This window comes from Balaenoptera ricei, chromosome 9 (genome assembly GCF_028023285.1).
Source record: "Balaenoptera ricei isolate mBalRic1 chromosome 9, mBalRic1.hap2, whole genome shotgun sequence".
Taxonomy (NCBI): Eukaryota; Metazoa; Chordata; class Mammalia; order Artiodactyla; family Balaenopteridae; genus Balaenoptera; species Balaenoptera ricei.
In genome coordinates, this window is record NC_082647.1 from 67,807,053 (window position 1) to 67,951,231 (window position 144,179).

Below are 144,179 nucleotides of genomic sequence, written 5' to 3' on the forward strand. Positions count from 1 at the left end.
CCACCATCCTCCTACACTTCCTGAAGAATAGTGATTTTTAAAGTACAGGAAACGAAGGCACAGTAGGCAGGGCAAAGTTAGGGGAGAGAAAGGAGAGTGCTGAAAATAACTTTGAGATTTAAAAAAAAACACTTCAACTGTAGGCATAAAAAGAATCTAGGCCTGCGAATTGTAGATACATTACACACTGGAGAATTTTTGAGAATTAATAACTTGCTTACAAATAGTAAGGAAGGATGTTTCTTGGTTATAGATATAACTGTCATCTCTGAAGGGTCCAATCTAGTTCATGAAAGCAGCAAACCCAGTTTCCTATACTTGCTTGTACCACACTCCCACTTTCTTGCCCAAGAGACAATTCCACGTACATCCTTAAGGATCTTAAGTCCCATGACACTCAAGTAGTTTTTTGGCTTATTTTTTCCCCTGACTTTTGGGCCCTTATTGTTTTTACAACTCATCTTCCACCATTTACTAACTTTAGCGACCTGGAACTCTCATCTCTGAACGTTTCTTGGTTTCTCTGCATAGCTGCACTCCAGGGAGCCCTGAGTGCAGAAGCACCTTGGTAACCCCACTGCATATGCAGGAGTGGATGTGATTTCTAAAATGCCTTCACCTTTCTATATTAGTATCAGTATCTCCAGGCTAAACCTCATTTCCAATACCTACCTTCAGCTCTTACTTTTGGAATTTTTTTTTTTTTTTTTTTTTTTTTTTACTTTTGGAATATTGAAATGAATGTCCAAAGTATGGGGAAACATATATACAATGGAATATTACTCAGCCATAAAAAGAAACGAAATTGAGTTATTTGTAGTGAGGTGGACGGACCTAGAGTCTGTCATACAGAGTGAAGTAAGTCAGAAAGAGAAAAACAAATACCGCATGCTAACACATATATATGGAATCTAAAAAAAAAAAAAAAAAAGGTCATGAAGAACCTAGTGGCAAGACGGGAATAAAGACACAGACCTACTAGAGAATGGACTTGAGGACACGGGGAGGGGGACGGGTAAGCTGGGACAAAGTGAGAGAGTGGTTGGTAGTGTATATATGGACATATATCCACTACCAAATGTAAAATAGCTAGCTAGTGGGAAGCAGCCGCATAGCACAGGGAGATCAGCTCGGTGCTTTGTGACCAGCTAGAACGGTGGGATAGGGAGGGTGGGAGGGAGGGAGATGCAAGAGGGAAGAGATGTGGGGATATATGTATATGTATAACTGATTCACTTTGTCATAAAGCAGAAACTAACACACCATTGTAAAGCAATTATACTCCAATAAAAATTAAAAAAAAAAAAATTATGGGGAAAAGAATACTGCTATTGAAATGAGGTTTCTGTTTCTTTACGTTCTTTGTGAAGAGGGACACTTGAGAAAAATATTTTGTGCTTAAGGAAACCATACCTCTCAGAGTTATTTTTTTATAGATGTGAAAGTGCTTGAAACTGCAAAATACGTTACAGAAATACATTTTGGATATGACTGTTCTTGTCTTCACGATATATGCAATTAGTGTCTTAGCTCAGGTTCCCCTCAAAAACTGAGCCTGAGACAAAATTCACATGCTGATATTTTATTGGGAAGTTGTAATCTCAGGGACACAAGGATGAAAAGGGCAATGAGGTAAAGCAAAAACAAAATGAAGTCTTACGGAGCTGACCAAAGTCTCCAGAGTGGGTTGCTGCATCACACTGATGTCTGTGGTGAAGCGGTATGGAAAGGCTGTTTCTCAGAATGTTCTGTTAGGGAAGAGAGTTGGGAGCATTTATTCCAGGCACGTTTCCATACTGGTCTTTCATTGGTCAAAATCATCACAGGGCTGTTAACTCCCCCCACCCTTCACCACTGTGTTACCTGGCCCCTTCGGGCTATGGAGACAACATCCCCTGAAAGCAGAGGTGCCATCTTCTTTACTGTGAGTCATAAAGATGCTGAGTGAGCCAGCATGTGGCCCTGAGCCAGTAACATTACTAACCTACCTGAAGCCTGCAGTTTGATGCAACAGAAAAGCACTGAGCCTAGAGGCAAGATGCTATGAGGTCATGACCTAGGTACCCAGAACAGCTGCTGTGGCAGGTCCAACAGACTGATGGGGTAGAAAACTGCAATATATGATGTCCTCCTTGAAGATAGAGATGTCCCTCAATGAACTTCTCTAACAAAGACCCGTACCTCCTCCTAAGAATTGTAAGAAGCTGGCTTGTCCCAGGTAACCTTCCTAGAAGGCCAAAAGTAGAATTAACAGAAAGAGATGGCCATGACAAATCTAGAAGGTGTTTGGGGAAAGACTTTAGGAATAAAATATGAGGAAAAATATTTCTAGAAGTTATTTTAAAGACTTTCAAATAAGAAAAAAATTTCTATTGACCATCCTATAAAACTGCCGCTTGATGACTTGCTACCCTCCACTGTCATCTGGCATTCCTAATCCTCATTTTCGTAGCTTCTCTGTTTGCCCTGACACTTATTACTTGTCATTGTATTATCAGATTGACTTTGTATCATGTGTGTTGTTTATTGCCTGCCTACCCCAGTATACTATAAAGTTCACAAAGGCATGGAATTCTGTTTCGTCCACTCAATAATCCAGGAAACTTAACTAGTCCCTTTAACAAAGCAAACATTCAATAAGTAATCATTAATAAGTTAATTAATGTGGAGAAGGAAAAAAATGTTCTATTAAAATCAGACATTTTCTGCTGAAAATAGAAGAAAACCCTACCTAGAATGCTTAAGGAAAGTAGGTATTAATTTGCTCATATAGCTGAAAAATCCAAAATAGGCCTGGTTTCATGTATAGCTTAAGGAGGACTCGCAAAGCTGTCACCAGGCTCTGTTTCTGTTAGAGTCTTGATTCTCCCTTTCCTCGATCTTTCATGGTCTAATGCCTGTAATAGCCCCTCACAACTTCCCAGATCCAACTCCACCATGAAAGATCAAATGCTTTTTTGGTAATGCTCACAAGTCCTAGGATTAGCTATGATTCCGGCTTACTCTAGCCTTGACCTTGCCTCTAGCTTGGATCTCTTGGGGCCAGGACAGTGTAGTCAGGTCGACGGGCAGAGGGCTTGGACACATGCCCCACGTGCCAGGGAGAGGCAGCATCGCCAGAAATGCATGGGTTAAGAGTGGTGCAGTGTATATTTGAAGTGTTTTAAATAAAATCATGATGAAGAACGTTAACAGTATAGGAAATGCCTCCCTAGTTAAAACAGGCTACCGTGTATTTCAGAGACTGAGGAGAAATACCACGGAGAACACTGTACAAACAGCAAGGCCTCAACCAGCCCAACCTCCCGTATCCTGGAAGCCTCACATTTAATAAGTAGTGTTATCTCATATATGTGTCTACAACAGTATTACGTAAAAGTATGACTATCAAAATGCAAAAGAAGTTGTAGAAGAACATAGGATTAGCGATTATAAATGAAAAAGAAAAAATTCTATTCAGCCCAGTATTCTGCCTGAGTATAAATATTTACTCCCAAATATGCTAATACTTATTGACATCAAGCTCTAAGGCCATCTGATAATTTGTCAATCTAGTGTTTATAAAAAAGAACTCCCAATTTAATTTTAAAATGTATGATAAATTCTTAATAAAAATATATAAATGATACATTTAATCCATTTACTATATTTACCTTTTCCTAATAAAAACTTTAAAACATTTTTGAACAAAGCAAGATTAAACAAATAGCATAGATAATGCTTAATTTCCTGATATGACTCACTATTCCTTCTGTTTTACCCCTTCTGAACATTGTAAGTGTGCACGCAAAGTTAGAATTTCACCCTATGGTATTCTATTTTAAGACAACATAACCAGGAACAGATTGCATCTAAATATAGAGAACAGTTCTATTATATTATCTTTAGTTTAGCTTTAAAACAATCAAATCAGAATTATGAATCAATTAATTTACCTGAAAGTAACGTCACATGTCAGCTAAAGAGTTTTTCCTATATAATTATCACATTATAATCAGTCAAATGAGTATTAATTATTTTGGTATTATCTCCCACAGTGAATACTTAAATATAAACCTGTGTTTAAACTCACTGCCCTTGTTAAAGGGTGGTTCTCTGTATATCTCATTCAGCACGTGAGCCCTGGAATGGACCCACAGATTATCTCACTGGAAATTATTCATTTGACATATAGATACGTTGTACTCACCTCTAACAGAACTAGAGCTAGAAGCCAATTCTTATAATCCAATGCAATTTCCAACAAACAATATTTCCTTCTATTCTTACATTCTATCACTATATAAATAAGTGTAAAACCTGTAGAATATGTTCAACACTATCCTTTTTATTGAAGTATAGTGAATTTACAATGTTGTGTTTCAGTTGTACAGCAAAGTGATTCAATTACATATATATATCTCTCTCTGAAAAAGATTCTTTTCGATTATAGATTATTACAAGATATTGAGTATAGTTCCCTGTGTTATACAGTGGGTCCTTTTGTTTACCTATTTTATATATAATAGTTTGTATATGTTAATCCCAAACTCCTAATTTCTCTCTCCCCTCCACTCCCTGCTATACCCTTTGGTAACCATGTTTGTTTTCTATGTCTGTGAGTTTATTTGTTTTGTAAGTAAGTTCATTTGTATCATTTTTTTAGATTCCATATATAAGCGATATCATATGATATTTGTCTTTCTTTGTCTGACTTACTTCACTTATTAATATGATAATCTCTAGGTCCATCCATGTTGCTGCAAATGGCATTATTTCGCTCTTTAAATTTGGTTAGGAGTTTAAAAACAAGAGGACCTACTTGACTGATATATAATCAAATGTAACTCAGAGTTTTCTAGGCCTTTCCAGACTGGGTATCCTAAAAGAGATGATGCTTCCAAGTGCGTAACAGAAGAATTCCACTTACTCTAAGATCTTAGTCAGCTATTTTTAGGGTTCCCTGGGGTGTCACATAAAGGTCACTGGGTGTTCCTATACCCACAGGGTGTGAGTATCACAGCATGAAGGCCACTGTGCTATATGACCACCTCCCCAACACACACACACAAACATACACTACATACTCCCCTACCTTGCTTTACTCTTAGCAGACTCAGAACTTTTGCTTGAATAAATATTGGAAGTTCCTTTTATTATGCATATGTTAATGTTACTCACACCTGACGCATGTAGTATATTGTGATGATACCTTTCTTGGATGAATTTACTTAAGAACAAAACTTTTAAAGTACTTTCTATTGAAGAATAATAGATACACAGCAAAGTACACACATTATAAGTGCTTATCTCAGTGAATTTTTACCAAGCAAACACATCTGAAAACACAGAACCTATATCAAGAAATATAGTATTACCAGCACCCAAGAAGACTCCTCATGTCCCCGCCCAGTCATCACCACCCCAGAAATGGTAATCAGTATCTTGACTTTTAACACCATTAATTAATTTTCCTATGTTTTTTACTTTATACAAATAAATTTATATAATAGGCACTCTTTTGTCTCTGGCTTTTTTTCTCTAAATATTACCTCTCTGAGTCCTGTTTGATGTAAATATACTATGTATTCCATCACAGACATCTACCACAATTTATTCATTCTACTGTTGATGAACATGTTAATTGTTTTCAGCTTTTGGCTATAGCAAGTAATGCTCTTCTGTTGGTTATATGCCTAGGATCAAAACCAAGGTAAGATGGTTGGTGTATGCTTGGCTTTACAAATACTATCAAACAGTTTTTAAGTGGCTGCACCAATTTAAACTCCATTTAGCAATGTATGAGAGTCTTAATTTCTCCACACCTTCACCAACTACTGTTGGTGTCTTCCTGGCTTCTTTTTTTAAATTTTTAAATACTTTTTATTGGAGTATAGTTGATTCACAATGTTGTGTTAGTTTCAGGTGTAAAGCAAAGTGAATCAGTTATACATATAAATATATCCTCTTTTTTTTTTAAGATACTTTTCCCATATAACTGGCTTCTTAATTTTATACATTCTGGTACATTTATATCTGTATCTAATTGTGGTGTTTTTTTTAACTGAAGTACAGTGGATGCATAATATTATATAAGTGACAGGTGTATATGAAATAGTGCTTCACAATTTTTAAAGGTTATATTCTATTTATAGTTATTGTAGAATATTGGCTGTATCCACCGTGTTGTACAATATATCCTTGCAGCTTATTTTATACATAATAGTTTGTACCTCTTAGTCCCCTACCCCTATATTGCCCCTCCCCCTTCCCTCTCCCCACTGGTATCCACTAGTTTGATCTCTATTATCTGTGAGTCTGCTTCTTGTTTGTTACATTCACTAGTTTGTTGTATTTTTAGATTCCACATACAAGTGATATCATACAGTATTTGTCTTTCTCTGACTTGTTTCACTTAGCGTAATACCCTCCAAGTCCATCCATGTTGTTACAAATGGCAAAATTTCATTCTTTTTTTTATGACTGAATGGTATTCCATTGTGTGTGTGTGTGTGTGTGTGTGTGTGTGTGTGTGTATACACACACACATCTTCTTTATCCACTCATCTGTTGATGGACACTTAGGTGGCTTCTGTATCTTGGCAATTATAATGAATGCTACTGTGAACATTCAGGAGTATGTACATTCTTGAATTAGTGGGGTTTTTTGTTTTGTTTTGTTTTTTCAGATATATACCCCGAAGTGGAATTGCTGGGTCATATGGTAGTTCTATTTTTAGTTTTTTGAGAAAACTCAAAAAACTAAAAATAGAAAACTACTGTTTTCCACAGTGGCTGCACAAATTTACATTCCCACTAAGACTATACTAGGGTTCCCTTTTTTCCACATCTTTGCCAACATCCGTTATTTGTGTTCTTTTTGATGATAGCCATTATGACAGGGCTGAGGTGAAATCTCATTGTGGTTTTGATTTACGTTTCCCTGATGATTAACAATGTTGCACATCTTTTCACGTGCCTGTTGGCCATCTGAATGTCCTCTTTAGAAAAAATGTCTATCCAGGTCTTCTGCCCATTTTTAAATCGCATTTTTTTGTTTTCTGGATTTTGAGTTGTATGAGCTGTTTATATATTTTGGATATTAATCCCTTATCGGTCTTAGCATTTGCAAACATTTTCTCCCATTCAGTTGGTTGTCTTTTCATTTCGTCAGTGGTTTCCTTTGTTGTGCAGAAGTTTTTAAGTTTAATTAAGTCCCATTTATTTTTGCTTTTATTTCCTTTGCTTTAGGAGACAGATCCAAAAAATATTGCTAAGAGTGTTCTGCTTATGCTTCTCCTAGGAGTTTTATGGCTACCGGTCTTATGTTAAGGTCTTTAGTCCACTTGGAGTTTATTTTTGTGTATGGTATTAGAGAATATTCTTATTCTTTTGCATGCAGCTGTCCAGTTTTCCCAGCACTGCTTATTGGAGAGACTAATTTTCTCCATTGTATATCCTTGCCTCCTTTGTCATAGATTAACTGACCATAAGTACCTGGATTTATTTCTGTGCTCTCCATTCTGTTCATTTGATCTATGTGTCTGTTTGTGTTCCAGTATCATACTGTTTTGATGACTATTGCTTTGTAGTATAGTATGAAGTCAAGGAGCACGATTCCTCCAGCTCTACTCTTTCTCAAGATTGTTTTGGCTATTTGAGGTCTTTTGTGTTTCCACACACATTTTAAAATTATTTGTTCTAGTTCTGTGAAAAATGCCATTGGTATTTTGATACGGATTGCATTGAATCTGTACATTGTCTTGGGTATTACGGTCAATTAATTCTTCCAGTCCAAGAACATGGTATATCTTCCTATCTGTTTGTACTGTCTTCAATTTCTTTCACCAGTGTCTTACAGTTTTCTGAGTACAGGTCTTTTACCTCCTTAGGTAGATGTTTTTCCTGTGTGTTTTATTCTTTTTGATGCGATGGTAAATGAGATTGTTTCCTTAATTTCTCTTTCGGATAGTTTATTAGTGTATAGAAATGCAACAGATTTCTGCATATTAATTTTGTGTCCTGCAACTTTACCAAATTCGTTGATGAGCTCGAATAGTTTTCTGGTGGCATCTTTAGGATTTCCTATGTATAGTATCATGTCATCTGCAAACAGTGACAGTTACCAGTAATAAAATTGAATCGGTAATTTAAAAACTCCCAACAAACAAAAGTCCAGGACCAGATGGCTTCACAAGTGAATTCTACCAAACATTTAGAGAAGATTTAACACCTATCCTTCTAAGCTATTCCCAAAAATTGCAGAGGAACACTTCTGAATTCATTCTATGAGGCCAGCATCACCCTGATAGCAAAACCAGGCAAAGATATCACAATAAAAGAAAATTACAGAAAATCAATATCACTGATGAACATAGACGCAAAAATCCTCAACAAAATATTAGCAAACTGAATCCAACAGTACATTAAAAGGATCACACGCTATGGGGATTTATCCCAGGGATGCAAGGATTTTTCAATATCTGCAAATCCGTCAATGTGATACACCACATTAACAACTGAAGAATAAAAACCATACGATTATCTCAATAGATGCCGAAAAAGCTTCTGACAAATTCAACAAACATTTATGATTTTAAAAAACTGTCTGGAAGGTGGACATAGAGAGACTATACCTCAACATAATAAAGGCCATACATGACAAACCCATAGCTAACATCATACTCAACAGTAAAAAGCTGAAAGCATTTCCTCTAAGGTCAGGAATAAGACAGGGATGCCCACTCTTGCCACATTTATTCAACACAGTACTGGAAGTCCTAGTCACAGCAATCAGACAAGAAAACGAAAGAAAAGGAATCTAAAATGGAAAGGAAGATGTAATTGTGGTGGTTTGGTTTTGTTTTCATGGAGCACGACGTTTTATTTATTTCAAACAATGGAATACAACACATCAAGGCAAATGTCTGTATGTCCTACAAAAATCAAGAACCTGAAACTACACACTAATGCTGAAATCAAGTGTTCTAAATATGGTGCCTATATAAGTTATTCAAACAGCGGAAAAAGTCCATAAACCAAGGTTATCCTTGATATTTATTATTCATACCCCCAAATTAGATCTTTTCTTACAACATAGTTATTACTGTGAATTTAGAAAAATATAATATGTAAACCAACCTGGAAAATTTATAAAATTTCCTTAGAAAGCACTGCAGTTAATTCTAGAAGCAGCAGTTCTGCCTACTGAATCAACAATAGAGAAATTTTAAAAAACCAAAAACCTATTATTTTTCAGATAAGTATACTGCAATTGTGATTTTAATGTGCATTGCCATGATGACAAAGTTGAACACCTTTTCATGTTTATTTGTGATTTGGTTATCGCCTTTTATGGAATGCCAGTTCAAGTACTTTGGACTTGAACAGGCAAAATCTAATGAATTTTCTATCTTTCTTTGTTGATTTAGAAAAGTTCTTTATATTTTCTATGTATGAGTTGTTAAACTATATGTATAGCAAATACCCCCCTCACTCTGAAGCACGTTGTTTTGCTCTTTCAGTAGTGTCTTGATAAACAAAAGTTCATATTTTAATTCAGTCCAATTTGTCAGTTTTTTTCTTTATGGTTCTTGCTATTGGTTTCTGATTTGAAAAGGTGTTTCCATATTCAAAGTTCAGATATCTTATGTTTTCTTCTAAACAGTTTATTGCTTTACCTTTTAACTTTACATTTCCATGTAAAATTGATTTTTCTTCGTGGTATGAGATAGTAATTAGGAATTCTTCCTTGTCTATGCCTATCTAATTAATATAGCAGTATTTATTAAACAGACCAGTTTTTCTCTCACTCTTTTCTCAATCAAGAGATGATTTAAGTATGGCTCTACTTCTGTTTCATTGGTTTATCTGTGTAGTCTGCTGTCCTGCATTTTCTTCATCATTATAGCTTCATAATAAGTTTTGACCGCTGACATTATATATCCTCCACCTTTCTTTTTCTTCTTCATGATTTTATTTATGCTTTTCATCTCTTTACAATTTTAAATCACCTTGGTAACTTCAAAAAGAAAGCCTTCTAAAATTTTTATCAGGATCGTATTGAAGCTAAGGATTGGTTTACATACTGACATCTTTTCGGTACTGAGCTGGCAATCCATGAAAATGGCATATTCTGACATTTATTTGTATAATCTTTAATTTTGCTCAGTATGTTTTATAGAGTTCTTGTGAATCTTCTAAATTTTTGAAGGTTTTAACATTTTTGTTGTTACTTGAATTTTTTATTTTCTACCTGTTTGTAGCTGGGATATAAATATAAACATGATTTATACTGATCTTCTAAATTAGCTTTAGTTTTAATAGTTGGTGCATAGGTTCTTTTGTACTTTCTATTTATACAATCACATTCATCTGCGAATAATGATGATTGCATTTGTTCCTTCTCATCTCTTACGCTTTTTCATTGTTTTTCGTTCCTAGTCCTAGCAATGACACCAGTACAGTGCTGAATAAAAGTGGCAAGAAAGGGCATCCATTTATTGCTCCCAGCATCAGGGGGAATTTTTTCAAAATTTTACTGTTAAGTGTGGTGTTTTCTATAGGATTTTGTAGCTACATTTTCAGATTAAAAGTATTTCCTTCTTTTCTAGTTTGCTAAGAATTTTTATCTTTAATGATGGTTGAAATTTATCAAGTGATTTTCTGTTTATATTGCTGTATGATTTTTCTACTTTGTTCTGTAAGTGTAGTGAATTACACTGATTTATGTTCAGATGTTAAACCAACCTTACATTCCTGAAATAGACTCACTCTGTTGTGATGTACTACCCTTTTGATGTATTACTGGATTCTAATAGTTATTTTGGCGGAGGGCGTCATGAGAGAAATTGTCAATCTCTGCATTTTTCATAATAAGCTAATTTAACATAAAATGCATATTTTTAAAACTTTTATTGATTCTGTAAGAAAGCCCTACCAGTCAACTGGTTTGCTTCTGCGATAAAAATTCTGTCTTAAAAGAACACAAAGGACTTTTAGCAATCCCAAAGTTACTTTTGCAAGCATAAAAAGATTGTAAAGATGAAAACTCTTATCAGTTTTAAAAAATTATCTCTTCTCACTAAGATTATAAGTTATTTTAACTCTTGGACACATCTGTTTTTGTTTGCAGTTGGTAAAACTAAGTATATTGAGGCATAATATAAGGTAGAATTCTTGTAAGATTTTTTTGCAAGGAATTTGGTATAAAAAAATTTTTAAGTTAAATTATGAACAGGAAGAGCTCCAAAAGCTAAAACCTTATAGGAAAGATTGATATTTAGTTTTTCACTAGAAATTGTTTTAAATGTTTTTGTGATAAAAAACAAAAAAATACCAGAATAAGTGTCAAAGACAAATTACACACTGGAATATTTCCAGTGTATGTGACAGAGAAAAGGAAAATATCACTCCTAAGGGATAAAACAGCTTTACAAATACATTCTAAAAATTAATCACATAAGTAGAAAAATGAACAGCTGAAATAAATTTGTTAAGACACAAAATAAGAAATTACATAGCTTATATATGTAGAAAATATATTTTTAACAATCAAAGAAATATAAACCAAGGAAAAGGAACACCATTTTCAGCTATCAGATTGAAAAAATTATGTGTCAAACTGTTGACAAGTAGAAAATAGAAGTGAACATGTTCACATTCTTCTGATAGAGATACAAAGTGTAAGAATATTTTTTTGGACCAATTGTGGAAATTTCCCTAGAAAACCCTAAATTTTTATGCATACACCTCTATGCAGTAATTTCAGTTAAAAAACTGATAAGAAAAAACCTCATTGAAACTTATAAAAGATGTTATAAAACCATTAACATAACATAGCAAAAGTATAGGTATTAAAGTAAAAAAATACAAATGCTGTATTATTGTGTTAAAAAATAAGATGCTATTTTTGTTTTCTATTGCTATGTAACAAATAGCACAAACTCAGCAGCTTAAAACAACGTCCATTTATTAGCTCACAGTTCTGTAGGTCACAAGTCTGGTATGGCAAGACTAGATTCTCTGCTCAAAGTTATCACAGGACGGCTATCAAAGTATTCGATGGAGGCTTTGGGGAAATAACTTCCAAGGCTCATTTTTGTAGATAACAGTTCCTTGTGACAGGAGTACTGAGTCCCTTGTTTCCTTGTTGTCTGTCAGCTGAGGAGTAGGAGACACTCCTGGCTCCCAGAAGGCACCTCCTCCAACTTCTAGACAACAATGGTGTGTCAACTTATTCTCATGCTTTGAATCTCTGACTTCCCCCACCTCTGATCTCTATATTCAGATTTTAAACCCAAAGGATTATGATAAACTCCCTATCTTAACTTCAACTGATTTGGAACCTTAATTACATCTGCAAATTCCCTTCACAGCAGTAGACAGACTAGTGTTTGATTTAACAACTGAGAAGTATGTCTACCACTGGCAGAAATCTTGAGGGCTATCCTAGAATTCTGCCTACCACAGATCCAAAATAGAATATATTATGACCTTACTTATATGTAAATGAAGGAATATATATAAATTTCCACATATGTGCATACTTTTAATAAAGACAGTTTTAACACTGTTAACAGTATTATATATATACACATAATTTACATATTTTAACATACGTATAAAATATACCATAATATGTACATATATGATATTTTAAAATGTGGTTTTAATGTTCACCTTCTAACTACCAGTTTGGGAATTTTAACATAATGGACAGTATTATAATTTTTTTAAGAAGTAAACATACTTTTGCACCCTGTCCAAAAGTTTATATTTCTAGAAATGAGAGAATGTTTTGTTAACATATCTACCTATCAAATGGTGTTACCAGTGTTATGCTTCCAAAACAGAGACCATATTGACAGTATCAGAACAAGCTTATATGGAGGCACAAAAATACACTTACAAATTTTGCAGTTTGAGCAGTTAAAATCCCATTTTGATGCATGCTCAATTGAGAATTAAAAGTTCAAATATTGATTTGCATAGGAAATTAGCAATTAAGTACCCATATAATTAACTTGCACCTGCCAATTGATGCACCAATTAAGTCTGCAGATACCGTAAAAGAAAATTCTTGAAAATAAAAGTTTCTGATATTTTTTGACAATAATCTGTTGTAGACATTTGAAAGTATACAATTCTACAGAAAAGTGTATGTGGTGGCCATGAGAATGTTACCAACTACTGGGAGTGTATGTCAGTGACCAAAAGCCCAGCTGCTGTGGTCTGAAACTCATCAGCACGTCGGCACAGAGGTCAGGTTTCCCACGGGCAGCTCACTGCCAATGACTAAATGCAATAGGGACACAAAGGCAGATCTGTGCTTGGGAGACCCAGGACTTCAACTGATGGCTCTGGCTCAAGGACTACGCAGAGGCACCTACACTTGGCAGAATTGTGTCCCCCCTAAAAAGAAATATGTTGAAGTCCTAACCTCCAGCACCTGTGACTATGACCTTCTTTAGAAATAGGGTCTTTGCAGATGTACTCAATTTAAAATGAGGTCATACCAGATTAGAGTGAGCCCTAAATGCAGTGACTGGTGTCCTTATAAGGAGAGAGATGTTCAGACACACACACACAGGAAAGATGGCCATGTGACAGAAATTACAGACAGATTAGAGTGATGCAGCTACAAACCAAAGAATGCCAAGGACTGCCAGCAACCCCCAGAAGCTAGGAAGAGGCAAGGAAGGATTCCCCCCTGCAGCCTTCAGAGAGACCAGGACCCTGCTGACACCTTCATTTTGAACTTCAAGCCTACAGAACTGTAAGAGAATAAATTTCTGTTTAACTGGGTGTTCACACCCAGTTTGTGGTAATTTGTTATCGCTAACCTAGGAAACTAGTACACCCTTTAACCTTCCTTTCTTCTCTATGTGACTCAGAATCAAATTTATATAGCAGTTTGACAACACTCCCAGCCTCACTCAGCCCCTGCCCCACTTTCTCTTACACAGGTTATTTCCCCTTACACCATCCTTACGTGTTTAATCTCACGGCATCCGTTTCTCAGAGATCCTAGACAAACACAGTCAGTGCACTACACAGAAAATGAAGCAAACAGTATTCAAATGTGTATTAAATAACACTTAATAACATGAATGTAGAACTACCTAATTGGATTTAAAAATTTTATTTGCATTTTCCTAATTCATACTGAGGTTAGGGACATCTACCTATGCTGGTGGGCCAGGAGTATGTGTATTAGTTGTATACAGAAGCGAGGAGCTTAAATCACGGTGGGGACTACCTGGAATGAGGAGTGGAGACACACCTACTTAATAGAAAACACTGCAGAACAGATAAAGAAAGAGAAATATCCTGAATTCTTCCTCTCTCTCCATCCTCAGTCTTCTGTCAGTGCCTGCAATTGGCCAATCTACCCAGAGCCCGATAAAAAGGAGCAACTTACATAGCTTGCAAGAATAGATCTGGTACAGAAAGGAAATAATCAGCAACTAGACCCTTTACCCATTTTTGTATGGAGTTACTGGTATTTTTTTTCCCTAACAGTTTGCATGAAATTCGTACATGTTTTGCCAAGGTTATATTACAAAGTTGCAAATGTCCTAGTCTCCATGATTTTTTTTTTTTTAGTTTTATTGAGATACAATTGATGTCTAGCACTGTATAAGTTTAAGTTGTACAGCACAATGACTTGCCTTACACATATGATGAAATAATTATCACAATAAGATTAGTTAACATCCATTACCTTATAAACTTAAAAAAAAAAAAGAAAAATGGGATTTTGTTTTTTGTTTTTTTGCTTGTGATGAGAACTTTTAGGTTCTTCTCTCTTAGCAACTTTCTTTTTTTTTTTTTTTTTAAATTCTTTTTTTTTTTTTTAAATATTAATTTATTTATTTTATTTATTTTGGTTGTGTTGGGTCTTCATTTCTGTGCAAGGGCTTTCTCTAGTTGTGGCAAGTGGGGGCCACTCTTCATCGCGGTGCGCGGGCCTCTCACTATCGCGGCCTCTCTTGTTGCGGAGCACAGGCTCCAGACGCGCAGGCTCAGTAGTTGTGGCTCACGGGCCCAGCCGCTCCGCGGCATGTGGGATCTTCCCAGACCGGGGCACGAACCCGTGTCCTCCGCATTGGCAGGCAGACTCCCAACCACTGCGCCACCAGGGAAGCCCCAGCAACTTTCAAATATACCATACGACAGTGTTACCTGTAGTCATCACAGTGATCACGTTATACTTTATATCCCCAGTAATTATATATCTTATTATTGGAAGTTTGTGCCTTTTGACCACCTTCATCCAGTTTCTCCAACCTCTACCTCTCGTAACCACAAATCCGATGGCTTCTTAGGAGTTCGGGTTGTTTGTTTATTTTAGATTTCATACATAAGTGAGGTCATACAGTACTTGTGTTTCTCTAACTTACTTAACTTAGCATTCTGCCCTCAAGGTCTATTCATGTCATTACAAATGGCAGCATTTCCTTCTTTTTAAGGCTGAATAATATTTCATTATATTATATTATTTCATTATATATGATATATATGTACACATATACATAAATCCTGCAATTAACAATGAACACAGGGATACATATGTCTCTTCCACATAGTGGTTTTATTTCTTTTGGATATATATTCAGAAGTGGAACTCCTGGATCATATAGTAGTTCTATTTTCAATTTTTTGAGAAACCTCCATACTATTTGCCATAGTGGCTTTACTATTTTGCAATCCCACCAACAGTGCACAAAGGACCTCTTTTCTCCACATCCTCTCCAGATTTTATGTCTTATCTTTTTGATGATAGCCATTCTAACAGGCATACGGTGATATCTTGTTGTTTTGATTTGCATCTCCCTAATGATTAGTGAGGTTGAGTACCTTTTAATGTAACTGTTGGCCATCTGTACATCTTCTTTGGAAAAATGTCTATTCAGGTCCTTTGCCAAATTTCTTACTGGATTGTTTGGTTTTTTCACTATTGAGTTGTATGAGTTCTTTATATGTTTTAGATATCAGTCCCTTATCAGATACATGATTTGCAAATAGTTTTACCATTCCATAGGTCATCACTTTGATCATTTCTTTTGTTGTGCAGAAGACTTTTTAGTTTGATGGTAGTCCCACTTGTTAATTTTTTATTTTGTTGCTTGTGCTTTAGATGCCATATCCAAAAAATCATTGCCAAGGCCTATGTCAAAGAGCTTTTTCCCCCATGTTTTCTTCTAGAACTTTTATGATTTCAGGTCTTACATATAAGTCTTTTTTTTTAATCAGAATTTTCTTTTTAATCTGTTATGATTGCTTATAAGGTTTTGAATGAAAAAAATGTTTCAGCACTAAACTAGATAAATAAACAAACAAATAATGAGTTTGAAAATTACAACTATAAAGCAGAATGAGATTAACAAGACCATGGTGGAGTTCTCCATTAAGGAGAAGTTACCCTTTTAGTGTTCATGGGACTTGAGGATATAAAAGTCAGGCCAGAACATGCCCCTCGTTTTCCAAGATGGGAAAGAGTACTGTAGATCAACGTCCAAATAACTTACTCTACAGATTAACAGACAAGATAAGATATACTGACTTGTTGAACACATTTGGCTAGGGGGCTAATCTCTGCTATGCTGTGCTCTATTGCTTTTGAATCATACGCTTACTGAGAGTTAATTGCACTTTTCCCAGGACCTATTACATCACTGCAATTGTCATCATAATTATGTAAGTTAAATATTGCATAAACAAATGAGTGAGTATATAGCATCTTTTCTATTAATGCTTTTTACATATAAGTCTTTAATCCATTTTGAGTTAGCTTTTGTGAGTGGTCTAAGATAGGGGTCTAGCTTCATTCTTTTACATGTGAATATCCAATTTTCCCACCACCATTTATTAAAGAGCCTATCTTATCTCCATTGACTTACCTTGGCTCCCTGTCAAATATTAGTTGACCATATATGCATGCATTTATTTCTGAGCCCTTGATTCTATTCCATTAGTTTGTGTGTCTGTTTTTATGCCAGTATCCTACTGGGTTTTTTCCTTCAGTTTTACTGAGATATAATTGACATACAGCACTGTATAAGTTCTAAGGTATACAGCATATTGATTTGATTTACATACGTCAAGAAGTGATTATCACAATAAGTTTAGTGAACATCCATCATCTCATGTACTTACAAAAAAAATATGTTTTTGCTTGTGATGAGAACTTCTCAGATTTTCCCTCTAAGCAATTTTCAAATATATCATACAGCAGTGTTAATTATATTTATGACGTTTTACATTATATCTCTAGTACTTGTTTATCTTATAACTGAAAGTTTGTACCTGTTGACCACTTTCATACAGTTCCCCCCTCCCCTCACACCCCCAGCCTCCGGTAACCACAAATCTGATCTCTTTTTCTGTGAGTTTGTTTGCTTTTAAACTATAATTGACCTATAATACTGTTAGTTCCCATTACACAGTATAGTGATTCGATATTTCTATACATTTCAAACTGATCACCATGAGAAGTCCAGTTAAGATATGTCACCATACAAAGATATCACATGGTTATTGACTATATTCCCCAAACTGCACATTTCATTCCTGTGACATTTATTTTCCACTGGAAATCTGGACCTCTTAATCTCCCTCACCTATTTCCTTCCTCCCTGCATCCCCCACCTATTTGTTCTCTGTATCTATAACTGTTTATATATATTTTTTTTAATTTTACAATTTTTAAAAAATTTTATTTATTTATTTATGGCTGTGTTGGGTCTTTGTTTCTGTGCGGCAAGCAGGGGCCACTCTTCATCGTGGTGCGCGGGCCTCTCACTATCGCGGCCTCTCTTGTTGTGGAGCACAGGCTCCAGATGCGCAGGCTGAGTAATTGTGGCTCACGGGCCTAGTTGCTCCACGGCATGTGGGATCTTCCCAGACCAGGGCTCGAACCCGTGTCCCCTGCATTAGCAGGCAGATTCTCAACCACTGCGCCACCAGGGAAGCCCTTGTGTTATTCATGTATTTTGTATCTTAGATTCCGTATATAAGTGAAATCATACTGTATTTGTCTTTTTCTGACTTGTTTCACTTAATACCATCTGGTCCATCCATGCTGTGGCAAATGGCAAGATTTCATTTTTTACAGCTGAGTAATATTCTATTGAATATATGTATCACATCTTCTTTATGCATTAATTCACCAATGGGCACTTGTTTCTATATCTTGGTTATTGCAAATAATGCTGAAATGAACATAGTGTACATATATCTTTTCTAATTAGTGTTTTTATTTTCTTCAGAAAAATACTCAGGAATGGTATTGCTGTATCATACGGTAGCTCTATCTTTATTTTTTAGGAATCTCAATGCTATTTTCCATATTGGCTGCACAGATTTACATTCCCACCAACAATGCACAAGGTTCTCATCTCTCCACATTCTTGCCAACGCTTGTTACTTGTGGTCTTTTTGATACTAGTCATTCTGACCAGTGTGATATCTTATTATGGTTTTGATTCGCACATCCCTGGTAAGTGATGTTGAGCGTCTTTTCATGTATCTGTTGGCCATCTGTATGTCTTCTTTGGAAAATGTCTACTCAGATCCTCTGCCCATTTTTCAATAGGCTTGTTTGTTTTTCTGATGTTGAGCTGTATGAATTCTTTGTATATTTTGTATATTAACCTCTTATCAGATATATCTTTTGCCAATATCTCCTCCCATTCAGTAGGTGGCCTTTTCATTTTGTTGATAGTTTCCTTTGCTTTGTAAAAGTGTTTTAGTTTGATTTACTCCCATTTGTTTATTTTCGCTTTTGTTTCCCTTGCCCAAGGAGACGTACATACCCCCCAAAATATTATGAAGACCAGTGTCAAAGAATGTACTGCCTATGTATTCTTCTACAAGCTTTATGGTTTCAGTTCTTACATTTAAGTCTTCAGTCCATTTTTGAATTTATTTTTGTGCATGATGTGAGAGAGTAGTCCCGTTTGATTGTTTTGCATGTATCTGTCCAGTTTTCCCAACACCATTTGTTGAAGAGGCTGTTTTTTTCCCATTGTATATTCTTGCCTCCTTTGTCAACAATTAATTGACCATAGATGTGTGGTTTTATTTCTGGGCTCTCCATTTGCTGTTCATTGATCGATATGTCTGTTTTTGTGCCAGTATCACACTGTTTTGATTACTTCAGCTTTGTAGTATTGTCTGAAGTCTGGAAGGCTTAGGCCTCCAGCTTTGTTCTTTTCCTTCAGGATTGCTTTGGCAATTCTGGGTCTTTTGTTGTTCAGTAAAAGTTTTAGGATCATTTCTTCTAGTTCTATGAAAAATATCATGGGTAATTTGATAGGGATTGCATTAAATTTGTAGATTGCTTTGGGTAATGTGGCCATTTTAATTATATTAAGTCCTCTAATCCAAGAGCATGGGATATCTTTCCAAATCAATTTCTCTTTCTGATAGTTCCTTTTTAGTGTACAGAAGTGCAACAGATTTCTGTATATTAATTTTGTATCCTGCAACTTTGCTGAATTCATTGATGAGCTCTAGTAGGTTTCTGGTGGTACCTTTAGGATTTTCTGTGTACAGTATCACAGCATCTGCAAACAGTGACAGTTTTACTTCTTCCTTTACAATTTAGAATCCTGTTATTTCTTTTTCTTCTCTGATTGCTATGACTAGGCTTCCAGTACCATGTTGAATAAAAGCGGTGAGACTGGGCACCCTGATTGGGCACCAAAACCAGACAAAGATATCATCAAAAAAAAAAAAAAAAAAAGAAAAGGAAATTACAGGCCAACATCACTGGTGACCATAGATGCAAAAATCCTCAACAGAATATTAGCAAACTAAATTCAACAATACATTAAAAGGATCATATACCATGATCAAGTGGATTTATCCCAGGGATGCAAGGATTTTTCAGTATCTGCAGATCAGTCAATGTGATATACCACATTAACAAAGTAAAGAATAAAAACCATATGACAATCTCAAGAGATGCAGAAAAAACTTTTGACAAAATTCAACTCCCATTTATGATAAAAACTCTCCAGAAAGGGTCTCAACATCATAAAGGCCATATATGACAAACCCACAGCTAACATCATTCTCAACAGTGAAAAGCTAAAAACATTTCCTCTAATATCGGGAACAAGTACCATACTATTTGATTGCTATAGCTTTATACAACAGCTTGAAATCAGGAAGTGTGATTCCTCCAGCTTTGTTGTTCTTTCTCAAGGTTGATTTGGCTATTCAGGTTCTTTTGTGATTACACATACGTTTTAGGATTGCTTTTTCATGTTTCTGTTAAAAAATGCAATTGGAATCTTGATATGGATTGCAGTGAGTCTGTAAATGGCTTTAGGTAGGATGGATATTTTAAGAATCTTAATTATTCCAATCCACGAACATGGGATAACTTTTCATCTCTGATTGTCTTTCATATAAACATTTTCATGAAATCCAAATTTCTACTTTACCTGACGATTTCCAGAGTTCATGTTTTACTTAAGAATGTTGTCCTGACATAAACAAGTTTTAAAATATTCTCCTCTGTTTACATATAGTTACTTCAATAGTTGATAGGTTTTGGTCCACTTGGATTTTAGTACCCACATGCATATTAGTAACCACATCCTACATACACACAAAGTTATTTTAAAGTTTAAAATAATTTAAACTTATTTCTTAAGAAGGATGGCTATAGCAGAGACAGTAGAGTTGTTAACTATTTCCTGTGCTCTCCTACACTTTCCATTCCCCACAAATTGAGTGTTGGCCAATGGATGATGATAGGAAGTGACCTGTATCATTTCTGGTCCCTGTGAGTTAGGACTAGGTACAATTCCTCTGTGCAGTTTTTTTTTTTTTTTCCCCCTATACAGGAACTTGTAAGTCATATGCTGGGAGAGTATCATCACAAGTTGGTGGAAGCCTGAATCCCAGAGGCAACAAGTCGAATTGAACTTCTGTCAAATCACATTGTACTTTATATAAATGAGTAATAATCTTTTGCTTTATTAGGTCATCCTAGGTCAGGTTCTTGAGAATCAGAGCCTATAAAGGGGATTCTTTTACAAGTGATTATTGAGTGAGTACTCTTGTGTAAAGCCTGTAAGGAAGTGAAGGAAGAGAAGTACCAGAGAAGAAGGTAAAACAAAGTGCAGTTACTTGACATCTAACTTCAGCCTAATCCATTAATGGCACCAAAGGGTTATACCACCCAAGTGCCCTCCACCTTCAGTTGAGAGCTGTTAGAAGCCAATACTAACAACAGCTGGGGTGAGTGCACCGTTAGTAAAGCAGAGCTATGCTATGTCTCTACAGAGTTTATTACAATCTCTAAAATACTGGGGTTGATTTTCTACCACATTGTAGCCTATCCTCTCCCATGCTGGGCAATAAAATTGCTAGCTGTCCTCAAGGCATTAATCTGACTTGAAATAGCACCATCAGTATATAGGAAATCTCACCTGTAAGTAACTGCTTCTCTGGGCTACCGATTTTTTGGTTATTGATCTTTTGCTTCTTTATTTGTCAAAATACATTGTTTTAATTACTGTATGTGTAGAATAAGTTTTTATATCTAGTGAGGTTTTATAAAATCATTAATCTTTCTCAAAAATTTATTGGGGATTAGTAGGCATTTTAACTTTTAAATAAATTTACTCAGACTGTGAAGTTGTATCAAAAATACCCATTGACATTGTATTGAATTTGTAAGTTAATCTGTACAGAAATCACATTCTTACTGTACTGAGTATCCCTATCCAGGAATGTATTCTATTTATTTAGGTCTTCCTTGTAACTTAGAGTTGTGTTATTACTTCCATATGGATCTATCAATTTCTGTTAACTTTCCCTTATTTTCTAGTGCTTATTACTATTCTTTATGGGACTAGTTGCCCAATTCTATTTTTAATTGGTTTTTTGCTAGGTAAAGGTAGCTCTCCAACTTGTACAGTGACACATCATAATCATGTGAAGTCCACAGTTTAAGGTAGGGTTAACTCTTGGTGTTATACAGTGTATGGCTTTGGACAAATGTATAATGACATGTTCCACTAGTCTAGTATCATACAGAGGACTTTCAACTGCCCTAAAATTCCTCTGTCCTCCACCTATTCAATCCCTGGAAAGTACTGATCTTTTTACTCTCTCCATAGTTAAGCTCTTTCCAGAATATCACATACTTGGAATCATACAGTATGTAGCCTTTTCACAATGGCTTCTTTCACTTAGTAATATGCATTTACACTTCCTCCATGTTGTTTCATGACTTATTTGATAGCTTATTTCTATTTAGTATAGAATAATATTTCATTGTCTGGATGTACCACAGTTTATGTATCCATTCACCTACTACTGAAGGATATCTTGGTTGCTTCCAAGTCTTGGCAATGATGAATAAAGCCACTAGAAGCATCCATGTGCTTTGTGTAGACATAAGTTTTCTGTTCCTTTGTGTCAACACCATGAAGCATAACTGCCAGATCATGTGGTAAAAGTATGTTTAGTTCTGTAAGAAACTACTAAACTGTCTTCCAAAGTGGCTATACCATTTTGCATTCGCACTAGCAATGAAGGAGAGTTTCAGTTATTCCACATTCTTGCCAGCATTCAGTGTTGTCAGTATCCTGAATTTTGGCCATTCTAATCGAAGTGAAGGGATATCTCATTGTTGCTTTACAGAGCATCTTTTCATATGCTTGTCATCTATATATCTTCTTGGGTAAGATGTCCATTAAGGTCTTTGGCTCATTTTCTAATTTTTTTTTTATTGTTGAGTTTTAAGAGTTGTATGTGTATTTTGGGTAACAGTCCTTTATCAGATGTACCTTTTGCAAATATTATCTCCCAGTCTGTCATTTTTCTTATTCATTTGACTGTGTCTTTTTTAGAACAGGAGTTTTTAATTTTAATGAAGTCCAGCTTATCAATTATTTCTCTCATGGATTGTGTCCTTGGTGTTGTATCTAAAAAGTCATTGCGAAACATAGTTATTTAGATGTTCTCCTATGTTATCGCTTCTAGGAGTTTTGTAGTTTTACATTGTACATTTAGGCCTGTGATCCATTTTGAGTTAATTTTTGTGAAGGGTGTAAGGTCCGTGTCTAGATTCTTTTGTTTGCATGTGATGTCCAGTTTGTTCCAGCATCTTTTGTTTAAAAGACTATCTTTGCTCTGCTGTATTGCCTCTTCCCCTTTGTCATAGATTTGTTGACTATATTTATGTGGGTCTATTTCAGGGCTCTGTACTGTTCCATTGATCTACTTGTCTGTTCTTTCACCAATACCACACTGTCTTGAATACTAGTTTTATAGTAAGTCTTGAAGCTGGGTAGTGTCTGCCTTCCACCTTTGTTCTCCTTCAGTTTTCTGTTGCCGATACTGGGTCATTTGTCTTTCCATACAAACTTTAGAATCAGTTTGTCAATATACACAAAATAAATTACTGGTATTTTGATTGGGATTTCCTCAGATCTATACATCCAGTTGCGAAGTACTGACATGTTGACAACTGATTGCATCTTCCTATTTATGAATATGGAATATCTCTCCATTTATGTTGTTGGGCTTTGATTTCTTTCATCAGAGTTTTGTAATTTTCCTCATACAGATCTTGTACACATTTTGTTAGACTTATATCTAAGTATTACATTTTGGGGGTGCTAATGAAAATGGTGTTTTTAATTTCTAATTTCACTTATTCATTGCTGGTATACAGAAAATGATTGACTTTTTAAAAACTTTATTTTATTTTATTTATTTATTTATGGCTGTGTTGGGTCTTCGTTTCTGTGCGAGGGCTTTCTCTAATTGCGGCAAGTGGGGGCCACTCTTCATCGCGGTGCACGGGCCTCTCACTGTCGCGGCCTCTCTTGTTGCGTAGCACAGGCTCCAGACGCGCAGGCTCAGTAGTTGTGGCTCACGGGCCTAGTTGCTCCACGGCACGTGGGATCTTCCCAGACCAGGGCTCGAACCCGTGTCCCCTGCATTGGCAGATTCTCAACCACTGCGCCACCAGGGAAGCCCGAAAATGACTGACTTTTGCATATTAGTCTTCTATCCTGCAACCTTGCTATAATTGCTTATTAGTTCCGGGGTTTTGTCACTGTTGTTGATTCTTTTGGGTTTTCTACATAAATGATCATGTCATCTGTGAACAAAGACAGTTTTGCTTTTTTATTACCAATCTGTATACCTTTTATTCCCTTTACTTGTCTTATTGTATTAGCTAGGGCTTACAGTATAATGTTCAAAAGAAGAGAGGGGGACATCCTTCTCTTGTACCTGATCTGAGTGGTAAAGCTTTGAGTTTCTCACCATTAAATATAATGTTAGCTGTAAGTTTTTTGTAGGTATCTGTTATCAAGTTAAGGATGTTCCCCTCTATTCCTACCTTACTGAGAGGTTCTTTCATTTGTTTAGTTTTGTTATCATATGCCTGATGGATTCTGTAAATTCTTTTTCTGCATCTATTCATATGATCATGTGGTTTTCTTTCTGGTCTGTTGATGTGATGGATTACATTAAGTGATTTTCAAATGTTAAACCCCAGCCTTGTGTGCCTGGGATAAATTCTATTTGGTACGTGGTATATAATTCTTTTTGTATATTGTTGGATTCAATTAGCTAATATTTTGTTGAGGATTTTTGCATCTATGTTAATGAGAGATATTTGTCTGTAATTTTTTTTTTTTAATTGTCTTAGCCTGGTTTTGGTATTAGTGTAATGCTGGGCTCATAGAATGAGTTCTGAAGTATTCCCTCTGCTTCTATCCTCTAAAAGAGAATTGGTATAATATCTTACTTAAATATTTAATAGAATTCACCAGTGAATATATCTGGGCCTGGTGCTCTCTGTTGTGGAAGGTTATTAATTATTGATTCAAAGACTTGACTTGAATAGATATAGGCCTATTCAGATTGCCTATTTCATCTTGTACAAAGTTTGGCAGATTATTTTTTCAAGGAACTGGTCCATTTCTGTCAATTTTGTGGCATAGAGTTGCCCATAATATTCCTTTATTATCCACTTATTGTCTTTGGGATCTGGAGTGATGTCCTCTCTTTCATTTCTGTATGAGTAATTTGTGTCCTCTCTCTTTTTTTCACACTTAGCCTGGGTAGAGGCTTATAAATTTTACTGCCCTTTTCAAAGAACAAGGTTTTGCTTTTGTTCACTTTCTCTACGGATTTCTTGGTTTCAATTTTATCCCTCTTTAAATCTTCTTTCTTTTCTTCTGCTTATTTTGGATTTAATTTGCTCTTTGCTAGTCTCCAAAGTTGGATACTTTAGATTATTGATTTTTAGATCTTTTTCGTTTCTAGTAAATATATGCACTTAATGCTACAAATTTCACCTCTAATCACTGCTTTCACATCACTCCACACATTTCTAAAAATTGTATTTTCATTTAGTTCAAAATATTTTTTAGTTTTTCTTGAGACTTCGCTTTTGACCTGTGTTGTGTAGAAAGTGTTATTTAATCTCCGCATACTTTGGAATTTTCCAGTTATCTCTGTTACTGATTTCTAGTTTAATTCCATTGTGGTCTCAAAGCAGACATCATACAATTTCTACTATTTTAAATTTGTTAAAATGTTTTGTGGCCCAGAATGTAGTCTATCTTGGTGAATGTTCTATGTGAACCTGAGAAGAGTGTATATTCTGTTGTCAGATGAAATAGTCTATAGATGTAGATTATATCCAGGTGATTGTTATTGTTGTTGAGTTCAGCCATGTCCATTACTGATTTTCTGCCTGCTGCATCTGTCCATTTCTGATAGAGATGTGTTGAAGCCTCTAACTAGGTAGTGAAAACATCTATTTCTCCTTGCAGTTCTCTCATTTTTTTTTTTTTTTTTCTGTATTTTGATGTTCTCTTGTTAGGCATATACATGTTGAGGATTATTATGTCTTCTTGGAGAACTGACCCTTTTATCATTATGTGATGCTCTTGTTTATCCATAATAACTTTCTTTGCTTTCAAGTCTGCCCTGTCTGTAATTAATATAGCTACTCCTGCTTTCTTTTGATAAGGTGTCCACATGGTATTTTTTATCAATTTACTTTTTTTTATTCAGAACATACTTTTTGAATGACTTCTTTTTAGGTGGCATAGGAGACACAATGGTGAATATGACTGACATAACTATTGTTTTCATGAGGCTAAGGACATAGTAGGAGAAAGCAATGATTTCAGGATTTGTATTGGCTTTTGAAGGAGCCCTGCAGTCAAGATAGCAAAATTTAGGAAAAATCTAGAATGAGAGAGACCTACGCCCAGTTACATTTTGTGAATGATATACACAAAACATCAGAGAGGAGATCTGAGACTGTTGTGATATTTTAACTTCATATGGAAACTGGACTAGACCCCAAGATGAGAATGTAACAGTTTGCGTAAAGGAAATTCATACGGATTAGTGATACTAATAAAACTAAAATCTATGAAAGACACTATTGCTCAGAGAAAGAATTTACACATTATATAATCTTTTTGCATGTTTTCTAGCCAAATATAGAAAAGTGCTTATGCACATTTTTGTGAATTATTTTCTTTTCAACTCATCTGCCTTGTCCCTTAGGTATATGGTCCCTTGCATTTTCCAGATGAATGCTGGCAGTGTCTTATGATAGCTAGAATATAGGACAAGAAATTATTTATAATGCAGTACATTTCAACAGCAGCAAGAACAGCAAATTTTCCTTTCTTTTAAATTTGAAAACTTTAGGTTTTAGTACATTTGTAAATTGTTGGAATCAATAATTTATTCTGCTTACATATGTTGATGGGCCACAGGAGGATTTTCCTCCTATAAGAAGAGAAATATGACTTTGATCATTGTTTATACAGCAGTAGTAAAAGATCGTCATGTGATAGAGGGCATACTTTAGTTTTCCCATTTTCTATTTCAATAACATTTTCAGAATCGCTGAAAACATAGTTCTTTAATTTTAGTTTCTCTTTTTTCTTAATTGAGGTATAATTGACGTAACATATCTTAGTTTCAGGTGTACAACATAATGATTTGATATTTGTATATATTGCAAAATGATCACCACAGTAAGTCCAGTTAATATCCATCACCATGCATACTTACAATTTTTTTTCCTTAGGATGAGAACTTTCAAAATTAACTCTCTTAGGTACTTTCAATTATGCAATACAGTATTATTAATTGTAGTCACCATGCTGTACATTAAACCCCTATAACTTACATTATAACTAGAAATTTGTACCTTTTGACCTTCTTCCCCCATTTCTCCCATCCACCACCTCTGTTCTCTAAATCTGTGAGCTCTAAGTTTGGGGTTTTGTTTGTTTCTTTGTTACGTTTCACATATAAATGAGATCATAGGGTATGTCTTTTTCCTGTCTGACTGACTTCACTTAGCTTAATGCTCTCAAGGTCCATCTCTGTTATTGCAAATGGCAAGATTCCATTCTTTTTTAATGGCTGAATAATACTGCGCCGTATATATACCACAGCTTTTTAACCCATTTATCTATCAGTGGACATTTAGGTTGTTTCCATGTCTTGACTGACTATTGTAAGTAACACTGCAATGAATATGGGATGTATATATCTTTTCAGATTAGTGTTTTTGTTTTCTTGGGATAAATACCCAGAAGTGGAATTGCTGGATTATATGGTAATTCTGTTGTTAATTTTTTGAGAAACCTCCAAGCTGTTTTCCAAAAGGGCTGTAACAGTTCCTTTTTTTTTTTTTTTTTTGTAATATCCCCTCAGCCCTTCCAGAAGGTATGAGGGGATATCTCATTGTGGTCTGATTTGCACATTATGTACTGGGTTAATGGAACTGCTATACATACGCCTTTAGTAATGTAATGGTAAGGTGTGAGGGGAGGGAAATCATAGCCCTGTGATTTGTGAGAAGTCTTTTAGTGAACCTATACCTCTGGACTGTGAACTTCACAAGAATTTCTCAGTTGTTTTTCTCCTCCCCATCTCAATGGGATGGGATAGCTAGAGTAGGCTGGAGTTGGCTGCCTCCCTTCTCTCAGGTGGAAGGCTCAAGCTCTGGGTAACTAGTTTCTCTGGAGGGCAGGCCTTGTTAAGAACAGAGTGCTCTGGCATATTCCAAATGGTTCTTTTTTCCATCCACCTGCTGGAAGCACGCAGGTCTTATCTCCGATGTTTATTATGAGGAGCCGCCTATGGCTGGGTCCCCCTGGAGTTTTTAACTCTCCTGCTTGTCTACGCCGAGCCTCAAGCAATTTGTCACAGTTCAGGTTTTCCTACACTTGCACTGGTTCCCAGGGAGGTTTCCACTTGTTAGTATCCGTTCTGTAAGCCTCAACTACAGTATTACCTGAGTCTTCCATCTTGGGGGCAGCAGTCTGCCCTGTGTCCTCCCCTCTCTTGTGGATCCAAAAAGAGTTGATTTTTTCAGTCTGTTGACCTTTTTCCTTACTGTTAGGATGAAGTGTAGACGTCCAAGCTCCTTACATGTGGAACTAGAAAACTGCAAGTTGTAATGCTTGTTTAGCAATTTACAATGGGCAAAGCTCCAATGCAATGAACTTCATGTTGGCTTGCCGGCCCACCTCCACAGTCTATCATCAATCACTTCCTACTTAAAAAAATCTCTTCAGTGCCCTCAAGGTAAAGTCCACTCCCTTTTAGAGGCTTTTTTATGCCATCATAAACTTATCACAGATGATTTTACAGCTTTATCTCCTACCATAAGCCTCCCTTCTACATACATTATAATCCAAGTTCCGTGAAGGAGCTGTGCATTTTAATACCTCTGGTTTTCTCATTGGCTGCTTTGTATGCCTAGAATTCTCTTTCCATTCCTCACTGTTAATAATCTTCCCATCTTTAAAGACCCAGTTGGAATATTTTCTCTTCAGAGCACTTTTCCCATAGCCCTTTGTAAATGTCTGCACCAAGAGAGATTTTGAAATGCATTATTATCCTTTATGCATCTATCTGTTCCACTAGCCTATGATCGTCTTATGGTGAGTCATTGTGTTTTCTCATCTTTTGGATCACCATTCTGACACGCTTAATGAATACCTGAATAGATGATGCTTACTCTTATGATCTGGATTTTGAAGTATAAGACGGAAGTGCGATTTGGCTTCTCAATCCATTACCACACCGTGAAGTCAAAGAACAGAGGCTACCTGAGTGTGTGCCCATTACCTGCCTAGGAGAAGCCTTCTACAACCCTGGTAACTTGGATGTTCCTGACATGGGAAGTACGACAGAAGGACAGATAATGATTGATAGGCATCAGATATGACTTCCTAAATGGTTCAGGCATCCTTTGGTCGGGAGGGAAGCAAATGTTCTTTATTTTATTTTTGGCTGCGTTGGGTCTTCGTTGCTGGGTGTGGGCTTTCTCTAGTGGCGGTGAGCGCGGCTCCTCTTTGTTGTGGTGCGCAGGCTTCTCATTACAGTGGCTTCTCTTGTTGCGGAGCACGGGCTTCAGTAGTTGTGGCGCACGGGCTTAGCTGCGCCGCGGCACGTGGGATCTTCCCGGACCAGGGCTTGAACCGTGTCCGCTGCACTGGCAGGCAGATTCTGAACCACTGCGCCACCAGGGAAGCCCACAAATGTTCTTTAGAAACAGAAGTTCCTAGTGAATTACTGGAGCTAGCCACGATTACCAATATTATTTGAATAAGAAACTACTTAGAAGAATACTGGTTCTCAAGTATTCTTACAATCCCCTTATTCTTGGAGAAGGAGAGAGTGTAACAGCCCATTTGCTTTTACTCATTTGCCTTCCAAATTGTGACTGACAGAACTCCGATGGAAAGCTTTCTCTGCCTACCCTGGGCTAAATGATCTCACGTCACTATGTAATCATGGTATTCCATTCACATTGCTGTAACTGTACTTACTACTTTGTATTTTGCCTATTGTTCACACACTGTGGATTTCTCAAAAGAGGTTGCGTTTCAGTCATCCTTTATTCCTACTTCCTAACACAGTTCCAGGCAAATTATCAGTATTCACTAATATGTGTTAGATGAAAGCATCAACCAATTAACCAATATTATAAAATTTAAGATCACAGACCAAGGATTATACAACCTACCTCGGTGCTTAAACAGTCATGAAAAATTTGCTGTATTCCTTTCTTATGTCTAGGATAAAATACAAACATTAAAAAATTTAGAATCCTCAATGTAAAAGTTAAACTTTCTACCCTCAGCCTTACACAAGCCTATTGTTTATCATTGGCTAGAGTGCTTAAACAGGGTTAAGATATTCTGCTGTTGGGAAACTAAATATTAGAGAATACATGGAGGAAAACAACAAATGCTGTATAAGCCACACTCTTTCCTCAAAAGCTGACACAAAGCCACCAACTCGGAAATATTTTTTACAGCTGCTACATCTTTGAATATTTGATGCACAGTTTAGTTTCTATTTTTATTTCTCTGTTTCTGTTTGTTTGCTTATAGTGTTTGTTTGTTGTTTATACTGTGGCCAGGTTGCCGAGCTCTGAGGAAACGTGGATGCAGCCCAGTGGTCGTGTGAAGAAGCCTTATCCATCAATCAGCCGCGCCCACGTGAAGAGCACACAGCAGCGACGGGTGAGTCTGAGGCCTGCTGGAGCCTCCACGCCCAGACTGGGGCTCCTCTTGGGAGCAGCAGCTAGCTCATGACCCTCAGACCCCGTTCTGGTTCCAAAGGCCCGATGCAATTGGCCTGTCACAGTGCACAAAGCCAGCGGGTGCTGGTCCAGTTGCAGTTTATGCAAAACTGAGGCAGTGAGCAGCCTCAGCGGCCCCACCTGGTGGTCCTGATCCGCATGAGGGGAGAATCTGAGTCAGCGGTCTCCAGGTTTAATATAAAGACATTCTTGTGGCCCCGAGATAAAAAAGAGAGTCTAAAATTATTTGGGGAGAACAAGTATCCTAGAACAGATACGCAGTTTCTATGAATAAGACGATCTGTTTTTAAATCTTGAGTATCCTTGAAAGAAGAAAATGGCCATGGATTTGATACCATTGCTTTCAGGCAGACCGCATAAAATAATAAAAGAAGTTTGTTCTTGTATGATCCTGTTGAAAGATAGACAGATATTTTAAAAGTAAGGATCTAGAATCCAAAGATGTGAGTGAAATACTGTGAGGGCTATGAAAACAAGATGCATTACTCTAAATTTCTTGGTAGCTATGACCGGAATATACAGAGTAAGGAACTACTATCTATCTATCTTTCAAACTTTCAAAGCTAAGAGGAACAAAAACCTCTTCCAGGACATTTCTGAGCCAGCTGATGAGTTTGGCAGGACACTTAGGTACACCTGTTCTCTGTAGTTCTTTTCCCCTCGGGCTCTTACCTAGCAAAAAATAAAATTTTCTCTTTACGGGTTAGTGCACTGTGATATATTTTGTCATCCTCCCTCCAGACCTAGTTAAATGTCATGCTTTGCATACAGGGAACACGCAACTTTGCTACCTTTATGAAGAAAAGGGTATAAAAGGTTCAGGTTTAAAAGGATTTGAACTGGATGGACTTAAGCCCCAGATCTAAAACTACTGAGCAGTTACTTTCAGGTGGTTGGAATAAAAGCACATATATTGTTAGCAAGTTTAAAATGATCGGAATGTTTATTTTTATAGACTTACTTACAAGGACGGTTAAATGGATTAATACTTGTAAAAAGTCATGCACCTAATTAACAGCAGTAGATTCTTGTTATTGTGGACATTCTAGAGAAAGCCTGTGCTAGTCACTTGGACCTCAGAGCAGAAATACAATTCCCGCAGGAGAGTTCTCTAGAAATGGAGATGAGAAGGACAGGGCCAAGTTCTTTCCTTGCATACCTGAGAGGTACTTGGTTCGCATTTCTGTAGGGCCCAGTAGTAGTCACTTGTGACTCTGATTTACTCTGACATCAATTTGGAAGCTGCCACTCTCAGCTTTCAAGTGGATGTGAAGTAGAGAGATGAATGGTTCTTTTAGTCATGAACAACTTTAAAGATACCTTTACACAGGATAAACTTATCAGGAGTAGCAAGCGATAAATGAGGGTTATAAAAATTTAGGGATCTTTTACTTACCCTAATTGATGGCTCTCACAAGAGGGCTCGTAACTTTTTTCTTAGTTGCCTCTTTACTTCAGTGCCTGAAGTCTTAAAATGGCAGAGAGTTTGGAGGGGGTTTTTGTAAAGTTAATTAATTGTGCCGTGAATTAGTTTAAGGAGTCTGCTGAGTGATGGACCCAGTGAAGGGGGTCGATACCATTTAATGTTCACTAGGGGCTAATGATCATAAAATGGTGCCAAAAGACCAGCATTAAGGCCGTGCAAGAGCTTGTCAGGAACAGCTCTAAAGATCAGTTGCTCGTGGCAATTAAAACAATTGAAAATGACCTGGTATTACATTATACATGCTGCAACACTGCCCCCAGTATGAACAAACTTTCTTTCCATTAGTGATTTTCAATCATCTCATACCGAGCACTGCCATTTATTTTTCTTAGTTACCTTACGATGGCTGTACTTCTAACAGGATATTATTAATATTTATCCTATTATCTCATACAACATTTCATGCTTAAAGCACTTTGCAATCTTAACTAATTAATCTTTATGTTCTGCCTAAAAGGAGAGTAAAAGGTTTCCCTTTTAGAGTTAGGGAAACTGAGTTGGGAGTGGTTAAGAATTGGCCATCAGGAAAACGATCTGATAAATTCCACAGTCTGGGTTTAGGGCTTTTTTTCCCCTAGGAAGTAAAATTAATGGAACTTTGGTCCTGAAGATCATACTTTGAAATCTAGATGACACTCCCTCCACCCACATAAAAAAGGTAACTGGAATGATTTTTTAATGGAATTTACTCTTTAGATTAGGCCCCAAGAAGGACTTCTTAAAAATATATCATAAATGAGGAAAGAGAACAGAAAAAAGTTTAGTGGGGTTTTTTTTTTTTTTAGTGTTAAAACTATTATCTATTTAGAGAAACTAGTAAACTAAATTTTACTCAATGCCCGTATCATTTTTTGAAAAATCTGCACATAGTTTGTTTTAGAGCACTAATTATAATATAAAGATTACCTGATAGATACCAGACAAATGTCAGGTACTTTACAAACATGATCACTCTATAGCAATAGTGTGGCAAATGTGGTATTTACCCACATTTACTGATAAACTCTTCCGAGTTTCAGTTGCTTTAAGTCACTTGCTAATGACCAGAGGGTAAAAGACAATTCTAGAATTCAAACCCAAATCTGTCTGTCCCCAGAGTCCTTAGTTTTTACACTACAAAAATGCTAGTTCTCAAGTATAATAGAAAATCTCCAGTTAACAAAATCTGTACTAGACTCAACAATGATCTGCTCTTTCTAATCCACTGGAACTCGAGACAGTCCTGAAGGCCACACTACACATCTTAAATGTGCCTTCTTTAGATTCGCCATTTCTACCCTGTAACAGAGATCCTAGCCCCCACCCCGACCCAGTCAGAACGCACACCTCCCTACATTCCTTCCCCAGAATCCTGAACTCATTACGGAGCCCTTGCTCCTGCAAATCTGATTTCATCACTGCCAAGGGAGGCCCACCCTAACCTGAATAGGTTTGTTACCTTCTGTCCCGTACTCTTACCATTACTTTCATGAGTAAAGCTGTCCAAATTTTAAACAGTGGACTTAAAATAAAAATTTGAAGATGATATACAGATCCAATTATGATGTCACTGCCCTCCTTATTCTCCATCTCATCATTCCAAGCTTTTAATGCATGACACAATAATAGGAAATGTTATTTTATATATTCAGAAGGATTCGATTAATTCAATTTTGTCTGGGTGACTGGTATTTATTCTAAAATGATTACTCTTTTGTATCCCCATTGGAAGTTTTAAATAATGCGAGGCACACTGGGGAAAGGCCCTGCTGCTAGTATGAGGATTTGTCATGGGGAGGCCATGTGTTGACAACACATATGCTTTACAGGGTAGACAGCTGACCCAGGTGAAAGTGGAGAACAAAATCCATGGTTAAGCTTACTGGTAAATGTCATGCTTGTCTTAATCAGCTCGGGCTGCCCTAACAAAATACCATATTCAGGAAGTATATGGTACTCACAGTTCTGGACGCCGAGAAGTCCAAGATCACGGTACTGGCCAATACTGTTCACAGATGAGGTCCATCTTCCTGGCTTGCAGGCAGTCATCTTCCCACTGTGTCCTCACAGAGTGGAAAGAGAGGAATCAAGTTTTCTTATGTCTCTTCTAATAGGGCACTGATCCCATCATAGCACACTAGCCCCACCCTCATGACCTCCTCGAAACCTAATTACCTACGGAAGGCCCAGCAGGGGAGGAAAATATTTTTCCCTGTATCCTTCTGAGTTCTTAGATGAGGCCCTTGTAAGAAAAGACAGATTAACAAGAGAAAAACAGAAGTTTATTAACATGGGAGATAAATGAATTACTCCCCAAGGTGGCCTAGAATTCAGAATTAAATATCATCAATAATAGGAAAAGGGGAGGGAGGATGTAGCCCTCTCAGGGGAGTGTACTGTCAATGGTTTCTAGGAAAGAGGAATAGGCCCTTGTAAGAATGGATGGGAGGTGTGATAGTTTGTGTGTGGTGTCAACACTCAGCCTTCCCTGGTTGATGGCCAGGGAGGGGATTTATGACGACAATTTCATTCCTTTTGGAAGATCTGTCTGTAGGCAGATAAGGGGAGTTGAGCAAAAGCCTCTCCTTGCATTTGCTGTTTTTCCAGGGCCTACAGCTGGAAATAATCAATATGCCAAAGTTGCATATATTTTGGGGTATAATGTTCTGCTGCCCTTGAGCCCCATCTCTAAATATCATCGCATCGGGGGCTAGAGCTCCAAAACATGAATTGTCGAAGGACACAAACATTTAGTCTATAATAATTCTATTTGAGACAATAAACACCACATTGAAACCTAAAACTACAAACAGTGATTCTAGTAATTAAGAGCCCCCACGTGACAGCTGAAGTCAGGAGCTACTGCAGAAATCCTGAAGAGCAACATACTTTCGATCCTCATGACACTTACCACATTTTTTTACACTCTTAAGGCGAATTCAAGAAAAATTAAAAGATTTAAATACATGTTTTAGTTTGGGGTCCTCGGGGTAGTGATCCAAATTTTTGAGTCACAGCTTATATACTTTCTGTGAGAAAATATATGTACATTCTCATATCTGTGCTCATGTTAAGAAAAATAATGAGTCTGATGTGAATGGCAGATATGCAACTATGTTTTGGATTTGGGTTTGCTCTTTTCACCTTCTAGGCTGCGGTAACAGGTTAAGTGCCACAGCATTCTGAAAGCTATGATAAATACCCCAGAGTTTTACACAGGTGAGTGAGTCCTGAAAAATATCAGGGCACTACTACTGGAGTATTAGAGTAACCATGTCAAAATGATTTTTCCTACTTTCTGGATATGTACTAAGAGGTGATTTTGAAGAGAGTGCTCAAAACCATTTTTGATCTAGTTCATGTTTTAAGACAGTAGTAAATGATGTATATGTAGAAATGCATGGCATAAAACACCTATTATTGAACCTAACATACTATATTATACCTGATATTAGTGAGGATGGGAGTTGGACATTGCTTACCTGGAACACTGTCAACTGTTATGAGAAGAAAAGTACATGTGCCATGGTTATCATCTATCAAGTCATGGTTTGGGCCTTGTGACACCATCAAAAATCATGCCAGCTAAAGAAAAAGAAGATAAGTCCCAAGAAATTTACTTATTTCTTTCCCCAGATCTTCCAGCTTATGTGTTATAGCAAATTATTCCCATATATTTCCTATCAATATTCCTTCCTTCATTCAAATTTCTTTTGTAATTCATATTAAGCTACTAGTGTCTATAGATAGGTTTATATTTGATTTCCTACAATCTACTAAAATAGTAGTTTTCTACTATTAGATATGTCGCTTATTCTAAAGTGCTGCTTGCTTGGAGAGAGAACCAAATAACTTAAAATTTTATCATAGAACGACCTGTAAATTACAGAGAACAAACTAGCAGAACTCATCTTCTGAGTGAATTTGGAGCTGGCTATTTGTTCCTTCAGCAATACCTAGTAATGCACAGACAGCTCTGTATTAGATTATTTGTCAATGTTATTTTATGAAGAAATTTAATAAAGTTTACTACTCTGCAATCCACTGAGCACTTCCTAACTTAATTGTCATATTCTGCATTTCCTGAGATTTACAATTAAAATTGTGACGAGCCAGACATACAAACTACCCCTTGTGTGACAAGACAGGTTATTTGTATTTTACCAAAATTATATGAGATATTCATTTATTTTATAAAAGTTCTATTAAAAATTGATTTACACATCTATAAGTACCTACATGAGATATATTTTAAGTCTGAATAGTTTTTCAGCCCAATTTTCTCTTAATGCCCACCACCACACAAAAGATAGTTCAATTTACTATTTATGCCCATGCCAGATCCAGTTAATAAAAAATAATGGCTCTGACATTTTATATTTTCCAAGGATGATCAAATAAGAAATGGTCTCCAGACCAGAATAAACATTTATTTTGATTAAGAAATGTTTAGTCTTCCTTACGTTGTCACTAGTCACCAATATTACTTCCTAAATTTCTAAAACTACATCAGGCAAGGTCTTAACATAATATTTTATGCCATCGTTTTTTTAAACCTAATTTTAATTGCTAGAAAGACCAATAATAGTATCGAGAGACCACATTTCCAGTATTATTGCTATTTTGTGTGCTAAGTATGTGGTTTGTAAACAGAAACAGTGTGTAACTAAAAAAATCAAAGATTTATTTTTACTATATAACTTTGAAGATACATTTATCTTTAAATACTCACTCATGATAATTTCACACTGGCTTTAAGAAAAATAAATTCCTTACTGAATATGGATCCAAAAATCCGTATTTCTTTGTGCTCATCCTCTTGTTTGTTCTTTCTTTCCAACATCCCGGGTGACTGCAGTAGGAATGAAGAATGTGGAATGATTAATGACTTTGTAAATGATTTCACGAGGCATTAAATTGAAAATCAACTTTAAGAACCATTTGTTTAGTCATTTCACTATACTTTCAACAAACACTTATTGAGTTTCAGGTATTGGGCTTGATGACAGGCTGATGAAGAAAATGATAGCGCTGATAACAACTAAGAAATTTGAGAAGGGGAGACCATTTGCAACTAATGTTGGTAACACGAAGTTTTATTTAAGTCTTTTTGACCAGTTTTAGACTTGCTTGGAGAAGTTTTAGACCTGTCTAAATATCTCTAGGCTTGACATCTGAATGATTTTTGCTTATATGACTTATTTTATGACTTGTAAAATTCACCACTTTGAGAGTAAGCATCCTAAACATAAAACAGAATTAATACCACATGCCTTATAGAGTACTGATATGGGGGAAAACAAGTATATACGTATATATATGAAGGTGCTTTGTCAACCACTGAGTTAGTTACACAAATGAAATACATTGCTATTAAGACACTTAACTGGAAATATCCAGAGGCCACTCATGGACATGAAACTTGAAGATATGGCACTGTACATTTATAAATTTCAGTTGTAAAACAAAAGTATTTTAATAGAAATCTTAGGAGCAATTGACCTCTCCTAGCTAAAAAGTGGGGAAAAGGGGCAGAAGCCAAAGACAGAATCTTAAAATATATGAACAACACTTACTTACAAGGTAGTAGAAAGAAAAAGAAAAATAGCACAGTGCAGTAGTAGAAGCCAGAGATATCAAACCTAACTGAGGTCAGGTTCACGATGGAAAACCACACACCTCCCTGATGGATCTGGAGGTGCTTCTTTATATTCAAGAGGTGGTTTTCAGCAGAATAATCATGAAGAAAGATTAAGAACTTCAGATGGAATAAGATGTGTTGTTTTTCAAAAGTCTCTCTCCTTTATCTCTAAATCCAATCAACTTGTTTCTATCTGAACAATTACCTCTTTAATCTACTCCCTCTTTTCCTCTCAATTGCCATGAGCACTTGAGAGGAGTGATACCTTAATGAATGCTCCCTGGTTTCTGATGCCTCAGACTTAGAAAACAGTATCCCTGGAAAAAGACAAAGGGGCAGTATGGAACTTGAAGACAAGAAGACTTTACTTCTAGGTCTGTATTAGTCTGCTCTGGCTGCCGTAAAAAAACAAAAACAAACAAACAAAAAAACCACACAGGTTGGGTATCTTAAACAACAGAAATGTATTTTCTCACAGTTTTGGAGGGTAGAGTCCAAGATCAAGGTGCCATCAGTGTTGGTTTCTGGTGAGACCTATCTTCCTACCTTGTAGACAGACAGCCTCCTTCCTGTTGTTTCCTCAGAAAGAGAAAGATCTCTGGTGTCTGTTTCTCATAAGGACACCAGTCCTGTTGGATTAGGGCCCCTCTTACAACCTTGTTTTAACCCTAATTACCTCTCTTAAGGACACATGGGAGTTCGGGGTTCAACATATGAATTTTCAGGGGGGACACAATCCAGTCAATAACAAGACCTGAGTATATCAAGGGTATATGGTGACTACTGATTAAGGAAAGTTGCTCTCATCTAACATTTAGGATGTTGGTTATAAGATACTGAATTAAAACTATTTCTCTGTGAAGGAAGCAATTCAAAACAAGATAAATACTTCTCTCCTACTAAAATGTCTAACTAGCATTTCTCCCATATTTTCTGTCTTTGACTTTCCAACCTGTCCTCTACATAGATATGAGTTACCTTCCTAAACTTTAAGTCAGACCTTTCTACTCCTCTGCTTGAAAAATCTTCAATGACTCCCCACTGCTTAATGCATAAAATTTAACATTTTAATTACTCATTCAGTTCTCAATAACCTGGCTCCAACTTGTATTTTGTGTCATCAATCACTCAACTCTTCAGCCACAGAGGACTACTCATTGCTACTTGGACTTTTCATGGTTTTTGATAACATTATGCATACGCTAACACTGTTTCTTCAGCCTGGAATGTCTTCTCCCTCAGGCGCACTTCTTTTTTTCTTTTTTTCTTTTTTTGGTATCTTTTAAAAATACCAGGCTTTATTTTTTAGAGCAGTTTTAGGTCTACAGAAAGACTGAGCAGAAATTATACAGAGCTCTCATTTAGCGCCTCTCCTCCTGCACAGTTTCCCCTATTATCTTTCATTATTTTTTTTTTAAGTTTTTAAATAAATAGGCTTTTTTTTTTTTTTAACATCTTTAGTGGAGTATAATTGCTTTACAATGTTGTGTTAGTTTCTGCTATGTAACAAAGTGAATCAGCTATATGTATACATATATCCCCATATCCCCTCCTTCTTGAAAGGCCCACTTCTACATTCCAGGGCTTCAGTGAAGCCTTCCTTGATCTCAGTAAGAAGAAATCACCCCCAAAACTCTTTGAGCATAAGTTAATTGCTTACAAAAATAAACTCAAAATGACTTAAAGACTTAAACATACGACATAACACCATAAAACTCCTAGAAGAGAGCATAGGCAAAACATTCTCTGACATAAATCATACCAATGTTTTTTTAGGTAAGACTGACAAGGCAATGGAAATAAAAACAAAAATAAACAAATGGGACCTAATCAAACTTACAAGCTTTGGCACAGCAAAGGAAAGGAAGGAAGGAAGGAAAGAAGAAAAGAGAACCTATGGAATGGGGGAAAATATCTGCAAACGATGTGACCGACAAGGGCTTGATCTCCAAAACATACAGACACCTCATACAACTCAACAAAAGTAAACAACCCAGTCAAAAAATGAGCAAAAGACCTTAACAGACATTTCTCCAAAGAAGACATACATATGGCCAGTAGGCACATGAAAAGATGCTGAACATCACTAATTCTTAGAGAAATGCAAATCAAAACTGCACTGAGGCACCACCTCACTGTGGTCAGAATGGCCATAATCAAAAAGTCTACAAACAATAAATGCTGGAGAGGGTGTGGAGAAAAGGGAAGCCTCCTACACTGTTGGTGGGAATGTAAAATTGGTACAACCATTATGGAGAACAGTATGGCAGAAAACTAAAAGTAAAAACTAGTTTTACAAAAATTAAAAATAGAGTTACTAAGAATATGATCCAGCAATCCCACTCCTAGACATAGAGCCAGACAAAGCTATAATTCAAAAAGATACATGCACCTCTATGTTCATAGCAGCACTATTCACAATAGCCAAAACATGGAAACAACCTAAATGTCCATCAACAGATGAATGGATAAAGAAGGTGTGGTACATACAAATGAACTTATTTACCAAACAGAAATCACAGATGTAGAAAACAAACCTATGGTTACCAAGGGGGAGAAGGGGGACGGGATAAATTGAGAGATTGGGATTGACATGTACACACTACTATACATAAAACAGATAACTAATAAGGATACACTGCATCACACAGGGAACTCTAGCCAGTACTCTGTAATGACCTAAACAGGAAAATAATCTAAAAAAGAATATATATATGTATATGTATAACAGATTCACTTTACTGTACACCTGAAACTAACACAACATTGTAAATTAACTATACTCCAATAAACATTTTTTTAAAATACATTAACTAATTTTTAAAAAGATGTAGTACATATATACAATGAAATATTACTCGGCCATAAAAAAAGAACGAAATAATGCTATTTGCAGTAACATGGATGCCACTAGACATTATCATACTAAGTGAAGTCAGTCAGAAAGAGAAAGACAAATACCATATGATATCACTTATATGTGGAATCTAAAATATGACACAAATGAGCCTATCTATGAAACAGAAACAGACTCACAGACATAGAGATCAGACTTGTGGTTGCCAAGGGGGAGGGGGGGAGGGAGAGGGATGAACTGGGAGTTCAGGGTTGGTAGATGCAAACTGTTACATTTAGAATGGATAAACAACAAGGTCCTGCTGTATAGCACAGGGAACTATATCCAAAATCCTGGGATAAACCATAATGGAAAAGAAAATAATAAAAGAATGTGTATATGTGTATAAATAACTGAGGCACTCTGCTGCACAGCAGAGATTGACACAACATTGTCAATCAACTCTCCTTCAATTAACAAAATAAATTTAAAAAATAAGTTAATTGCTTACATGTCTGTCTTTCCCAAAATACTATGAGCTTCTTAGGGCAGAGAATGTTTTATTTATATTTTAACCAGCATACCTTAAAAACAAAAACAAACCAAAAAAACCTGTCATATAGTAAGTGCTGAGTAACGGCTCAGTGACTGAGGAAATTGGAGAGGCTATGTAGAATAGTTATTAGAAGTGTCTGATAGGTAAAGAAAGGTAAAAAATAGAAAATAGAAAAAAAGTTTCAGTTTTTTTCTCCAAGAGAAGAAACTGTCTGTATTTTATAAAAAGAAGCTATGAACATGCTGCCAGGGATCATCTATACGGAGTGGCCTCAAAAATGAGAGACAAGCAGACTCTAATTCACTAGGCATTCCAAACTACAGCTTGAGTCCAAAAGATACATATATCCATTTTCCTGTTACAGCAGCAAGAATAACAACAAAAGAGGTAGATATAAGAGGAAAACACTTCAAATATGCCCTAAGTTCCTTGACCTCGTAAAGTAAAAGTTGCCATACCTCTCTTTATAACCCATGGAATTGAACAAAGTGTTCCATGGACCCATAGTCTATTGGGGGGAAAAAAACATGTTCTGAGTTCACACTGAATAGCTTTTCATAAGAAATTATACAGCAGCACAATTAAAATGAAATACTAATTGCAACAAGAAAAGATGGTGACTGCAGAATATAACTCAGTCTTAATAGATTTTCTAATGCCTCTCTTTATACCAAAGGGGAGTAGCCCTTTAGCCAATAAAGTAAATTTTCTGATCTCCAAATGGGTACTTTATCCTCATTCAGGCTGATACTGCAGCGACATCATGAATTTCTCAGACAGCTTTGTGAATCAGCAGAGTATTTCAGAGGAAAGCATTGACTGCTAAAAAGTCGTTATTTTTTAAACAGCCTTTAAACTAGCAGATGAAACATTTCATTTTGGGTCAAGGATGCATTTGCTCCAGCCACCTAGAGGAGCAGAGAAGGCTGAACCAGTTGGGAAGGAACAGAGTAATGTTACTGTGTCAGCCAAACCTCAAAGTATACCGTTTTGCAGGTCAAACATTTCTGACTTCTTCTTTTTAGTATCCAGGTCTATAATTCTTATTTCCAAAGAGCTTAAACATTAATATTCCATGAAATATCATCCTATATTTCTAAAGTATCTTTAGAAAGCCATTAACTAATTTGCTCATAATGAACTTTGAGGTCTAGAAAAAAAATGGTTTTCTTTCTCTTTAAATAACCTTAAGAAAGGAAATTCAGACAAGAAAAACGTACGCTTCCTAATACATCCATTCAGCAAATGTTCTGAGTGCTTCCATATGCTAGGCATTGTGTTAGGTGCTGGGAATACTAAAGCAGTATGACACAGTCCCTTTCCTCAATAATATGACAATACACAGTGTTTAGAGGTCAAATTAATTGGACTCAGGATATCCCCACCCTTCTCTTTTCTTTGTTCTGGTGAATTGATGAGTGTTTTTGATGCTTTCATAGGGTAAAATTGTGATTTAAGTCGACTCACAGTCTTAAATAGCTTAATATAGACTTAGTTTCATCAAATCTTTGGACATGTTTTACTTTGCACTTTTTATTGACGTAAATATATCTTATTTGGGGAGTCCTAGCTTCAAGCAAGCTCTTTAAAATGTTGTATTGCATAAAGAATAGGGTTGAGAGTAAAGCATAGAATATTTATAAAAATATGTAATGCTGAAATTATATGTTGAAGAAAAACCTTTTCTTACACAGAACAACCTGTATATTACTGGCAAGGACACTGATTGCCACTGTTATGTGTATCCTTCAGAATTATGTGAGTGCATTCTTGTGTCTATTGACTCTGATAGGTTTATGTGTGTGTGTATCTAGTATGGACAGTTTAACCCCGAGATTTCCTATGGCCACTGATAAGTCTCAGTCTTCAAATCATTCCATGCTTTTACTGTTGCCTACTGCCAATCTTTTAAACTAATATAAAATTGAGAGAGTTTACACTGCAGACCGTTTATTCTTAAAACAGGTTTCTCAGTTTAATTTTATTCATAATTTTCATATCTATGCATCACCTGTACCATTATTTGTATATGTCGTTTTCAGCTCACGTTTTAAATAAAAGAAGCCCCATTTCAAACAACCATAGTTTTAAATCAGTTTGGTATTATACATGTGTGTGTGTCATATATATATATGTGTGTGTGTATTATATATACATATGTGTGTGCACACATATACACACATATACTCTATTAAACAATAACATTAATGTACAACCATAAATATGTGACATTTAAGCCAAGGATCAACAAACTTTTTCTGTGAACAGCCAGGTAACGATTTAGTTTTTGCAGGGCATACAGTCTCTGTACGTCTCAACTCTGCTATTCCAGTGCAACAGCAGCCACAGACAGCAATGTAAACCAGTGGGCATGGTGGTGTTCAAATAAAACCATAGTTACAAAAACAGACAGCAGACCAGATATGACCCATGGCCTGAAGTCTTTTAGACTCCTAATCTAGACATATCCTACATCATCAATGATAGGCATATCATTCTATGTGAAACAATGCTTTAATATAATTCTTTGGAGTTATGAGGCTAATGTGTATCTGACTTTTTACTATTACTTGAGCAGCCATTCTTAGCCCCATAAGTATGGTGGGTTTTGGTCAAGTTTTGCACAACAGTGAGGAGGCTGAAAGGACCCATGCTGATATTTCTGGTTAGGAAGGGACAAAGCATGGTTTGCTGATTGGCATTTTGAAACTCTCCTAAGTGTTCCTGCTGGTACATTAAGAAAAAGTGGTGTGTTGATACAGAAAACAAATTTATGGTTAAGAAAGGGGAAAGGGGGATAAATTAGGAGTCTGGGATTAACAGATACACACTACTATATATAAAATAGATAAACAACAAGGACCTAGCTGGCCTACATTTCTTTAATTGTACCAAAATGTTTTTATAAATATTTTATCATAAATTACGTGAACGTCTGATATTTCTTTACAATGAGTTTTAATACTATGCATATATTTTGAGTTTTATGTATAACTGTCCACCCATTTGCACTTCCATCAGTGGTTCTATATTTAGAATTCTGAATGATGCATATCCCTTGCCTGAAAACGTGCGACTGTTGTTAATTAAGATCAGTAATATCTGGAACACAGCATCAGCATCATGCGACATAAGATAGTCCTTTTTGTCCCCCCTATTCGGCAAAGAATTAGACATCCGTCCACAAACAAAAATGTCTGTGTGGGAGTTGTGAGATCTAACACCACATGCCAAGGGACACAGAAAGAGTCTTGCCCTCTTGTGCATCTGGTAATAGGCAGACAGACCTTGGTACACACTGTAGAAAAAGCAGAGCAACACGCCTGTCCAATCCCCACTGACCTGGACAGAAAATTAGACCAGAGAGAAACAGAAGTCCAGCTTCCTAAAGGGGAATTCAAGTACACTGTTGGAGGCAAAAAGAAAAGCCCACAAATTTGGACATAGTGAACATCGTAAGAATTTTACCAGCAGCCCTCCCTCCCCTGCCCTCACCAAAGCAACACTGCATGCAGCTGTCTATGTGGGAGTGACAACCTCTCCCATAGGGGAAAAGGATAGCCATGAATGAGTGCCCTGGTACTACAGTGGTGCCAGATGCAGCTGGAGAAACCCACCTCTCTTCAGAAGAACTAAAGCACTGAGATGGGACACCCATGATTGGGGGGAGGGAGGAAAGCTAGAAAGAGGCAGATAAGAGTATCAAAGGGCATTACAGGGACACAGTTCCTGCTGACTACACTAAGCAGGAACTACACCCATGAGCCTCTGGCAGAACCACATACCAAGGGATCTCCCTAGTGGGACTACAAACACCCCAATGCCCCAAGTGCTAAACCCACACCTCTCCCCACTCTGTGGCCAGCTCCTGGTGTGCTCCAGCACTTTCAAGTGCCGCTGTGAAAACAAACTCTGATAGACAGGGAGTTAGCTCAGGAAACAGGCCAGGGTCTGTGCACTAATGACAAACTAAAAGCTTGAGCTATGTTACCACCTTCTGGGAAACAAAAAAGAGACGTTTCCAGTAGCCAGACTGGGAAGTTGTAAGAACGAGAGAACATGCAAGCTTAAAAATTCTGCCACAAAATGTATGGAGCAGGTGTATCCATACAAGTACCAGCTATAAACAAGACAAATGAAGACTATCTCCCACCAGAAGACAAGTAAAGATTTGAGGAGTCTACTGCTTCAAATGTGAAAACAGCAATGCAAAGCTCCAAGAACATGAAAAATTAAGGAAACATGTCATCACTAGAAGATAACAATCCTCCCCTCCAGTAACCAAATTCAAAAGCATGCAATTGGCGACTTAGCTGATAAAAAATAGCTTTTTTGAGAAAACATGCTGCAGGAAAACATAGAAAGCCAACAAAATCAGGAAAACAATTCATGAACAAAATGAGAAATTTAACAGAGACAGAAATCATGAAAAAGAACCAAACATATTCTAGACCTGAAGAATTCATTAAACAAAATGAAAAATGCGATAGAGAGCACCTACAGTAGAACAGAACAAACAGAAGATAGGATCAATGCTCAGAGGACAGGAACTTTGAAATAACCCAGTAGGAGGAGAAAAAAAAAAAAAAAGAGGGACTTCCCTGGTGGCACAGTGGTTAAGAATCTGCCTGCCGAGATAGCCTCATCCACCAGAGGGCAGACAGTAGAAGCAAAAAGAACGACAATCCTTCAGCCTGTGGAACAAAAACCACCTTCACAGAAAGATAGACAAGATGAAAAGGCAGAGGGCTATGTACCAGATGAAGGAGCAAGATAAAACCCCAGAAAAACAACTAAATGAAGTGGAGATAGGCAACCTTCCAGGAAAAGAATTCACAATGATGAGAGTGAAGATGATCCAGGACCTTGGAAAAGAATGGAGGCAAAGATCGAGAAGATGCAAGAAATGTTTAACAAAGATCTAGAAGAATTAAAGAACAAACAAACAGAGATGAACAATACAATAACTGAAATGAAAACTACACTAGAAGGAATCAATAGCAGAATAACTGAGGCAGAAGAACGGAAAAGTAACCTGGAAGACAGAATGGTGGAATTCACTGCCGCGAAACACAATAAAGAAAAAAGAATGAAAAGAAATGAAGACAGCCAAAGAGACCTCTGGGACAACATTAAACGCAACAACATTTGCATTATAGGGGTCCCAGAAGGAGAAGAGAAAGAGAAAGGACCCGAGAAAATATTTGAAGAGATTATAGTCGAAAACTTCCCTAACATGGGAAAGGAAATAGCCACCCAAGTCCAGGGGTCACAGAGAGTCCCATACAGAATAAACCCAAGGAGAAACACGCCGAGACACATAGTAATCAAATTGGCAAAACTTAAAGACAAAGAAAAATTATTGAAAGCAGCAAGGGAAAAATGACAAATAACATACAAGGGAACTCCCATTAGGTTAACAGCTGATTTCTCAACAGAAACCCTACAAGCCAGAAGGGAGTGGCATGATATACTTAAAGTGATGAAAGGGAAGAACCTACAACCAAGATTACTCTACCTGGCAAGGATCTCATTCAGAAATGATGGAGAAATCAAAAGCTTTACAGACAAGCCAAAGCTAAGAGAATTCAGCACCACCAAACCAGCTCTACAACAAATGCTAAAGGAACTTCTCTAAGTGGGAAACACAAGAGAAGAAAAGGACCTACAAAAACAAACCCAAAACAATTAAGAAAATGGTAATAGGAACATACATATCGATAATTACCTTAAACATGAATGGATTAAATGCTCCAACCAAAAGACACAGGCTTGCTGAATGGATACAAAAACAAGACCCATATATATGCTGTCTACAAGAGACCCACTTCTGACCTAGGGACACATACAGACTGAAAGTGAGGGGATGGAAAAAGATATTCCATGCAAAAGGAAATCAAAAGAAAGTTGGAGTAGCAATACTCATATCAGATAAAATAGACTTTAAAATAAAGAATGCTACAAGAGACAAGGAAGGACACTACATAATGATCAAGGGATCAATCCAAGAAGAAGACATAACAATTATAAATATATATGCACCCAACATAGGAACACCTAAATACATAAGGCAACTGCTAACAGCTATAAAAGAGGAAATTGACAGTAACACAATAATAGTGGGGGACTTTAACACCTCACTTATACCAATGGACAGATCATCCAAAATGAAAATAAATAAGGAAACAGAAGCTTTAAATGACACAATAGACCAGATAGATTTAATTGATATTTATAGGACATTCCATCCAGAAACAGCAGATTACACTTTCTTCTCAAGTGCGCAAGGAACATTCTCCAGGATAGATCACATCTTGGGTCACAAATCAAGCCTCAGTAAATTTAAGAAAACTGAAATCATACCAAGCATCTTTTCTGACCACAATGCTATAAGATTAGAAATGAATTACAGGGAAGAAAACATAAAAAACACAAACACATGGAGGCTAAACAATACGTTACTAAATAACCAAGAGATCACTGAAGAAATGAAAGAGGAAATCAAAAAATACCTAGAGACAAATGACAATGAAAACACGACGATCCAAAACCTATGGGATGCAGCAAAAGCAGTTCTAAAAGGAAAGTTTATAGCTATACAAGCCTACCTCAAGAAACAAGAAAAATCTCAAGTAAACAATCTAACCTTACACCTAAAGGAACTAGAGAAAGAAGAACAAACAAAACCCAAAGTTAGCAGAAGGAAAGAAATCATAAAGATCAGAGCAGAAATAAATGAAATAGAAACAAAGAAAACAATAGCAAAGATCAATAAAACTAAAAGCTGGTTCTTTGAGAAGATACACAAAATTGATAAACCTTTAGCCAGACTCATCAAGAAAAAGAGGGAGAGGACTCAAATCAATAAAATCAGAAATGAAAAAGGAGAAGTTACAACAGACACTGCAGAAATACAAAGCATCCTAAGAGACTACTACAAGCAACTCTATGCCAATAAAATGGACAACCTGGGAGAAATGGACAAATTCTTAGAAAGGTATAACCTTCCAAGACTGAACCAGGAAGAAATAGAAAATATGAACAGACCAATCACAAGTAATGAAATTGAAACTGTGATTAAAAATCTTCCAACAAACAAAAGTCCAGGACCAGATGGCTTCACAGGTGAATTCTATCAAACATTTAGAGAATAGCTAACAACCATCCTTCTCAAACTCTCCCAAAAAATTGCAGAGGAAGGAACACTCTCAAAACCATTCTATGAGGCCACCATCACCCTGATACCAAAACCAGACAAAGATACTACAAAAAAAAGAAAAATATAGACCAATATCACTGATCAATATAGATGCAAAAATCCTCAACAAAATACTAGCAAACAGAATCCAGCAACACATTAAAAGGATCATACACCATGATCAGGTTGGATTTATCCCAGGGATGCAAGGATTCTTCAATATACGCAAATCAATCAAGGTGATACACCATATTAACAAACTGAAGAAGAAAAACCATATGATCATCTCAATAGATGCAGAAAAAGCTTTTGACAAAATTCAACACCCATTTATGATAAAAACTCTCCAGAAAGTGGGCAAAGAGGGAACCTACCTCAACATCATAAAGGCCATATATGACAAACCCACAGCAAACATCATTCTCAATGGTGAAAAACTGAAAGCATTTCCTCTAAGATCAGGAACAAGACAAGGATGTCCACTCTCGCCACTATTATTCAACATAGTGTTGGAAGTCCTAGCCACAGCAATCAGAGAAGAAAAAGAAATAAAAGGAATACAAATTGGAAAAGAAGAAGTAAAACTGTCACTGTTTGCAGATGACATGATACTATACATAGAAAATCCTAAAGATGCCATCAGAAAACTACTAGAGCTAATCAATGAATTTGGTAAAGTAGCAGGATACAAAATCAATGCACAGAAATCTCTTGCATTCCTATACACTAATGATGAAAAATCTGAAAGAGAAATTAAGGAAACACTCCCATTTACCATTGCAACAGAAAGAATATAATACCTAGGAATAAACCTGCCTAAGGAGACAAAAGACCTGTATGCAGAAAACCATAGACACTGATGAAAGAAATTAAAGATGATACCAACAGATGGAGAGATATACCATGTCCTTGGATTGGAAGAATCAATATTGTGAAAATGACTATACTACCCAAAGCAGTCTACAGATTCAATGCAATCCCTATCAAATTACCAATGGCATTTTTTACAGAACTAGAACAAAAAATCTTAAGATTTGCTTGGAGATACAAAAGACCCCGTATAGGCAAAGCAGTCTTGAGGGAAAAAAACAGAGCTGGAGGAATCAGACTCCCTGACTTCAGACTATACTACAAAGCTACAGTAATTAAGACAGTATGGTACTGGCACATAAGCAGAAACACAGATCAATGGAACAAGATAGAAAGCCCAGAGATAAACCCACGCACCTATGGTCAACTAATCTATGACAGAGGAGGCAAGAATATATAATAGAAAAGACATCCTCTTCAATATGTGGTGCTGGAAAAACTGGACAGCTACATGTAAAAGAATGAAATTAGAACACTCTCTAACACCATACACAAAAATAAACTCAAAATGGATTAGAGACCTAAATGTAAGACCGGACACTATAAAACTCTTAGAGGAAAACATAGGAAGAACACTCTTTGACATTAATCACAGCAAGATCTTTTTTGATCCACTTCCTAGAGTAATGGAAATAAAAACAAAAATAAACAAATGTGACCTAATGAAACATGAAAGCTTTTGCACAGCAAAGGAAAACATAAACAAGACGAAAAGACAACCCTCAGAATGGGAGAAAATATTTGCAAACGAATCAACGGACAAAGGATTAATCTCCAAAATATATAAACAGCTCATGCAGCTCAATAGTAAAAGAACAAACAACCCAATCCAAAAATGGGCAGAAGACCTAAACAGACATTTCTCCAAAGAAGACATACAGATGACCAGGAAGTACATGAAAAGCTGCTCAACATCACTAATTATTAGAGAAATGCAAATCAAAACTACAATGAGGTATCACCTCACACCAGTTAGAATGGGCATCATCACAAAATCTACAAACAACAAATGCTGGAGAGGGTGTGGAGAAAAGGGAACCCTCTTGCACTGTTGGTGGGAATATAAATTGATACAGCCACTATGGAGAACAGTATGGAGGTTCCTTAAAAAACTAAACACAGAATTACCATATGACCCAGCAGTCCCACTACTGGGCATATACCCAGAGAAAACCATAATTCAAAAAGACACATGCACCCCAATGTTCATTGCAGCACTATTTACAATAGCCAGGTCATGGAAGCAACCTAAATACCCATCGACAGACGAATGGATAAAGAAGATGTGCTTGATATATACAATGGAATACTACTCAGCCATAAAAAGGAACAAAATTGGGTCATTTGTTCAGATGTGGATGGATCTAAAGACTGTCATACAGAGTGAAGTAAGTCAGAAAGGGAAAAACAAATATCGTATATTAACGCATATATGTGGAATCTAGAAAAATGGTACAGATGAGCCGGTTTGCAGGGCAGAAATTGAGACCCAGATGTAGAGAACAAACGTATGGACACCAAGGCGGGAAAGCAGCTGGGGGGGGGGCGGGATGGTGTGATGAATTGGGCGATTGGGATTGACATGTATACACTGATGTGTATAAAACTGATGACTGATAAGAGCCTGCTGTATAAAAATAAATAAATAAATAAATGAATAAATAAATAAAACAAAACAAAAGAATCCGCCTGCCAATGCAGGGGACACAGGTTCGACCCCTGGTCTGGGAAGATTCCCACATGCCACAGAGCAACTAAGCCTGTGTGCCACAACTACTGAGCCTGCACTCTAGAGCCCGTGAGCCACAACTACTGAGCCTCCGTGCCACAACTACTGAAGCTCGTGTGCCTAGAGCCCATGCTCTGTAACAAAAGAAGCCACCGCAATGAAAGGCCACTCACAGCAATGAGGAGTAGCCCCCGCTTGCTGCAACTAGAGAAAGCCTGTGTGCAGCAATGAAGACCCAACACAGTCAAAAATTTAAAAATAAAATAAAATGTTCAAAAAAGAAAAGAATGAAAAGGAGGTAAGACAGCCTACATGATCCACAGGACACTATCAAGTGTACAGATATTAGAATAATTGAATTTCCAGAAAGAGAAGAGAGGGAGAAAGGAGCAGAAAGTTTATTTAAAGAAATAATAGCTGAGAACATCCCCAATGTGGGGAGAGTTCGACATCCAAGTTTACAAAGCTAGTAGAAAGCTAGTAGATCACCCATTATCTTAATGTAGAAAGACCTTCTAAAACACATTATAATGACACTGTCATCATCAAAGATAAAATTAACTTAGAATAATCAAAGATCTAGTAATCGAAGATAAAGAATTCTAAAGTACCCAGGGATAAGAACATTATAACGTACAAAGTAACTCCCATTAGGCTATCATTGGATATCTCAACCCTGTAAGACCAGGACAGTGGGATGACATTCTTGAAGTGATTAAAAAAAAAAAACTGCCAGCCAAGAATATTCTATCAGGCAAAGATATATGTCAGATATGAAGGAGAAATAAAGAATTTTTCCAGACAAATAACAGTTGAAGGAGTTCATCACTGCTAGATCTGCCTTGGAAGAAGGGCTCAAAGGAGTTCTTCAAGATAAAATTAAAAACACTAATCAGTGAAATGAAAACATGGAAAAATATCCAACACTCTGGAAAGTAAATATATAGTAGTCAGACTTAGGAAACTAATTCTGTAATATGATGATAGGTTAACCACTTAACTATAGCATAAAAGTCAATGAAAAAGAGTATTAAAAATAATTATAGATACTATTATTTTTTAACAAGTATACAGTATGAAAAGAGGTAAATAATGATATCAAAAATACAAAAGGTGGGAAGTAAAATGGTGAACGTTTTGTAGATGATCAAAGTTGCTGTCAGCTTAAAGTGAACTGTTTTACCTATGAGGTATCTTACGTAAGCCTCACGGTAACTGTGAAGCAAAAACCTAGAGTAAATGCACAAAAAGTAAAGAAAGGGAGAAAAGAGCATGCCAACAGGGAAAACCACGAATTTACAAATGTAGGCAGAAACAGAGAGAAAAACAATTGAAATACAAAATAAACAGAAAACAATCATTATTAAGTCCTTACATAGAAATAATAACACTAAATGTAAATAGATGAATTCAAAAGGCACAGAATGTTTAGATGGATTTAAGAAAACAAGACCCACTTATCTGCTGTCTACAAGAGGCTCACTTCAGCTTTAAGGACACTCAGAGAGAAGTGATGGAAAAAGATATTTCATGCAAGTGCAAATAGAAAGAAACAGGGGGGTAGCTATACTTATTGGACAAAATAGACAATAACCCACAAATAGGTCAACAGAAAATGATAAAAGAGTCAATTATCAAGAGGATATAACAATCATGAAAATATATGGATCAACACTGGAGTACATAAATATATTAAGTAAATGCAAACAGATTTGAAGGGAGAAATAGACACCAATAATTAAAAAGGACTTCAATACCCGACTTTCAGCAATGGATAAATCATCCAGACAGAAAATCAACAAGGAAACACTGGACATGTACCAGGCATTAGACTAAATGGACCTAACGTACATTTATAGAACATTCCATCCAAAAGAAGGTGAATACACAGTCTTCTGAATTACACACAGAACATTCTCCAGGACAGACCATATGATAGTACAAAAAACAGGTCTTATCAAATTTAAGAACAATGAAATCATACCAAGTATTTTTTCTAACCACATGGTATGAAACTAGATATGAACAACAAGAGGAAAGCTGGAAAAATCTACAAATATGTAGAAATTAAACAACACGCTCCTAAACAACCAATGGGTCAAAGAAGAAATCAAAAGAGAGATCAAAAAAAAATATCTCAAAACTAATGAAAATGAAAGCACGGCACACCAAAACTTATGCAGTGCTGCAAGATCAGTTCTTAGAGGGAAGTTTATAGTGATAAATGCAAATATTAAGAAAATATTAAGCAAAGAAGCAACCTAAAACTAGAACTTGGGAATCAGAAAAAGATCAAACTAAGCCCAAAGTGAGGAGAGGAAAGGAAATAACAAAGATCAGAGTAGAAAAAATAATAAAATAAAATAAAATAAATGAGAAAAACAATAGGAAAAACACTTACAGCTAGTTTTTCAAACAGATGAACAAAATTTACAATACTCTAGCAAGACTAACCAAGAAGAAAAGACTCAAATATATAAAGTCAAAACTGAAGGTCAAAACTACAACTGATACTGTAGAAATACAAATGATCGTAAGAGACTACCATAACAATTATATGCCAATAAATTGGATAACATAGAAGAAATAGATAAATTCCTAGAGACATTCAACCTACCAAATCTGAATCTGGAAGAAAATCTAAACAGACCGGTAACAACTAAGGAGACTGAATCAGTAATCAAAACCACCCAACACAGAAAACCCAAGGACCAGACAGTTCCACTGGTGAATTCTACAAAAAAATTTAAAGACTTACACCAATACTTCTCAAAACCTTCCAAAAAATTGAAGAGGGAACCCTCCTAAATTCATTTTACAAGGCCACCATTACCCTGATATCAAAGTCATATAAGGATACTACAATAAAATTACAGACCAATATCCCTGATGAATACACATATAAAAAATCTCAACTATCAGCAAACCAAATTCAACAAAATACTAACAGGATTATACACAATAACCAAGTAGGATTTATTCTTGGAATGCAAGGATGGTTCAACATATACAAATCAATAAATGTGAAACACCACATTGACAGAATGATAAAAGTCATATAATCTGATTTTTGGTCACCATGATGGCAACATAGGTCATTCCTCACTTCACTCCCCCTCACAAGAAGAACAACTAAAAAGTATTCATGAACGAAACACGACTGAGGGAATTCTAGAATATGGGGGTGAGGCTGAGCAGTGCCCTCCCCCAGGCTGGTGCAGTACCACATAGAGGGGTCTCTTCTAAGTGTATGATTCCTCCAATGAGAAAAGAAAGCCTAGGGGTGATATCCAGCTCCCCCACCTTCTCAGGAGCCAGCACTCTTGTCTTGCCCCATGAGGACTGCAGGGGTATTTGCAGGACTCAACCACTAGGAATCTGACAGTGATGAAGAAGAGAGGAGGAGTCTGCAACAACAAGCACTCATTTCTTGGCAGACTGAGTTCCTACCTGCAGAGCCCAAGCAGTAACCCTAACCAGCAACTTTTCTCATCTGCAGAACTAAGTCAGTGGCACATTGTGACCAGGAAACTATAGGCTAGCACACTACTGAGTGTAACCCCAGCCCTGACTAGAAGGGCTGCAAGAACACCTGGAAGCTATGTAGCCCAACAACACTTGAGCACAGAGTCCAACAGGCAAAGTTGGTTACCCCCAGAGAAAAGCCAGTTCTGAGTGTGAAGGGTACCCTGCTATACCCAGGCAGGGAAGTTAATGCATAGCCCTACTCACTGCCTAAAATAGCTCCTCTCCCTGGGAGGTGCTTGGAGCTGGCCCATCCTGCCCAGGCAGGAAAGCTGAGTCACAGCCCCACCCACTGCTGAGTGAAGCTCCCAGCCATGCCCTACTATAAAGATTGGCCAAAATACCTAGAAAACTGTATAGTCCACCAGTGCTTGAACAGAGAGTCCAGCAAGCAGAGCAGATAATCTGCAGAGTAAAGCCAGTGGCCCTATTCAGCCAGGGAACTTGGGGCATGGGTCAGGTTGAGTCAAGACCACAAACAAAGAGCTTTACTGGTCTTGGAGATGGTTCTCCCACTGCACCACAGCAGGGTAACTAATTCACAGCCTCCCTCATTGCTGAAGACAGTCTTTAACCTGTCCAACCAGGGAACCTAACCAGAACACACAGGAAGCTGCATAGTACATTCAACAGCCCTGCTTACACTGGCGCTTGAACAGAGAGTACAGCCTGTGGTTTTCTACATCTGCGGAGCAAAACTGGTGACTTCACCTGGTCAGGGGAGTCAGTGCACACTCTTACCTGAGTTGGGTCTCCAGACAACAAACTGTGCAGGCCCCAGGCTCCTTCCCTCTGCCTTGCCAGGCACGGAAGCTAATTCATAGCCCCATTTACCACTGAGTATAGTACCAAGTCCCAACTGTCTAGAAAGCCTGACAAGAGAACCCAGGCAACCATGGAGCTTATCGTACAGCCTTGCTTGGGCAGGGAACTGGATAAGCAGTCCTATTCAACTGTCATCAGCCAGTGGCAGCCTCCCCAACATCAGAGTTCAGGTAGCAACCTTGCCGCTAAATACACCCTGGTAGCAAGCTCCATTTTCTAAATGACATTACCAACAGATATGCCTAGTTACTTAAACTGAGCTGACTGGTAAAGAACTGTCTCTGGGGCTTCCCTGGTGGTGCAGTGGTTGGGAATCTGCCTGCCAATGCAAGGGACACGGGTTCAAGCCCTGGCCTGGGAAGATCCCACATGCCGCAGAGCAACTAAGCTTGTGCGCCACAACTACTGAGCCTGTGCTCCAGAGCCCGCGAGCCACAACTACTGAGCCCACGTGCCACAACTGCTGAAGCCTGTGCACCTAGAGCCCGTGCTATGCAACAAGAGAAGCCACCGCAATGAGAAGCCTGCACACCACAACAAAGAGTAGCCCCCACTCGCCGCAACTAGAGAAAGCGTGCGCACAGCACCAAAGACCCAACACAGCCGAAAATAAATAAATAAATTTATTTAAAAAAAAAAAAAAAAAAAGAACTGTTTCTGTATCAAGCAATTCAAATTTTTCTTATATGTGTAAGAAAAATTTCTCTCCTTCTTGGGAGCACCTCCAGCACCACTAGTGGCATTTTGTATGGGTTCCATGTTGTTATTTAAGGTTTGTGGTATTGCACTAAATGCAATGAAAAGTATGCAGGAACTGTGAGAGAACACTCTTTGCTACTATATGCAACTTACTCGAGAGATGAACTCCTCAGACGGAGATGACTAGTGTCACGTGGTGCTTTAAGCGGATACTTGCAACACTTGAGTTTGCAGCAGGAGATGGCTATGAAATTATTACAGTAGTACAGTACATACTACAGTCAATTCTAGGCAGTTATGATTTAATACTGCATCTTTACATTTGATTACATTTCTCTCAGCTGAAGATGGTGCCGAGTGTGGTCTGTGTTTGTGTGTAAATTTTAATAAATTTTAACTTTTTATAATAGGTTTGGGTATATTCTATGGTATTAAATGACAAAATAAACTAGTAACTACAAAAAAAATAAATAAGAACTGTCTCTGCCAAAGCAAACCCATAAAGTCTGGAAGAGAGGACCACCTACTTGAATATGCAGATAAAAACATAAGGAATAAAGGATCATGAAAAATAAGGTACATGACCAAATGGTATACCACCAAAGGAAAGTAATAAGGCTCCAATAACTGACCCTAAAGAAACGAAGGTCTATGAACTGTCAGACAAAGAATTCATAATAATCTTCTTAAAGAAGTTTAGTGAACTACAAGAACACACAGACAAATAAAATTAGGAAAACAATGAATTTTAAAAAAAGAGAGAGAGAAGGTCAACAAAGAAATAGAAACCATCAAAAAAAAAAAAAACCCAAAAACAAAAAAACACACACACACATACAAACCACAAACACACACAAAAAGATGTCCTAGAGCTGAAAAGTACAGTGACTAAAGAATTCAATAGAGAGCTTCAAAAGCAGACTAGACCATGCAGAAGAAAGAATCAATGACCTAAAAGAGAGGACATTTGAAATTATCCAGAGTAGCAAAAAGGAAAAAGAATGAAAAAGAGTGAATAAAGTCCATGGAACTGATGGGACACGATAAAAAAAAAAAAATCAAAAAGAAACAATATCCACAATATGTATGGGAATTTCAGAAAGAGTAAAGAAAGAAATGCACAGAAAATATATTTAAATAACACTGGCTGAAAACGTCCTGAAGTTTCTTGGAAAAGAAGTGGACATCCAAATCTATGAGGCCCAAAGGACCCCAAAGAGTTGAACCTGAATAGGATCACACCAGACACACTGTAATCAATGTGTCAAAAGTCAAAGACAAAGAACTCTGAAACCCACAAGCCAAAAGAGAGAAGTTACATAGAAGGGAACCCCCATATGACTGGGCAAATTTCTCAACAGAGACTTTTCAGGCTAGGAGAGAATGGTTGATATATTCAAAATACTGAAAGAAAAAACTGTCAATCAAGCATTCTACACCCAGCAAAGCTGTCCTTCAGAAGAGAAGGACAGATACAGACTTTCCCAAACAAAAGCTTTCCCAAACTAGACCTGCCTTACAAGAAATGCTAAAGGGACTTCTCTGAGTAGAAGTAAAAGGACACTAATTAATATCATAAGATTCTAAGAAAGTAGCATAAAACTTACTGGTAATGGTAAATATATAGCCACAGTTAGATTCTGTAATGTGATAATGGTGATGCATAATCCACTTACAACTCTAGTTTAAAAGTTAAACAAAGGTAGGAAAAAAACCCCCACTATATTATAGTAATCTGTTATTAGTTACCCAATATAAAAATATGTACATTGCAACATCAGTAACCAAAAATGTGAGGGGGAGGAGAAGTAAAAGTGTAAGTTTAGGAATTCTATCCAAGTTATCAGTTTAAAATAAATTGTTATAATTTTATAATATTTAATGTAAGACTCATGGTATGCACAAGAGAAAAACCTACAGTGATTACAGCAAAGAACATGATAAAGAAGGCCCAGGGAGATGGAGAGAGGTGAGGGAACGGCCAGTCAGAACACACAACTTATTTATCAATTAAGTTCTATGTCTTATATGGGTGCACTTCGTGGTATCCTAAAACAATTACAACAGTTATGTCGAAGATCACTGATCACAGGTCACCATAAAAAATGTAATAATAATGAAAAAGTTTAAAATATTGGAAAAATTACCAAGACACACAAAGTGAGCAAATGCTTTTGGAAAAATGGCACCTATAGACTTGATGCAGGGTTGCCACAAACCTTCAAGTTGTATAATACACAATATCTGCAAAGTACAAAAAAGCAAAGCACGATAAAATGAGGTATGCCTGTATATATATTGAAAGGAATATTATTCAGCCAAAAAAAGGAAATAGTGCCACTTGTGACAACATGGATAGTCCTTGAGGGTATTATGCTAAGTGAAATAAGACAGAGAAAGAAAAATACTGTTATGATCTCACTTATAAGAAATCTAAATGCACAGAAATCGCTTGCATTTCTATACACTAATGACGAAAAATCTGAAAGTGAAATTAAGAAAACACTCCCGTTTACCATTGCAACAAAAAGAATAAGATATCTAGGAATAAACCTACCTAAGGAGACAAAAGACCTGTATGCAGAAAATTATAAGACACTGATGAAAGAAATTAAAGATGATACAAATAGATGGAGAGATATACCATGTTCCTGGATTGGAAGAATCAACATTGTGAAAATGACTCTACTACCCAAAGCAATCTACAGATTCAATGCAATCCCTATCAAACTACCACTGGCATTTTTCACAGAACTAGAACAAAAAATTTCACAATTTGTATGGAAACACAAAAGACCCCGAATAGCCAAAGCAATCTTGAGAACGAAAAATGGAGCTGGGGGAATCAGGCTCCCTGACTTCAGACTATACTACAAAGCTTCAGTAATCAAGACAGTTTGGTACTGGCACAAAAACAGAAATATTGATCAATGGAACAGGATAGAAAGCCCAGAGATAAACCCACACACATATGGTCACCTTATCTTTGATAAAGGAGGCAAGCATATACAGTGGAGAAAAGACAGCCTCTTCAATAAGTGGTGCTGGGAAAACTGGACAGGTACATGTAAAAGTATGAAATTAGAACACTCCCTGACACCATGCACAAAAATAAACTCCAAATGGATTAAAGACCTAAGTGTAAGGCCAGACACTATCAAACTCTTAGAGGAAAACATAGGCAGAACACTCTATGACATACATCACAGCAAGATTCTTTTGGACCCAGCTCCCAGAGAAATGGAAATAAGAACACAAATAAACAAATGGGACCTAATGAAACTTAAAAGCTTTTGCACAGCAAAGGAAACCATAAACAAGACCAAAAGACAACCCTTAGAATGGGAGAAAATATTTGCAAATGAAGCAACTGACAAAGGATTAATCTCCAAGATTTACAAGCAGCTCATGCAGCTCAATAACAAAAAAACGAACAACCCAATCCAAAAATGGGCAGAAGACCTAAATAGACATTTCTCCAAAGAAGATATACAGATGGCCTACAGACACATGAAAGAATGCTCAACATCATTAATCATTAGAGAAATGCAAATCAAAACTACAATGAGATATCATCTCACACCGGTCAGAATGGCCATCATCAAAAAATCTACAAACAATAAATGCTGGAGAGGATGTGGAGGAAAGGGAACACTCTTGCACTGTTGGTGGGAATGTAAATTGATACAGCCACTATGGAGAACAGTATGGAGGTTCCTTAAAAAACTACAAATAGAACTACCATACGACCCAGCAATCCCACTACTGGGCATATACCCTGAGAAAACCATAGGTCAAAAAGTGTCATGTACCACAATGTTCATTGCAGCTCTATTTACAATAGCCAGGACCTGGAAGCAACCTAAATGTCCATCGACAGATGAATGGATAAAGAAGATGTGGCACATATATACAATGGAATATTACTCAGCCATAAAAAGAAATGAAATGGAGGTATTTGTAATGAGGTGGATGGAGTTAGAGTCTGTCATACAGAGTGAAGTAAGTCAGAAAGAGAAAAACAAATACAGTATGCTAACACATATATACGGAATCTAAGGAAAAAAAAAAAAAAAAAAGGCCATGAAGAACCTAGTGGCAAGACGGGAATAAAGACACAGACCTACTAGAGAATGGACTTGAGGATATGGGGAGGGGGTGGGGTGAGATGTGACAGGGTAAGAGATTGTCATGGACATATATACACTACCAAATGTAAAATAGATAGCTAGTGGGAAGCAGCCGCATAGCACAGGGAGATCAGCTCGGTGCTTTGTGACCACCTAGAGGGGTGGGATGGGGAGGGTGGGAGGGAGGGAGATGCAAGAGGGAAGAGAAATGGGAACATATTGTATATGTATAACTGATTCACTTTGTTATAAAGCAGAAGCTAACACACTATTGTAAGGCAATTATACTTCAATAAAGATGTTTAAAAAAAAAAAAAAAAAAAAAAGAAAATGAAAAAAAAAAAAAAAAAAGAAATCTAAAAACAAAAACAAAAACAAAATTCATAGAAAAAAAGATCAGAATTGTGGTTGCCAGAGGTTGGAGTTGGGGTTAGGGGGAATTAGATAAGTGTGGTTACAAGGCACAAACATCCCATTATAATATAAATAAGTACTCAAGATATAATGTACAACATGATGACTATAGTTGACAATGCTGTACGCTATGTTTAAAAGTTAAGAGAATATAGGCTTCCCTGGTGGCGCAGTGGTTAAGAATCCACCTGCCAATGCAGGGGACACGGGTTCGAGCCCTGGTCCGGGAAGATCCCACATGCCGCGGAGCAACTAAGCCCGTGTGCCACAACTACTGAGCCTGCGCTCTAGAGCCCACGAGCCACAACTACTGAAGCCCGTGTGCCACAACTACTGAAGCCCGCGCGCCTAGAGCCTGTGCTCTGCAACAAGAGAAGCCACCACAATGAGAAGCCTGCACACCGCAACAAAGAGTAGCCCCCGCTCACTGCAACTGGAGAAAGCCCGTGTGCAGCAGCGAAGACCCAATGCAGCCAAAAATTAAATAAATGAATAAATAAATAAATTTATTTAAAAAAAAATTTTTTTAAAGTTAAGAGAATAAATCCTAAATGTTCTCATCACAAGAAAATATCTAGATACATATTTTGATATATATTTACCAGTTATAATGCTGGTAAATGTATTACAATCAACTCTCTGGGGAAACAGGAAACCCTTATTTGCAGTATTTCCTTTTTTCCATGGTGTGAACACTCTCATCATGGCCTACATTTTGTACAAAATGTTGGAAAGAGATGCTCACAGTTGGGTCCAACAGGAGCCATACCTAGCACATCACTGCTACTCACTAAACCACCAGCCAGGCTCAAAACTGAAGTTTAAAAACTTACAAGGTTTTTAAGGAATAAAAAAAGCTTGAGATCAACTGTTGCATTAGAAAGAATATTAGATGTTGAATCAGTTATATAATATTTCTCATAGAGCTTGTCTTAACATAAATGAAAATATACTTACTCCAGAAGGCAATTTATATTCTCTAACATCAAGTATCACCGTAGCTCTCAATATACTTATTTTCCCCCTTTCCTTTCCTGTAGGTTCATCTTATTTATAACTTCAAAAGTTCTTCACATTAAATATATTCTAATTTCCATTTAACCTGCTTTTATTTTGATGTTGTAAGTTGATTAAAAACATTTAGAATCTAATGCTATGAAATGTGATTAGCAATGTCATATTTCTTAAGCTTATTTTGTCAACACTTTGCATACTGAATTTTGATCAAGTTATAGATATTATCTTATTTACAAATGTGGGTCTATGGTAATTGTCATAAAAATATAGCTCTAGTTTAAATTAATAATTGATCTAGCAATTGGAGAAACAGCAGATCACTTCATTTGATTATATCCTTCCAAAAGAGCAGATGTGAGGAAATTTTTAAAATGCTGCTTCATACTTCAGGCAATTACAAGATACTTTAAATTTCACCTATTGATTTGCTACTAAAGGCTGATGGACCGGGGGAGGGTACCTTTAGTGTGAATCCTCTAAATAAAATGCTTACCTGTATTCTTTGAGAAATCCACCTATGGAAATAGACTATTCTATTCCTGCAATTCGTTTTTTTTTTTTTATAAGCAAGAGATTTGTTGTCACTAGGTCACTGCAGATTAAGATTGGTTACCTGTGTCAAACACTTTCCATGTTTGCAAAAAAAAGAAAAAAAATGTAAATCATTAGAGAGTAATTATTCTAAAAATTATCTTCTAAATTAGTCTGTACCAAAAGACACTCCAAGGCACTGCCAGTAAAAATGCAATCTTAGAATTAAGATCTCAAGTGTGTGGGTATAAAAACCTTTGTTAAGAACTGACAAAGATTTAGGTACCTCATTGAAACTTTCTTCTAGACAACAACTCTCAGTCCAACGTAGAGAGGGGCCTTTTTCAAAGAAATTTCCATCTCTTTTGTCTAATAGAATGGACTCTTTTTATACTCAGGAAGTCCACAAAGTCCCTAAGGGATTATACCAGCTTGTACTAAAAGGACCAGTGATCATTCCAAATTAAAACAGGCCTTTGAGACCCCCAACTTCCTGCAAGTAGGACACAGCCTGAGAAAGCTAGTCAGCTACACGTGGGATAGCTCTTAGGGGCAGGGATGACCCATCTGGGGGAGACGGGATCCCAGAAGGTAAAGGCAAGAGGCTGGAGAATCAATCCAAGAAAGCCAGAAGGAGCCCTAATCAAGGAACTGGCATGTGCTCAGCTAAATTTTAAGATTTCTATGGACCAGTGACTGCTCTTTGCCTCCCTGCTTTTTGAATGGAATGTCCATTCTAAGGTCCTTGTCTCAGCATTGCATATGGAGTTTGTGGGAGTCAGGTAACTTGTCTCCCAGTTTATAGCTCTTCATATCTAGAGGAGCCTGAAGAGCCTCATCTACACTGGGACTTGATTTAGATAAAAAGATGCTGGACTTTGAGCCTAATGCCGTAATGGGATGAGATCTGGGGGATCCTGGGGAGTGGTTAGGGTATTTTCCATGTCTGATGAATTTATGTATAATAATGTGTAGCTGGACTAAAGATGGCCAAACACTTTTTATTATTCTTCCCATCAATACATGGAGTTTATTTCCTTCCCACTTGAATCTGGGTTGGCCCTGTGACAGCTTAATAGAATGTAATGGAAGTGACAGTGTGCCAATCACAGATATACTTTTTATTTTATATTGGCACATAGTTTATTAACAGTGTTGTGATAGTTTCAGGTTACAGCAAAGTGATTCAGTTATACATATACATATCTCTATTCTTTTTCAAATTCTTTTCCCATTTAGGTTGTTACATAATATTGAACAGAGTTCCCTGTGTTATACAGTAGGTACCTGTTGGTTACCCGCAGATATACTTTTTAAAGAGAACTTATAGCATCTATTTCCTCCCTCTAGGATTTCTCACTCTTGGAACACTTCTTCCTGGATCTCAGCCACCATGCTGTGCAGAGACCAAGCCACATGTACAGGAAGCCTGTTGATGTTCAATTGACAGTCTCAGAACAACTTCTAGCCACCATCCAGCATCGAATGCCAGGCATGTGAACCATCTTGGCTCTCCAGCACAATTGAGCCCATATACGACGCAGCCAAAGCTGACATTATTGTACTAAGTGAGAAGGCCATGCAGCTTAGCCCAGTCAACACCAAGACTAGCGAGAAATAATAAAGTTGTTGTTGTTTTAAGCCACTAAATTTTGGAGTGGTTTGTTATACAACAATAGGCAATTGAAATAGGGGTCTCTGCTGTGTGAGAGGTAATGAAGCCATTAGAGTGGATGAGACTTAATAGGCAAGTATGTGACATGAAAGAAAAGAGGCTTAGAATAGAATCCTGAGAACTGCAAAACTGCTGGACAGAGGAACAGAAGACAGCAACAAAGTCTGTGCAATATGTTCATAAAGGTAGAAGGGAACAGAGGAGACTGTCCGTGACCTGTAAGCCAGTGGAAGAGGTCAGTGCTAATGAGAGATCAAATAAGATACAGCTGATAATTGCTTGTTACATTTAATGACAAGGAAGTCAAAGGTAGCCTTAGCAAAAATAGATTTGCAAACTGACAGGGAAGAAGCCAGATTATTAGAGGTAGAGCTAGGTGAAGAATGAACAGTAAACGAGTAGAGAGACAATACATGGAAAGATTTAAATTATCTTTAAATGCTGATAAGAAGAAAAAGAGTATAAACGTCACGGTAAGAGAAAATCATAGGTGAATAATATTTTACTCTTTCCAGAAAGGATCCTCAAACCACAGAACATCCATTTAGGCACTATCTACGTCCCTTGTCCAAACCAGTAACCTCAAAAGAACATTTACTACAAAGCAGACTTTGTAATAACTAGCTAGTATCACGGACCCAAAGGAAATTATTCACTGACATATCAAAATGACCTGTTAAAAATCATGTAATGAAATCTACGGTGGAGATTTAACCTTAAGATCTTATAGCTCAAAAGACTATCTTTTTTAACTTTAGGCAAATTCATTCTTCTAAGATGAACAGTGAAATTTATCTTTTGAGCAGACCATACCTTTTGGGGGGAAGAATGACTGGAGTAATATTCAAAACTGTGAAAAATGTCTACTTACTGGTATGAAAGAGAATATACAAAATTTTTTGCTTGATGGGCTTCTGAGGAAGATCGTGGGTACATAAGATTGTGGGTAAAGTTAGATGATGCTCTTCCCAAATGCATATCTGTGAACTTACACACATGCAGAAGAGTCTCCCGGGAGTAGAATGGCTTATACCCTGGTTCCTTCTCTAGGTGTTTCAAAGATGTGAAAACCCATCTGATAAAATGAGTTGCTGTATTCAGGTAAGGCTAAAGAATAGCAAAGAAAAATGGCACTGAAAGAGGATACCAGAAAGGGAAGATTCTAGACTACAGACTTGGGATCAACACTAGAATGGAATTTCCTGAGAACAGCATGTGACTTGATTCAAGAAGCAATCTTGATCCAGATACCCTACTAGGGGGGAGGGATCTTGGGGAAAGTAGTTTGAGGGTATGAAATAAAAGCTAACGTTATACTAAAGACCAGAAAGTTGTTCTTCAGGATGAAGGCAGTTTTCCTGGAGAAATCCTCACTGAAAAACATTTACCCTCCCTTGCTCCTTGAGATTCCTTGTAGTCTGAGGAAATCAGTGTGCTTGAACTTGGGAAGTTGGGTGAGTCAGGCCACTGACCCACTTTTTTGTTTTCTACGTCCCTCCCCTATTCTGACAGCCTAATTTACTCTTCTTCCCTTGGTCAGAATTTTCTTTGCCAACCCATTTTCTCCTTAAATAAGCCTTACAGGAAATTAACCAAACAGGGAATTTTCATCCTGTTCTCTTCCCTATTCCAGAACATGGAAGTTTCCATTTTCAGGAAACCATGAAGCATGGGATAAAATTCTAAGACCAGTTAACAAGACCATATAAGATTGTTTCTAAGATAATCTTATGAGGCAAAAGCACAAACCAGAGCAGAATCTTTCATAATGCGTAAGCAACACTTGCTCAATTCCACCTGCTGCAGTTGAAGAAAAGTAAGCAAAGGGAACATGGACAAAGTAATTCTTTCAAACAATCAAATGTCCTTTCTGATTTCTAGCCCCCCAAATTAGGAAGTTTCCATAAGCTCAAGGAGTCTCCAAAATATGCCTCTGTGCTGGCTCAACTCCTGCCAACTACCACCCTTTCCAAGCATCCTCAATATTTTGACAATAATCGTAGGTGCTTTCAAATTTTTAATACTGCATGCATCAAAAAATTATGTGCCATAATGCAATACTTGAACACTTTTCACTAAGTGCTAAAAGATTTTAGTTTTGTGTCCTAATTGTTAACATGGATCAAACACAACAGATTTAAAAAAAAACACAGCTGCAGTACCAAAAACGCCATCTGGTTTACTTAGCACCATATCACCAATAATGAGTGAAAATTTTAAAATATTAACCACCTTCAAATTAAAATTTAGCCAACCACATGAAAAGAGGTTCAACATCACTAATTATTAGAGAAATGCAAATCAAAACTATAATCAGGTATCACCTCACACCAGGCAGAATGGCCATCATCAAAAAATCTACAAACAATAAATGCTGGAGAGGGTGTGGAGAAAAGGGAACCCTCCTACACTGTTGGTGGGAATGTAAACTGGTACTACCATTATGGAGAACAGCATGGAGGTTCCTTAAAAAACTAAATACAGAACTACCATATGATCCAGCAATTCCACTCCTGGGCATATATCCGGAGAAAACCATAATTCGGAAAGATACATGCACCCCAATGTTCACTGCAGCACTATTTACAATAACCAAGACATGGAAGCAACCTAAATGTCCACTGACCGAGGAGTAGATAAAGAAGATGTGGTACATATATACAATGGAATATTACTCAGTCATAAAAAAGGACAAAATAATGCCATTTGCAGCAACATGGATGGACCTAAAGATTGTCATACGGAGTGAAGTAAGTCAGACAGAGAAAGACAACTACTGTAAGATATCGCTTATATGTGGAATCTTAAAAAATGGTACAAATGAACTTAATCACAAAACAGAAATAGAGTCACAGATGTAGAAAACAAACCTACGGTTACCAGGGGACAAAGGGGGAGAGGGATAAATTGGGAGACTGGTATTGACAACATGTACTATTATATATAAAATAGATAACTAATAAGGAAGGACCTACTGTATACCACAGGGAACTCTACCCAATACTCTGTAATGACCTATATGGGAAAAGAATCTAAAAAAGAGTGGACGCATGTATATATATAACTGATTCACTTCGCTGTACACCTGAAACTAACATAACATTGTAAATCAACTATACTCCAATAAAAAAAATTTTTTTTTTAAATGAAGCCAGCCAACTTCCCAATTGTAGAAGGTATATAATTAGAGCAAAATGGTTCTCACCTGGCAGGGATTTTGCCTCCCATGGGACAGCTGGCAATGTCTGAACACATTTTTGCTTGGCACAACTAGGGGGAGGGGTGCTACTGGCATCTACTGGGTAGAGACCCAGGGATGCTGCTAATATCCTCCAAGACACAGGCCAGTCTCCCATAACAAAGAATTATCAAAACATCAATGCTGCCAGATTTGAGAAATCCTGAATTAGAGTTATCATAAAGTCCAATTTCATCTTCTTTATTTATGAAGCCCCCTGTGCTTTGTGACAATAAAATCATAACATAGGCCTGTAGGAAGAAATATAGGTTCCAATCCATTACGGTTTTCAGGGAATGTAGAAGGAAATTACTATTGCTACATATAGGAAAACAATACCAGTTCATTAAGAATTTAAGGGGAAAGAGTATCCAACAGACTGGAATCTTTGTACAACTTTATCTATTAGGTAAATTTGAAGCTCAGCAATGCTCTGAAATATAAATAAGCTCTCTAGTATTCTGAGTTTCCAATGAACTTTCTAGAAGGTTCTAAGCATTTATTTTTCTCATGCAAATGCCATATAAGGTACTAAGGTACTTAGAAGCAAAGTGACCTTAGATTTCTATAAATGAGTCTAATATTACAATGGTTGTTTAAAGTTATGAAGAAAATTAACAAGTTTAAAGTAAAAGGCATACTAATTAAGTTAATTCAGTTAAACATTATCAGTCGGTACCCATTTCCATTAATTTTATTTTCCCCACCATTCAGACTTATATGCTAGCTTTCAGAAGCAGCAAAAATGAAGGATACAGGAACTCTTCACATCGTTTCTGTGGCAATGATCTCAAAAGGCCCAGTGGGAACAAGCAAATTTAAGGAGGTAAAGGAAGCAAATTGACTCTCTGGGAACTTTATTAGGTAACAGGCAGACAAGCTTGAAAAATGGCCCTGTGCTGAAGAGAAGAAAAATCTTCCCTGGCAACATTTTCTTTTCCTTTCCAAACATTTTATTTAAAACAAATGCCATGATTAAAATTTTGGGAACAATGTCTGTGACCTATATGTTTTATCATATGCAGACACCTACGTTAGGAATCCAAATGATAGGCTAAGGGTTAGTCTATACTGAGCTTTAGCAAGAGTGTAACCAGATTACAAAATTTCAATTATCTTTATATTTTTGAATTTTAACAACTCTACAGTGGATGAAGTCATTGTTTTGAAATACATTAAAATCTTCATTAACAGAGGTACATTTCTTCTGGTCAAAGCCCTATTCTTTCAATGTTATATTAAAGTAAAAACACTCAAAAATGTTTAACACATTGTTCTCCTAACAGCCATTAAAGTTGTAACTTGAATTAATTTATTCAGTCATTGCTAGTAATAGATTTCTAATTTACAGAGAGAGGGTAATGATTTTTAAACTAGGATGATGAATTGACCCAAAAGTTCCTTTCCTAAGGGGAATCCTTAGAATACTATATTCTTAAGTGGCCACATGGAAAAATAGGGTTCCTTAGAGGTTTGGAATATACTAGTTATGTTAATTCTTCTTTGATTTAAAGAAGCCTTTGAGAAGTACATATTAGAAGAGTAAAACCTTTGAGAAACCTAGTTAACTGTTCCTAGTAAGTTACAAATGTTTTGTTCAGTTACCCAGTGTGGTCTGTAACACCAATTAACATACTTTGGCATTAATGTCCTGAGTAAAATTTAGGAAATAGATGTCTAGGACATGAATAGTTGTGTTGGATGTATTAGCTATCCATTGCTGTGTAACAAACTTTATTTTATCCTAGTTTCCATGGGTCAGGGGTCAAGGAACAGCTTAGCTGGGTTTATTGTTCAGGGTCTCATAAGGCTGAAAACAAGACTGGACTAGGGCTTGGGTCATATCTGAAGCTCAAGAGCCTCTTTCAAGCTGAAGTGGTAGTTGACATAATTCGTTTCCTTGTCGCTATCGGACTCACAGTGGCTTGCTTCTTCAGGGCGAGTAGGAGAGGGAGAATCTGTGCTGCTTCAAGTCTCTGACCTCTAGTCCCTGCTTTAAAGCATTCCCCTGATTAGATCAGGCCCATCCAGAATCATCTCCCTTTTGATGAAACTAAATCAACTGATTAGGATCCTTAATTGCATCTACAAAATCACTTCACTTTTGCCACAACACATAATCTAATCAAGGAGTGAAGTCCCTTATATTAACAGGTCCCACCTACACTCAAGGGCAGGGTGATACAAACACTTGGATACCAGAAGATGGGAATCATGGGCCCATCTGCAGATCCAGTCTACCACATTGGGAAACTTTAAGAAAAGCAATAAACATAGTAGAGAGCCAAAGGAGAGGACAAAAGATCATAACAAGATCTTAGACCCACAATTAGCCTTGTTCCCAAAGGCATACCCATGGCCAGTGTTCCAATAGAAATAATTACCATGTCACAGACTGCATTCTTCAGACTGCTTCACTTAAAAGACAAAGTAGTTAGTTCTACTAAGACCAGTAGCAAAGGAGACCATATGTCTATGCAGGTACCTATTGCTGCCAGTTTTAAGCCAGGTCTAAAATAAACGTACAAGGAAATAGCAAATATTTTCTGGCACCTTTTCAAATTTCCTAAGATATTGTCCTTCTGGCATTTTCTCCTAATAAACACTTAGGCCCGTTAAATCACAACACAAAGGAGGAAAAATATATTGTGTCAAATCTGGCTGGTAATGAAAAGAATTATCATGCTTTTCTAAAGAAACAGAAAGATAGATCAACCGGTAGATAAGCCATAATGAAAGCCCAATAGAATTTGTCAGAATTAATTTCTAGTGACTAGAATTTAGATTTCTAAGGTCATATTTTGTCAGTTTATCTTCACTAAAAGACTGTAAATTCTTTTCTGATTATAATCACTTAAATATTTTTACTATCTTGATATTAAATAAGCCTTTTTAAACATTTGCCTAAACTTTACACTATATTCAAACTTAAAAGAAAGGAAACAAGTGAAAAAGTGAGGAGATAAAATATTTTATCATTAACTTTCTTAAATAAACATTTTTAATTCAGAAACACAAACCATAGAAAATAACATAGAGTGAAGTCTGTCTTTGTTGTTGTATTAAATCATACATAATATGCTTTATAAGTGAAAGTAGAGTCTCATTCCTGTATTTACAATCATGGTTTTTAGCCTATTGATTTAAAAAATATTTTGCTTCTCTCTTCAACAGGAAGTATGAGATCACTGATAAAGCTTAAGCCCATATGTCTTGATAGAGCACTGTTCTCTGTACCAGTTATACTCTGTACTTATTGCATATTTTAAATTATTTATATTTCAGAGGAAAAAGGGTTAGCTAGGTGATTTACGTACTAGTAGTAAAATCCCAGTCCAAAAAACTAGCTATACAGAAGACAACTGAAGCTTGCTTCTCAATATTTATAGCTATTTTTGAGAATTACATTATTATTCTAATTCTGCAACTAACAGTGAAAAGCAAGAAAAGTTCCTTTTGGAGAAACAGAACAACAGATCCAAGTTTCCAATCCCACTAGACTAGGACATAAATCAGGTAGAAAGATATAATTTCATACAGAGCTGATTCTCTATTAGAAAGGGGATGTGGGCTCTGGGAGGCATGCACTTAATTCTGACTTGTGCACACCACATTTTTGTCCATAGAATTGTACAAATCGCCCTGTGAAAAAGGTTAATCAAATGTGTAGCGTGAACAAAAAAAAAAAAAAAAAATGTGTAGTGTGACTTAGGAGAAAATGCCTGGGATGGCTGACCAATTCGATTCATAGCTGCTGGTGGAGATCCATAACGTCTCAATTCTTAATTATCTAGTCTTTTGTGCATTAAAAAAAATGGCCAATAAAATGTCAGCCAAGAAACACACTGTTCATTCCTTTCACGTTTATTTTAAACCTATTGCACTTAGGCTAGAGTTAAATTAATTTTCCATGAATATCTACCCCGGTAGATTGCACCTCAAGCCAGTTCAGCTCCCCAGAGAATTTTTAAAAAAGCGATTTATCAAGTAACAAGTAACACCTCAGGAAAAAGAAACAGGGTTTTTAATTGCTTTGTGGTTCCATAATTGAAGGCAGGCACCTTCTTGAGGCACTTGCTGCCAGGAGGAGTGAGACTCCAGTTGGCCCTGCCTAATTAATCCTGTGATACAAACCTTCTGGCTTCAATTTTCACATTTCTGTCTCTTTTTAGAGGTGATAATAAAACTAAAAATTTATGTTGGTTACTGTATGACTATAACTGTGCCAGCGGAACACAAATAAAACCATATGGGCTAAGGAGACCTTGTCTCCCCATTTTTGGTTTCTCCATGGTGTGAGGCACAGGGGCAAGCTTTGTGCTAACAAGACAAGGTAGGGGAAATTCAGGAGCTGGGCAGAAGGGCAGGTCAACTCCTTCTTGTGAGTTTGCTCTGTTAGGATGACTCATTGAAGCATATGCCTTTTTTATTGACAAAAAAAAATTTTTCTCAAAATAGAATTGTATGCTCTGAAAGCTCAACGGCTCAGTGACTACAAATCACAAAACTTCACAAAGCTTTTAATGAAAGACAAATTGGACAGCTTAGCCTTTAAAAAAGCTGTCAGGGCAACAAGCACACGGTCTTTTATCTTAATAGCTTACATATTAAAACTGGTATAAAACAGTGTCTGTGGGAACAGCAATGTCCTCAGTTGAGCTGTGATGCGTAATGCATCCCTCATCACAAATTGGCTCCATTTTTGACACAGGTCAAAATTATTTTGCTTTCATGGAGAACTTGATTTGTAATGTGACATTAGTGTTAAATGTCCTGTGGAATGATACTTATAGAAAGAGGAGGGGGTCATTAAAGATGCCCCATCAATAATACATAGTTAGTCCCAGGACAGAATCTGTAAACACAAAAGCATACGGATTTGTCCTTACATTAATTGTGAGACACGCCATGTGTGTAATTTAAAACATAATACGAAAATACTAAAGCCATTCTATTATTGACATTTTGAGTGATTTTTTCCTACATACTATTTATTCTTCCATCTTGAAATACTAACAACATGGTTATTTTCAAAAAGTGGAGTAAAAACCCGGAAAGTACACTGTATCATGCTGTTCATATATACGTCATACTTTTTTTTTTAAAGGGAGAGAGAAATTTCCAAAAGTTATGGAACTTCAATTATGTTTGTATGCTTAAGATGTTCACAGGTTATATCATTGTCTTTAACTGTATTCCTTTTAAATCTATGTTTATATACTTTGAATAGAATTTCCACTCTTTCTGCTGAATTTTTAAAAATATGGGAGCCATCTGGTGGTCAACAATTATATTTTTTTCTTAAAAATAAAAACAATTTTGTGTCTTGCAAAATAAAGTGTCATTCTATTTTCAAATTTAGTAAGCTTTTTTTTTTAGTAGAAGCGTTTTAACAAAGGCCCTAATTCTTCTCTCCCATACACCTAGTTAAATGGATTCTGAACGTGAAACTAATTTTTCAAATACTCCCTTTTCACTGGACATGCCATCTATTTTTTATAAATATCATATGATTATTATTTCCATATATTTCATGCATTTACACATAAGTGCTTTAAATTATGCAAGGGGCTGAGGAAAATACAAATATATTGTTAAAAGCTTTATAATATTTGGGTTTTCATCCTTTTTAAAATAACACAAGTGATTGTTACAGAATATTCTTCATAAAGGACTACTTAGGGACATAGGTTCAGGATTCCATAAATATGTACAGATGTGGAATAGAATTTTAAAAGGAAAGATTAAAATATAAAAACTATAAAGGTTCAAATTCTAGCTAGTGATATGGAAAACATCAAAAACAGAGCTGACGTTAATAGCATTTGTTGACATTCTACATGCCTTGTCCATACCGATTTAAGATAATCTGTTCATCTTTGAAAGTGGTATACTGAATATATATACAAGTATATACACACATACTGTATAAATATATATGTACACACATATATTATAAAATGAGGCCTGATGTGAACATGTTAATACATAATTCCACTCTGATCTCTAACTTATGACTAACTAGGGTTCTTTTTGTTATCATTAGACTTGGTTAGCTCTTTTGTTACTATTAACAGGCATTGAGTATTTACTATATGGCAAATTCTTGACTAAAAGCTTTTATAAATGATCTCATTGAATCCATGTAAAACACTACCTCATAGGTACTATATTCTCCCACTTAATGAGACATATGAGGTTCAGAGAAGTAATTTCAGTAAGAGTGAGTGGCTTTGACTTAACCTCAATTCTAATTCAAAATACTTATTTTTATCTATCATTCAAAACCAAAATGACAGCTAGACACCCTAATTACTTGCAGTTTTACTGTTTTCAATAACATAACTACGTCCTCAATCAGCTTTAACTAGTAGGAAAGGCACCTACCCTTAATCTAAATCTGTTCCTTATCTACCAAGTAACGTGGAAAGTAACTTGGTACCAAGGAATTAAAGAACGCCTGTGTAATGGCCACCTATTGTTTTAGTCCATCAGGCACTCTTTCTTCTTCCTGGTCTAGAACAAACTCCTCCCCTTTCATTCAGGCTCAGCTCTCTCTCTGCTCCATCTTAGGGAGTTTAGGGGAGGGTGCCAATCCTACTACTCTGGGAACTGGACGTGTAACCCAGGCCTGGCCACAGTGACACATTCAGGAGACAGCAGGGGACCCAGCCAGGACAAGCAGAGACATTCCCTGGGATATTTTTACCTTTGGATTGGGAATAAGGATGGTGAGAACTCCTTCCTCTTTCAAATCCCAAAACTGAGACGACATAGGCACAAAGCTATATATACTCACCCTTGCACCCCTTGCCAACCCCCTCCACACACACACACACACACACACACACACACACACGCTTCTGTACTTGAAGGCATAGAAGAGAATGAGGTAAACACACATGGAAATACAAAGAAAAGTAGAAAGCCTAGAGTAGATACAGCCTGCTTATCTACCCCTAAGATCCCCAAAGCAGTGTCATTCTTACAGGAGTTCCTTTAGTGTCTGAGCTACCTCAGAATCTTTCCAAGAAACCTGTACTGGTTGTTGAGTTTAGTTTTTGCTGCTGCTCTTTTGGCTTGAGCTAGTGTGAGTTGGGTTTTTGTCGCTTGAACACAAGAAGCCATTAGAATTGTACAACAATGACAAAATATTAAGTTCCCTATGGGAAAAAAACAGGGATAACCACTGTTTAGCCAATAGTGTCTCCTGAGTGTGTTTTAAAATAAACAATTTCCCTAGGAAAAGAGCCAATGTGCCTGCATATGGCAGGGAAGTGTGACACACAGCACCAGACTGGTTGCAGCAAACACAGGAATGAGCCAATTTCCAAAAGCTCAACAGTTTTAATCCCCACCAGCATGCAATTTTCGTTTTTATCTCACCCATATATATGCAAAACCGGACTCAAGATTTGCCCACCTAAGGAAGCACACAAACACACACACACCTTCCTGATTTCAACATGACCACATGCAGGCCCAGGAAGTAATTCCTCTTTGAACTCCATCTTCTTAGTCTACTGATAAATGGCAGACATATTGGAAAAAAATACTGTAAATTTGGAGGAAGTCAGAACTTAGCTATTGTGACTAGAGACACAGAATGAAGTAAGCCAAATAACATATGCTTTCAAGTTGTCCCAGCTTTGCACTTACCAGTTATGTAAATTGGTTAGTCTCCCTGAATGCCCATTTCCTTTTCAATACAAGACAGGAATACCACAGTCAATTTCAAGAATGGAGATAATCTCTGAAAAGAACCTAAAATAGATGCTCAATATATGGCAGGTGTTGCTGTGGTTATAGCTTTTCATTACTATTAGTATTATTAAGTCTGTGTATACTTTTGTTAACTAAAGCACTGGAAAAAAGAAAAAAGCTTAATTCTTTATTTACTAATTTTGCTTTTTCTGAATATTCACAATAAGTTTCTTCTAAAGGCACTAGTAATCAAAACTAATAGTTGAAAAATGTAATGCTGAAGTATAACAGTATTGTCAATTGCAAACATTAAATATTCTATTGCGATAGTTTTTTAGTGAATCTTATTGTTTAAGCTTATCGTGTTTTTCCAAATACTCCACTTATGTGCCTTTTGTTGTCTAAAATATGGTGGGAGAAATTTTAGTCTCACAACCCAGCCCCATGACACTCATTCATAAGATATACAGTCTCTACTCAATCATTGTTAGGTATATATTTGGACAGAATTATTAAATGAAAATATATAATCTGAGAAGGATTTATTTTAAACAGAGTGAAGCCAAGTTTGCAAGTGACGCCCATTATATATGATAAAATAGCTCAGTGGTTCCCAAATCTTTTTGCTCATTGCAATTACTGGGAAACTTGAAAAAGTACTGAGTTTCACTCCCCATCCACCTGCTAGATTTATCATTTAATTGTCTGGGGTGTGGCCTTAGCTTTGAAACAGTTAAAGACCACATGGTGATTGTATAATATGCAGCAAGTTTAGGAAACACTGGATTAGCTTCCCTACTACTCTCATCATTGCTTAAGTAGTTTCTGTTTCATTTATTTTTCTCTAGGTCCAAGCATTCATTAGAGAAACTTTCATTGAAAAAAAAAAATCATTTATTTAAATTATTGTTTCATTCTCCAATAATCAAAATACTCTGGTAGGGACTAAAGGGTAAGAAAAAAAGTACAAGAGGGCTTCCCTGGTGGCACAGTGGTTAAGAATCCGCCTGCCAATGCAGGGGACATGACGTCAACGTCGAGCCCTGGTCCGGGAAGATCCCACATGCCGCAGAGCAACTAAGTCCGTGCGCACAACAACTGAGCCTGTGCTCTAGAGCCTGCGTGCCACAACTACTGAGCCTGCGTGCCACAACTACTGAGCCTGCACTCTAGAGCCCGCGAGCCACAACTACTGAAGCCTGTGCGCCTAGAGCCCGTGCTCCACAACGAGAAGCCACCGCAATGAGAAGCCCACTCGCCACAACTAGAGAAAGCCGGCACGCAGCAACAAAGACCCAACACAGCCAAAAATAAACAAATAAATAAAAACTTGTTTAAAAAAAAAAAGTACAAGACACAAATTCTGCCATAAAATGTTTACAATACAGTTCACATAATAGAACAAAGACACATACAAATATTAAAAGTCTAAATGTCTCTTCAGGAATGATAATCATGAAAGGAATCAATCACTTAAAGACAGTGAAAATATTTTTTTAAAGGCAAGTGACTCCAGCCATCATAGAGGAACTCCCAGACAATTTTCCTTATACACACCAAAACTGTCTTTGGCAAATGTTATTAAAACTGAGACTGATATCTAGAAACTGCTTTGACTGATGTTCACCCATCTTGGAGGTGACCAGACAGCTACACACATGCAGCCTTTGATTCCTAACAATACTCTCTCGATTCTTTCAATCTGCTAGCCGGTCCCGCGTATGGACACATCAAATGCTTATGCTGAGACCCTGGTGGCCAAGAGGCATTATGATTCGATAGTATCCATATTCTTCATTATCATACAAAGAATGGAGGGAAAAGTCCACATGTACGCGCAGATTTCTTTACTGCTTTCTAAAAATCCCAACTACCACCACAGCTTAGCATTACTAGAAGATTTCCAAGTTTTATGTCCTGAGAATGCAATCTCTCCATCAGGACTATGATGAGGATTAAAGGTGATAACGTAAAAAGAGAGCACTTAGCACTGCGCCTGAGACATAATAGCCACTCAATAAATGTTTGTTTTCAAAACAAAGATAATGTCCAATTCCGCTAATAATTGTGTTAATTTAAAGTGTTCATAAAGTATTCCTTGAAGTCATTTATAAGAGAAACACTATCTCATTTCAATGAAATTAATGCCAACTACTCCCAAATTTACTGATTTTCTTTTTGAACGTGGGATGGGTTTCCCTTCATTGGAGTTCACTCTTTCAAAAATGAGTACGTGTAGACTCCTGGCCTGAGGATATCCAAACCTATTCTTGCCAAAACAGGTTGTGAAATGGATGCATAAATAATTGGAGGTAGAATAACTGTTTACTTTTCTGCCCTTTATTAGGCCTTCACTCTTTTCCCAGCCAAGATGGAGGAAACCAGAGTCACAGAACATCTGAACTCTGTCCAAACTTCAGTTGTATTTTAAAATTTCAGGTTAGGATGAATAATATATTAATGCTATACAACTTTATTGTGTTCACTTTAAAATTTATATTAAGTAGATTGCTACATTATGGTAATGTACTAAATTACCTAAAGCAAAGTAATACAATGATTAACTGACTATAAACATTGGTTTTATGGTCAGATTATAAAGTATTACAATGATTAACATTATGCATTTTCATAACACTAGAAAACTGCAGGATGAAGTATCCGTGGATTGCCTCAGTGCCATTAGGAATAATAAAACAGTGGTATAACTCAGTCTCAAGTTACATCTTGAGAGTAAACTTGGTTTTAAATCTCCTCTTTAAGTGGCTGAGAAATTCATTAATTTAAAATGCCCAAGGCTTGCCAAACACAAGGTAGAGAATGCAAGTATTCATGCAAATGTATGATATTGAGGAAAATAGGGATTAACGAATAGTTTTTTAAAGACTTTTTCTCTAATACTTTGCTATAGAACAACCAGAACACATCAACTTTATTATGTGTTCTTTCAATGATAAAATAAAATTGATATACTCAAGATTTATCTCACCTTCTTTCAAAAATAGATTTGAATTGGGTTACAACCTTAAAAAATACACTCTCAGATTTACAGAAGCCTAGTTCATCAGTTCTACCACATAATGTAACAAACTGATTCTTTGTGGAGAACAGACAACGCAGAGAAATAAAGACCTGCAGGAGAAGTTATGGATTTTATTGTTATTTGAAGGTAAAGGGTTGGAATGCAGGTAGGCACCAGCATAAAAGATTTGCGCATCGGGACAGAAGTCTATAGAAAAATCACAGTGATGGACTAATACTGGAGAATGCTGCAGCAGAACTGTCTGGGCTTGAGTTTTATGTTGCCACAAAACTGCTAGATAATCTTGGACAAATTACCTTAATTTCATTATCTGTAAAATGGGCATACCTCTCAGTTGTTGAATGAATTAAATAAAAAGTATAAAGTGACTGGCACCTAATAGACAATAAATCAGTTATTTTTATTAACATTATTATTAAAATTATTACCAGCTGATTACGACCTGTTGATTATTATTAGATTCTAATGAATAGTTTCAACAGGAAAAAGAGTAAAGCAAAACTGGGAAGGCCAGTTTAAGAATACTTGGCTTGATGAAACTGATATTGAGCTTGGGAAATTGTATTAAGCCCTAAAATACATATGCTGATCATTTTATATTACACAATGCTATTTGCCTACTCCTGGGAGAGGAAGTACAAGAGTTTGAGTCTTTTCTGAAACTGAACTTCTACTACAGATACAGCTTCTTCAGTGGTTAATCGCAATGCAATTACACATTTTTGTACACTTTTCCCTACAATACGAGCAGTTTTCAAACAGGGGGTCATATTTTCTATGATCCTGGCTCCCAACACAATTATAGGCTTTTAATAGATGCTCAATAAAGATGGGTTGAACTAACAAGAAATTTAATGAATGCCTAAGGAACAATAGAAAACTTTCAAATTAATGAAACTCATTGCTGGTGTATATTTAACTAATGTTTTAACATCCACTGGCATCCATATATCTATTTAGCTGCTTGTTTGAAAACCTCTCTCCTGCTTTATCCATTATCTAACATATTAAAAGCACGTATTAACTGAGCAGGTCTATCACACTTTTTCCATGCTGTGTTTCTCAGAATGCAGAAAACAGGCATAAACTGAGTAATATTAGACTTTTCAACAAGGCCACTAATAACATAATGTTGTAGAAAATAATAAAAGTCAAACTCACTGGTTCTTATTGCCTGCAAGAATGTCAATGTAATGCTCCTGGGTTGGGTGGGTTGTGTGACACGCAAAATGAAACAAAGCCATTCTGTATCTATAGAAAGAGGAATTTAATATTCCATGATAATAATGGACCTATATGGGCAAAGAGTTTAGTGTTTTTCTTTCTTTTAAAAAAAAATTTTTTTAGTTCCATGCCTCTCTATATGGTATCCAAATCCTTCTTGCTGAACTTAATTTTGTTCCATTTTTCTTATCCTTAAAAAATACGGAGAACAAATTTTTGATATCATTATCAATATATAAACTATTCCTAAAACAAAACTCTCTCAAACTGTGGTTTGTTGCCTATTTTTCTTCATTGGTCTGCATGAGATAAGTACAGAAATTTTAATCGCCCACACACTTTCAATGAGCAATGTATATCGGTTTTGTGACCCTCTTTCTTTTCTCTCTGTTATGTTTGCTCTGATCATATTTATGGAAATTCAATTTTGTGTCTTGTTGAATCTAATAAAAAACTGAGGCTTGAATTGTGTATGTACTGTTTTAAGTTTATTTTCTAAGTAATTCATCTTTATTGCATTTCATAGAAGTGTCATTCTGTGATAGATTGGGAAAAAGAAACTAGTCCTCTACCACAGATAGTTTGAAAAGCACTGTCCTAGAATATTATGGCCTTTTCCCCTACACAATTTAAAAAGAAAGAAAAAAAAAAAAACAAAAATAAGTACTTTTAACTTGTTAAATAATTTGTAGTACTTTTTTGTTTAATCTTCTCCAGGTGCTGCATTCCATTTGTTATTTATGTGGATGCGCTTTAACAAACCACAGAGTTGTCAAAATTGAGTTTAACAACAACAAAAATCTGATCATATTACCTCCTTCCTTAAAATGCTTCAGTGGCTTCTCCTTAACAAATATCTTTAATGCTTCTGAAGGCTTAAGAGATGCTCCAAGATCTGCTTCTGATTACTTTTTAGCTTCATCTTCTCTCCAGCCCCCATTCTCTTCCCCTCCCCTGCAGACCAAAGACATAGGCTCTCGTCGTCAGGCCTTTGAATGTAAGTTTACCCTCTCTCTGTAACCCTTCTCTCTCTCAAAATACACCCCCACCACACACACACACACACACACACATACACACGTGCATAGGTGCATACGCCTATGCACACTCGCTGATATTGTTCATACTTACTGTTTCTTCAGATGTCAGACTACAGGGAACTTTCTCCTGAGTCCTTGGCCTCTTACTGATACTGTTAGGTCTTTCCATTTTCCTTCCATAAAATTTACTACATATGTAAAATGTATTTAATAGCTATATTTTTCACTGGATCATGGCTCTGTAAGGGCAGGGAACTGATTTCTGTCTAGGTTTTTGCATTCCCAGAACCTAGCTCAGTATCTGACACATTGTGTGTTCTCAATATTTATTAAATGAATAATGCATAAAAATGATACAAGAGCTGATGATTTTAAATTACATATTCTCATAAATTCTTCGTTTGCTTCATATCGTTCTGCAATAACCCCCATAGCATTTCGAAGACACTATAATGTTAACTTATAGAAAGAATGCTATAACCTTTGTCTTTTTAAAAATCTTACTATTATGTAGGGACTTCCCTGGTGGTCCAGTGGTTAGGACTTCGCCTTCCAATGCAGGGGGTGCAGGTTCAATCCCTGGTCAGGGAGCTAAGGTCCCACATGCCTCACGGCCAAAAAACCAAAACATAAAACAGAAACAATACTGTAACAAATTCAGTAAAGACTTTAAAAATGTCCACATCAAAAAAAAAAAAAAAATCTTAAAATAAATAAATAAATATCTTACTGTTATGTAGATCTTCCCTCTACAGTATTTGCTGTACAAAGAAGTTTGTTGTCAAAAAATTCAGCTTGTCATCTGGCAGTTTATTTTTCCAACTTGTCAAGGGTATTTAAAGCTATAATCCTTTCCTTACTGTGATACAAAAACTTACTAAGGCAAACATTAACCTAGGAATAGGGGCGGGATAAAATCTCAGGAATTCAGTGTAGTTGATCTTGATTTGAAATTAGATTCTTTATAACTCCATTACTTCTGCTTAATTTACACTAACTTCATCTGTAGCTCAATCTTCAATGTATGCTTTTTCGTGCTTTGGTCTTTTAAAATAACCTATTTTCTTTACTTATAAATTAATTATTAATTTAAAAAGATTTGCTTCTTGCCCACCTACCAGGAGCCAGACACCATGATAAGGACTTTTACAAAGACTTCATACTCATTGACGCCTCTGAGACTGTTATTATTTCTGAGAAACTGAATACTAGAAAAATAAAGTGATCTGTATGAAATCAAGTAGCTAAACTCTCAGAGAGTCAAAATCCATACCCAAGCTGACTGACTCCACACCTAGTACTATTTCAAATACTCTTCTGACCGTCATCACTGGTATTTTCTAAAAATGTATATGGTTTCTCCAGCAGCTCTTAAGATTATAAAAATCTAAAATAATTGCCCTTGAAAGATGCAACCTAAAACACTTTCAGTACATTCGCTGAGCTAGTTGGAACCCATATGAAAGCAAAACATAAAGGAAAATGGTTGGCACACAGGGTGATTTTTGGTTCACAATAAGAAATAATGAGTGACTGAGTCCCATGTCATCATGGCTGGCTTGATGGCAAAGGGGCAATCATTCACCCTGTTCATAAGCCACTTGAGTTGGCTTGATGGCAACAGCAATGGGCAAAAGCATGTCTGTACAATTAAAATTCAAATTTATGGGCTTCCCTGGTGGCGCAGTGGTTGAGAATCTGCCTGCCAATGCAGGGGACACGGGTTCGAGCCCTGGTCTGGGAAGATCCCACATGCCGCGGAGCAACTAGGCCCGTGAGCCACAATTACTGAGCCTGCGCGTCTGGAGCCTGTGCTCCGCGACAAGAGGCCGCGATAGTGAGAGGCCCCGCGCACCGCGATGAAGTGTGGCCCCCGCTTGCCACAAATAGAGAAAGCCCTTGCACAGAAACGAAGACCCAACACAGACAAAAATAAAATAAATAAATAAATAAATAAATAATTTTAAAAACGGAATTCCTTTAAAAAAAAATTCAAATTTATTTGAATAATTTTCAAAGCAGGAAAATCTAGAAATCTGAGTATTCCTCCCAAGTATAAGAGCATATCAGATATGAAACAAAGATGGATTAACTTGGTTTATGTTCCTTTCCTAACTGATAATAATTGGCTTTATACCAGATTCATTAACTCTATTCACTGTTCTACTCAAGAATAAAGGCAGAGAAAGACACCTGTAGGGAACGTGCTTTCCTGTGAAACGCATTTCCAAAGAAAGACTCAGTCTTCTCCACAGATCATCACATTACTCACATTCCATGATCAAAGAATGTTGGTTGAGTTGCTTAGAACTTACTGCAAATGTGACCAGGCTAACTATCCAATCACTCAGCCATAGAGTGAGTTTTCTCTTACACACCATATAATGTGGCCAGCTGTGTCACCAAAGTTTGCTATTGATCACAAGTGGGATCAGATATGAGTCTAATTGGCTGCAAACGTAAGTTAAAATATATGACCTTCGGTTATGTGCCATTACACATGAAAGCAAATCTGATAACACATCTATAGAAACCCTAATAATTTAAGTCATCAGTTATGAGATAGTCTTTTAAACATGTACCTGTTGATTTCCTTATATATGTTTATATAAATAAATCACATTAGCCTTCATACCAAATGAAAACAATAATTTTAAAACAAAACACCCTTCAAACTAGCAAGTAGATGCTTAGTTTGGAATATGAGTTTTTTTGCTCTCACTGTATAGGTTTGCCTCCCTAAGAATAAAGAATCCTCTTATAAGAAAACCCCATGGTTTATAAACAGGCAACCAGAAATTTAAACCGAGCCATGCTGTAATAAGGAAGACTGGCTGCTAGAAAATGTACAAATGTCCTTCAGAATAGCATTCACTTGAAATGGGTTTTGATTGTTGCTTTGATCATAGGGTTAGAAGCAATGAAGGAGGAGATCTTATCCACTACATAAGCTGAGGGTGGAAACCTGTATTAAGCAATCTGAGAAGCCTGAGTACAGAATATTAAGTCTCTAGAAATGCCTTACACATACAACTGAAATGGCAGAAAACAGAAATCTTCGGCCTTGCATATATATATTTCCACTTTTCAATTTATAAGAGCAATTACTGTAGGGAAGGATATTTCATGGGGATTGATGACCACCTGAAGATAATGATTCCTGTCCTTTGGTTAGGCCATCAACTCCCTTCAGAGATGAAACCTAATCAATCTGTCATTATTGAGCTGATGTTTATAGGTACTTTAAAACAAAAACAAAAAAAACTGTCTCAGGCTTCCCTGGTGGCGCAGTGGTTAAGAACCCGCCTGCCAATGCAAGGGACGCGGGTTCGAGCCCTGGCCTGGGAAGATCCCACATGCTGCGGAGCAACTAAGCCCGTGCGCCACAACTACTGAGCCTGAGCTCTAGAGCCCGCAAGCCACAACTACTGAGCCCACGTGCCACAACTACTGAAGCCTGCACGCCTAGAGCCCGTGCTCCACAACAAGAGAAGCCACGACAATGAGAAGCCTGTGCACCGCAACGAAGAGTAGCCCCTGCTCACCGCAACTAAAGAAAGCCCGTGCGTAGCAACGAAGACCCAACACAGCCAAAAATAAATAAATAAATAAATTAATTAATTAATTAAAAAAAAAAAAAACTGTCTCATTTGATGCCAATAAACTCCTGAAGATAAAGGAACACAGCCCTCTTTAGCAGGACCATCCTGATTGACTTGTCCCAAAAATCTGCAGAGAAATGTAACAGTCTGACTATAAAGCTAAAATATTTGCCTATAGCCACATTCACAGTACATTCAATGAACATTATTTTGGGAGACAATTAAGAGCAGGCACTGTCATAGGAGCTGGAAATACAACTGTGACTAAGGCATAGAGAGTTCTACCCTCAAGGGATTTTTAGCCCATTGGGTAAGAAAGTCAAGTGATAAAGGAATTTCAAAAGACTGCAAACTCTACTACAGCTGGTGTCTGGTGGTGGAAGCATATAATGCAGTTCTCCATGAAAGGTGATTGGAAAAGTTTATCCATAGGAAATGACCCTGAAATAGCAAATAATCGGGCTAAAATGTGGATCTCCCAAGCAGAGGTTATAAAACAAGCAAATGCCTGGAGACGATTAAATAAAAAACAGCACACTCAAGCCACTGTAAGTTGTCACTGTTTGGCCCAATAATTCAGGGCCTGGGTGATGAGAGATGAGGCTAGAGAACTAAGGGGAGACAAAAGCTTAATGGTCCCTCCTGAACCACATTAGTAGGGCTTACCCTGAACGAAATGGCAAAGTCATTTGAGTTTAGAGTGAAGAGTTGACGTGGTCAGATTTTAGACGGTTAACTTTGGCCAGAGGGAAGGGTGGATCTGGGTGGAACTCAGCCTCAGCACTGCTGGCTGGAAAACCAGTTTTGCAATGCAGTCAAGAGATGATAGTAGCAGCAGAGAAAGAGAGACACTGATATTATAAAAAAATGAGGATGTAGGAGGTGACATTCCCTAAGAGAAGGTGAAAAGGAAAAATTCAAAGGGGTAGATAAGACTTTCCCTTTGGGACCAGTGAAGTTTTAGGGGACATCCAAGTTGAAATGTCTGTTAGACATGTGGATGCAAAGGTCTCATCCTGAGGAGAAAAAGCTGGGATAGAAATAAAGACTTAGTAAGTATCTGAACACACATGCTGATTAAAGCATTCAAAGGGGATCAGATAGCCTAAGGGGCACAGTGAGAAGAGAAGAGACCAGAAGAGAGATGAACTGAGAAGTCAGCTAAGTATTTGAAACCATATGAGTGATGAGAAGTGACAGAAGGTACACGAAGGCACAATGATGTAGATGAGATGCGAAAACATTAGAAAAGTGTGCTGTCATAAGGGCTCTAGCGGAATTTGCGTATTTTTATTCTCGGCATCCATTCCCTCTTTTTGAATGTATGATTTTTTTTTAATAAAACAATTCTGCTTCAGTGCAAATGTGTAGTCAAGGAAAAAAAAGAAAGAAAGGAAGAAGGGAGGAAGGAAGAGAGGAGAGAAAGGAAGGAAGGAAGGGAGGGAGGGAGGGAGAAAAAAGAAAAGAAAAGAGAAGAAAAGAAAAGAAGAGAAAAGAAATGAAAAGGTTTCATGTGACTTAGCAGGAACAGTTTCCACAGCCTTTCACACATTCCCTCTTTTTATGGGAAAGCTATCTTAACTTTGATTTGGGTAAACTCTTCATTCCATTCTCAGCCATGTTCTTCAGATGAAATACACATCACTCCTAGGATCCAGGAGTTGAATACATGAAATAAGCAAAACCAGTCAGCTTATTCCCTTCCTGTCTACAATGACTGGTTCAAGGAGAGGGCAGGGCACAAACCTCAAATCAAGTCAATCCAAGTCAATATGATTCAATGATAGCATTCTGAGTTACTTGGGAAATAGCTTCTTCTGTTGAATGGGTGTTGTGATTCTGTGAGGTTGAATCATATAACTTTTCTCCATAGAGTCTGAGAAGGGAGGCAACCCAAAGGTAGGCAAGGAAGATGGATCCTACTAACATCACAGGAGCTCTTAACCACAGGTATGTTATAGTTTGAAGTTCATTTTTTCCATCTTCCTACCAAGAGTCTCTGTCCCAAACAGTCCCATGTTTCCTAACTTTCCTATACTCAAGTCTATCCCAAACAGTCCCGTGTTTCCTAACTTTCCTATACTCAAGTCTATCCCAAACAGTCCCATGTTTCCTAACTTTCTTATACTCAAGTCTACCTTGAAACTGCTGCCATATTAACTTTCTTATTTTTGTTATTTTAAGCATTTTCTCCTGACTATAAAAAAATACAAAACCATGGGAAAATTGAATATTGGAGGAAATTACAATGAAGAGCATAAAAATTAGCACTAATCTCACTACTCAAGGATACCGTTTAAATTCCAACGTAAAATAGGGATTGTATATGATATAATGAAAGAAAAACTTCTATCAAAAAAAGAGAAACAGACCATAAGGAAACGTGTTAAAGTATCAATTTAGGCTACTTTGAATGGCAAGAATAAAGATGAATTTCTTCTTCTCCCTATGAGAGTTAGCATGGCATCTCTACCTATTATCTTAACATGAAGGAATTTCAGAGATGTTTTTCCTTCTTCCCAATTTACCAGAGGTTCAGCGCTCCCTACCATGGGCTGGAAGGATCCAGAAGTGAGACAGTCAGCATCTATAATTCTCCCTTTCTCCCTGAAGGGGTAAAAATTCTGTGGTTGAAGTTATGAAGACTTCAGAAGAGGTTAGTGTCATAAAAATAAAACAAGTACACTATATATAAAGTAAATATGCAACTGAACAATTCCATGCCATTATCAGGCGTGTGGGATGTGGAAATATGCAACAAAGGTTAGGTATAATTCCAGACCACGTGTTTTAAAATGTTGTTTTAAACTAGTAAGCGTGTATATATTTGACCACGTGTTTTAAAATGTTGTTTTAAACTAGTAAGTGTGTATATATTTGTTGACATTTGAATGGTAACATACAGAATTACCCATGTAATCTTGACAAAATTATCCTGGGACAGGAGTCTGCATCTCTGGGTTTAACCAGGAATCTAGCCCCAACCAACATGGGCAAGTAATTTTGTCCACTTTTGTAAAGTCACAAGTTTATTTTTCCTGTTGTCAAAATCAGGCAAGAATTTTTTTACAAAGCTTAAAATGAGCTCATTCTGTTTCAGGTGCTCAATATTTCCAGTAAGGGGGGATTTGTTTTCTTTTTTTTTTTACAAATCATGTTCTATAAAAATAATTTAAAAATTCATAAAAAATTACATTGAAAAAAAAAAAGCCCCAGTCTCTTATCGAGTAAGAAGTTGAATTGCTAAGCAGTGGCATCTTAATTTACATACAACTCTCCATGTAGTTGTCTGGAACTTAATAATGAAATAACATTTGAGCAATAAATAATATATCAAATGCTTTCTCTTCTGATGGGCCACACTTTAATATAGATTCAATGTGTGCTACCCCTGAAAGTCCAAGTGAGATTTAAAATGACTCCTAGATATTTTAATTCCATGATATAAATTAATGGCCTCAGCAAATATTCTAATGTTACATTTCTCCTTACAAGAGTTCTTTCAGCAGTTGATGAGTCCTAACCAGAGCTGTTATTAAACTCACGCTCTGGAGAAACATAATTTTAACCTGTCAAGTGGTTCAGACACTTTCCAAGGTAGAACAAGGATTAATTTTATTTAAGGCAATAAAATTTACTGCATAAACCAAAACTTTGTAGAAATTATACGAGATTCGCCCCCTAACTCTCGATTCAGAAATGCCCTTAGCATAAAGGGTTTGTATAACCTTCCTTTTCTGTCTACTCCAGTCCCTACCCACAATCTAGGGATGGGCTTTCTACTAACTAGATGTCTTAATATTTTCCCTCCTTAATGTGTAATGTGTATGCTTGCCTCCACAAACAAAAGAAAGCATTTGTTTTGCATTTTTATGAACAGATGACTAACAACTGTTAACTATTACTCAGCATGTATATTGTGAATTTCAAAACTCCCCAATAAAGAATTCACATTATGTCTTATGCTGCTGTGGATTAGCTCATTTCCAAAAAACGTGCCTCCTCTGCTTTAGATCTTGTGGGCTGAAGTATTGCCTGTGCAGTGGTGGTTTTTTTTTTTCTTGGGGGGGGGGGGCGGGTGGTGAGGGGGGAAGGGGAGGCTATGAATGATCCTAGGAAGATGGCTGAGATTTCTTACTTTTAGGGCTTCCTACCTCTTTAAAGCCTCTGGGTATTTTGGTCACATCAGGATTCAAATCATGGTGGGAGGTGGGGGAACAGAGAGGGAAGCAGGATGTATGTGAGTTCCTTTTACCCTATCAGAGTTATCCCGAAACTCTCTCCGGAATTTGACTCCTGTTTGAACTTAGGGAGCAATTAAAATGCAGTCATGCCCAACTCTCAGCCCTAGCCAAATGCTTTACACTTTTCTATTAAAGGAATGTTTGTCTCTGAAGCCAAGATTACAGTCTCTGTTTGTCCCTAGGCTGGAAAGAGTCTTCATTTACCCAGCTGCTTAGATTAATAAGCAGAGATAGGAGACTGGAGGCCTGACCTCTCACTCACCCTACACAGGAGCCTCTAAAGCACCTCTGTGAAACTTGGGGGCTACATGAAGCACAGAGTGAAAACCACTAGTGTAGAATGGTCTTTCAGAGTCCTTCCAGGTCCCAAATCCTTGGATTCTATATAACCCAAGACAATCAGTTTCTTTGGGTAACATATATCCTTCCTTATTTAGGATTTTAATACGGTCCCTCATATTCAAATACATAAGCAGTTACATTAGGGACCATATTTCCAGTACTTCCACCATGATTTAGGGACACAGCTGTGGAGCAGATAGTGACACTGCATCTCTAATCTATCAAAAATTCTAGTTATCTCCCAAGGGGTGGAGTAAAATACTATGATAATAAATGAATATAGGTCAAGTCAATAGCAAAAAAGGAAGCTTAAAGGCATTTTGTCTGTTGAATATGACAGAAAATTTACATGTTCTTTTAGATTAAGATCAAGATGTCCCCCACTGAGACATTGCGGTGCCCTGATACCAAGGTCTAGGACTGAATACTTAACTTTAATCCTGTAACTAGACCCAACATTATTTGTCTGGAGCTGATACTGCCCTCTGGCTGCCAATGTGAATTAAATCCTTACAGAAATAGATCTACAGCTCTTCATGAAGAAGCACCTTCATTTGAGGAACTGCAATTTTTTGACAGTATTCTCTGAGAGTCCCTCATCTGGGTCACGAAGTCAATACTCTCTTCATACTCTCCTAACAGTACTGCCCTTCTAAAGGGCTACGTCTCAGTTCTCTGTTTCAAGCATTTGATATTCCCAAGGAGAGGGAAGTTTTTCAAAAAATCACATTCTGCAAAAATAAAAATAAACAAACTTCATAGAAAATTACAATGAGACAAATCCTCTAACCAGCGTCTCTGGCTTTCACATGTTTTTGCATAATGAAAGGGCTAATATAACATAACAGATCCTAAACTGTTTTCACAAGGAGTGGAAAAAAGATGTGTAAAAGTATGCTCTGTCTTGCTTCCTTCTGTTCACAATGTATCTAAATAAAACAAATGGTGTTCTTGCTCTTTCTGTCTGTTTCCCAATCTGTTTGGATCGTAGCCACCATTCCGAAGCCAACCATAATATCTGACACTTCCTGACATCATGAAAGCCACCATCTGTCTATCACCAAAAACCCTGTACTTTTTAAAGACTACTTGGCTTGATCCTTAATGAAGCTTCACGTTGAATGCACAGATAAGTTTAGAAGGGATACAGGGAATAACTGACACAAGGAATCTGTATAAAATCACGTTTTCATTAGATTCCATCTGAAAACACAAAATGAAATATTAAGGTCCCTTTGCAGGCAGAAAAGGGTTGGTTTAGTTTCAACTGTGTTTCATTTCCGATTTGCCTGTGAAAGTTTAGACAGGGTTGGACACCAAGAATAAACCTCAACTAAAACCTAAGCTTTAAATCCAATATTTTCAGTCTTGTAAAATTAAACAGTTAGACATGACTTTGCAGTGTGTATATTTGAGCTATGGAAAAAAGAAGAAGAAAATCCATCAATTACTTTTCCAAGGCTTGAGGAAATCATACCATTTAAAACTGAATCAACTTCTTCTTTAACACCTGAGCGATTATCCAGGAAACAAAAGAAGGCTCTGTATGTCTTCACTTGTAAATGTCACAGGTGAACACAAACAACCGAGTGCTGGAAACGTCAAGTCACTCTTTGTTTTATTAAACTATTGTACCTCTACGTGTGCAACAAGGGACTATATTAACAAGGGAGACTGAGAAAGAATATTTTCCTAGGTGATATTTTCTTGCAGAAAAAGTAAAGTTTTCCAGGAAGAAGACAGAATAACAAGTTTCATATACAAATTTCATTACTGCACTCCATTGAGGAGTTGATTTTCCACTAATTCTTTTTCTCCTCTCTTCACCCCAATATTATTCCCATGGTTCCTTTAACAATCTCATAAATTCAAGTTGTGTGAAGTCATAGAATTTCCTCTAGCAATCAAAAAAAAGTATATATTATAAAATACACACACAGACTATATTTATATATACGTACAAACGTGTATGGTCTACATATAAATATATAGAGAGAGAAAGACAAAAAGGGAAAGATATTACATATTTTTATAGTCTCGAGAAGCTCAGTTTAAGTTTGAATCTTAAACTAGGGGAAAGCTACTTATGAAGGTGTATTTTAAGAATCCTTGTGGGAGTTGAAGTTGCATTTCTCCGGAAAATATCTTGGTAAAATAAGATTTATTAAGTGCTTATTCTATGCCAGCTATAAGGTCAAGCACTTCATACTTGTTATTGTGTTTGACTCTACGTTGGGCACTGTTATTATCCCATTTTGTTGAAGAGGAAATTGAGCTTTAGAGAAAGTAACTAACACTCCCAAGAGCCCCACAACTAGTAAATGCTGGATCCTAGATTCAGATCAAGATCTTCTGATTCAAAGTCTATGCTCTCTCCGGCCCTGATCCTACATTATCTCTTGGTTAGACGTATACCCTGATACATTCTAGCTATGACATTATAAAACTTGGAACAGCAGTGGGGGGAGGGTAGAAAAAATGGACGTCAAACTATTTTCATCCATATGAGTGACAGCCTTCAAAATCAGCACCATGAAAGTCTAAACACTTATTCCTGCAAGGATACTAATGCTCTGGAAGGGCTAATGACTCCACACCAGTGCATCCGCCTTAAAAGAAACGATCTTAGTGCATTTTGCCCCACCTTGTATATACAGAAAGAGCCCTGAGTTCATTAAAAAGCAGTCTCGTTTCTACTCTTTGCCTGTCCAACTCTTCATCAATGTCTTCAAATGGAGAGCGAAGAATGAATTATCCACTTGGAATAATAGGGAGGCAGAATGAGTCACTTGAGTAGCCAGTCTGTCCTAATACTTGACCCTTACTCTGCTTGAACAAAGACTGAAAACCAACAGATGCTCAGGGAGCTACATTCAACACGTCATCCCAGGTCCTTCCTAAATTGTCATGGAAATAGCTATAAATTTTTTTTTCTGAACAAACTCAGCATAAAGCACATATCTTCATATCACCGACTCTTCTACGTTTTGCTCATCAACATACCTACTGAAAAAAAACTTGAGAAGTAAAAATATAAAGCCTTGAGTTGAAACATGCACAAAACCAGCAGTTAGTCCTTTGACTGTGTGTGTCCTGAATAGTACGGTTGTGCAGGGACTCTCAATAGACATTTAATTTTACCCTTCAGTTTAGTAACATTTAATTCCTTCTCATCTGTAACGTACAAACACATATTTATTTCACATCACACTTCCCTCTACCAGGGAAATCAGGTTCATGTTTCTCAACCTGGAGATGGGACATTGTAGTTTCTAGAATAGAAACAATACAGGAGAAAAAAATGAAAGCAGACTGTTTAAATTAAAAAGTGAATAAATTATTCAGACCAGCTGTTTGGATTTGGAAAGAACTTTTCCGTGTTGATTAAAACCTCTTAATTTGTTTTGTGCTACTGTGAAAGAGCAGGGTGTAAATAGACCCATGCCTACCACCACTGAGCTTGCTTTTATTCTTAACTCTTATTATAAATATAATTGTGATAAAATGACTTTTTCTTACCAATGAGTCTCTAAGCATGACTATCTTTTCCATGGAACTGTATTAAAAATCTCTTGTTTACCTCCAATAACTCAATAACCTTTTAACACTACAAAATAAATACATTATTGAATGTAGTTATGATGGTGATGATTTTTATGGAATATGATCTGATAATTATAGAATATTATTTGGAATTTCTATTATACCTTAGTTCTTCAGAATTTAATATAGGAACCAGCATACAAAGTTAAAAAATGATAAAGGATTTAACTCAAATGTGGTCAAAAATTGAAAATCTCAAATATGTCCATGAACATATATAAAGTATCTGAAGTTGATTTTTTGAAAATGGTCTATTAAGTAGATTGAATATCAATGATTTTCAATACATGTATATGCAACAGGTGCTCGTGTTTTCAATATATAGCCAGTATTCTTAAAAAGATAAAGGATTTTTTTCCTAGTGCTATAACTCAAAATGCTGCATCTTGCAAAATGTATACCAAAACTGTAAGTGTCTACAATGTTTTATATTACTTGATTTAATCTTAAACAGTGAAGCACACGGAGGAACTTCCTCTCCAAATTTTATGTCTCCCAGGTTCCTCTAATACTGTTTCATTTTACAAAACAACTGCAATGTGGACATCTGCATGGAGACACCCTCGTTTGCAAGAAACTGCATTTACAAAAACAAAACACCAGGAAATGTAAGAGGGAAAAGAGCTGCCACCCAGAGTCCTGTAGGTATGCAACAACAGGATGTCTTCTCTTTGGGAGCCAAATTATCCTGTGGCCCCCTGGGAGCTGCAGGGCTCTCTAGGATTTTCATCATCTGCCTTTAACTTAAGCCATTTCTGGACTTTTTCACTTCAGGCAATCAACACTATCCTGTCAAGTTTATGGGGTACGGATTTCCATCTCAAAATTGGTCACAACAGTCCTCTCGGATGCTCCATTCTTTAACACATCACCTTATGGAATACGTGGTAGAACTGATACAATTAACATGAATCACAAATATAGGCATCCATGAAAGAGAGCAGCTACAACGAACAAGGATTTTTAATACAGAAGACGAGTTAACATTTGCTCTAAGTTTCAACGACATTTTTTCCACATGTAAATTTCCCAATATCAAACGTAAGGATATTTATACCTAAAATTATATAATTATATATCAGTGATAGAATTGCCTGTCGTGGCCCACCAACGAAACTATTCTCTAGGAGAAAACACCCTAAGCTAAACTCATTTTTTTTTTTTTTTTTTTTTAAATTCTGGAAAATACCTTTAGAAATGTATACATATGCCAGACACCTAGGACTTCTGGAACCTGGCAAACCACATTTTTTTTTAGGATCAATGCCATGTTAACAGATGGGTGATAGTGTAGGCATGCCAGGGAATCAAAATGTGCAACACATTCCACTACGAGGGGGCAGAATCTCATCCAGAAATACCCGTCTGTGCCACTGGCTAAAGGAATATTCCGTTTCAACCGCACCTCAGAGCCAGATCAGTTAAAACAGTTTGTAACTTCTAAAGTCACAAAACAGTTTTTTGTTGTGTGTGTGTTTTGGGGGGTTTTTCGTTTTACTGTTTTTTTGTTTTGGCTTTTGAGTGTAAGAATTCACATTCCACTGGGAAAAGTAGGACGGGAGCCATTGTAATGAAATTTTAAGCAGCAAAAATGCTATTATAGCCTATTTCATTTTTCAACTGAATGGCTCACCTAAACAGGAAAATCATTTTGTGGAAGCCAGCATATATGTTTGTTAAATAGAATCCCAGAGATCCTTCTGACTTAATTATTTTGAAGTATTTTTTTCCCTCCCTGAAACCTACAGAAACCCATCTTAATTTGGGAATGAACAGTTTCACCAGAACTGCCCTGCTGGGCAGAGTTGTATCAACAGCCATAATTGAACATGGTGCACAGAACTCATCCCTAGTTCAAGGATGTTCACCAACTGTAGTATTAAGGAGGCTCTTCACAGATTCTCTGGCTTTGACTAGAGTAAAGGAGAGATGTTCCCTGAAAGAATGGAAATTTTGAGCCTTTGTACTTTAGGTTCCTTATCTCTCTTGAGGTTATGACTTCATAACCCCTACCAAAGAATTCGTTCATTGATATCAGTAAATCATTCATGTGTAATGAGTTTTAATTCTCATCATGCTGCTGAAACTAAATGTTTTGGTCTTGGGTCATAATGGAAGAGTGGAACCAATATCCATTGCAGACAGACTTTTTTTTAAATTAGGCCTGAAAACAATTTTATCTTAAAATTTGCATTTTCTTGTATCTATATCTGCTTCCCCTACTAGTCAAGATATGCCAGCTACTAATATATTAAATTTGACTAGGTATGAAAAGTAACTATTTTCAATAAATTAAGAGGTCATTGATTAATATATTTCCTAATCATTACTATTAAGATAAATACAAATTTTTGTTTTCATTTAAGCATTTATAGTAAAATGTAAATTAAAGTCTTTTAGATACATGGGATCATAGAATATCAAGGAGCACTGTAATCTATATCAATTATCACAAGTCACAGAACCTTAAATGTGACTTTTTGCATTTGTGATTTTTTTATTAAACTTCTACAGGATTTTTTATTGTTATTGTTCTGAGTAATAATGTTCCTCATTAAAAATACAGTAACAGAGTTTAGGTAGAACACTCATCAGATACAATAAGTAATATAGTGCCCTAACTAATGAAACAATTATTAGCCAATATACTTGGTACATGTTATAATACTACATTTATAAGTTCAAGAGAAAATGAAATCTCATATTTAGAGATTCTCTGATTTTTAAATTAAGAGCAAATCAATGATTGTTGGTGAAACTCCTGAAATACCCCCCCATCAACCTAATTAGTAATTGTACATACTACAGAACTTTGAGAAGTGACATATTAAGTTGTATGAAGTATATAAAGGTATAACTCTACTTTTAAATATAAACAACCCAACTAAAGTTTTTCACAACATTAAGCATAAAAATCACCTGGAGATTAACAGCTGTAAAACAGGACATAATTTTTTCATCATTTCCCAAACTGGTAAACTACTGTGGAGAAAAAAAGGAAAAAAAAAGTGCAGCTCTCTCAAATACAAAGTTATCTTCCATTGGCCAAGAGAATTATGTAAACGTTACTTGCTTCCATTTGCTCTTCTCATCTGCAAATGAGAGTATGTCAAATGTGCCAAGTTGACTAGCCATTCTATTAAAATAAAGACTACCTTAGCCAAAGAAGAAATTGGACAGATTCTCAGCTTTGTCTGCAAACATGAAGAGGAAAAAATACACTAATGGAAGCAGCATGATTCTTCATTATGGACCCCTCCAGGTCTTGAAAATCATCCAAGGAGCTATCTCATCAAAAGTTGAACATCTTCCAAGGATCCCTTCACACACACCCTTTTTAAATGGTGAGTTCCTATCAAAGATTTTCTCCATTCAAAGAGTTGAGAGGGGCTTCTGCAATGATTCCCATTTTCTGAATCTTGTCCAAGATCTATCCAAGGAGTAATAAAGGATTCAGTATACCTCATTCAATTTTTAAGGATGGAATACCTCTAAGGGAGAAGAAACCTATCGCCATGATTTCCAAGGACATGTCTTGCTTATCATTTGATGGTGGAAATTGTCCAGTTGATTCTGTCTTTGCTTCTAAATATATATCTTCCTTCAGCCCAAGGGATGAAAGTATTCCAAGGTCTCTTTTAGTCAAGAATCTTCTCACACTTACACATATATTACACATATCCCCTTTTTTACTACTGAAATATTTTCAACTAGGAGCCGTAAAGTTGGGGAAAAGGTTTTAATTGAAAAGTAATTGCCAATCGTATCATTTTCATTTTGAAATAACACTTATGTTTCACATACTCTAAAGCATTTTATTTATTTATTTATTTTTATCCAAAGGAGAATTTTCTTTATTCCTCATTTACCAATAGCTTTTTTTTTTAACATCTTTATTGGAGTATAATTGCTTTACAATGGTGTGTTAGTTTCTGCTTTGTAACAAAGTGAATCAGCTATACATATACATATATCCCCATATCTCCTCCCTCTTGTGTCTCCCTCCCACCCTCTCTATCCCACCCTTCTAGGTGCTCACAAAGCACCGAGCTGATCTCCCTGTGTAAAGCATTTTAAAATACAGGATAAAAAATTATATAAGCATTTATCTATATATAGCAGAACTTTAGCAACAACCCATTATAATCTTTATATTTTATGTTTGTTTCTAACAGTTTTTACATATTTCTTCCTAATACTAAACAAAATTAAGCAAATAATATACAGGTTTCCCCAGATATTTAAAAGCAGAGCGTTCCCATGAAAGCTGAAAGGGTTTAAAGCGAAGCAGCAATTATCTTAGGACACATCTTGCTAATGGATGCACAAAATAAATTAAGATAAAGCACAGATGCTCACAGACCCAGTTCAAAGCTATGGTGGCTTGATGCTGAGATGCCGAGTGCAGTTCCTGGGGAAGGAGCTTGGCGGTGCCACTCTCCCTGCTCAGGAAGCACACTGCCTCTGTAAGAGCTTGCTTCAAAACAAATGCTGACCACTATTTTCCCTTTTTGCTTCTTTTCGTAAAAGTGAAAACCCTCTTCAGGTTTCTTTCAGTTAGTGAAAACAGGTACTAATGTAGGTATTTTGTAAAAGCAAAGTGGCATAAAGCAAACTTCAAAAAGTGGGGGGTACCTGTACCCCCAAAGTAAGAAGCTGAACGTGGGATGGAACCTCTGGATGCAAGAAGTGGAAATTTACAAGTGTCCTGAGAGTGTGGAGCTAGAAGTCAGACTTCAAACGGACCCCAAAGTGTGACTGTTAAGAATGCCAGAATGCGGAGGCTCTAGAAGAGAGTAAAGCCATGGCTGTTCCCTCAAGGTCACTTCCAGAACCACAGTGTGCTTTTTGATTTGACTGCCCTTTGCTGGCAGCAATATGCACTTTGGGTTCTTAATCGACAGTGGCACTTTGCATTTGCACAAGTTACTTTTGGCTCCACCTCTTCCTACGTGAATGTATACAGGTAACAAATTTTGAAGAGGGCTTTCAGAGTATTCAGCTGTGTACAGGTAAAATTAGTCAATTTTGTATGAGGTGACAGTTGGAAGCTGAGAGTATTTGTAACTGAAACAAATCCAGTACCCAACACTAAAGAATAAGTTACATCCTTAAAACACTTGCTAAAACTGTTTTTTTACTGAGATATAAATGAATGTATAGTATACTAGTTTCAGGTATACAATAATGAATATATATATATATATATATATATATATATATATATATATATATATCAAAATGATCACCACAATAACCACGTTGTGGTTAACACTCATTACCACACATAGTTACTTTTTTTTTCTTGAAATGAGAACTTTTAGGATGTACTCTCTCAGCAAGTTTCAAATATACAATACAGTATTGTTAACTATAGTCACCATGCTGTACATTACATCTTCAGCACTTATTTTATAATTGGAAGTCTCTCCCTTCTGACTACCTTCATCTATTTTGACTACTTCCCCAAATCAAATTTTTCAAAATTGTTTGATATAAACTCTTTTTTCATTAAAATCGGGGAAGTCGTGGTCAAATGTACTGTTTCCTTTAACATGGCTTAATTCACATCCCTGGTGGGTAAATTCAGTTATTTAGAGCTGCTCTTTTACTTTCAATGATTATTCAGAGTAAAGCTATAGAAATTTAGAAAACTGTGACAAAAAGAAAAAGAATGAGTCAGAATCTCATTGTCCTAGGATAATCGTTTTGATGTGTCTACTTTCATTAACATATTTTTTATTATTGTAATCAGACTGCGCAAATAGTGTTCTTGACATTTTTTCTACTTAATATCAAAAGCATTTTATATTTAGCTCATTTTTTACAATGAAATTTTTTAATGACTGCGTTATATGCCATTAAGTGAATATGCCACTGGAAATTTAATAATCATTTTCTCATATTTTTAAACATTTAGCTTGTTTCCAGTTATTCACTTTTAATTTTTATTTGTAAATTATTTTTGTAATGATTTGTAAAATTTTTTTGCCTTGTTCACTTTTTAAATAAACTTTTTCTTTGGGAATAATTTTAGATTTATAGAAAAGTTACAAAGATAGTACAGAGAGTGCCCATATATTCATCACAGCCTTCCATTTCTCATAATGTTATCACACTACACTGTCACGGTTTATTCATCAAAACTAAGAATACAATATTGGGACACTGCTGTTAACTAAATCCTAGACTTCATTAAGATTTCACCAATTTCTCCAAATAATGTTTTAATGATGCTGTACATTGATATGGAAAAATAAACAAGTAGACTATGGTTATGTAAGGCTATGAGAAGACCAAAAATGGTCTATCAGGTTCTCCTATTAGTTTTTGAGTTGTTTAACATGAAATCAGTTATCACCATTAATTTTTAAGGCCAGCAGATTTCTGCTCTAAAATCTAATAACAGTAAAAAGAAACAGACAATATTAATTAAACATTAAAAGTACAAACAGATATGTTCCTGTTCAAATTAGAATATCTAAAATGTTACTAAGGAGAATATATTCTAGCAATGTGTATATACATTTTCGTGTATGTTTGTGCAGATAGCCAACCTTTCTTGAACTCCAGATATGTGCTCAACCCTCTTCCAAGTGCTACAAAAGGAAAATGATATATCCCTAAAAGAGCTGACTCTCCCTTCAGAAGCTTAAAAATCCAACAGTCAAGTAAACAACAGTCAATTCATAAAATGGATGTGTAAACATCGTGGCAGTGGAGAGCACAGAAACAACCGCAGAAGTTTTCCTGACACATAATTCTAAGAGAAAATGAAAAGAAAAAACACAGACTAACAAAGTTGTAGGCAAAGTGTCTTGCGGGGGGGGGGGGGGGGGAAAGATTTTTACAGAATTTCTGGCACTCTCTTTGGAGTTACAACAATAGTTACTAATGATCACCAGTGCGACTGAGGCCTTATTATGTACCAAGAACTGCTGGGCAAGTCATTCATTCTCCAAACAAATGGAAGCACATAACCCCACAAAAGCAGCTAACTCAGACTCCCCAGTTTCATGAATTATAGGTCTCAATATAAACCTCTGGATCAGAATGAAACATTGTTTCTGGTGGGCCTCAGAAACATGTGTTGGACAAAACAGTATAATAATAACTAACATTTACTGACCACTGTTCTAGGCACACTTTTATACACTGTACATGGATTTACACACATAACCCTGACAACAACTCTTTGAAGCAAGATCTAGGGTTAGCTCCATTTGAAGTTGAAGAAACTGAGTCCCAGAAGGTCGCAGAGCATGTGAAAGAATGTTAAAGTAGGAAGCAGAGAAGTGTGTATTCAAACTCAGGCTGCCCCACAAGAGAGGAGAAACTGGGAGGCAGGGGGTTCTAGTGGGGAAGCCGGAAAGAGAAAGCGTTCCAAGTGGTAATCTTTCCTTTTGGTTTTTTAATTTTTTGGTTGCGCTGGGTCTTCATTGTGGCGCACAGTCTTCTCTAGTTGTTGCACATGGGCTTAGTTGCCCTGTAGCAGCATGTGGGTTCTTAGTTCCCCGACCAGGGATCAAACCCACGTCCCCTGCATTGGAAGGCAGATTCGTAACCACTGGGCCACCAGGGAAGTCCCTTTTCCTTTTGTTTTTAATGTGTCTTCTAGGCCACTCTAAGAATGCTCGTGTTTCAAACTCTGTCCATTTGGTCATAATCAAACTGGCCGTGCCCCACCCGGCACCCCCCAACAAACACACACACACACACTCACACACACACTTTGGGGCACGTTTCACCATGCAATTTTTCAGTGCCTGATACAGTGCTAGACCCTGCTATGGATCCACAAGGCAGGGAGTTAAAAGCATGATCTTATCACTGGCCCAGGATCAGCATAATTCTCCCCGACCCAGAGCAATTTTTAGGTTGGCAAATTCTTTCATGATCTAGAAACAAGAGAAACTTTAATACAAGGCTCTGTTATCAAGGCACTCAGTTCCTGCTCCTCCTCTTCTTCCTCCCCTTTGCCCTCATTATGCTAATTTCTTATGATTTTAAATTATGTTTAATATATTTCCTACTAAGTATGATTAAGAAGTTGAATACAAGATATTTTTATAACATCTGATGTTCAAACTTGGCCCAAATTTTACTCCCTGGCTCCATACTGTTCAGAAAGTAGAACACATCATTCCTTATGCCATGTAATCATCATCATCATTATTAAAGCTCACTGAGGGCTTCCCTGGTGGCGCAGTGGTTGAGAGTCTGCCTGCTAATGCAGGGGACGCGGGTTCGAGCCCTGGTCTGGGAAGATCCCACATGCCGCGGAGCAGCTGGGCCCGTGAGCCGCAACTGCTGAGCCTGCGCGTCTGGAGCCTGTGCTCCGCAACAGGAGAGGCCACGATAGTGAGAGGCCCGCGCACCGCGATGAAGAGTGGCCCCCGCTTGCCACAACTAGAGGAAGCCCTCGCACAGAAACGAAGACCCAACACAGTCAAATAAATAAATAAATAATAATTAAAAAAAAAAAAAAAAGCTCACTGAGAAGGTAACATATGTTTTACAGATACTAATATAATCCTCACAACAACCCTTTAGGTAACTGCTATTATTCCATTCTACACACTGGGCCATAAACTGAGGCACTGAAGCAAAATAAATTGCCCAAGATTACATATCTATTATGAATCTGCTGTGGTACCAGGATTCATCACAGACCTTGTGACTCCAGAGTTAAACACATGGAGTTGAACACATCATTACGATTTAACTCAATGTATAACAGAAAGAAGTTCCCTTACTAACAGAGTGATCATTGAAACAATTTACAGAAATATAATATACAAACAAAAAATTATGCACACATTCAGACACAGTGAGAGAGAACAACTTCTAAAAATAGGGGATGTTGAAACTAGTTTTGATTCAGAACCAATTTTATATTTTTTCAATTACCCCACTGTCTGTGATCATCTAGTATCCCTGTAAAACAACTACCACAGGTACCACTGTGAAAGATGTTATTCAAATGCTTGAGTGGGTACATAATGTTCTCAGTGTTTACTTAAGTATTTGATTCCATAATTACAATCTCCCCTGTTAATATTTCACCTTTAGTGTTCTTTATAGGGGCACATTTATTGCTTGAGTACTTCTAATGTTACTTAGGAAAAATATATATTGCATGTAACTCAAAGTGGCTTCCAACGTGCATATTGCTTCAGAAGCATCAAATGCCCGTATATGCTGGTGGGAAACACACCTGGGATTTATTGACAATTCATTATGTTCAGGTAACTGCAGTCCTATATGTGGTCTTTTTGTTGCTGATATATACTTTAAAGCTAAAATAAAATCTGTTTACTATTAACAACATGGTTAAATGAATGAATGAATATGATTTGTTGTATTTTCTAATAGAATCAACCAAGCCATTACAGATAAAAAAAGCAAAGACAATAATTGTTTCTAATGTTTGTAATCAGGTAGTAAAATACACCACTGTTACTGAAATAAAGTACAAAGATAACACATTTTTATCTCTAATATCTCTGTTGGCTACTCCATGACCAAATTAAAATTTCTGAATAGTTCCTACCTACATAAGAGGTGTTTGCTCTTGGCTTTTTCTTTTTCTTTGCTGTGTTTTGTTTCTAAACTTCCTAGTAATCTAGAGACAGGCAATACATAGGCGGCAGTAAAAGATTTCATAGTGAAAGATAATTGCCAGAGTTGAACTACCTAGAATACAGGAGTTGGGTTTGATTCCCATACTGGGTCTCTGGGGTCAGGAGTTCCACAGAATAGATTATCTAAAATAAAAGTCTCTAGAGCATTCTTGCCAGTGATAGTTTAACAACATGGCTTTGATAAGCCTTTGAAAGCCTTTTTTTTTTTGACTTTGAAAATACACAGTTCTAACAAATTGGGCAAGTTATCTAATTTGTTAAATCCTCAGACTTTTAAAATTTTTTTAGTTTTTTCATGTATACAATGGTAGTAAAATTGAAGGGCAGGTATAAGAATTAAATGAGATCATACATGTTAAACACCTAGCACATATCTTAGAAATTGGGGGTGGGGGGTGGTACTGTAGTGAAAACCTCAAGCCTTGGCTTTCAGTGTTTGAGCCCAAATTCTTGCTCTGGTCTTAACTACCTGTGTGACTTGAGGACTATATAGCACTTACAATGCTCAGTTGACACTCAACGGCATCATGACTTCTCCACATTCTACTCATGATCAACAATTTTATTCCACTTTTACTACTCTCCCCAACTCTTCCCTTGCTCTCCCTTTCCAGAAAAGTAACAAAAATATACAGGCTGATACCTGCGATATTGCCTTATTCCCCTTGAAACGGCCCAACCCTGGCAGTTGTGCCTTATCAACAGAAGTTGTGCAACTTTAATGTCTTCCAATTAGTTCTCCTCTAAATAGCCAGATGTTTTATTTGGCGTCACCACTGGACAGATCAACTGAAAACAGTAAATTCAATCCAAATTCATGGCCTAGGTAACATCACATGACTTTCAATTAGGAAACTAGTGCTAACTTATAAAGAAATGGCTAACTACTGAATACTGTTTGACAATCCATTTTTAAAAACAAATCCTTCCAAATCTATCCATTTCAGCTTCAGATTTTATTGTCAGAGACAATATTCTTACAGATAACCTCAAAAAGAAAAAACTAGCTCTGGTATCTATTTACTCAGAGAAGTGAAATGGTGCATGTAACATCTCTGTTACACAGAACCCAACAGTGACTGACGTTAGCCCTTAAATTCATCTGTCGTTCACTTTGACTGCAAAGTGACCTATGCTAATTTATGTTAGTTTATATCAGATAACACCCTTCAGTTTTCAACTAACACCGAAAAATGAACACATTCTGGTTAAACAAGGAAAACCCAAATTTTCCAAACACCAAAGCAAGAGTTAGTCCACAAATGTCCAGCGTTACATAAGTTTACAGAGAGCAAGACACCAAATGGCAACCCCTAGATTTCTCCATTACTTGGGCTCCCTTCCCTCATACTTAGTGGAAAAAGTATAAGCTTTGATTCAGTTCATATAAGCACAAATCCCAGCTCTATTACTTAATACTTGCTTAGTCTTTGGCAAAATAGTAAATGTCTTTGTACCTCAGATTCTTCATCTAACAAAATGGAAACGGCAATCATAGTAACCTCCTAAGATAATTGTTAAGAGAGGATTAAATACGATAATACATGTAACACTCTTTAAAGAATGATTGGGATACCGTAAGTGCTCAAGAGATTTTAGTTATTAATATCCTCAATAATAATAGTACTTTAAAAACTTCATGCATTCTACTCACCACAGAAACATCCCTAGCTGATAAGAATAAGAGTAATTTATTGGGGCTTCCCTGGTGGCGCAGTGGTTGAGAATCCACCTGCCAATGCAGGGGACACGGGTTCGTGCCCCGGTCCGGGAAGATCCCACATGCCGCGGAGCGGCTGGGCCCGTGAGCCACAATGACTGAGCCTGCGCGTCTGGAGCCTGTGCTCCGCAACGGGAGAGGCCGCGACGGTGAGAGGCCCGCCCCACGCGATGAAGAGTGGCCCCCGCTCGCCGCAACTAGAGAAAGCCCTCGCACAGAAACGAAGACCCAACACAACCAAAAATAAATAAATAAATAAAATTCAAAAAAAAAAAAAAAAGAGTAATTTATTAAACCACTGGTGTATATCAACAACTTAATTATTAGTATCACCTAACCAAGAGCCAGGTTTTATGTCTGTATCCTAAAATTGCAACAGAGGTCAAGAATTAAACGTGTGGCTCAGAAAGATCCCTCTGGCGATATCTGAACACCAAACTGAAATAAATCCAGATATGGGATTATGCCCAGAGTCAGAAGTAAGGGTGTTGAAGACCTACATACAGGCAGTAGCAGCTATTATATGAAGAATCGGAGAGCCATGAGATGTATGAAGAAGGTGGAACCTACACAAAAAGATCAGTGATGTAACATGGGTGGTACCAAATAAATTAAACCCTATCAAGCTTTTTCTTTTTAAGCTTCCTAGAGCAGGGACCCATTTATGTTTCTCTAGTATATATCTCATACAACAAGTATTATTAAGCCAAAATTCATCTCAACTTCAACTTTTTTAAAAATAATTATGTCTCATCGTAGAAGATAAGAAGAATGCATATAGCTGGTAAAATATGATTAGCTTCATTAATACGTCAGACTAAACGATCCATATGTTAATCAATATATTTATGTTAATTGCTAATTTTCATGTCTCGCAACAAAGGTGCAAATTGTGGCATCATCTGACCTTCAAAGAACACATGATACCAGGGGATTTTTTTTTTCTTACTAAGTTGTGCAACTGCTAAAATTAATTGCACCCCAGGGCTATTATATTATGCATGAATTGTCACCCAAATGAATGACAATGTTTGAGAGGGAGTGAAAGAATAGGGATTTACATGTGTTCTCAGTGAACGCTGCCAGCTACATGACAACTGACATGATACCCAATTACAACATCACTAATTAAGGCTATCAAACAAGTCCGTGCGTTTTTACCCATCACTACAATTTTCCATCTCGTCCTTTGAATTTTCTTTCAGTAAATGGGGAGAAAACTTTTTCAGAGTAGTTTTTTCTGGCTTTCTGAAACTAGGATTTATCCATTCTGATATGTCATAAAATATGGTAATTTTGCTGTGCCCAATTCTAACATGTAACAAAAGAGCAACAATATGGGTTGATGTTATTTTTCTTATCTCAGCACTCAAAAACAGCTAATAAAGTCAGGTCTAGGGTTCTCCTCTTAAGACTGAGCAATGCCAGTGAAATCTTAAGAGTTTCATTTCATGGGGAATGCAAGACATGTCAATAGAGAAGAGAGCCTTAAAGATATACAATTCATTATTTTCTTTATTGGAAAGGAATTTTAGCCAGTTAAAAGTATAGCTTATATCACTTCTTGTAACACTTCCTTATTCACAAATAAGATGAACGTGATGGCTCAAATTTCTCCATATATGAAGTGGAGCCACCTTTCATTCCACAAGGTAATCAATAAACGTCTTTATCTTTTCAATGAAATTCTTAGAAATGCATGTATATGTAGACATATACAATATTGTACTCATTTTATTATGTATTATTTATTTAATATGTATTAATTGTATTACTTTATTATGTATTATTTAATACATATACTAAAAATATATGCAGATATATGCATACTGTTTTGTATATATTTAGTGTTTATATGTATGCGTGTCTGTCTGTTCAAGGTTTAACCAAAGGGACATAAAAATTTGTTTAATATTACCTTGCACAATAAAAGTTAGCAACACTCACACTTAACACACGAAGGTGCACACATACTCACACACAGCACCTATTTAACATATTTAGGGAGTGATGTCAGCACCATGGGAGCGTAAGACATCCCTCCTTTTTGTCTCCACTTTTTAGCAACTAGTTTGGCATCCATTCATGAACAAGAGAAGCTCTGCGTGAGTTGTGGGAGCCAGTATCATACACCAAGGAAATCAGGAGGAGTCCCAATCACCTATGCAATGAGTAATAGGCAGACAGACATTGATACTGCTATGGAACCAGCAGGAGCTTGCAAACTGATCACAGCCCCTCTCAACCTCGGCCAGGAAAACCAGGAGAGTGCTGACTTGAGTAGACACCCACAGATGAGAGCAACTATGTAGAAGTCCAGCCTTCCTGAGGAGAGATTCCAGCATCCCACTTGAGGAAAAAGAAAAGAATACAAGTTTGGATGCACTGGAGAGGATTAGAGAAACTTGGCCACCACACTACTTCCCCTGATGCCTCAGCACAGCCCTGGACTGAACAAGCTGGTGGGGACCACACCTGAAGGAAAAAGAGACCAGTGAATGAGTACCTGGCTACCCACGTTGTGCAGGAAACTGGGCTGAAGAAGCCCATTTCTACCTGCAGTACCCAGAGTACTGATGCAGGACCTCCAGGACTGGGGGCAGGGAGATCAAACAGGAGGCAGATACAAATATCAAAGGGCATTAGAAGCATATAGTGCCTGCTGACTGCTTTCATGACTCCAGCAAAAATTTCACCCATGAGTCACTAGGAGAACCTCACTCAAGGATCCCCTCACCTGCCATACAGTTACCACCAATGCTCCAAGTGCCAAACTCACACCTCCCCACACTCTGCAGCTGGCTCCTGGTGTTCAATTCAGAGCGCAGCTGCAAGAGCAAGGTCCAGTAAACAAGGAGTCCCTTCAAAAAAAAAAAAAAAAAAAGGCTGGGAATTATGGGCAAGGGATAAACTATAGCCTTTAGCTGTAGCACCACATTCTAGTGAAAAAAAAAGAGGTTTCCAACAGAAAGACTGGTAAGTTGTAAGAAGCAGAAAAGACAGAAGATTAAGAATTCTGACACAAAAAGGAGTAAAAAGTGTAGAGCAGGTGCATCCACACAAGGTTGGAGAGAGTGCTAGATTTAAGCAGAACCAAAGAAGATTATCTCCCACCAGAAATCAACAAGTAAAGATCTGGGGAGGTGTCTGCTGCTTCATATGTGAAAACAGCAATGCAAAGCTTCAAGGAACATGAAGAATCAAGGAAACATGTCACCAGCAAAAGATAATAATAATCCTCCATAACGGAATTCAAAAGCATGCAATTTTGCAACATAGCTAATAAAAAATTCAAAATAGGTCTTTTGAAGAAACTCAATGAACTCTAAGAAAACACAGAAACACAGTACAATGAAATCAGGAAAATTTATGAAAAAAATGAGAAATTTAACAAAGAGATAAAAATCTTAAAAAAGAACCAACAGGAATTCTGAATCTGAAGAATTCAGTAAACAAAATGAAAAATGCAGTAGAGTACAGCTACAACAGAATAGATCAAACGGAAGACAGAATCAATGACCAGAGAATAAACAAGTACTTTGAAAAAACCCAGAGGTGAACAAAAAAAAGAATGAAAAAGAGTGAAGCCTATGTGATTAGGGGACATCATCAAGTGTGCAAACATTAGATTAATTGGGATTTGAAAAAGAGAAGGGGGGAGAAGGCAGAAAGTTTAAAAAATGATAGCTGAGAATGCACCAAACCTGGGGAGAGACTAGGACATCTGTGTTCACAAAGCGAATTGATCACCCTATTATCTTAATGAAAAAGACCTTCTCCAAGACACTTTAAAATGAAATTATCAAAAATCAGAGACAAATAAATAATCCTAAAAGCAGCAAAAGAAAAAAATGTGGTAACCTACAAAGGAACTTTCATTAGTTTATGAGCAAATTTCTCAGCAGAAACTCTATAGGCCAGGAAGGAGTAGAATGACATATTCAAAGTGTTGGAAAAAATTGCCAGCCAAGAAGAATACTCTATCTGGCAAAGTTATCCTTCAGTTATAAAGGAGAAAGAAAAACTTTCCTAGACAAACAGAAGGTGAGTGAGTTTATCACCACTAAACCTGCCTTGCAAGAAAACCTGGAAGGAGTTCTTCAAGCAGAAATGAAAAGGTGCTAATTAGTATCATGAAAACATACAAAAAAAAAAAAAAAAAAAAAACACAAACTGTAAAAGTAAATATACAGTCAGATTTAGAAAACTCTAATTCTGTAATATAAGTATGAATTAACCAGGTAACTATTGGTTGGTGGAAAAGAGTATTATAAAAATAACTATAGCCACAATAATTTGTTAATGAATACACAATATAAAGAGGTAAACTCTGACAACAAATACATTAAAGGGATAAAGTAAAAGGGTAGAGCTTTTGTATACAATCAAAGTTAAGTTGCTATCAGCATAAAATGGCCTGCTTTACCTATAAGATGTTTTATGTAAGCCTTATGTAACCACAAAGCAAAAACCTATAGCGGATTCCCAAAAGATAAAACAGGGGCATTAGAGCATATCACCATGAAAAATCACCCACTTACAAAGGTAGGAAGAAAGAGAGGATAAAAGAAACAGTGATAATGCAAAACAGCCAGAAAGCAATTATACAACAGCATTAGTAATTCTTTACATATCAATAATTACTCTCAATATAAATGGATTGAATTCACCAATCAAAAGACACAGAATGGCTACATAGACAAAAAAACAAAACCCAAATATATGCTGCCTACAAGAGACTCACTTCAGCTTTAAGGGCACATATAGGCTCAAAGCGAAGGGATGGAAAAGATAATCCATGCAAGTGTAAATCATAAAAGCAGGGCTAGCTATACTTAGACAAAATAAACTTTAAGCCCCAAATAGTAAAGAGACAAAGAAGGTTATTATACAATGATTAAGGGGTGACTTCATCAAGAAGATACAGCAATCATAAATATACATGTACCCAACATCAAAGCACTTGAATATATTAAGCAAATACTAACCAATCTCAAGGGAGAAATAGACCATAATACAATAATAGTGGGGGACCTCAATATCTCACTTTCAACAACTGACAGATAATCCAGACCCCAAATCCATGAGAAAACTTAAATTACACATTAGACCAGATGTACTTAACAGAAATTTACAGAAAATTATATCTAAGAGCAGCAGAAGACACATTCTTCTCAAGTATACATGAAACATTCTCCAGAAAAGATCATATGTTAGGCAACAGAACAAGTATCGAAGGACACAGCAAACATCGGAACGGAAACAAATAAAATTGAGACCATAAAAACAGTAAGACAAAAAAATTAAGAGCTGGATTTTTGAAAAGATACACATAATTGACAAACCTTTAGCTAGACTACCTAAGGAAAAAAGAAACAGAATAAAATAAATCAGAAATGAAAGAGAAGACATTATAACTCATACTACAGAAATACAAAGGGTCATAAGAGACTACTATGAATAATCATATGCCAACGAATTAAACAAACTAGGAGATATGCATAAACGCCTAGAAACATATAAACTACCAAGACTGAATCATTAAGATATAGGAAATCAGAACAAACCAATGAGTGACGAGATTTAATCAGCAATACAAACCTATCAATACAGCAAAGCCCAGTTCCAAATGGGCTTTTCACTAGTGAATTCCACCAAACTTTTAAGGAATAATGAATGCCAATCCTTCTCAAACTCTTTCAAAAAACTGAAGAGGAGGAAATACTCCCAAACTCATTTTACAAGGCCAATATTACACTGATAACAAAGCAAGATAATGAATACTACAAGAAAATGACAGACCAATATCCCTGATAAATAAAGATGCAAAATTTCAACAAAATGCTAACAAACCAAATTCAGCAGCACATTAAAAGGATCATATACCATAATCAAGTGAAATTTATCTCTGCGATGTAAGGGTGGTTAACATATGCAAATCAATAAATGTGATACACCACATTAACAGAATGAAAGATAAAAATCATATGATCATCTCAATAGATGCAGAAAAATAATTTGACAAAATACAACATCCTTTCATGATAAAAACCCTCAACAAATTGGGTATAGAAGGAATATAATTCATTATAATAAAGGCAATATACAACAAACCCACAGCTAATATCATACTCAATATCAATAGTGAAATGTCAAAAAACTGTCCTCTAAGATCAGGGAGAAGACAAGGGTGCCCACTCTGAGCACTCTTATTCAACATAGTACTGGAAGTCCTAACTAGAGCAATCAGGCAAGCAAAGGAAATAAAATGCATCCAAGTTGTAAACAAAGAAGTAAAATTGTCATTATCTGTAAATGACATGATCTTACATAGAGAAAACCCTAAGGACTTAACCAAAAAACTGTTGGAACTCATCAACGAATTCAGTTAAGTCACAGAAATTAAATTCAACATACAAAAGTTGGTTGTGTTTCTATACACTGACAATGAAATATCTGAAAAAGAAAAAAGGACTATCCCATTCATAACAGAATCAAAATCAGTAAGATACTTAAGAATAAACTTAACAAAGGAAGTGAGAGAGCTATTACAATGCAAACTACACCTCTTTGATGAAATAAATTAAGGAAGATACAAATGGAAAGATGTCTCATGTTCATGGATTAGAAGGATTAATATTATTTAAATGGCCATACCACCTAAAGCCATCTACAGATTCAATGTAGTCCCTCCCTATCAAGATTCCAATGGTATTTTTCACAGAAATAGAAAACAAAATCGTAACACTTGTACAGAACCACAAAAGACCTTACAGAGCCAAAACAATCATAAGAACAAAGCCAGAGGCATCACACTTCCCAATTTCAAACTATACTCCAAAGCTACAGTAATTAAAACAGTTTAGTATTAGCATAAAAACAGACACACAGACCATTGAAACAGAGAGTCCAGAAATAAATGCCTGCATTATACGATCAACTAGTTTTTGACAAGGGAACCAAGAATATACAATAAGGAAGGTCTCTTCAATAAATAGTGTTAGGAAAACTGTATAACCACATGCAGAAAAGTAAAATTGGACCCCTATCTTACACCACTCACAAAAATTAACTCAAAATGGACTTAAATATAAGATCTGCTACTATAAAACTCCTAGAAGAAAACATAGGAAAAAAGCTCTTTGATACAGCACTAATTTTTTAGGTATGATTCCAAAAGCACAAGCAACGAAAGCAAAATCAACAAATGGGACTACATGAAACTAAAAGCTTCTGCACAGCAAAACAAATAATCATGAAAAAATAACATAAAATAAAAAAAGAAGAAAAGGCAACCTATGAAATGGAAGAAAATATTTGCAAACCCTATATCAGATAAGTAGTTAATATCTAAAATTTAGAAAGAACTCATTCAACTCAATTACCAAAAACCCCAAACAATCCAATTAAAAAATAGACAAAGGATCTGAATTGACATATTCCAAAGACATACAAATGGCTAACAGGTACATGAAAAGATGCTCAACGTCACTAATCATCAGGGAAATTTAAATCAAAACACAATGAGTTATCACCTCACACCTGTTAGAATGGCTAGCATCAAGAAGACAAGAGATAACAAGTGTTGGTAAAAGTGTGGAGAAAAGGGAACTTTGGACAGTCTTGGTGGAAATCTAAATTAGTTCAGCCACTATGGGAAACAGTATGGAGGTTTCTCAAGAAATTAAAAATAGAACCACCATATGATCTAGCAGTCCCACTCCTGGATCTATATCCAAAGGAAATGAAGACAGGATATTGAAAAGATATCTGCATATCCTTGTTTACAGCAGCATTATTCACAATAGCCAAAATATGGAAACAACCCAAGTGTCCATCAACTGATGAATGGACAAAAAGATGGGATTATACATATAATTCAACCATGAGAAAGAACAACCTACCATTTGCAACAACATGGATGGACCTTGAGGGCTTTATGCTAAGGGAGATAACTTAGAAAAAGACAAATACCGTAGTGCTATCACTTACATGTGGAATTTTAAAACGTCAAACTCATAGAAACAGGGTAGAATGGTGGTTACTAATGGCTGGGGAATGGAAGAATTGGGAGGTGTTGTTTAAGGTTACAAACTTGCAATTACTAGATAAATAAGTTCTGGAGATCTAATGCACAGTACAGTGAGTATAGTCAACAATACTGTATTACAAATTTCACAGTTGTTAAGAGACTAGATCTTAACTATTCTCATCACAAAAAATGGATGATAGTTATGTGACGTGGTAGACGTGTTAGCTAACACTACAGTGGTAATCATATCGCAATAGATAAATGTACCAAATCAATACATTGTACACAATGTACTCCTTAAACTTACACAATACTATATGTCAATTATATCTCAAAAATAACTATATTGCTATATATAGTATTTTTCTGAATTTCATTGGAAAATGATAATCATATTTACCTCTAGGATTAGGTCTCATGTTCAAACCGGATTTGTACTTTGTTTCTCTAATTTAAAAATGGCATTCATTTTTCTTGCATTAATTCCATACATCTTAAACTAGAGCCCGGTGATTATTCAAAACAATGTAATTGGTATCTTTTAGTGGACTGCTAGGTCATTTCTTGCCCAGACTCCTTAAAATATGATGAGAGGAGGAGGAAAGTGGGTATGGAAAAGAGCAGAAATTCAAAGGTATAGAAAGGAGATGGACCGCTAGGGAAGCCCTGAACACCTGCATTACAACAGAGGATGGATTAACAGTTGTCTACCAATGACTTGCAAGCAATGCTGCTGTTAATGGTTGGATTCTTGCCTTGTTCTCCAAATAGACGACCCTGTTTTTGATTTTGGCACCCCAGCTCATGACAGAAATCAGCCACATTGCTTCAAACCAGACTAACTGCCTACCTGACCCACAAAATCGTGAGAAATAACAAATGTCTATTATAAGTCACTGAGTTTGGAGGTGGCTGGATAAGCAGCAGGTGATAACTGACACACTGCATTAATCCACTGCGATTATGAGTTGATTCAACAACTAGGTTTTCCTTTCCTGACAAATATGACCAGTAACACAACTGACTCAGCAGTGTCACACCCCATGGCTGAGAATTACCGGCCTAAGTGACAGGCAATTAAATACTATAACTGAAAGTACTGTTGGTAGATTTTAATTTCAGTGGTTTAAAAACTGTTCTGGGGACGTCCTGGTTTTCAGGAAAAGCTTCAAAGGCTGTCTTGAAAGAAAGGCCAGTATTTCGCTCTGGTTCTAGGGGACCACATGTGTTAAATATAGGGCTTTCGTTTCAGAAAAGTTTTCATTTCATAAAAAGGCCCACCTGAAAATAAACTTTCCTAAAAATGTGAAAGTCACTAAAATTGTCCAACTGCATTAGAATTATTAAGCCAACACCCAGAGAATAAGGTGGTTTGTTCAAGTTCATGAACTTGAAAGTAGGGCTGAGAGAGAAGGAATCCAAACTCCTTTCTCTACCCACCTGACCCAGGGTTTTGTCTCCTGCAACATCCTGAGACTTTTAGTTTGGAGGATGAGGCCTCTGCAGCCCCAGAGGGCCAAGAAATGTCTTAGCATCTGTGCTTTGATTTTTTTTTATATTCAAATATTTACTAAACAACAGTCACTGTCACCTACATGCAGTTCCTACCTTAGGCATGTTTCCCTCTGAAGGAGGAAGCCAACCTACAGTTATAAAATAGCAGGGCTGGGGCAGCATTTTTACAAAGCTCTAAGTCTCATTAGCTACTGTGTATTTAAAACTCGATTCTCTCTCCCTCTTTTTTTTTTCAAAAAAAAAATTCAATCCTTTAGATCTTATGTTACGTATATACACAGCTTTTAATATTGAGTGTTTGCTTTTGGGTAATCCAATAGAAAGATTAGGAACTTTAGCCCCAATATAAGCTATCATTCTATTGGATTGCCCACACACTAACGTACAGTTTGAGTATTGTAAATGAGTCCCATTCATTTTGCAAACCAAGAAGAAGTCAACAGTGTTTGCTTACAAGGTCAGGATTAATGAGCGCACTGTATTTTTCTCTTTCTTCCACTCCGCAGCAAGCAGTGAGCTCTCAGAATATGTGCAAGGAAATAACTCTTTAGTGTAGAGTAAAATCACATATATAAATAAAAAATCCTTCTTCTTGCATAAGGACACTTCTGTCTCAGGGTAAATCCCAAATGTGGTTTAACCAACATACATCTTTATCAAGCAGTCTTTACTAAAAGTTACCATGCCTGTTTCCCTAAGCAGGATAAATGAATATGCTTATGAATAGCAACTATTTACAAACAAGTTATCACATTTATCAAGTCAAAAGAAGCATAATAAAAAGCTTGCCAGAAACCATCATAGATAGAACTGGGCCAGCTTTTTAAGCGTCATACAATAAGTCCTTTGGCTACATCAGAATTGTTAATAAAAGAGCTCGCAATATTTTAGACACATTTTGGTCAGTATGTACCTCTTTGGTGCCGATGGGGACCTCACACATTTCACGCTTAATGAAACTGATGTAAAATTACAGCACAACTAAAAATAATCACATTCCTGTCTTGGAAGAAGAAATGGTAAAAAAAAAAAAAAAGGGTTATTGTTTTGATTCAGGTTCAAATACCATTGTGGGACCCATGTGCCGGGCACTTTCACTACATTTGATCACTTAATCCTCTGAGTAGCCTGACAAGGCAAACATTATCATCACCTCCTTTCCACGGAAAAGAAAACTGAGAGTCAAAAATATATATGAAAAAATAGTAACTTTGTAATAGAGAAGATACTTGTAGATACTATCTATGACCTCCCCACCCCCAAAAGATATCTACATCCTAACCATTAGAACCTGTGAATATGTAATATTACATGGCAAAGGGGAATTAAGGTTGCTAATCAATTGATCTTAAAATAGATTATCCTAGATCAACCAATGGGCCTGATGTAATCACAAGTGTCCATTAAAAGAGGAAGGGAAAGTATTGATAGAAGAAGATGTCAGCCCAAGGGAGAGTTGAAGATGCTGATATGATGGCTCTGAAGACGGAGGAAGACAAACCAAGGAGTGCAGCAGCCTCTAGAAACTAGAAAAGGAGCAAGGAGGCAGACTCTTTTCTAAAGCCTCCAGAGAGAAAGGCAGCCCTGCCAAGAGCTTGATTTTAGCCCAGTGATGCCCATGTTGTACTTCTAACCTATACAGAACTGTCAGAAAATAAGCTCGTGTTGTTTTAAGGTTTTAAGACACTAAGTTTGTGCTAATTTGTTACAGCAGAAATAGGAAACTAATACACAACCATAACCAAGTGCCAAGTTTCACATCACCAGTGATGTCATGCTATGTCATGTGCCCCTGATACAACATGATGAGGAGGACATGTCATCACTGTCATATCCTTCCCCCAAACTCATCACCCCAGTCAAATCATGAAAAGACATCCAATAAACCCAAATGGAGGGACGTTCTAGAAAATACTTCAAGTGTACTCTTCAAACTGTTCAAGGTCGTGAAAAACTAGGAGAGACTGAGAAGCTGCAACAGACCTGAGGAGCGTAAGAAGACAAGATGACTAAATGCGATGTTGCATCCTTGACTGGATGTTGGAGCAGAGAAAGGTCATTTGTGGAAAAGGCAGTGAAATGTGAATAAAGTCTCTCGTTTAGTTAATAGTATTGTGGCAAAGTTAATTTCTTAGTTTTGACAATTTACCATGGTTAGGTTACCATTAGGAAAAGCAGGGTAAAAAGGAGGTGGGAACTCTGTACCTTGTAACATTCTGTAAACCAAAAATTATTCCAAACTAAAGTCGATTACAAATATAGTTATATTTTATACATGTATATTATAGATATTTATATATTATTTATGATATATTTATATATACACCATATATTACACACCAAAGACACATGCCTTACAGAATCAACTTCAGAATCCATATCTTCTAAGTTCTGTTTCCTCATTCCCTCCCCAAGTATCCTGTTCTGTCTTCAGTCTCAAAATCCACTCAGAGTGAACTCGCCTGACCTATCTATACCATTAATTCAGTTAAAGTCAAAATTATCTGGAATAAAGCACAGGGTTCAATTACTTGCTTACAATTAGGAAGTGAATGGTTAAAAAATAATCTTAGAATTTTGTGGATTAAGGAACGTCTCTACAACTAACTTTTTCTCAGTTTCTCACTTCTTTCCTGCTTAGTCACAACTATTTTTGTGGGATTTTATTTTGAATCGGGAATAATCTATCTAGTGTAGTTTCTGGTATTGATGTTGGCTTAAAACTCTAGGTGTCCTGAAGCAAGTGCTAATGATAAAGACATCTTATCACATCATTGGGATTAAGTGGGGAATGATAACCATAATAATAGTGAGCACTCACTGAGCTTACTAGGATCCAGCCTTTAAATGTATTTATCTCATTTAATCCACAAAACCTCATGATGTGGGGCTATCTTTACTCATTTCCAAATGAGGAAACTGAGAGACAGATCAATTAAGCAACTTGTTACATGCCCAATAAGTGGTGGAGGCGGATTTCAAACCTCACCAGTCTGATTCCAGAATTTAGTATCCGACAATAACTACACAGATTTGGGGGTGAAGAGTAGGGTTTAGTACATCCTTATTTTATATGATGATATTAAGAGCTAACATTTCTAACATTTATGAAAACATCACCTCATTTAAACCTCACAACCAAGCCTACGAGGGTGGTATGTACTATCACTGTCACAGAGCAGGTTCTTTGGGAAGTAAACTCAGAGAGAGATTAGAAGGCAGGAAGTTTATGGGCAAGGGTACCTCAGGGCTGTAGCGGAAGGGAAGGAAATGAGGTTGGGCACAGGAGGAGCGGGGCTGATACAGCCACAACACAGTTCTCAGCCATTCCTCCGGGGAGCTCTGGAGCTGAGATGGCCCTGCAGAGCTGTACAAACTGGGGCAAAGGGGCCAGGTGTTTAAACCCCCTCCGCGACCCGTCACTGGATGTGGGCTGCCCTTGGGAAGTGTTGAGGCCTCGGGTGAGAGCAGATGGCAAGTTCCAGAAGGGTGCTCGGCTATGAGTCATCAGCTCCAACACCCCTAGCAGCTAGAAAACAAGCACTTGAGTCCTGGAGTACAGGTGGAGTGCTAGGTGGTGTGCCAGATAGTTACAGATGAAAAGACTGAGGAATAGACAATAAATTAGTTACCTCAAGTCAAATAAATAGAAAGCAACATAGGTGAGGCGGGACCCCAGCTCTGTTGGACTCCTGCACAAGCCCTAACCAGTGTGCTATGCTGCCTCAAGGTACACAAGAACAACTGGGAACCAAAGAAAAGGTTAGCTGGAGTGTGGTAGCAACAAACACTTCCAGGTCAATACAACTCTAAGGGAGGCTACCTAATTCAGTCCAGGAACTCAGAGGCCAAGGTCAAATGCTCCCGGAGAAGTGACTGAATAAGGCAAGAATGAATTCAGTGTACATTTTTATTTTAGTTACAGTGATTGTTAGCTATCTTTCTAAAAGGATGAAACCAAATTTCTTTCTTAAAAAGAACAAAAAATTAAAATATTTTTTTAAAGTTTACATGCAAAAAACATGAAAGATTAAAAATGGAACTTCAGATGCATTAGTAGTATAAGAATGCAACTCCCATACCAGAAATCTCCAACTTTCTGGGAAATTAGGCTTTCTTCAACTAGAACTCACATATGTGTAACTAACTCTGCTCATAGAGGGCAAGGGAATAGAATTCTGTGTACAAACGCATTTGTGAAAATTGATATGGTGATACACTTTAATATATTTACTCCAGCTCAAATAATTTAATAGTTCACTGTCATGGACAACCCTCAGAAATGTTTCACGTTTTCAGCTAATTGAACAGTAACTGAATCAACTGTTCGATTAAACTTTTTTCAAAAGTACAGACCTTGTCTTATAATGCCTTTGCAAGGCTCTAATTTCCAATGTATCAAAGAGAGAATCTTATTCTTTCCATTCCGCACTTAACAAATGTGAGAAAATTGAGAAGAACTGAAGAGAAGTAACTCCAAACACACATGGGAGGGTAGCCAGAAGAATCAGAAGGAGCAAACTGAGAGGATGAAGGACTAGGTGGAGAAGGAAGAGGCAGAGATGGAGGAGCTTGTTTAAGGTTTGACTGTAGAAATAGTAAATAATCACGAGGTCATTAGAAATGGAAAAGATTTTAGAAACTCTGTGTTCAATGCTCGGATTCATTTATCTCCACAAAACTGCCAATAAGTCTCACTCTTCCCATAATTCTACTTTCATCTTGCCTTTAAACATAAAGACGAGAAACTGTCAAATGCCTTTCCTTTCCAAAATCAAGCTATAATACGTCTATAAGAGCATTCCTCCAGATTTTCCCATCCAATAAACATTGCCTAAAAAGGAAATGACTCTGGTCTGGCATTAGTTCCTAAAAAATGTATTCTATGATCACTGCATTCTTTTCTAAGGATTCACGAAATAACTGTTTATTAATCCATTTGAGCACTTGACCAGGGGTGGTGTCACGCTCACACATCAAATCTATACTTCAGAATCATCCTGCTCTTTGATGTTTGCAAGATTTCCGCCTTTGGCCCCAGGTTGTCAGTGGTTTCCAGTGGTAAACAGTCCCAATGATATACAATCATAAAAGCTATTTTTGAATGAATTTTTCACTATATTGTAATATGAGGATTATTCTCTCTAGTTGAAAAAGACATTTGCAAAATAGCAAAACTTCCATGCACAGAAGTGTTCAAGCAAACACTGGATGATTCCATGTCAGAGAGTTACGTGCTGCTACTTTCTTTCTGTCATCTATGGCTTCTACAGTCCTTCCAATGTGTTGGTACATCTACCACACAAATGTAATGCATTCATTCAACAAATGGTTACTGCGAAAAACGATTTGATTGTCATGTACTAAACACTGAGCTAAACACTGAGGAGACAAAGAAAAATTAGGCAAAATCTGAGCCTATAAAGTTTACATCCTTCTTAGTATCACCAAAACTCATTTAATTGGAAGACATTAAATAAAAATGTTTTCTGAAAAAATTATTTTTAAATTAAATCAGTAATTTAGAACCAAACAATGATATTCAGTATCACCATTAACACCAAGAACCATACAGATTCTACTACAGGACTTCTCAGCATCCTGAATATGCTAATACACATTGTGAATTTGTAGGAGCAGAAGAGAATATATAGTGTTTGCCAAAGTATGACCAGGGGTCCCTGTTTTCCCCTTGAGACCTCTTAAGGGAGCAGGGTTTAGCAGAAAGAAACATCCTTTCCAACCAGGGTGGGAAATAATGGCCCCGAGAACTGTATCTTTAGCACTGCACTGCCTGTTCCCATTCCACGTCATCACAAAGCAATTCAAAGGCAGTTTCAAGGCAACTAATGAATAAGTGCGTGACTGAGCAATGCAGACCATATGCGTGAGGGAACTGACATTATATAAAGATCTTGTAGGAGAAACAGAAATTTATTTTTTATTCTAAGTGAGTAGTTTCAGAATGTATTGTATACATATGTACATTGAGTCCCAAATTTAAAGAGTGCCTATGTACAAAATGAATGGAGAATTTCTGCATCTACATGGCCTAATTTTTCCATCATTCAGATGTTTTTTTTTCTTTAGGAAATCCTTTCGAACTCTTGGGATATACAGTAAAAAAAAAATTGTACATTTGTTAACCTTACCCCCCCCCCACGCAAAAAAAAAAAATCGCAATCTCTGGTTGTGGTATCCAAAAATCTATTTTTAAAAAATTCTAGTGATTCTTATGTGTGCCAAAACTGGAGAGGCACTGAACTAGAGTCCAATCTCTTCCTGCTCTTGTTCCCTAATTTGAAGAAGCATCTCCTTACAGTGCAACATTTTTAATCTCCAGGGCAATGGGATCAAGGGTCACTATAGGTTAACAGGAATCCACAGGGGAATAAGAAGCACTGTTGTGTCAAGGGTGGCAACCTTATTAAAATCCAAACCTTTCAATGGGGAAAACACAAGAAAAAAATAAAAATGGCTAGTTTGGGATTAATTTCCATCTCACTGCAAATTGGAAAAGCTAAGAAATCAGAGGAAGGCAGATAATAAGCTTGAAGACAATGAGATAATATATTTCTAAGCATTTATAATACATATTTATTTCTTATGAAGTTAAAATAAGTATCTAGAATAGAAAGAAGATTCTGGGAAAAATGACTGCCTAAGCTTACATTCCTGGCCTCCCTGTCTTCCCCTCAGCTTCCAGTCAAAGAGGCTTAACCAATAAATTAACCTTGATGATAAAAACTCCAGAAAAAAGCACAGTTAGGTATGTCATTGTTGGTAATGCCTGTGACATAATCAACAGACCAACAGAGCTTAAGGTTAAGGCTCTTGAACTAGGGTTTGGTATGAGACAGTGGTAGACTCTGGATTTGGGTAGGGAAGGGGGTTTCTGCTCTTCACTTTCTTCTGAAGGTGGCCTGTTTAGCTAGTAAAAGAAATCTAGAGGAAAATACACTCAAACTGAACCATCTGTGGTCCATCAGTCAAGAGATGCCATTTCTCTTCTGCTTGGTCCTCAAGAGGCCCAAACTGAGAAGCCCTTCTCCTTATTCCCCAGTAGAATACTCACAGTTTTTCCTGCCTGATCCTCGCACAGGTTCTCCAGGATTGCCACAGACCGAGGTCCCAAAATCTGTCTGTGCTGTACTGAAGTTACTTATACCTACGGGCACGCAAAGAAAAATTAACACACCATCAATGTACGCACCATAAAGGCATCCACTGGGAGAAAATATTTATATTCCATGCATAACAAATGTTCTACAAATATTTACATAAATAAATTCCATATATTTATCCCATAAATAACAAAGGTCTAGTATCTAAAATACTTACAAAGCATTACAAATCATAAAGGAAAAGTTAAATGACCCAACAGAAAACACGGTCAAAGAATATGAAAATGCCCTACAGAAACACTCATCCCGGAAAAACTCTTGCACATATATAAAAGGAGTCATGTACAGACATATGGATTTCAAAATTACAGAAAAATGGGAACAACCCATTTTTAAATTATTGTTTATTCGTATTCATGGTTATTCGCATAGCTGAATACAAAACTAAAATGAATTAAATAGAAAAAGATTTGCTTCCAAATGAAACAAATGTTTCATTTGTAAAACTAAAAAAAAAAAAAAAAAAAGCCAAAAATTATGATTTCAGTCATGTGTTCACAGATGATTATACTATTTTTTCTATTGTTCTAAATGCTGAAAATATGCTTTTTAACGCAAGAAGGATATAAAAAGATCTTAGCTTAGATGAGTAACAACTCAAGTTTTCAATTTAGAAGAAAATCACCAAATCCCTGTTATGATAAATAAAAGAGACACATATAGATAAAACTGATGAAATAACTAAGAATAAAGACAAAATTTTACAAGCTTTCAGACAAAGAATAGATGAAAACAAAAGAGAGTCAGACTAGAAACAGATTTCTAACCTTCAACTCTAGGCGGCAAAATCTATACATTTATAATCTGTTGTCAGGAAAGAACTGTGATTTCAAAATCCTATTCGTAGCAAAGATATAATTTTTATATGAAAACAAAAGAACTTCCGGTTTCCTGTTCCACAAATAAGGAGCCTGTAAGACGCCATTCTGTCCCAGCAAGTAAAAAGCTGAACACTTAAAAAACCAACAGCTCTTCTTAGACCCATAGAAGAGAAGAGGGCACAGGGCCAACCACTGGCCCCAAGACTGGAGAGAGAGACAGGGGGATACAGGGAGTCCAGGTCCACTGGGCAGAGACTCACCAGTGGAAACCACGCCAGGAACCAATGCTGGGAAGGAAAACTTGAACTCTGATGAATTGCTGGCAGTTCAGTGTGGACAACTCTGAGAGTTAAAAATTCCAGGGGAACTCAGTTATAAGGGGCCCCACAATATTGTGAGATTTACCTCCAGGAGCTTGACAAGCCTCCCACAGTAACCAGAGGAGAAAACTCCCCTCATGCATTGGGCAGGGGGAGGGGAAATGGAACCACTTTTAAATATGTCAGAACACGTTGTTCTTAACAAGGCCTGCACTCAGGAGAAACTAGTTAACCAGAGCCCGAGTTGCTGGCATTTAATCAGAGCCTAACTGACCTGGGAGAAGGGAATATCCAACACCAGCTCCCTTTAGCCTTCGGGTGGGGAGAAAGGAAATACCCAACTCCACCTACTCTAGCCATCCTGTCCCACCTAAGGAGAGAAAAAAACACTGAGAAGCACTGGTGAAGTTCACAGCTGAAAGGTACAGGCTCACTAAGAGTGACACCTGATCACAGGATTAGAGGACACTTCCCCTCTCCCCACACCCCACCGCCACATTACTAACAGCCTACTTAACAGCAGTCCCTTTTACCCAATACATCAGCTGCAGCTATCATGAAAGCAAAAGAAAGACATTTTCTGACATGCAGCAAATAATGTATATACCTTCTATAATCATCCATATACTCTTTGAGGAAAATACTAGACATGCTCCTACCAAACGAGAATTTAATGAGGACACCGTCAACAAAATAAAGGAAAACAAAATTCAATGAGTGGCAATAGGGCTTCCCTGGTGGCGCAGTGGTTGAGAATCTGCCTGCCAATGCAGGGGACACGGGTTCGAGCCCTGGTCTGGGAAGATCCCACATGCCGCGGAGCAACTAGGCCCATGAGCCACAACTACTGAGCCAGTGCGTCTGGAGCCTGTGCTCCGCAACAAGAGAGGCGGCGATAGTGAGAGGCCCGCACACCGCGATGAAGAGTGGCCCCCACTCGCCGCAACTAGAGAAAGCCCTCACACAGAAACGAAGATCCAACACAGCCAAAAATAAATAAATAAATAAATAAATAAATAAAATGAGTGGCAAGAAATGATTTTTAAATATATATATAAATATGTATGTAAATACTCAAACTTATGTGACTAGGTACTATGATTGAAGTATTAAGCAATGATTTTAAAAACAAAGATATGACTATAGTTCATAAATAAAAATTCTAAACTGCTTAAATCCAGCAGTTGGAGAAGTAAATGCATTCCAAACATTTTCTGCGGTAGAGATTTTGGGAAACCAGTTATGCGAAATGTTCTGTTCAGGTTTAGACATTATTTAATTTACTCTAATGTAGATATATCTTTACATAGATGGTTACAACAGGAATGTAAGCAGTAATAGGATAAGAAATGCAGTAGTACTGTATTTCCAATTTAAAGTAGGGAGTAAAAGAGGAACAGAAAGACATTTAATCAAGTCAGCATAGAAAAAACAAGTTGGAAATTGGGGGAAAGGAAACAAATGTACTCAATAATTAATATAAAGTATGGTGAAAATATTAACATTTATTTAATTACAATAAATATGAAGGATTGAAATTATTTATTCAAAGGCGAATACTATCAGACTGAATGAAATAAGGAACTCCAGTGACATGCCATTTACAAATGATACACGTAAAACAAAATCTCAAAGACAAAGTGAAAACAAAGGAATGACAAAATCACAGAATTACAAACAAAAGTAAAGTAGCATGGCTATACTAACATCGGATAGAGGGCAATTCAAGGTCAAAGGCAGGAAAAAAGACTAATCAAAATGGGTACTGCACACTTGCTATTTAGATTAAACCACAAAAAACTGTCATTTTTAGGGCACAAGTAGTCAAATATTGGCAATTTCAAGTGTCAACATATAACTATTAAAGGTCTTTAAAAAGTAATCAAACACATCACTTTATTATAATTCTAGTAAAGCAAAGATTATTCAACATTGTGAAATGTTTAAAATTGTCAAGAAAAAAAAAAGTAAACGCATAAGATTATACTGACAAATGCCAAAACATATTTGCTAAAGTTCTTCAACCATTGCTAACAAAGTTTCTAAGAAAAACAGGACTAGGAAAAAAAAAACACTTTAAAAATTAACATCAAATATTTATTAAACAATGAAATGATACAGTCCAAATAAAATCAGAAATACATGAGGATGACCACTATCACCATACTTATTCAACTTGCTTTTAATAATAAAGGGAAAACACTTTATTTAAATAGTATATGAAATTGAAAGAAACCAATATTTTTATTGTCTGATTATATGATTGGTATTAGAAAAGAAAATCCAAAAAATTCTTCTGACAAATTTTATATTTAATAAGAGAGATTTGCACTGTAGCTGAATACATTTGCAAACTCAACTGTATTTCTTTAGAATTTCACTGGGCAGTTAAAAATAGGAATAAAGAAGAAAATCACAATAATAACTGTTGACTACCAATTCACCGAAGGGACCATCAAAATAATTTTTTTATCAAGCACAGCCAAATTAATCGTTCTGTATTAAGGGAGAACACCACCTCCACAGACTCTTAGTAGAATCTTGGCAGGAGAGATATTTTTAAAGTTTGGGGGATTGGATTTAAGGTGCATCTTCCCACGCAGTGGGGAGGTCTTGATCGGGATGGAACAAAATTCATGATATAAGAGTTTAGGATTGATGGACATAGGGAAATGATAATTTTGAAGCAAGTCTTAAACAGTAAAGCGCAACTGACCAAACTAATTTTTCTGAGAAGGAAGCTGTTTATCCTGATGAGAGCAAGTTGAAAATGTTTTCTTTGAAAAAATGAAATGTCTGAAAATTCCTGAAACAAACATATACTTATGTCCAACTGTTATTATCCTGAACAAAAATTTCTTGGAATAATAATGTTCTGTTAATGCACATAATCAAATAGTAAAGTCACCTAGATGTAGAGTTTTATACTTAATCATATTAATCTGTGACTCTTAATGGTTTTGTATCTCATGACCAAAACTGTAAAATGCTGAGGACTAAATTTAATAAGATTAGGTTCAAAACATATAGAAACTTATAAAATATGATACAATGGAGACCTGGGTGAGAACACTTAAAATAATTAAACTGTGTTATTTTCTAATTATTACATAAATTTAATGCACTTCCAATCAAATTTTTAGAGAACTTGGTGGGGAGAAAGGATCCTAAAAATTGGTTTTAAGTTTCTTATAAACAGGTATTTTGTAAAAACTGCTTTAGAAGTTTTGGGAGAAAAATGAAAACTCTAGAAAAACTGTAGAGTGTGGTAAAGTTTATTACTCCTCTTTATTCAAAACTGTATGTAATTGACCCAAAAGCAAATAGCTAGATAAGTAAACAAACTGGAGAGTCTAGAAATAGATTTAAGTGTATTAGGGAGGTTAATATAAATGTGGCATTTTAATTGAATAAGAAAAAGATCTTTAATTTGCTGTACAGTTCTTGCACAGTAGCGATCCCCACAGTAGCTATTTTAATCTAGATGAAATAAAGTTCTAAGTGTTCAAGAAAAAAGTTAATTTAAAAGTAAAGAAAATTTTGGAAAATATTCCTGTAACCTTTAGGTGATAAACTCTTACCAGAAAAGAAACTCAAAACCAGAAGAGAAAAAGTTATGTATTTGACTGCTTTTTTTAAAAAATTATATTTAAAAAGACAATTATTAAAGTCAAAAGACAAGAGAGGCTGGAAGAAAACTGTTCTGCAATACATATGAAAACAAAAAAATAATTAATATTCATAATAAGATGAGGAAAAGCCAAACCACCCAAAAGAAAATAAACACAGGATATGGCAGGCATTTCACAAAAGAACGGCAAATAGCCAATGAACATGAAAGGATGCTTACTGTAACTAGTCGTCAGGAAAATGCAGTCAGATACCATTTTGCACACATCAAATTTGCAGAGACAGAAAGAAAATGCTCAATAGGCTACATGTGGAAATAGGCCCTCATATTCTGTGGCTAAGACTATAAATTTCCACAACTTTCTGAAAGTCTACCAAGTTAAAAAGATGCACTTTGAACCACCAAATCTCCTTTTGAGTATTTATCACACAGATAGAATGTACCAGTTTATAAGTGATTTTTAGGTGTATTTTAGTAATATCATACACTTACAACAAATTACTTATTTCATTTTCCTTACCAGTTTAAAATAATAGAGACACAAAGAGGATAGTCATCAAATAATGAACAGTTGATCACATTCTGGTACAGTCATTCTATAGAACATCAGAAAGCTATCATAGGAGAAGAAAAATTCTCCTCTGAGTGTCTGGCTGGCCCTGAGGATTAAACTGATTTAAGACAGATTAACAGAAAAGAAAACATACCAATTTTATTAAATTTTTACATGTTCGTAGGAGTCTTCGCAAGAGAGTGAAGACCCAGAGCAGGAAGCTTTTATACATTTTAGACAAAGATACAATAAAATTGTGAAAAACTGACAAGCCAAAGGGGTTTGGGCTATGGGTAGCAAATGGTGAAGAAGTAGGTAGAAAGATAAGACTTTTACAGAACAACTATATCATCCAAGAGAATGAGTGCCCCAGAAGCCCCCAATGCCAAAGTAAACCCTCAGCCTACCAGAGGAAAAAACTTGCCAGAAATATGATAGAATAGTGAAAAAAATAAGTCAATACATGTCATGATTTTAGTATTTTCTGTAATACAGTTTTCACCAAGATAGGAATTAAAAATAAAGGTAATATACATTTACAAAGCTATTCATAACCAACTTATCTGGTGATTATCTACAAGCATTTTTTTCACCTTGTCAAATGTCATTCTTTCCCTAAATGACATAATATCTAAACTATGAAAGTACTACGATAAATGAGCAGACGTTTGACAAAAAATAGCCCATGGATGTTCCTTTTTCAATCTTAAATTCCATGTATTCAAAGTCTGTTACCTTCTCACTAAAGTGTCTCCACTCTAACCACTCCAATTCTGTGAATCTTCTTAACCAAAAACCTGGAAAATCATCTCTAGTTCTTCACTTTATTTACATGCTAGCTGTTTCTAAGCCCCATTACTTTTTCATTTGAAAAATTTCTTGCATTTATCTCTTCCATTTCACTCTGATAGTCATCACTCTTATCAAAGTATTTATCACCTTACACCTCAATTATAGTTTATACCCAATCTCATGATTCTCTGTTTTGGCACCTCGTCTCCTCAAGTTCCTTTTCAAACCACACATCTACTGTCCTTTTCAAATGCCTACGCTCACCTCTTAATATAACAAATTCCAACAACTCATTCTGCCTGGCTCTTGAGTCATACGGTACACACTCACTCTCCCCTCTTAGGCTTGGTCTTTTACAATAGCAACCTTCCGCTTCCATCCAGAATAAGATCAAGAGCACAACATGGGCAGGGAGACTGTGGGTGCCCCAACCATGCCAGCAATTTAGTCATCTTTTAAAATAATAGATTTTGACTTCCATTTAGAGCAGAGCCAAGTACAGTTTGAGAGAAGGCAGGACAAAGACTCTCTATTGTCACAAGCAGCTTAGCTGTATCAAATTGACAATACCACCCCCCATAAACAAGCCCTGATGCTTGCCAAATCCGTCCTCCACAGAGCGAAATTTAACAATCATCCATATTAACTCCCGTCCTTATCAAAGTATTCTTTCCAGAATACAGAATATTCATTCTCTCCCAGAGAAATGATAGGAAACATAATTTTCGCCACCATGTTGTATTTCAGTAATGTTTTTCCTCCTCAGTGTTTTTTCAGTTCCACTTAGAGATAGGTACCAGGATGACTGTCTACAGCTTAATCTACCTTCATGCACGATTCTCTTTCACTCCATACTTCTGCTCTTTCACTCATGGAATGCTTCCCTCTTTCCTATCCACCTATGAAAATGCAATTGACTCACAAGGGCTGACTCCAATTTCACTCCTGCCTAAAGCCTTTTCTGATTAATCAGAATATATTTTTCCCCCTTTGGCAATTGTTGTTCTGTTACTGTCTCACCTATGTTCATTTTGTCTCCTGGTGGAGACTGCAAGTTACCAGTGATCAAGCACCCTATGTTTTCTTTCTTTCTTTTGTGTCTCTCTAATCACGTAGTACGTACTCAGTGATCAATAGGGATGTGTTAATCAATTAAAAACTGTAAGCCATAATAGCTTATTTGACAGATCAATGTAAAAACAAATTTAGACCAAAACTAAACTTAATTACTAAATAACATTTTACCTTCAATAATCTGTTACAATATCACAAGAAGTCCTCCCCAAACAATGTATAGATCAAGACACAATAGACTGTTCATTATTTATCAATATATTTGACAATATCAAAGTAAAGTGGAATATTATATACGGGAATCACATTTTCTGCCCCAGAGAGATTAATTCAAACAGTCTAAAATTCAAAATTTTTCAAGACGACGACTCTTCCTTTGTACCTGAGGACACCCAACAAACAATCATTGTGTTTCAGTTAAAATAAAATAATACAGCATGGGGAAATGCAGGAGTCTGAGAAATGCCCCATAAAAGAGGAAACAAGGGAAAGTTTCCATTAAGATCCTCTGCTGGAAATGTTTCTTATATTTTAGATATTCCTAGGAGTGCCGGAAGAGAGGAATTAGACATCAATGATGTTCATGAACACGACGACCTAGGGAATTCATAACAGAGCACACTGACATGCATGTTACATAACAGTTCTGAAAATCCTTCCAGATCTATTCATGTATTTGAGAACAGATGTTTCTTCTTCATGATTTTTTTTTTCTTTTCAACATTGAAAAACTGACTTTGAAGTTTGGGATCAATTTACAGATTTCCCATAATGTTAAGTCATTTTCTATAATGTTCTATTTGGAGTAAAATTCATGTTTATTTTTATAGCAATGGAAAAATCTCCCTTTGGAATATAAAATGGGACAGTCAGTATGATTAGGAAGTCAGTTAAACAATATATTTTGTTTGGAGACAATCTGTCTTGTTTTGAATTCTTAGAGAAAAAAGAAAAAAGTCAAATAGTAAAAATATCTGTTAAAATAGCACTAATTTAAAATTAATTCAGGTCCTTACTCAAAAAATTGTTTTAAATGTTTCATCAATTTCCCACAACTCTTCTAATTTGGCTATGCTTGAGTTAATTTTTAGAATCATGTTTCATGAGTGGGCCTCAAAACTTCAGGTTTAATGATTCAAAAATGGTGAATGTTGAATCTACTAGTTTATAAAAATAATGAAACCAAAATATTTTAGAACAGATACTAATACAAAAAAGCAGGAAATGAATGTAGAAAAGTAATGCAAATGAAATTTTAGCACAAAGTGGAACAAAGCCCACGTCGAATTACAAAATATGGATAGGACAGGTCCACAGTTTGGCTCCCAGTGAAGAGTTTATGTATTTACCAACACAAGTCAGCATTTTATTAAAGATTTTCCTAATAAATAGATGTAACAACGCAAGCAACACGATCTGTATTAAACAAGTTTTGTTTCTTTTCTACAGCAGAGCTCCTCCTTCCTTCCCTAGCACTGTGTTAAGTAAAACTTAAGTTAGAAATCTTTTGTAGTTTGTTTTTAGATATAAAATGTTATGATTATATATTTACTGTATTTTGCTCCCAGTAAGTGAAATCAGTTTTGTTGATTACTCCTCCTTGTGCATGAGACAAATACCTATTATAGCCATCAACCACTTAGGATTTTTTTTAAGATTTTGTTCATTTAATGACCACTGAATCACATTTTAGTTAAGAACTGTCCAAAGTTGAAGCTCAATCAAATGGAGCTTTTAGATTATTTTTAATAATAAATGTCATTAATTTTCCTTAATATTTTTATTTAGTTTTTTCTTTTAACAATATATATTTAATTTTGCAAAAGTAGTTCTAAAGGATACCAGGAAGGTGGAAATTTATGTCAGTCCTAACCACCTTTTAATAATGAAAATCCAGGAATTCGTGAGACTTTTTTTTGCAAAATTAAGCAACAGCTTCTACCTTTGGCTGCTAATTGATCACAACATGAGTGAGGGCAGAGTAAAGATCAATTATCACACAGTGGTACCCGTAATATAAGGAAAACTGCAATTAGGAGCCTTTAAAAAAACCAGATTCAGTCGGTGTATTTCTTCTCTCTTTTCAATGACTGAGAATGAAATCTTCCTTCTCAAACCATGTAAAATTAGTCTTAAAAAGTGACTCAAGTGAGGTGAGGCACTGTTTGAGTTTAACACATTTGCTTCAGAATCTAAAATTTGCTTCATTTTATTGCTAACTTCTCTGGTCCTTTGGAAACTTTACTTCCCTTTTCAACCACATAATCAAACCCATAACCAACCTTGAAGACAGATTTAAGAGAATATATTTCTCATATAATTTTTACAAACATTTTCTCATACAAATTTTTCTCACTATGTACCAGATTGTGACTCTGATAACTATTCCCTTGATCACAGCACAGTAATTCCATCTAGTCAGTAATTATACAGTTAAAAAAAAAAAACTTCACCAGGGGAAATATAAATGGTGACACAGGAACTCTAATTTACCCCATCCAACCACCCACCCACAAAATATGTAATACTCCTCTCACAGTTCTTATTACTTCAGAAAAAGTACTTACTGAAAGGCACTTGTTTATATTAACCAAAGGCTAATTTAGTGTTCTCACCTTTACATATAGAGAAACACATAGAAAATTAAATATAATTATATTCAAAGAATATGATTTAAGGGAAACACAAAGTTTTATTTTCAAATGCTAAGTGTCAAATCTATTATAACCAGTATTACAGAAAACAGTAATCTTGAGTAGCAATTATTTAGTATTTTTATGAAAAGTTTAATAGGAAGATATGCTCACATGATTTTTTTTTAATTTGAAAGAGTAACAACTAAAATGGAAAAATTGGAAACAAAAAAATTTAGAAAAAACCCAGGCAAGATACACTTTTCATAGAAATAAACATATTTCTGGTGATATAAACTGTAGTCATGTAATATGTCCCATATACTTCCAGATCTGGAAAACATGTTTGGGTTATGGATTGACAATGAGAATGAGCAAATGCCTTGAGTTTAGCTAAGACACAGGAATTGGGCATATATAAAGATATAGTTAGGCAAGAAGTAGTCAGCCAAAACAGGAGAAAACTACATGATTCAGTATGTCCATGCAGGTACAGAGGTCAAAAGATCAAAGAGTAAACCTGTGACTTCTGATTCTATTTCCCTTCTTGGAGTGGGCATTCCCTTGCCTAAAAGGAACTGGCCAGAAGCCTATAGTTCAACCCTGTCCCTCAGTGAGGCAGGATAGTGATACTTAGATTCATTTACATTCAACAATTATTTACTGAATGTCTATCAACTATATTTCTGGTACTCTGTGGGCCTGCTGTGTATACAATGGAGGGCAAAACATACATACATGATCCCGCCCTAAAGAGCTTATGATATAGTGACAAGGACAAACAATAATAATCAAAGACACACGTACACAAATAAAGGCTTGAATAGTGTAGTAAAGAAAAAATATAGAGTTCTGTCTTATGTCGGTTTCCTAGAAACAGAGCCTGAGATCAGGATTCTTGTTCAAGTGACTTATTGACGGAGTGTTCCCAGGAAGACTGGAGTAAGGGAAGCAGGATAAACAGGGAAGAAATTTAAGCAAGAATGTGGACTCAGCTGGAGACTAGTTTGGGCTTGACCCCAGAGGGATCTCTGGAGCATGAACCGCACCACCAAGCTGGTCTCACACTGAGGCAAGGAGGCACACTTTTTGTAGTCGTCAGTCATTGGGTGATGGCTATCAAGTAGAGTAGGGGTGGCGGGAGGGGTACACTTCTTTTGTGAAGATACCCAAGTTGAGATCAGAAGGTTATACAGTGTTTGCCTCAGAAAATAGAAGGACCTAGAATATGCAAGGTAGTGAAAGAGGTCAGCAATAACAGGGTATCACAAGATGATACCGGGAGAGAGGCAGACAGGAGGTAGATTATGAAGAATCATATAAAACATGTGAAAAATGTTATTTTTTATTCTAAGAGCAATGGACAACTTCCAAAGATTACAAGCAGATGAGGTACTTAATCAGGTACGTGTTTTTGAAAGATTTTTGGAGAAAAAGAATCAAGTGCAGGTCTTGGAATATCAGTCAGGTGATAATTGTAGGGATCTAGAAGAAAATAATCATGGTTTGAACTACAACAGTGATAGAGCACATGGATACGTATAATTGGATTAAAGAGTTAATTACCATGTTAAACTGACAGGACATGTTTATGAATAGGTACCACAAAGAATGCAATGAGGTATAACAATACCATACCAGTTCTCTATCTTGTGTTATTTTCTTTAGCTATGCTATACTACCCAGGGACTAGCACAGATAAATAGGTCAGTAAAGTTCAACCAGATTTGATTATTGCCTGGATGTAATGAAAAGGCAAAGTGATAAGAGAGGTTAGGTCATGGGTGAGAGAGTTACCAAAACAGTGGATCACAGAATTCAAACAGGACCAAGAGATAACGAAGAAACAATGGGGTTACAAGTATGGAGAGATGAGGCATGAACGAGCTGGAGATATGGACTGGGTAGCATAGAGATTTGTGCTGCCTACTATGTACAGTTAGTTCAACTGTTCTACTTGCGAAATTATCCAAGTTAAATAAATTAAATTTAATAGCAATAAGCCCCTGGAAGAATGCATAAAGGAAATTAAAGAAAATTTTACCAAGAGAAAAAATTCTGTTCATATATTACCAACGTAGAGATGATTCAACAATGTAATTCAATGGTACTCTAAGCAAATCCGTCACGATTAGATGGATTTCGAAGCGGTGTGGACTAGCTTGGTACTAGTTAGACAGTACATTCATCATGGTACTTATTAAGACTGTACAGTGAATTCTTCATTGCAACACTAAAGCAGATTAAGAGAAATTTGGAAAACCAGTGGAACCATACAAAAAGCAAAGTAAAAATAATCTTAAGATGGGCCAGGGGATAAATTCTGAGGTCACAATGATCTCACTGTTTGATCTGCTTGGATAATTTCTTCAGTTCTTTATTTTTGAATCTATACACACAATCTTTGTGAGTTTTGTGTAGATTTTGGAGTCCTTGAATTCCACTACTGTCAAGTAAATGGAAACAGGAGTGAAATCAGAAAGGGAAATCTGCAGTGTGCTCTCTGGAATGGTTTGGAACTGCCTGACAGGCTGCCCCAGTTGGCAGTGAGGATCTTGGATCCATGAAAAACACAGCTGTGTAGACCAGGCTGTAGATCAAAGGTTAGAATGCCTATTTTTATTTTAATGTTGTGAAAAATTCCCTGGTCCAAGAACCACACAGATTCTGACATAAAGGCTGCAAAGAGAGAAGTCAAAGGCCTTCAGTTCTGAAGTCCCTTGGAAGGATCATATATTAGTGAATAGGTGGAAATGAAAATGCTCAGATTAAAATAAAATCACGTAAAATTTCAGCATGAATTTTGGAAGTCTAAAAATACCCTTATTGCAAGCAGAATGCATTTTAAAAGCTTCTATACTAAACTTTTACTTCTGAAATTAAACAACACGCTGTTTACAGCAACAGTGAGCTGTTGTTCTGAGATTCTTAAAGGTGATTATAAATGAGTCAAGATGACATTTGGGGCTCCAGAAGCAGTGCTCATCTCATTATCAGAAACTTTTTTGGCTGAGCTGGGACTGCCTCTGTCTTAATTCTAGTAGAAAAATATGGTAAGGCTCTGATCTGTGCTATTTAAAAAATTCTTTAAGGTAGCAGGACTGAATTAACCATTCCATGTCCCTTTTCCCTAATATGGCATCACATCTCCTTCCCACACTGCCTCAAAGAGTCCAGTATTTGCCTCAAAATATATATATTTCTTGAAGCCAAGAAAATCGGCAAAACTGTTCCTGATAACCAGACACCTATTTATCTATATCTGAAACAGGGTCCACGGGATCGTTATCTCCTGCAACTGGATAAGCCCCCACTGCCCAATACCCTTCCAAGAGCTGTTGAGTTTTTGGTTTTTGGTTTTTTTTAACATCTTTATTGGAGTATAATTGCTTTACAATGTTGTGTTCGTTTCTGCTGTATAACAAAGTGAATCAGCTATACATATACATATATTCCCATATCTCCTCCCCCCTGCATCTCCCTCCCTCCCACCCCTCTAGGTGGTCACAAAGCACCAAGCTGATCTCCCTGTGCTATGTGGCTGCTTCCCACTAGCTATCTATTTTACATTAGGTAGTGTATGTAAGTCCATGCCACTCTCTCACTTCATCCCAGCTTACCCTTCCCCCTCCTCATGTCCTCAAGTCCATTCTCTACATCTGCGTCTTTATTCCTGTCCTCACCCTAGGTTCTTCATAACCTTTTTTTTTTTTTTTTGGTATTAAACTGTGATAGCAGAGATGCCCCAGTCAATACTGAAAGGAAGAACCTCCAACAACTGAATAAAAGAGAACTTCCTACTCCACAAGCAGTTCCCCAAGATTTGAGAGAGAGGGCCAGCAGTTCATAAAATCTACCTGAGTAGCTTTCTGTCTCATTTATTTTTATAGGTTCCTCACTTTCAGCAGGACTTTTTTTTTCCCACAGTGTTTTACATTCCTAGTAAATGCCAGTTCTCAAAAATACCTGGTAAAAAATAAAGAAGTGCAGGAAGATCAATGAAATCTTTTAAATAGTGTCTAAAAATGTCCTGGGTTGGTTTTTTTTTTTTCCTCTTTTGTAATCTATGGGATATTTGGGGAAGTCATTATAGCATTTGGACAGCATCTGTGACCTTAACGGGGGTGGACCTTTAATGCATTACAGACATATGTCTTAGTAACTTTAGTATATGCCATGCCTATAAACCGATGGGTGTATTATAAAAGCAATTGGCTTTCAATCTGAATACATTACTATCAGAGCAACGTATACTTAAAAGAGTTCTATCTATAGTTAATTATTTAGCTCAGAGATTTAAAGCCACGTGGTAAATGGGTTTCTCATTTTCTTAGCAGAAGGTTAGATCAATCTTTTAAATGCTATCACAAGTTGGCAGCCAGGAGATCTCTGGTTGGCCTCTATTCTTTCAATTTGTTAGATGCTACCTGCTATCAGTTTCAACATCCAGGTTTGCCAGCTGCCCTCGTGTGTTCTGGGTAGCATTAGGCAATGAAGCTGTTATGTACAATTACACAACCGTTCCCAACCACTTAAATCTAACATTACCCTAGAACAGCAAAGGCAAATAGGTCCAAACCTATTCCATTCCACGAGTGTACTAATGTGTCAAATGATTTTAATAAAGGTTTTATGTCAAATCTCTTAGGGGATTGTGAAGAAAATAAAACTTCACCCTGCCTAAAATCAGAATTGTCTGCCTCTCTCTCACGGTGGGAATATGAATATTCTGCTGAAAACTAGAGTGGCTGTTGCTTTCTGTTGCTCTCTGCTACTCCTGTTTTCCAGGCCTGGGAACAGATGGTGCGCCACCTGACTCGGAATAGTCTAATGTAAGATTCATTGTGCTTCACGGGAAATCAAAGATCAAGCAACATTACAGAAGGTGACGCAGCACCTCGGCAACCAGGAACCCAGTATGATACGGTGGAGTGGCGAAGGAGGAGGGGAGGAGAGCAAGAAATTCAAAGCAAAAACTGGAAAAGACAAAGAGAGAGAGAGTATAAAATCAGTCAACGTACTTGGAAAATAAAACCTTCAGTCCTTGAAGGCTAGCATTTGAAAATACTATCAAACTCCATCCCAAATATTTAGCCCAAAACAGTAATAACTCTCTCCAAAGGACTTTAGCTATCTCATCATTGTCAACACTATGAGATTATTCTATCATATCCTTCAAGATATGTCTTAAATTCAAATCACCTTTAAGGCACAACAGTAGAGGTTGATAGTGACAAGTGGAAATTAGTAACTTTACCAAAACTATGGAGAAGGGGCCTAGGACAGAATAACTTGGATTACGTGAGCTAAGGTGTCCTCAGAGCTATTTTAAAAGAATAGCAAGTGCAGTCCCAGCAATCCCACTACTGGGCATATACCCAGAGAAAACCATAATTCAAAAAGACACATGCACCCCAATGTTCATTGCAGCACTGTTTACAATAGCCAGGTCATGGGAGCAACCTAAATGCCCATCGACAGACGAATGGATAAAGAAGATGTGGTACATATATACAACAGAATATTACTCAGCCATAAAAAGGAACAAAATCAAGTCATTTGTAGAGACGTGGATGGATCTAGAGACTGTCATACAGAGTGAAGAAAGTCAGAAAGAGAAAAACAAATATTGTATATTAACGCATGTATGTGTAATCTAGAAAAATGGTACAGATGAACCAGTCTGCAGGGCAGAAATAGAGACACAGATGTAGAGAACAAACGTATGGACACCAAGGGGGGAAAGTGGCGGGGGGTGGTGGTGGTGGGATGAATTGGGAGACTGGGATTGACATGTATACACTAATATGTATAAAATAGATAACTAGTGAGAACCTGCTGTATAAAAAAATAAATAAAATAAAATTCAAATTAAAAGAAAAAAAAAAAGAATAGCAAGTGCAGTAGTGCAAGCATCTGCAAGCCCTCCTCCACTCAACCTAGAAAAGCAGTTAACAAACTATGGCCTGTGCACCAAATTTGGCCCACTCCCTGTGTTTTTAAATAAAGTTTTATTGGAATACAGCCACATCCATTCATTTGTTTATTGTCTATGGCTGCTTGCACATGACATTAGCAGAAATTGGTAGTTATGGCAGAGAACATATGGTCCACAAAGCCTGAAATATTTACTGTCTGACCCTATACAGAGAAAGTTTGCCGAGCTCTGGCCTAGAACCTATTTCCCGCTAATAATCTACACATGAACATGAACTTTCACCCAATCCAAGAAGTCCATGAAAACCCCTATAATAAGAGCATCCTATATATTTGACTCACTCTCTTTCTCTTTTAGAAAGAAACCAGTTCTCATGGATGTAAATGAGGCAATGCCTCCATCACTAGGAGGCAATGTTGTTTCTCTGGCTCCCCCACCCAGTACCACCCACCACCACCAGGAGTTCAAATCAGCATTAGCAGAAAAGATATTAAGATGGCCTCTCTATGCCTGAATGTCAGCCTCTGACTTCCTTATAAAAAGAATCCTTGTGTTGGGCTTCCCTGGTGGCACAGTGGTTAAGAATCCGCCTGCCAATGCAGGGGACACGGGTTCGAGCCCTGGTCCGGGAAGATCCCACATGCCACAGAGCAACTAAGCCTGTGCGCCACAACTACTGAGCCTGTGCTCTAGAGCCCACAAGCCACAACTACTGAGCCCTGTGCTACAATTACTGAAGCCCACACGCCTAGAGCCCACACTCCACAACAAGAGAAGCCACTGCAATGAGAAGCCCACGCACCGCAACGAAGAGTAGCTCCCGCTCGCCACAACTAGACAAAGCCCGCGTGCAGCAACGAAGACACAATGCAGCCAAAAATAAATAAAATAAATTTATTTTAAAAAAAAAAACAAAAAAACAAAGAACCCCTGTGTATAATGCCTTTGGGCAACTGTATGCTAATTTGTAGCTTTCTTACCCTTACGCTGCTAAATCTTGTTGAATCATTTGTTCCTGTCAGGCTGTCACAACACAAAAAAGTTTCAGGCCCTAGACAAATGCCACGTGAGGATGTATTCCTAACTTCGTTATCCCTGTTACTGGTTGTAACACAGACTCACCCACAGAGACAGAGTGGCATTAAAGTGCAGTCAAGACATTTACAAATAAATTACTGCCTGAAAAAATCATAATAAGTGAAGCAGCATTTCATCCACAAAGAGCACACTTGAAAATCCGTTATCAAAGTCAATTTGCTATTTCCACCCTACATTAGCCTAATACAATGCATACGAGGCACAGTCGGTGGTGTTCCAGCACAGGCTCTCCGAAAAATAAGCCTTTAAGGATTTCAAAATATCTGAGAAACTGCATTACTGGTCAAGATAATGGCATTTTTGTAACAAATGAAAAATAGCAGCTGAAATGCACAAGGGCATGAGATTAGGCATGAACAATCTGGTTCCAACACAATCCCACCATCTGCCACTTCATGCATCATTCTGAAGCAGGTCAGCGCTTTACCTATTTTATGTTTCAAATCAGTATCAGCCAGAGGGACAACCAGGAGACACAGGGATACCTTTTCTTACCGTCCTTCTCCAGTATTACATTGATAATGAGAACACCACCTTTTGTGCCGACAACCAATCTTCCTCCACCCCAACCCAAAGACACTTTTCTCTCAGAAGAGTGGGACCATAATGGACAGATGGGTGACTAGTTGGAAATACTGAGGACAATTTCATCCTACAGAAAAAACTTTTACACAGTAGGACAAAGAAAAACTTAAAAAAAATTAATTGACTCATTTGTAGTACATGTATATTCCTCTGCCAGTCAGCATTCACTCGTGTTAAGTAACAAGAACATCAAAGATCATAGAAGAAACGGCGAACCTCCTTGCTTTTCTCTTTGAGCTGTTACAGTAGATCCAAAAAAAGAAACTAAATCTAAAAAATCTATGTCACTGTACTGCCTCCATGGAATTAGGGCTGGTAATAAAGGGGTTTAGTTGCCAATGAGAATCACCCTGCCATGGATGGCAGTTTCAATAATATGCTCCACGACTTACATACATACATTACATGTAGTCTTTTGTGTTCTAAATATTTCATACTAAAAACAGGGAAAAGGCAAATTTTTAAAAACATACTTTGAAAGGCAATGATTTGACTCTTTTAACTCACTAACCTAGCTAAAATGGCAGGAACAAATCTGAGACAATTTTTTCAAGATTACTGTTCTTGCTCAAGTGGGCATAGTAACTATAAAGATTTTTGCTTTTCTTCTTGGAAGAATGATAGTCTATAAACTTTTCAGTCTATATGACCCAAGACCTTCAAGAGTATAATTCAAAGAGCAAACTTCTAAATAAGGTAAATCATAACTCAAATGCCCCATCAATATTGTCTTCTATAGTAAGAGAAGAAACTGCTGAACCTATCAATGCAATTGGGGATAAATCGAAAGAGTTACCAGTGTCTCCATGACTTTATGTCACTATCTCAATTTATAGATTATAATTTCATCTCAAGATTGAGCATACTAAAAATGCTATTAACTTGCCTAGCAAAACTAAGTAAAAACAATTTAAATTATAGCTTTCAGCAAGAATTTTATCTTTGATTCTCCAAATTTAAACAAACATATATATGTAATTTGTAATTTTATATGAATATTTTCTATTTACTCAAGTAACAGCATATGAAGCCAACATCTGATGCTATAAAGAGGAACTAATTTCACAAAGTTTGGGAAAACAATTATTCCAAGAGGAGAAAAGAGCTCAGTCTCACTTTCATAGTCCCACATGGAATAAATCAATGCAAGAATATTAATTTTACATTGAACTGAAAATCAGTATTAGTAGTTCTAATATTATGTTGACATGTTTTCAGATGGTCCACCACTTAGATCAACAAAACAAAGTGGAATAATTCCTTCAACAAACATTTACTGAATACTTGCTCTACCCTGTAGGGAACAGGAGATAGTTTGCAATGAAAGACTTCTTGAAGAAAATGACACCTAAGTGATTTCTTAGGAATTAGCTAGGTCAAGGATGGAAAAGGAGAGAGTCTTCTCAATAGTGACAGCAAAGACACAGGGGAGAGGAACCAAATGGTGTCAGACAAATATGCAAGCAGTTTGGCTTTGCTGAAGCAAAAAGTGTAAGACAATGCGTAGCCAGAGGTCTGACTGGAAATTAGGCAAGGACTAGATGAGAGAGCTTTTGCCCTGAATTATGAAGCTTGCAAGGTATCTTCTCAAGCATAAGAAGAAATTTAAAGGCTTTAAGCAGAGAGTGTTATATTGTTTAAACCTGCATTTCTGAAGGATCATTCTAGCAGCTGGATTGAAGATGGATTTGACTGGTACAAGAATGGATTTGACTGGTATAAGAATGGAGAAAGGAGGTCAATTAAGAAACTAATCAAGAGAAAGCAGCCAGATGAAAGATAATGAGGACCTGAACCAAGGGGATGACCAAAGGGATGGATTAGAAAAGATGGATTGGGATTTAAAAATCAGCAGTAAACGCACATATATGGAATCTTAAAAAACAGTACTGATGAACCTAGTGGCAGGGCAGGAATAAAGACGCAGACATAGAGAATGGACTTGAGGTCACAGGGAGGGAAGGGGAAGCTGGGACGAAATGAGGCAGTAGCAGTGACATATATACACTACCAAATGTAAAACAGATAGCTAGTGGGAAGCAGCAGCATAGCACAGGGAGGTCATCTCGATGCTTTGTGATGACCTAGAGGGATGGGATAGGGAGGATGGGAGGGAGGCTCCAGAGGGAGGGAATATGGGAATATATGTATACTTATAGCTGATTCACTTTGTTATACAGCAGAAACTAACACAACACTGTAAAGCAATTATACACCAATAAAGATATAAAAATAAATAAATAAATAAATAAAAATCAGCACTAATCAGGGAATTCCCTAGCGGTCCAGCGGTTAGAACTCTGCACTTTCACTGCCAAGGGATCCCTGGTCTGGGAACTAAGATCCCACAAGCTGTGTGGTGTGGTCAAAAAAAAAAAAAAAAAAATCAGCAGTAATCTATAATTAATTATATATGGATGGTGGATAAGGGGGAGGAGTAAATTACTTACAAATTTCTAAGCAAGTTTCCTGGCCATGATTCCATTCATGGAGCTAGAAAGTATGGGATGAGGAGAGAAATTTGGTAGGGAAAGACAAATTTGCTTTTTGACATATTACAGGTAAGTTTCCTATGCGTCATTGGACGGTACCCAGTAGGCTGTGGGAGATATAAGTCTAGGGAGAGGTTTAAACCATAGAGTTTGGAAGATGAAACTATGAGTAGATGAGACACTCCAATGAGCATGAGAAACTGATGTGGAAGAGGAGATGAATAAGAAGACAAAGCAGCAGCAGCAGTATCAATCAGGACAGTGCCTGATCACAAAAGCCCGAGGAATAGGTAACAGAAGGATCAACAGCAACAGATACGGCAGATAAAGTCAAAAAATAAACAGTAGGAAAGGCCTCAGTTACGAATTAGGAACAATCAGAAGCCATATTTGAGTGGATCCAGGACTAAATAGGAGGTGAATGTGCAGTATTATTGGGCAGATTCTCAAATACCAGTAAAAAGAAAACAAAACCATCATTTCTAGTTACTTTTGTCAGAGACCAGGTACTATGTTATAATTTTTCCAAACCTCTGAATCTGTGCTTAATGCACATTTGATTATAAGAAAATGAATTTTGAAAAACAGAGAGATACCAACTTTAGGAGTCAGATCACACTGCTACTTAAGAGAAGTGACACCTAGGAATAATGGCAGTGAAAAGGAACAATAAACAAGGTAAAACTGGAGCTTGGAGGGTGGCTAATGCCCACATTATACTCTCACAGAGGACCAATTTCTATCCATCCTTCACTTTAGCAGGAAGTGCTTTGTGTTTATACACTAAATGAAGGCCAGCACACTGCTTGCTTGGGGGACGTGTAACATTCTGAATGAAAACGGTAGTAGTTATCAAGACACATTACATTCTAAGCAAATGTGTCCTCTAAAATGTGACCGTAAGTTATGCATCACCATATTTTCTCCCCAATTCTATTTTTTATTGAACAGTAATACAGGAAAATAGTTTAAAATCTGATTTGTAGGCAAAAACTGCTTCCTTAGAAAAGAGCCAATTTCACAAAACCACTGATGAAGTTCAGACGATTCAATCATCAACCTCAACTTTAAAGTGAAACTCGTACTTTTCCCCTATTTTGGCCAGAATGTATTACTGCTGCGAAGCAATTTGCACTTCGCAACTTTAAAGAGAGCAGAAAGGACTAGACTTGCCAGAAGGCACTTGGGCAATTGTCACAGGCAAATTGTTTATTCTACCTAGAGGTTTATTATTATTTTCATAGTATTCTGCAAAGATCAAGCAAAACTGCTAACAGACTCTGGTGCCTTTTTTTAAGGTGGAGTTTAAAGTATTATAAAGCAATAAACCATCAAGTTGCTTGACAGGTTATACACATAGGTTGTTCATATAACTATATTAGCAGGGAATATACCTTATTTCCATTAATTCCAGAACTGCATGGCCTAACCAAAAGAACAATCTGAAGGAATTTTTAAAATTTTTTTCCAAATTTTTAGCATAGCTCTGCAAGTGATTCAGGGCTAGAATGCAGTAAATCCACAGCGTCTGAAACAGGAATCAATATTAGCACCAGAAATCATAATTCTGTCCATTTCCAACTTCAAATACAATTGACAAGAATAGTAAAAGTTCAATAATGAAAGCAGCAGTCTCAGAACTTAGGAGGGAGGCAGAAAAGAAAGAAGCTTCCTTTGTGATGACACATAATGGGAAGAAGTCAAGTTCAGATCATGTTTCTTACTATAAAGTAAAATTGGTCAAGCTGGGAACCAAAGAAGCATCTATATTAGGTTCCTGGGGCCTCTGAAACAAAATGGCACAAACTGGGTTGTTTAAGCCACCCAGAAATTTATTCTCTCACAGTTCTGGAGCCTAGAAGTCCAAGATCAAAGTGTTGGCAGGGTTAGCTCCTTCTGAGGAGCTGGGAGGGAGAATCTATTCCATGCCTCTCTGCTAGCTTCAGGTGGTTCGCTGCCAATCTTTGGTGACCCTTGGCTTGTAGACACGTCACCTCAACATCTGCCTTCACGTTCACATGGCATTCTCCCTGTGTGCATGTGTCTAAATTTCTCCTATTTATAAGGACTCCAATCATATCGGATTAGATGCCCACTCTACTCCAGTATGACCTCATCCTAACTAATTACATCCCATGACCCTGTTTGTAAATAAGATGACTTTCTGAGGTACTGCAGGTTAGGATTTCAACATATTAATTTGATGGTGGGCAGAGGGACACAATTCAACTCATAACTACATCCTAGATGTCTCTATCTTTCCACACACTGTTGTCCCAAAGTCCAGTTTCATCCATCTTCAATCTTCTCTTGTGTTTACCCCTTTCTCTCCAGCTCCACTGTTGCCCTTGCAGCATTATACTTTATCATCGTTGAACTGATTCCACAAAGGCAGGGCCCATGACCACTTTGGTCCTCAGGACATGCCCAGTGACTAGTCTCATGCCAGCCTGCTCTTAATATAGTATCTGTTTAATGAGTTTCAAGTGAAAGACTCCTCATTGATTATTAAAATTTATTTCTAATTAGACTTCCTGTTTTTAAACCTCATCTCCACTGCACAACATTTCTTTTACTGCTAACAGAAAAATCTTTGAAATATTTATACCATGCTCAAAAACTTTCAGTGGCTTACCAGGACTTACAAGATGAAACTCTCAACTCCTTAGCTGGCACATAAAGAACTTCATCCTTGCTTCAGCTCACTCCTTCAGTCTCATCTCCTCAACGTTCTCTCCTGTCCCTTATCCAATAAAAGCAGTAACTGGAGTTCCTTGAAAAATCTCATGCTCTCCCATGCCTCCATGTCTTTGTACATCTTCACTTTGCCTTTTCGTTATGTGTCTCATCCCATTGACTCAAACACATTCTCTTGTGTGACGTCTTCACCAACCCCTCTAGTTCACCTTTTACGTACATCTATGTTAGAAAAGATTGTATAGTGTCCATTTAAACACTTGTTTTTGCGGCTCACTTTCCACAAGACTCTGAACTCCCTCTGCTTCATGAGGACCAAATGCAAAACATTTTTTCATCTTTGTATTCTCAGCACATAATATGAGGCATGGGCAGGCACTGCATAAACATGTGTGGAGCAAACAAATGCATGGGAGAAAAACTATATGGTCCAACGTACATTTACAGAGCCTACTGGGGACACTTTTCGTGGGAAATCTGACTTGAAAGTGTTTGTCACTCTTCCAAATCAGGAGCCATTGTCAACAGAACACACACTTCAATAATAACCTCAATGTCACCATTCCACCTGTCAAATCTAGGCAAGCGAGCAAGGACAGAGAAGCTTAGAAGCTCCCTTTCTTAAGCCATGTTAATTCAGCAGGCAGTTACTGACTGACTCATAGCTCAGACAATAAAATCAAACCAAATCTAAAATTAAGAATGCAGGAAAAAGGTTGTGTGTGTGTGTGTCTGTCTGTCTGTCTGTCTGTGAAATAGCTATCCTACATAGCGTGATCATGGCCCATAGAGATTGTTCTGTTTAGTATCAATCTTCAGATGCAGAGGTTTGCGTTTATTAAGTGCTTCCTTCCATATGAAGGCAGCAGCGACATTAGCAAAAACTCTCCAAGGAGCTGTTTGATGCTTGAAGGTATGTAACTATGAGGCACAGGCATTGCTACCTTGGACATTTTCTCTTCTATTTCTAGCTTCTGTCATTCAGGCATCACTTAATTATGGGAGCTGGCAGATTAATTTTCCATGCCTCTGGGTATGCATGGTGCACGGTATATACAAGATGATACTGCAGGCACTGAAAATGAAAAGATGGCTTCTCTCCTCAAGAAGGTCGCAACCTTCTAAGGGAGGCACCTCTTCAAGTAACTCATTATGACAAAATATGTGTCAAAAAGTTTTGCGGAAGGTACACTGGGATCGTAGAAGAAGTCAATAACACTGTCTCCCGTGTCCTTAAAAAAAAAAGAAAGTAAATCAGAGTTCCAAGAGCCTTCCTCACTTCTGCACTGTATCACTGGCAACATCTCCCAGTGCTGAAGATGGGGGAAGGGCAGGGGAAACGGGTGTGCTTCTGTCTGAGCTGGGTCGAGGTGAAGTACTAGTGGGAAATCGGAGGGCAGAAGGAATTTAGAAGCCCAGTTACCTCTGTCCTTCTCTCACCGTCTGGGGCAGCATCTTCAGCGTGGCTAAGTGTCCTCCATAGCCCCACACAGGCCCAGCAGTCCAGCCACGCTTCCTGAATTCCACGTGCCTTGATCCTCCACTTCAGGGACGGCAGGAGCCTCCTGCCGGTACTGATCTCTGTGTTTTCTACCATCCTCTGGCTTCCTAGCTCTTTCATCAACTGTGTAACCCGTTCTGTATATTTAATTCCCTCTGTTTGGGATGTCCACTTTT

At 36.8% G+C, this 144,179-nt stretch overlaps 1 long non-coding RNA gene across 2 annotated transcripts; it reads right to left on the reverse strand.

Annotated features, from left to right (window-relative positions):
• Positions 1–30,944: 30,944 nt before the first annotated feature.
• On the reverse strand, positions 30,945–80,803 carry LOC132371538 (uncharacterized). 2 transcript variants are annotated; one of them, XR_009504870.1, is made up of 5 exons: positions 80,713–80,803; positions 36,864–36,939; positions 35,570–35,672; positions 34,049–34,143; positions 30,945–31,013 (listed from the first exon to the last, which is right to left on the reverse strand). It is a non-coding gene; the product is annotated as an uncharacterized LOC132371538 (long non-coding RNA). The 2 variants fall into 2 exon arrangements; XR_009504869.1 differs by having other exon boundaries at positions 34,049–34,150.
• Between the last annotated feature and the right edge of the window lie 63,376 nt (positions 80,804–144,179).